General features: G+C 40.4%; 6 protein-coding genes across 7 annotated transcripts; 1 reads left to right on the forward strand and 5 right to left on the reverse strand.

The window, feature by feature from the left end:
- Window positions 1-22,912: 22,912 nt before the first annotated feature.
- On the reverse strand, window positions 22,913-26,756 carry crybb1l2 (crystallin, beta B1, like 2). Its single transcript, XM_085356393.1, has 6 exons — window positions 26,582-26,756; window positions 25,707-25,807; window positions 25,150-25,268; window positions 24,539-24,671; window positions 24,286-24,428; window positions 22,913-23,084 (listed from the first exon to the last, which is right to left on the reverse strand). Exons 1-6 carry the CDS (start codon window positions 26,754-26,756, stop codon window positions 22,913-22,915), a joined length of 843 nt encoding a protein of 280 aa, XP_085212519.1.
- A 5,261-nt stretch (window positions 26,757-32,017) lies between these two features.
- On the forward strand, window positions 32,018-39,826 carry LOC146631169 (beta-crystallin A1-like). The gene is made up of 5 exons (XM_085356394.1): window positions 32,018-32,092; window positions 32,184-32,302; window positions 36,931-37,072; window positions 37,294-37,436; window positions 39,679-39,826. Exons 1-5 carry the CDS (start codon window positions 32,018-32,020, stop codon window positions 39,824-39,826), a joined length of 627 nt encoding a protein of 208 aa, XP_085212520.1.
- Window positions 39,827-41,894: 2,068 nt separating this feature from the next.
- On the reverse strand, window positions 41,895-56,066 carry unc93b1 (unc-93 homolog B1, TLR signaling regulator). Its single transcript, XM_085356395.1, has 13 exons — window positions 55,890-56,066; window positions 53,432-53,548; window positions 53,135-53,276; window positions 52,882-53,035; window positions 52,637-52,798; window positions 51,051-51,180; window positions 50,860-50,956; window positions 49,139-49,263; window positions 47,713-47,895; window positions 47,270-47,543; window positions 47,068-47,189; window positions 46,857-46,979; window positions 41,895-44,165 (listed from the first exon to the last, which is right to left on the reverse strand). Exons 2-13 carry the CDS (start codon window positions 53,546-53,548, stop codon window positions 43,920-43,922), a joined length of 1,875 nt encoding a protein of 624 aa, XP_085212521.1. The 5' UTR covers window positions 55,890-56,066; the 3' UTR covers window positions 41,895-43,919.
- Window positions 56,067-57,561: 1,495 nt separating this feature from the next.
- On the reverse strand, window positions 57,562-61,197 carry timm10 (translocase of inner mitochondrial membrane 10 homolog (yeast)). The gene is made up of 2 exons (XM_085356396.1): window positions 61,022-61,197; window positions 57,562-58,652 (listed from the first exon to the last, which is right to left on the reverse strand). The coding sequence occupies exons 1-2, from the start codon at window positions 61,090-61,092 to the stop codon at window positions 58,457-58,459; spliced, it is 267 nt and encodes an 88-aa protein (XP_085212522.1). The 5' UTR covers window positions 61,093-61,197; the 3' UTR covers window positions 57,562-58,456.
- A 1,439-nt stretch (window positions 61,198-62,636) lies between these two features.
- On the reverse strand, window positions 62,637-79,144 carry LOC146631172 (uncharacterized). Of its 2 annotated transcripts, none has more exons than XM_085356397.1 (7): window positions 79,101-79,144; window positions 74,599-74,717; window positions 73,569-74,500; window positions 73,207-73,386; window positions 67,425-67,890; window positions 64,448-66,226; window positions 62,637-62,950 (listed from the first exon to the last, which is right to left on the reverse strand). In XM_085356397.1, exons 1-7 carry the CDS (start codon window positions 79,142-79,144, stop codon window positions 62,637-62,639), a joined length of 3,834 nt encoding a protein of 1,277 aa, XP_085212523.1. The 2 variants fall into 2 exon arrangements, with proteins under 2 accessions (XP_085212523.1, XP_085212524.1); XM_085356398.1 differs by lacking the exon at window positions 79,101-79,144 and adding an exon at window positions 63,511-63,519 and having other exon boundaries at window positions 67,425-67,907; window positions 73,293-73,386; window positions 74,599-74,701.
- Window positions 79,145-80,248: 1,104 nt separating this feature from the next.
- Window positions 80,249-111,819, reverse strand: ctnnd1 (catenin (cadherin-associated protein), delta 1). The gene is made up of 23 exons (XM_085355167.1): window positions 111,768-111,819; window positions 102,831-102,978; window positions 99,573-99,647; window positions 99,356-99,481; window positions 98,843-99,132; window positions 98,640-98,730; window positions 98,168-98,358; window positions 97,838-98,090; window positions 97,013-97,084; window positions 94,869-95,019; window positions 93,032-93,233; window positions 89,843-89,960; window positions 89,545-89,701; window positions 88,757-88,774; window positions 88,372-88,437; window positions 86,841-86,968; window positions 85,163-85,313; window positions 84,826-85,021; window positions 84,507-84,691; window positions 83,701-83,748; window positions 83,310-83,392; window positions 82,493-82,547; window positions 80,249-82,038 (listed from the first exon to the last, which is right to left on the reverse strand). Exons 2-23 carry the CDS (start codon window positions 102,969-102,971, stop codon window positions 81,980-81,982), a joined length of 2,856 nt encoding a protein of 951 aa, XP_085211293.1. The 5' UTR covers window positions 102,972-102,978; window positions 111,768-111,819; the 3' UTR covers window positions 80,249-81,979.
- Window positions 111,820-115,365: the final 3,546 nt, after the last annotated feature.

Consider the following 115,365-nt stretch of genomic DNA (forward strand, 5'->3'; position numbering starts at 1 on the left):
AAAGATCAGATAAGCTGATTTAATGTTTAACCTCTTCCCTGACAGTTAAAAGAGGAAGTACTATGTAACCCATTTTTGCCTTATAAATAAAGCAAGCGAGCCTGTGCTCGGGGTGTTTTGTCTTCTCAGAGACATTCACCCGTGTGTGTGTCTTCTCAGAGGCATTCACCCGTGCGCACGTTTTCTAATTACACTCTGAGTCGGTCTGCAGTTGTCTCATTTCTCTTACTTGTGTTTGAACAAATGTCTACCCCTGACATTTAATTGGTCCTTCGTAGCCGGAGAACTGACTGTTATTTTTAACGTCTAGTTTTCCACAGACGGTCTTCATCGGATCCTGACGTCGTGACGCCTGCGCTGGAAAAGAGTCTGTGCACAGCAAAAGAAAATCCGGGAGCGTGAATTCGATCTCCGGTCAGCGTCTTATACAGGCCTTCACGGCTCCAGGACCCGATGAGCGCCGGATTCAAAAACGCAGCGCCACAGTAAGGTGAATATGAAACACTGCATTCCATCAAGCGTTAAAATACGTTGATATTGAGATTTTCCTTTAAAATAGTGTAAACCTGGTTAGCGCCGACAGATCTCAGTCCAGAAGGGACTTAGAGACAACAGGCAAGAGCGAATTCTAGAAGTCGCTATTAAAAGTTCCGGTTGCTCTGGGTAGCAGCTGTAACGGAACGAGTTCCGGTCGCTCTGGGAGTGGCTGCAACGGAACAGGTTGAAGGTGTTACATGAAATAGGCCTACGGAAAATCTCAATAAAAATTATAAAAACGCGCTTTGTTTGAAATAGAGGAGTGAGTTGTTTTTACGACCCAATAAGCGGTCGAACCACTTCTCAAACTGTTTTCCTGTGTACACTCACGTATTGGTTAAAGTGGAAAAAGGGTTGTGCTTCATCACGTAAAATCAATAACCGCTCTCTCGGCTAGCGGGAGAGTAGAAGGCTGTTATTGAAAACCCATTCCCACTTTTTCATGCCAAAGAAGGTGTCACAGTTCTGACGTAATTAGTTCAAAATGGGTAATTCTAAAACTAAAGTAAAATTAACAGCAGATGAAGAAAAGCTTGAAAAAAACTGTCAAAATGCAGGAAGAGTCAGTGCAAACAGGTGGAGAAATCCACATAAAATTTATTGTCCAGCCTGGCAAGGCAAATGCAACCAAGAGTCAATAACTGCTTTAAAAGCTGCTTTGCAAAAAGAACTATTTGAGGAAAAAAGTCAAAAGAAAAAAGCAAAACGTGTAGCAGAATGGCAACTTTTCAAAGCATGGGAGGCAGAAAATGATAAACGCAGTGCTAAACGTGCCCAAAAACAAGAAAATAAAGATAAACAGAAAGCTGCAGGAGAGGAAAAAAAAACCCCTCCTTATGCACCTCAGCCCACACACACTGCAGCAGCAGCAGCTGCACAAAACCCTACGTCAGCACTTCCTGTAATCTCTCCTCACAACCCTTTTGCTCCAGATCCCTATGCAGAGGCAAAACATCACCTTAATCTTATGACTAAACATAATCACTACAAAAAAGAAGGAACTGTAGGTCAGTTTCCAATGGTTGCCTTATCAAATCCTAGGTATGGGCAACCCAGTGGGCCCGCAGACGGCCAAGGAATCATACCAATAGATGGAGAACCTCTGATATACGCATTCCGACCCTGGTCCCATAAGGACAGAGAGAATGTGCTAAAAGATGTCCCACCCCTTAATGAAGGTTTTCAACAGTGGCGAAATGCAGTAGAGTTGATTCGTCGCGGTTGGGGTTTGAATGGTCATGAAATGCTCCAGGTTCTTCAAGATTTATTAGGTTTACGTTTTCCTAGAGTCAGAGGAGCCTACACAGGAAACGACCAAAACGGCGATGTGCTAGGACCAGACACTCCTCTGTTAGATCAACAATTAAATGACTTGTACGGCAGAATAGAAATCAATTTAGCCCCAAGGCCAGATTATGGAAAAATAGGAGAGTGCAAACAAAAAGAAGGAGAGACAGCATCAGACTATCTGGATCGCTTGCGTCCTGTTTTCGGGCAAAATTCAGGACTGAACCATGATCCCAATCCACAGTCTGCTTTTCAACAACAATTAAAAAATGCCTTCCTGAGTGGCCTAATGCCCAAAATAAAAACACATGTAGACAAACATTGGGTGACACAAAACACAGGCACTTTGCCTGACGCCCTGCAATATGCTGAGCATGCAGTTAAAGTATATAAACAGAAAGAAAAAACAGAAGGAGTTTTCATGATTGACCCAGAGACAGGCTTTATAGCTTTCTCAGGACAACAAAAACACACAACAGGCTTTAAGCCACGTAAGGGAAAGCAGAAAGTAGGACAAAGAAGAGACAAAAGAGATATAAAATGTTATAACTGTGGTAAAAACGGGCATTTTGCTCGAGACTGTAGAAGTGTAAGCCAAGAACAAGAAAGTGATGATGACAGGCGCAGACGCCGTGATGAATGACTAGCACGAGAGGAAGGAAGTGAAACAAGTGAAGGGGAAGTTTACAATATTGAACAACTACTGCTAGGATCAGAAGCAAAGCCAACAGTTATAGTACACGTGAATGGTGTCCCAGTAAAATTCCTTTGTGACACAGGAGCGTGTAGATCTGTCTTAACAGTAGAAGTCCCAAATGTAACTTTTTCAAAAGACACTTTAATTGTGAAATCAGCCTCAGGACATGTGACATTGCAATATCTAACCGTTCCCCTCTTTATGTCACATAGAGAAAGTGGCCGTGGCTGCAAAAATCAGTGCATCTATGACCCATCTTGTCCACTAAATTTGTTAGGAAGAGATGCTTTAACAAAATTAAAAATAGGAGTTATTCCTGAAGAAAGTGGCATGCAAGCCAGACTCCTACTCTCTGAAAGTCAGAGCCAAACTGAAGACATTTTTGTTTGTGAAGGTTTAGGTGAGCCAAATTATTACTGGACTTTAGATTTACCAAAACTTGAACCTCTGGAGGCCAAGGCTAATGTGTACTTACCTGAGCACTCACACAGGCAGGACCCAGCAGAATACCACAACACCCTGTGGTATAAACATGTCCCAGGCCCAGACAAAATTTATGATCAGCAAGTACACAGACTAGGACCACAAAAACTAGTCCTACAACATCTGTATGTAACACAGAGTGGCAATGCAGTATGCTCAGTGTTACAGACAGATGCAGTGCAACGCATAAATAAAATGTTGAACCCTCATGTATCTGTTGCACGCAACGACCAAACGCCTTGGTCTGAGTTAGGCACAGTGCTGAGAAATGTAGAAATGGACAGATATGACAAAACAGAGTGTGAGGGCTGGCAAAAAGGCCGTAGAACAGGGTGCATGAGACTCACGCTGTGTTGGCCAGTGACAGCCACACCGGCTACACATTTAGCCACAACAGAGCAAGACGAATGACAAGTGTTAACAGTTGAGACACATCCTGAACTAGAAAAGCTACCACAAACATTATGGTCTCAAGGACCCACAGATGTAGGCCTAATAAAAGGAGCAGATCCAGTAGTGGTGAAAACTACAACCACATATAGGCCTGTAAAACCACAATATCCCTTGAGTGCAGAGGCGAGAGAAGGAATTGGACCAGTCATAGCAGATATGCAAAAAGCAGGTATTCTCGTGAAAACTAATGAAGCCACGTGTAATACACCAATTTTTCCAGTAAAAAAGGCTAATACAGGAAAATATCGCCTAGTTCATGATCTAAGAGCAATAAACGAGGTAACAGAGCAAATACCTCCAGTGGTTGCAAACCCACACACAATTTTAAATCAAGTAACACCAAAAGAACAGTGGTTCTCTGTAATAGACTTGTCCAATGCTTTCTTCTCTGTGCCTCTACACCCTGACTCACAGAAGCTATTCGGATTCACCTTTGACAATCAAAAGTATACTTATACAAGGTTGCCTCAAGGATTCCAGAATAGCCCCACTCTTTATGCAGAGGCTTTGAGAAAATCAATGTCATCTTGCTCCCTCCCTGCTCCAGGGCAATTCCTGCTGTATGTAGATGATATATTGATTACAGGCCATACACAGGATGAGTGCAAAGCAAACACACTGATAGTTTTGCAACATCTCGCAGAGCAAGGCCATAAAGTATCACAGCATAAATTGCAGTTGTGGAGCCAGGAGGTGACATACCTTGGCCACAAACTAACAGGACAAGGCAGGCAGCTGTTAGACAGCAGAAAAGTAGCTATACAAAATGCTCCAAAGCCAATTACTAAACAACAAATGATGAGTTATTTAGGTCTGTGCAATTTCTGTAGATGCTGGATTCCAGAGTATGCACTGCTGGCCCAGCCACTACAGAACCTTATTTATGGTAAAGACCTAGCATTAAAAGACAAAATACAATGGACCCCAGAAGCAGAAAACAGCATCACTGAGTGAACAAAAATCTTGGTTGAGAGATGGAGCAGAATTAAAAGACAATCTCATGATGTGTAATGGCAAACCAGTCCTTCCAAAATCTTTGCATAAAACTGCTGCATTAGTGACACACGGAAGAACTCATGTGTCAAGTGGAGGGATGATTAATATACTCAATAAACAATTCTATACAAAAAATTTTGAAAGTTCAGCAAAAGAGTTTATTAGAACATGCATGATTTGCCAAAAACACAATGCTCAAGGCAATTTAAGACCAAAACGAGGCCGGTTCCCTACACCGCCACACCCATTCCATACTATCCACATGGATTTTATAGAACTAAATGAATCTCAATCCTCCAAGTATGCACTTGTGATAATAGATGTATTTTCCAAGTGGCCAGAAATATACCCAGTGAAAAAAGCAGATGCAATTTCAGTAGCAAAATGTTTGTGCAACCATTTCATTCCAACATATGGCATTCCGTCTCTGATAAGATCAGATAATGGTACACATTTTGTAAATGAAGTGATAAGTAAAGTTTCTGAAGCTCTAGGCTTTAGCATAAAACATCATTGTTCTTATCATCCACAAAGTGCAGGATTAGTCGAGAGAACTAACGGCACAATTAAACAAAGATTGAGGAAATGTATGGAAGAAACTAAAAAACCATGGCCTGAATGTCTAAGCTTAGTTAAGCTATGGATGAGAATAACTCAAGGAGCAGGTGGTCTAACGCCATTTGAAGTTGTACATGGCAGACCCTTCCCTCTCCCCATAACTAGTGAGCCAATTAATAAATCTATTGCAGAAACAACAATGGCAGAATGGATGACAAAACTGTTTGAAAATAAAGAAGTGATTTTAAGCAATCAACTGCCGAGTGATCCATCTCCAGTCTCTTGCAGGTTGAACCCCGGTGATTGGATTCTGATTAAAGTCCTCCAACGAAAAAATTGGAGTTCTCCACGGTGGGAGGGTCCCCATCAGGTGCTGCTTACTACACCAACAGCTTGCAAAATCACTGAAAGACCTTCATGGATCCATCAAAGTCACGTGAAGAGAGTGTTTGCACCACAATAAGACGCCGGTTCCCCCGACTCTCAAGTGATCCCCTGGTGAAGGAAAGGGCCGATTGGGTATACCCCGCCCTTTACCTTCTCGCCAGTGGTCTCCTCACTTGGAGCCCGGGTGTGCCTGGTCGCCCTGAAGAACAAACACATAATAAAGAGTGACCCATCCCACCAAAGAGAGGAACCAATGACAACACCGGGGACGCCTGGAATGCAGAGAGCCAGCATGATGAATCTAGAAGAAGAAGAGCCACCAGCCCCAGCCCCAAAGCTGTTATGCTTAAGTGCTTGTCACTTTCAACGGAAACGGTTCATGTGCCGCCTGATCTGTCTGGTGGCCGGTGTCATCTTAGGGGTGATGCTCTTCTGGCTGATACCTGGAAGAGCCCACAGAATAACACCAACTATTCCCCGTCTCAAGAGGTGGACCCATGACAATTCCCATCTAACTGAGATGACCCAAGATCACATTCACCCTTGGATGAACAATGCCTGGTACCGATACCTATACAACACCATAGAAGAAAAAGAATGTTATGTCTGTTCTCACATGCCTTCAACTTCAGTCTACCCCACCATATATGGTCGCATAATGGACAGTCACTGGCAAAGTGAATGTGCAGCAAGTTTTGCCAGCATTGGAAGACAACACTTTGCAATCGGCATGAAAGCTTCACTCCCAGGTGCAAAAGGCCTGAAGGATGGAACCTGTGACGACAAATTCTGGGTAGATATGACAGTAAAAAACAGAAATGCTTCTGTCCCTTTCCCTGTTTTTATGACCCATACAGAGAAGTGGCATCCTCTGTGCTTCTACCAAGCGGCAGGGCAAGGACGCCACCCCCTGGGCCATACCAGCAACTGCAACGCAACCTATGGAGGAGTAGGGTATGGGACAGTCAACCTAAATCAACAGACGTGCCAGAGAACTTCAAACTCTGGAACACCGGCGAGAAGGTAATCCACGCTCTGTTTCCTTGGACAGGAGTAGGAAAGCACGCACTACGAATAGAGACTTTAGACTATCGCTTTGGACTGTTTTTGAATGCTTCCACCCGCATTGACAAATCACAGAATGAAGAAATTGATGCAATCCGCATCACTGTCATGCAACACCGAGTAGCTTTGGACATTGTTCTTGCAGAGAAAGGAGGTCTCTGCATACTGTTTAACAAGACATGTTGTACTTACATACCTGACAACATACACTCATTAAACATGACAAATGCTTTGAATGTTCTGAAACAACTAAGAGACGCTCAGCAACAGGACTACGTAACCAATGAGCAAGGCTGGTGGGACTGGTTGCTGAGCGGCTCCTGGAAATCTTTGCTGATTAAAGGCCTGTTGGCCCTATGTACTATGATGTTTCTATTTTGCATTTTTGCTGCTTGCATTATTCCTTGTTTGAGACGCATGGTGATGAGTATGTTTAATCGTACTTTAGGAAATTTTGTCTTGATCCAGAGGGATATGGAGGATCCCTATCGCCAGTATGATATGCTAAATAGGGAAGACAGAGTAGAGAATGTCTATTAAAGTCTTCACAGAGCTGATGTTTAGATACTTCACTGAATGACATGCAAGTTGAAAATGTGATTTAACAAGTGACTATGCATTGATATAAACATGTGAAATATATTAACAACAGGAGGGAAATGTTAGAGATTTTCTACATTATACATTATAACCAAATCTCTATAATACAATATAATCAAGTAAGCCTTATATTCTAACCAAGTATGCCTTATATTTTGTGTGTTCATATATTTTCACATAACCAAGCCTATTGTTGAAGAATCACCTAACCAAGTCTATTGTTAAAGGAAAACTGATGCATTCCTTACCTCAGTGTCTGAGATGTTTGACAGCATGATATAATGATGCATTCTTTTCCTTTAGTGTCTGTGATGTCAGATAAAGCATGATATACTTCTGTATTCTTATCCCAGTGTGTGAAAGATCAGATAAGCTGATTTAATGTTTAACCTCTTCCCTGACAGTTAAAAGAGGAAGTACTATGTAACCCATTTTTGCCTTATAAATAAAGCAAGCGAGCCTGTGCTCGGGGTGTTTTGTCTTCTCAGAGACATTCACCCGTGTGTGTGTCTTCTCAGAGGCATTCACCCGTGCGCACGTTTTCTAATTACACTCTGAGTCGGTCTGCAGTTGTCTCATTTCTCTTACTTGTGTTTGAACAAATGTCTACCCCTGACAGACCCAGTGGGTCAAAGTGTTCGTTTGTGTTAGATGATGTGAGACAAGGTTGCTTGCACTCAGAGGAAGATTTCAATTTTGATATATGTAACATAAAGAACAAACATGAATAATTGGTTCAGCTGTTATTTAGGATGCTTTTGTTGCTCCTAATTTAGGATGGATTTTAATATGCAGGCATCCATTCATGTGGATGCCTTCATGCGGCTCATCTTTTTGAGCCACATGAGACACATGTTGCAGCCCGTGTATCATGACTTCGTAATTTTCCACACTGGAAACAGCTTTGGCAGCAAAACATTAACCTGCACTTATGATAACAGCAAGTCCTTGATTTCTGGATAAAACAAAGGCTTTAGAAACTAATCTATCCTACAGAGCTGATTTTTAAAACTAGAGTCAGTTCAAAGACACAGATAAAGTTGACCTGTTCATGTTTGTGAGGACTGGCCATGCAATGGAGGCTTGAATAAAAGCCCTTAAAGTAGTTCACCAATACAGTCTTTTTTCTGATTTAGATATTACAGAAGTGGATTATCAACCCTACTGTGGCCTAACCCTGCTATAGATGAGGTGCTGAATCACTTTTAACCCCTATCCTGCGCACAGTCAGGGAAAATGAGTTACTAACCTAGTGTCCAGTTGAGGTATTGAATACCTAAACAGCGCTGGTTTGTTTGTGCCATTCCCCATGCTAATGTTGTGGTTCAGTTGCTGCAGGGATACTCAACCAGAAGTCTGATTATGAGCCCATTTCCAGTTCAGAAGCTGTGTAAAATGTAAATTTAAAAGAAAATGCATTGATTTTCAGATCCCATAAACCCATATTTATCCACGGTAAAACACAGAAAACATGTCAAATGTTAAAATGAAGAAAATGGACATTTTTGGGTACATACATCACAAATAATCTGTAAATGTCTTGGAAGACAGGGATGACAGGAAAGTTGTCTCATTCGTGTCTGATATATGATGCTCACCTGTCATATGTTTTGAGTTGATGAAAGTTCCAGTTCATCATGCGACTCTTATAATAATGTAATAGATGCCTTATGCAGTTTAACATATTTGCAGATGCAGTTCATTGCAGATATTTGCTTCTGAGAAAGTCTGCCTCTCTGAGATGCTCATTTTTATACCCAGTCATGTTACTGAACTGTTGCCACCCACTCAAGCGAAATTATTACTACCAATTATTAAAAAATTCCTTTAGCTGTTTACTTTTAGTACCACTTATTTTTCACTTTCCTGATGCCAGTTCCAAACTCAAAGGTCCAGGTGTGCCTTTGACTTTTGTGAGAACCATACATTGTTACTCCAGTTTACAACTACAGAGAAGATTACAAACATTTACTATATCAGGACTTTGCACATTTTATTTATTATGTATTTATTATTTTTATTCATTAACAAAAAATCCTTAAGGAATGTTTCACAAGGCTTCCAGTTTGTTTGCACAGTTACAAGGCTGAGGCAGTAATTAAAGCATAACTCATGAAAACCCCTAACTGATGCTGTGGAGGTTAACAGCTCTCAGCCCGAGTGTTTCCTCTGCTGAGAGACGTTGCTGAATGCTAACCTGGTGCCAAGCAAACTAAAGATGCAATTGGACACCAATCCTCCCTTTGGAGAGAAACTTGGCAAAACACTGATCCAAACCAAAAGCAGCACCAGAGTTTTTTTGGATTGTGTGAAATTGTCTAATAAAGAAAATGAGGAAAGGTTAGCAGAGTGGGAACACATTCAGGTGTAAAGCTAAGTCAAAACACTGCAAATAGGAAAGGTGGCATGTCAGGTGTCAGGTTTGAAAGTTACTGGCATATTGCATATACATTTGCTAACATTTTATGCAGAAGAAATTACCCAAAGCAACCAGAAAGCTCTGCTATTCTGAGATCTGTTGCCCTATGAGGTTTGAACAATGTAGATTGCTCAGCTCCTTGCATTCCTTTTAGCATGAGTCATCCTATTCACACCACAGTCCCATTCAGGTTTAAGCAGATGAGAAGTTATACATGTAGTTATTCTCCATGAGACCAAAGGAACGACTCTTACAGGGCGAGATGTTCCACCTCCTGAGGTCATGGGCATGAATTTGTTTATATAAGGTCTTGAGAGTAGGTGTATTTATTTATACTTTATACTATCTTTTGGTTGCACAGATTCATTTTGTAGCTTATGTTATTATATGCACTTTAAGGTCGATACCTACGTGACCCTATTCTTATAGAAGAAATGTGATGAGGAACATTCTTGGCTATCAAAGTGTGAGCACCAGTGTTGGGACTAATGCGTTATTAAGTAACGCGTTAGTCGCAACACTGGTGAGCACACATCTTATATTCTACATCAGCTTCTAATGATTTATTCCTTCTTCTTAATTCTTTTTCTTCTTCGTGTTTTGGCTGCTCCCCTTTTAGAGGGTTGCAGCAGTGGATCATCAGCCTCCATCTCATCCTATGCCTAGCATCCTCTTCCGTCACACCAAACCTTTTGCATGTCTTTAGCTCATAATGAATTTGCCAATGCTTACTGATGCGAGTGATAAGATAAGATAAGATAACCTTTATTAGTACCACACGTGGGAAATTTGTGAAGGACTACCTGTGCAAGCAGCCAGCCAGGCAGTCAACATTAAATCCCAATACGGAGTAAAAGTGGAGCTTTACAAACGGATTGTGGGAAAGATTTGCTGAACATGAGTGTATCTGTGTGTGCATGTTAATCCTTTGCTCTCTTTCACTCTTCCCATTATTTAGCAGCATTGTACCTCAAGGAGTCATTAAGCTCTCATAAGCCTTCCCATAATCCGCTGCTGAGACAGTCCCAATTCACAGAGTGACATCAGAAGCAGGGCTAGAAATAAGAGTAGCCTCGTGTGTGTGTGTGTGTGTGTGTGTGTGTGTGTGTGTGTGTGTGTGTGTGTGTGTGTGTGTCTGTGTGTGTGTGTGTGTGTGTGTGTGTGTGTGTGTGTGTGTGTAAGACAGAGAGAGGAAGCGAAAGTGTGAGAGTGTGTTAGAGTGTGTGCGTGCATGTTTGTGTGTGTGAGGTCCAGCTTGCGCTCTGGTCTACTCACACGTGAAGGCCCATATGTGTGTGTTAACTTGTGTGTCTGTGCATGTGAGTGCGTGCGTGTCAGTCTGACGTCAATACTCCTCCGATCCATATTTAACTGCATAGTGAGGAATGCTCACAGCACCTTGTAGGTGTCTTTTCTCAGTGTATTTATAAAATGAACTAAACTGGGTGCCAGTGTGACAGGTGAAGTGTGCCTTTCCCTCCATTTTGAATGCTTGAGGACGGCTGAGCTAAAACAAGAGTGTTTATTTCTGGAATGGGTCTGCAAGGAAATGTGTTCTGGTAAAAATGGGTATGACTCTTTTTTACATAGAAGTTTGAGTGAATGTTAAAAATATGAGGAAAGTGCATCATCACTTATTAAAATAACTCTATGAAGCCATTTAGCCACTGCAAGAAAAAACTCATCCATCAGATGAGGATTCACACTTGTCTCCAGTCTTTCATGTTCCCAGGAAAAACAATTTTTCTCAACATTAAACCAAAACGACTCAAAGAGAGCTTATTTATTGAGCTCATTGGATGTGTCTTTACGTGGAGATATATTCACTTTCAGTCAGCTGGAAAACTTCTTCCCATTGCTTTTGCTATTTTTGTTGCTTTTTCCACCTACATGTTAGTGTGGTGATGACTTTGTGCTACATTCATTCATTCTGAGAATTCTCCATTGATTGCACAATATGCATTCATATAATAACATATGATATAATAATTCCTGATGGCCGCTTCAGGAGAGAACTTTATAAAAACAAATGTAATAATGGTAAATGTATATTTTAGAATAACTAGTTCCAAAAATGACTATAAACATAAATTTTTCTCAATGTTTCTTTTAACAAGCAAACCTGCATTTGCAGCATTAGTAAATGTCCAACCTAACCTGCTCCACAGAATGTTAGGTTCAAGATGACATGTACAGAATCACTGCTTACTAATGGATTAGTTCTCAGGGGGAAACCATGTTAGAAGATCCCTCAAACCTTAGTGTGTGGTTAGTAATAAGGTCTACAGTTTTGATAGACTAAAGGTTTAGAAGATATAAGTACTTGCAATCAACTGGTAAACGTGAATGTGCTCATAGCCAACACCGTGGATTGACTAATCAAATAGATGACCACTTTCACTTGACAGCTTAATCCATTCGTGGGGCTAAGGGATGAGTGAAGACAGATAAGGAAAAGACATCCTGATGTCTCTTTGTTATTCATGCCCCAGAGGTCCTTATTTGTAATTGCTTTTTAATCTGCATTATATTAAATTCAGGGAAAGTAAAGCAGCTTTAGGTGCTACTAATGGAGTAACAAAGCAATTAGTTTTTTAATCAGGCACTTAAGGCAAAAAGGAAAGCATCAACTACCAGGTGGGCAGGGCTTGGCAGAGTCGACCATGTCAGTGAGTAGTATTTTCACATAAAGGTATCTGTCCCTAACGTAAGGAAAGGTCATTTGGAAGAACTGAACATATTTTATTGTCATACAGAATATGATCAATCATCTATTTGGTGATCAGACTCTAATGAACCAACATAGCAGGAGTCCCAGCAGTTATAGAAATTAGGACAGGACCCTTTGGAGTCTTGCTAATGGTGGTGAAGATGAAAATGGAGGCTTGAATCAGGCTTTGAATGACCAGTGTGAGGCAGAGCTGGGGAGAAGGCAGGTTGCACTAATAAGAGTCTGAAAGGCAGAATGATAGAAGAGCACTATTATTTATTTGGAATCACCCAGTGGTGAGCTAAAATATTTTATAATAGATTAAACTTGTTAAGTCATGTTGTTTCCCAGGGAGTAAAAACTGGGGACTTTACTGGAGCAATTTTCCTTCTCTGTTGCAATGTTTGTCTTTGTATTTTGATTTGTGAGCTTTATTTCTCTAGAGCATGCACATGCTATAGCATTGTTTACAATTAGTATGTTGTCAGGTGGTTGCTAGGCAACACAATGACTTCTTAACATCATGCCTAAAGCAGTTTTGTGTTTGTAAACTAGTTATTAAGTTAGGTTCAAACTGATATGAATCTTTTATAAAGAGTTGACTACACATGGATCAGTTTTGCCCATTGGTAGGTTTTCTTTTAGTTAATATGTTGAAATATCATATCTGATACATATAATAACCTTACACATATCAGATTATGAAAGGAGAATCTTGTGGCTGCCATAAAATCTGGTTTATAAAAGTTAGAAAACTTTTTTTAAAAATGTGTTTGATAATATTGACACATAAAATTCAGTCCATCTTTCTAAAAAGAAAGATTTGGGCTATGAATTTCTTCACCCATAGTTCCTGTACAGTCCAGATTGTCCACTCGTTAAACTTATTCAGCTTTTCAAACTTTTTTTTAATGCATTGGCTGCATTTTAAAAAAATTTTATACTTTATGCCTTTGTATTAAGGATAAAAAGAGGGTATAAGATAAAAAATTATCTCAAAAGCATTAATTCTGGATAGCAAGGATCAATTTCTTTGAAGCTTTATATGAACTTAGTTATTGTTTTTGTATATTTCATTTCTAAAGTTGGTTTAAAAGTTAGTTGTCCTTGATTAATGTGATTAATGTGTTAAGAATTGCATTTTTAAATGTATTTCAAATAAACTGGTACACTGAAGCATGTTGTTGTACAGACTTAACGATTGTGGCTCAAGAGTTTGCAGTTCGTCTTGTAACCGGAAGGTTGCCGGTTCGAGCCCTGGCTCAGACAGTCTCGGTCATTGTGTCCTTGGGCAAGACACTTCACCTACCCCCTACTGGTGATGGCCAGAGGGGCCGATGGCGCGATATGGCAGCCTCGCTTCTGTCAGTCTGCGCTACAACTGTAGCTTGCCATCACCAGTGTGTGAATGTGAGCGTGAATGAATAGTGGAATTGTAAAGCACTTTGGGTGAAAAGCACTATATAAATGCAAACCATTCTTATTTTTAACATTTCCCGTTTCTTAATAATAAAGATTATGTTTTAAGGCAGATGCCAGGAAGCTGAAGTGCTGCAGAGTTATTTTGATCTCTCACAGAAATCTTTGCACATTGAAAATGATGTCAAAATATGTATTTACAGCCACTCTGCAGTTCCGAGAAAAAGAAGTGGAAAAAATGACAACCTTGGTGGGCCTATGTATGAAAAAGGAAAAACTTTGAGTGTTATTTAAAAAAAGAAAACATGATGTTATTGTTAGTGTCTTCGCTAAGATGTGACTTTCAGTATTTTAGAAAACATTTTAATTGAGAACTGATGTGTAGCTGTGAGTCAAATCCCTGAAAAAAAATCCAAAACATTAAAAACTCTGGTTTTACAAATTAATATATTCAATTAAGGCCACTAAGGCCAGGGTATGAGTCTACCCACTAACAGTTGTTTTTTTAGTTAGCAGTTGCAGCCGTTTTACATTTTAATTATTGCAAATATTGCAAATATTCTTCTAGTAAATTCATTAATAATACTGAAAATGTCTGAAATATGGAGAGCATTTAAGGACTCATTCTTTAAAATATAAACAATCTCAGTCATCTTTCAGAAAACGACTTACTGTGTCGTTAGTTTTAGTTTTACTGTCTTTGATATTGTGACCTTGTTTCGTCTCTTTATGTTTTGAATCTAGCAAGAATGAATAACAGCAGCTCCCACTTCAGAAGGCTTTGTTGTTGCAACTAGGATGAAAAACTCAGAAATGAGTAAATTCTTCCAACTCTGACCCAGAATCAGTCAGTGATGACATTTGAAATGCAAAAATGTATGAATTATTAACGAGCGTCTGCAACCCACAACCCTTTAAAATTTAACCTCAGGGATTCTAATTTAAGTTCAGGGACTGAACGTGTCTTAATACTTCATTCAGAGTTACTCTAAATCCCTCTCCAATAAACACACACTGTTTATGTATATGATATTTTAATCAGTGCTCCAGATCATTTCAGCAAAAATGATTACCTAAAGTGATTAGTCAGTAAACAAAAAACATTTCATGGCCAAATAAGTACAAATAAAAATGCAAATATGAAAAAAGGATATAATTATTAAACATACAAGATTAATAAAGCTGAAAGTGTGACGAAATAAGCTAAATGGTTTGTAATGACAAACATAAATTAGGGTGCTTCTAAAAGAGGTTCTAACAGATGAAGCATAAAGAAATGGAAGCAGTTTTTCCAAGCTCAGTCCACACTTGCAGTGATTGCCAGTCAGTACATTGAGTCTGATATGGCCTGGAGCACCAGCCTAGCACAGAGGTGATGTAAAAAGGCATCTTTGCCACGAGACCTTTGAAGATGAACAGAAACATATCCCTCTGACGACTTTCAGGCACATAAACGAGAAAGATCGACTTGCAGAACTGGGGGAACCTATATAGATGACAGCCGGAAGGAGCGTGTTTGGAGGCATAGTCCCGCTCCTGAAATTCCGAAACATAATCTCCACTTGTTAACTGCAGGAATTCAGAGATGCACATAATCAACTTTAAAAACTTTTCAATGATAGAACACGAGACAAGTCTGATGATGATCAAACTTTGATCAAATGATCAAAATTTAAACTACAAATTAGTTAAACTTTGCTCAGATTAGTTTGTACTGTGTGTCTCAAAGATAAACCTACTGAAACTTTCGTCTTGCACATCTGCCTTGTCATCCAGTCTTCATGGCCAGGCTGATATTTGGGAGGCACCAAAAATCAAAGCAGCCCTGTCCCACACTTTAAGCTTTACTGCCATCCACATACATGAGAACAAATGCACTCACCTGCCAGCTGTTACGAGGAAGAAACAACGTGTGTAAACCTGCTTTTAATCCTGTTTAACATAATAATCTATGGGGACTGATTCACTTTTCAAGTGGTCTTTAGAGGAACTCCAGCCTTTGGCACTTCTGCTCTGCCTTTATTTTTGAACCCCGGAGGTTGCCAGTTGGCTTAGCTCAGACATATTTCGACAGTGATTTCGTGGGCCTGCTAAAGAGGGCATTCCTGTCCACTCTTTGACTGCATCCTATCATTGTTGGTTCAGCCCTCACTTTTGAAATGAAAGCCATGTTATGAATGATATGAAACAGCAAACACTGACTCATTGTGCAGCGCTGCAAAGCATATGCAGCCCTGCACAACAACTGATATAGTCACCTGGGAATGAAACACTGAACCTGACTTGGGCGCTTAACCTAAAATTCACATTTGCAGTTTTAAAGAAAGCAGACACATAAGCATTTGCACAACAAAAAATCCTTGTATATGTTTAATAATAGACAAATCAAACATACAAGACACGACGCCCCAGCCAGACGATTGTCTGACACTTAATCAACCATAAGTGAAAACTGAAGGCCTCAAAGAGTAGGATTGCAGGTGCATCACGCTGGATTTCATCAGAATGTGCAGGTGTTTGAACTTTAAGGACTTCTTGCATGTTTTATGATCATACAACTAGACAGCATTATTTTGACTGCAAAGAAAGGTGAATGGAAACTGTCTCTCTTTTCAACAAGGTAGTGCTGAAGGAGAGAAAAAGAACCCCAATACTATAAATACAGTGGGGCAAAAAAGTATTCAGTCAGCCACCGATTGTGCAAGTTCCCCCACCTAAAATGATGACAGAGGTCAGTAATTTGCACCAGAGGTACACTTCAACTGTGAGAGACAGAATGTGAAAAAAAAATCCATGAATCCACATGGTAGGATTTGTAAAGAATTTATTGGTAAATCAGGGTGGAAAATAAGTATTTGGTCAATAACAAAAATACAACTCAATACTTTGTAACATAACCTTTGTTGGCAATAACAGAGGTCAAACGTTTACTATAGGTCTTTACCAGGTTTGCACACACAGTAGCTGGTATTTTGGCCCATTCCTCCATGCAGATCTTCTCGAGAGCAGTGATGTTTTGGGGCTGTTGCCGAGCAACACGGACTTTCAACTCCCGCCACAGATTTTCTATGGGGTTGAGGTCTGGAGACTGGCTAGGCCACTCCAGGACTTTCAAATGCTTCTTACGGAGCCACTCCTTTGTTGCCCGGGCGGTGTGTTTTGGATCATTGTCATGTTGGAAGACCCAGCCTCGTTTCATCTTCAAAGTTCTCACTGATGGAAGGAGGTTTTGGCTCAAAATCTCACGATACATGGCCCCATTCATTCTGTCCTTAACACGGATCAGTCGTCCTGTCCCCTTGGCAGAAAAACAGCCCCATAGCATGATGTTTCCACCCCCATGCTTCACAGTAGGTATGGTGTTCTTGGGATGCAACTCAGTATTCTTCTTCCTCCAAACACGACGAGTTGAGTTTATATCAAAAAGTTCTACTTTGGTTTCATCTGACCACATGACATTCTCCCAATCCTCTGCTGTATCATCCATGTGCTCTCTGGCAAACTTCAGACGGGCCTGGACATGCACTGGCTTCAGCAGCGGAACACGTCTGGCACTGCGGGATTTGATTCCCTGCCGTTGTAGTGTGTTACTGATGGTGACCTTTGTTACTTTGGTCCCAGCTCTCTGCAGGTCATTCACCAGGTCCCCCCGTGTGGTTCTGGGATCTTTGCTCACCGTTCTCATGATCATTTTGACCCCACGGGATGAGATCTTGCGTGGAGCCCCAGATCGAGGGAGATTATCAGTGGTCTTGTATGTCTTCCATTTTCTGATGATTGCTCCCACAGTTGATTTTTTCACACCAAGCTGCTTGCCTATTGTAGATTCACTCTTTCCAGTCTGGTGCAGGTCTACAATACTTTTCCTGGTGTCCTTCGAAAGCTCTTTGGTCTTGGCCATGGCGGAGTTTGGAGTCTGACTGTTTGAGGCTGTGGACAGGTGTCTTTTATACAGATGATGAGTTCAAACAGGTGCCATTCATACAGGTAACGAGTGGGGGACAGAAAAGCTTCTTACAGAAGACGTTACAGGTCTGTGAGAGCCAGAGATTTTCCTTGTTTGAGGTGACCAAATACTTATTTTCCACCCTAATTTACGAATAAATTCTTTACAAATCCTACCATGTGAATTCATGGATTTTTTTTTCACATTCTGTCTCTCACAGTTGAAGTGTACCTCTGGTGCAAATTACTGACCTCTGTCATCATTTTAAGTGGGGGAACTTGCACAATCGGTGGCTGACTAAATACTTTTTTGCCCCACTGTAAGCTTCAAATTACTTCAAAATTCCATTGTGCTATATTAGCTATTGTCCTTTTAGATTGTGTCATTAGTGTCAATAATCAAATTTTGGTGTCTAATAGAAAGTAGAACAATGATCAATGGGCTGGATGTGGTGAAAACTAATGGAGGGAGATATTTCTGTACGATATCTATCATTTCTGGGTTAATAGTGATTGAATAATAGCCTAACGCTGTTTACTGAAAGCTGCCTTATTATATTTGCATGATTTCAAACACTCAGCAATACAAAAGCCCTCTTCTATAAAATTGATGTCATTGATGATTCCCTTGATAAACCGCAAAGCATCGATATCGTGTGCAGATTACATCATGAATGATGGAGTTTGGTATCATGAATATTTCATAAGCTTGAGGGGAAGAAGAAAGCATTGCATAATTTATCACATATGGACAAGGATGTGCTAAAATGCAGTCATATCTGTCTTTGGTGCTGACGTTGGCACAGCTGGCCATTAATGATCTCTTTGGTGAGAAAGACCTAAAGTGCTGCTGTAGACAGAGTGCTGCGGTGGCACAGATTTTGATTTTCTTTTATAGAATAACAAATTGGTCCAAATTGCTTTCCATCAGTACAAATTAAATCTGCATCTTTGGAGCAGGCATTATGCCGGGTGAATACACAGTGGGTGGACTGGGGATAGAAACTGTAAATTGCCTCTAGATGTTCTCTAAAGTAACAGATTTATTGGGATGCTGTATTCTTTGAGTTACTTGGAGTTTATGGAATCAAGAAAAGTTGATTTTCTGAGAAAGGCAGACTCTTTGGTGTGGTGTTTAATAACAGAGCCATCAGCCACAGCATTAAAGTCTCACCCAGTTTTGTGAACGTCTCCCCCGTGATGCCAAAATAGCTCTGATCCATGGGAAGATGGACACAGGGCATTCGTTTGCCTCCTGTGGTTTGCAGTGGTCGGGTGCTGGCAGTGTATCGTTTAAGTCTCATGTGCTGTAATGTCACCTGTTTTTCTAGTTTTCTAGTTCAGGATTTTAAAAAGGTGAGTCTGTGGGGAATTTTAACAAATAGCTTTTAACATTTATTAAGTCCAAGATACTAAATATGTTTAACATTCTAGTTTGCAAGTCACACAAGTGAGCTGTTGAACTTTACAGCGTGCATGAACATTGTTTTAAATAAGTTAGAAGAGGATTTTTTTTAATGTTCGGTCCTCTCTCAATGATGTTATGAATACGCAAATGTATCTGTTTTAAATATATTTGCGAATGTTTCTTACGTCATGGAGAGAGCAGCACAGGTTCAACTATCCACGTTACACTTCAGAAAGTTGGTAACTGGGGCAGGATCGACTTCCAATCCCTTGAATGACTCCTGCTCGCATATACTTGTCTTATTATAGGGGAGCTCCGAAAAACTTTCTACTTCCAGCAAATTAATCTGAAAACAGCTTTCATCTGTCAAACTGTGCAGATGCACCACTCTGCACAGTGAAAGCTAAAAATCAAAAAGAAGCACAGAACCGTGTTTCTGATCCGCAACCAAGTTTTTTAGCTCTTAAAATATGAAGGGATTCTTTAATATTGATACGTTGATAACCCTCTCTTGCCAACTCAGATCTAAAGTTTATTTTCCTGTTTTGTTATTTTCCCTCTCAGCTGCATGATCAAACACTTCTGGAGATCTGAGATCAGGTTGTATGTGATGTACAAATGCAGCAACCACCATTTTTTGAAGTTTGTCTTACAACTAGTTATCTAGTTGTCTTTTATGTGGATTGTGTACACCTGATCTCATTTCCTCCCAGTTGTCTAATCCCCATTAGCCCGCAGTGTGTGAGTATATAAAGCAGTCTAATTAAATAGCTTGATTTTTGTTAAATCCTGCATCCCTCCCGATTCCAAACTTGGCTCTTTTTCCTTTAGCCATGTGACAAAAATATACCTCAGGTTTCAAATGACAACAAATTAAACTCCGTCAATTGCCAACATTTCATACTGGCATCACAAAGGTTTCTGAAACAAAGTGGTAATGAAGCTAAAATCTCTGTACATCTGATTCCAATAACCTCTGTAAAGGTTATTCAAAGATTTAGGTGTGCTGGACCAGCAGTTATGTCAAATATAGATGGAAGAACTGAATCACTCAAGAGTCCATCTGGCCATGCTGGATGATGTGTAGAAAGTGAAGAAAGAGAATGACAATTTATTTAGACTTAGTGTGCTGAAAATCACGGTGGACTGTTTTTCCTCTTCTTTCCTTATACGATGGAGCAGATTTCCTTAAAATGATAATATCCCGGGTTCACATCTCTGACTTTGATCACAGAACTTCCACCAACTTGTTCTTCAAACTTTTTGTTTACAAAGGACAACCAGTCAGAACCAACTTTTCTTAAAGAAATAGATGAGCTGCTTTCAGGCACAGAAGAACCGAGAGGCTGCACCAGTGCACATGTGAACAGAATAGTGATTATTTTGAACTGTGAGTGATACAGAGCTACTCTAGCAGAGTCAAAGAGTAAAAACATGTTGATGGATCCACTTTAAGATGAGTCAGATTGTTCTGAAGAAATCTCAGGCAGTATATTTAAATGTGCAGTCAATTAAATGTGGACGTTTTCATAATAGACTGTATTATGATATTACAGTTTTTCTCAAATGCTAAAACACATTTCACAAACGTTACCACCAGGTCCCCCAATGTCCAAACACAACACCCTTCTCTAAAGCTACATAAACACAACCACACCTTCCCACTGCAAAACTCAAACTCCCACACCAAGAGAGCAGCTCGAAGCTGTCAAAACTGTAAACACTATACACAGCATTACACACTACAGCAAAACAATTGAAAACACAATGCTCAATTTGTGAGAAGGTTCTTTGTTCCATAACTGCCAATGCATATTTTAGAAACTATACAGTAACGGATCGTCGTAGATCTCTGCAGAGGATTAGGCATTTAGATTTGTGAGTTTCATATGAGTAGTATAAATCTATAGAAAATCCTGCATGTACGTACACTACTGTAACACAACTCAATGCAAAAACAGAATCTATTGCACACAACAGTAATCTTGAAAACATGAACAGGGTGTGAAGTTTTTTTATTTACGTTATTCACACCACACACACACACCACAATCACTGTGCGGCATCATGTCGCTGAGCTGTTGCTCGCATCTCGTCCGTAATGATGGTGCGAGGTTGTCTTGCTCTCCCTCCTGGACCTTCTCCTCTCCCATGTTGGCCTTCTCCTCTTCCTCGTTGGTCGCTCCTCTTCCTCCTCTCATTTGAACTCCTCTTCCTCATTGGCCTGCTCCTCTTCTTCCAGGGCCAGCTCTTCTCAAAACAAATTTCCCACGTGTGGGACTAATAAAGGTTATCTTATCTTATCTTATCTTATCTCCCTCCTCTGCATCAAATTCCTCTTCCCCTGACTCTGCCTTCATCCATTGTGTTTGTTTGGAACCTTCAGCATACTGTGCACTCTGAACTTGCTTTTACATGTGGGTACAGCATTAGCAACAAGTGTCTTCAATTTTGAGTCATTGTGTGTAGTGAATGACGCCAGGTGTGTTCCCTGTGTTCAAAGATTGGTGACTGTGGCAAGCATTTTGCATCACATGGGCTTTCATTTGAGGATATGAGCAGAGTTGTTTTGCAACATGTGTTTTAGCAAGGAAAAATGTGTTTAGATTTATGGGTACAGAGGGTTGTGTTTTGTGAATTGTGTCTTCATGTGACATGTGTTTATGGTACTGGAATATGGTGGCTACATTTAGTAAATGTGTTTAGACTACTGGTCATTTGGGTTACAGGATTGGCTTTTGTGTTTTAACATTTGAGAAAAACTGTATTAGGCTCATGGACTAAAATTAGTTAGACTCCCTGGACTAACTATTTCTGAAAACCAGCTTTAATTGGCATGCGTACATCCCTTGGGCCACTCGAGGCTAAGAGAAACGAGTCACAATAGCAACAGTAAAGCTGTGTTTAAACCAGATAAAATTAACTTGGTGTGCTTATTACACGCTGAGTTCCCTTGTTATACACACGAGTGGCAAATGCAAATGCACAGGACTTATTTTGGAAACACTCTAATGTATTACAAGTTAGCTGATACTTATTGAGTCTCCCTGTTGTTCTTTTGTGGCTCTTTAGCCATTGAATCCAGCACAGTGTTCATCAGCTATGATAAATAGTTCCATGATAGCCATGAGAGTGCTTTAAGGCTCCACAGAGTTGTAGACAATGACTGACTCAGCTGATTCTGCTGTGGGGTGTTGCTCCCTCTGTAGACGGCGAAAAAATATTGATTGTAGCAGCTTTAATTTGAGGATCTGTTTTTACTAAATATAACAGGGTCTCATGCTGGGTTCAGTTTTTTTGTGCATTTGCTAAATATATATAAAAGTCTGTTGAATAAAATGTCATTCCAAGTAAAGCAGGTAGTGAGATGATTTATTGGGGTTTAAGGCTGGTGTGGTAGCAGGATCTGAGCAAAGAGCAGTCACCGCCATTTGTCTCTGTGGTTGTTTTCTTCTGTCTCAGTGCCCCGTTCACACAAACAAACAGAAATCTACGCTGGTACCCCTTCAGTCAGGCTCTGACAGGTCGAGCGAACGCTGACGTTGGTGAGATGTGGAATAATATATGTGAGGGGAGAGAGGGAGGGAGGGGAGGAGAGAGAGGAGAGTGGGGAGCCAGAGGCTGACAAATGGAGACAGCGAGAGAGGAAGAACAAAAATGGAGAGAGCATTTATTATGAGAAGCAGTCTCTGTGGTTATCGTAATTATCTCCTCCTAAACTTTGAATAACTTTTCATTGGCCGCTAAATCACAACTATAAATAACAACCTAATGTACTCCCCCCATCCTGCACTCAAACCGTCAAGAGATTTAAGGACAGGGGAAACATTATTACACCCTCTCCCTCCTCCTCTCCTTCATTGCTCTTCCTCCTCCACCTCCATCTCTGTGCCCGCCTTCGGCCTCCGCCTCTCCTCCAGTCCCTCTCTTCCTCGCCCTCGGTGGGTTTCACTTGGAGGACATGGTGTAGCAGCCGTGTGGGTGCCACTGCATGTCACGAATGCGCCTAATGGACTGCATCTGGGGGCAGCGGGCACCAAACTCATTGAAATGCCTGTAATCACCCTTCTCCAGCAGAAACTGGCTGCCACGGTAGCCGGGGAACTGGTAACCCACCCAACTGAGGAGAGAAAAAGGGAGAAGAGAGGCAAGGATAGGGAATAATAGAGAGGGATTACAAGGTTGGACAGCAACTGTTCAGCAGAGAAAATGTGAGGCAGCAAAAAAGCATGAGGTGAAACAGAAACAGCAGACAAGTGAGAAACATGATGAAAGATGCTAGAAGGACACATGCTAATAATTTAGAGAGAGTAAACATCGAACAAATGATGTCATCAATCTGTTTATCATGCTTCTAGGTGTTAAAGCACAGACTCGTCTGCCTTCCAGCTGCCTGTTTGGAGACTGCGGGTAGCAGTCCAAATAAAGTAATCACAGCAGATAAAACAACAGTGTACGCTGGCTGCCACGCCTCTGGGAGCGCAGACAGAGACATGGAGCTGCTGACGTTCGTGACACCCTCATGTAGCTGCTGATGAAAAAGCCTCTATTCCTGAGCACATTACCAGACAGAGTGCTGTTTCTGTCAGTTTAAGAATGACGCCACCGATGTAGAAATGGTAAAAGGAGCTGGACTTTTTTTGACGCAGCTGTTGCAAAAGCAGAGTGTGGTGTTTGTGGTCAGTGCTGCTGAAAAATGCATGATTTATCAACCAGAAGGCTGGAAAAGGTAGCAGAGTTACAGCTTCACAGTCAGCCTTAAAGAAAAAGCAGGTCTTCTAGATTTCTGTTTGTTCACAAGGCTGATAGCACTCATATTTGGGGCTTGAAACAGTTCAAGTCTTGGTCTTTCACACTTGCAAAAAACACCCCCAGACTGTTAAGGTTCGCCAATTAAGATGTTATACATTGTTTATTGAATTCTAAAAGAATAGGAAGTGTAAAAACTTCATGAAAGCTGAGTTTTATGGGGTGCTTTGCTAGCTTGTTACCTCGTTGACAGCAAACTTGTTGAAGCTGCTGCACCCAAATCAGGCCCACAACTACAAACTCTTGTTTTATACCAATGTTTCATGGTTTTGTTGGAATCACATAGCATATAGCAAGTTAATTTGTGAGCTTTGCATGTGCTGTTAAGCTGACTATTACTTTCAAAAAAGATCCAGGTTAGCTTAAGCCCTGTTTCCAGTCTTTATGCAAAGTTAAGCTAGCTGGATGTTGGCTTTAGCCTCATATTTAGCACACTACAGAGTGGTATTATTCTACTCATTTAACTCTTTGGAAAAATGCAATAAGATGTTGTAATTTCACAAACTACTCACGTTCCACAGCTGACCATGATGCTGCCCACCCTGTCAGTGAAACCATAGGAAAACAGGCTGGGAACGTCATCATCCATGATTTCCATCTTGCGGCCCTTGAATTCTCCAACCTCATACAGGCATATCTTGTGCTTCTCGGGATCCTGCGAGGTGGCGGGCATGAGGAAGGAGGAAAAGAGAATAAGGATGTAAAGAAGGCAAATAAAAGTAGAGCAAACTTCCACCAGTTGAGTGGCTGGAACATAGGACTCACCATGCGGACAGGCCTGAAGGACAGCAGGTAGTCATTCTTCTGGCAGTTGCTCCAAGAGTCCCAGCGGGGGTACTCGCCCTTCTCCAAGATGAACATTTCTCCACAGAAGTTCATCTGCTCAAAACCCACGAAGCTGAGGACGGGGAAAAGGAGAGGAAGGAGAGTGATCATTGAACGTCCCTCAAGAAGAGTCAGCTCACTGATTACACTCAAATGAATGAGCTGACTCCTCTTGAGGAGTGTGCAGCTTGTAAAAATCTTATAGCATCTTGGCCTCTGCTGCTTTGATTTTTAAATGTGTCCCTTGTTGCACTACTCCTTATCTCCTTGCTTATATTTTCTTTTATTAACTGACATACTTCCATCACTTGTGCTTTGTGTGCTTTATTATGTTAGCAGCCAAAGTTCTCTGCATTGCTGTACTCTCTGCAAAATCACTCGGGATAAAAGCATCAGCATAATGCCAAATGCAAAGTGGGGAAATGTCACATAATGGTGGAGTGTAGCTGTTAAATCACCTGCTCTTCTCTTAGAGGAGTGTGGGTGCTGCTGGGTACCACACTAGTACATGTGGGTGTATACGTCTCACAGCACGCAATCGGAATACTTACGGCCCACAGTCGACACGCAGGGAGCGCACCTTGTCCATGCCCAAGTCACACACGTTCATGCACTCGCCGTTGATCTCAATACAGCGGCCCTGGAAATTCTCCTGGTCGTAAACCCACATCTGAACGATTGCAGTGGGGAGCAAAGAAAATAGGAGTGGAGGTCACTGAGGTAGGTTCAGATTCAAGGGAAGATATATGAAGCAGGAAGTGTGACACGGGGAGATAAAGATGAAGTGCCAATGTTTTTATGACAGCTACCTCCACAGTGATTTAACACACTGGGGGTTTTTTCTGTCAGTTATAGTTGTCAGCCACCCCCTCAAAGAGCTATAAGAACCAGCAGGTCGCGCTAACAGACGTCCGCTCACAAGGTAAACTGTTACAGTGGTGTGAGGCCAGCTGCTTCCCACTGTGTGAAAAATACTGTATGCTGTATTTGTGATGTTTAATCATCTGTTTTACGTGTGTGTGTGTGTGTGTGTGTGTGTGTGTGTGTGTGTGTGTGTGTGTGTGTGTGTGTGTGTGTGTGTGTGTGTGTGTGTGTGTGTATACTGTACCTTGTAAGATGTTAAGCCCATCTCAGACGTCTTGGTCTGAGCTGCTTTCCCATCAGTCTGGGAAGCAGACTTGGATTTCTCTCCTCCAGCAGACATGACGACTGGGATAAAAAAAGAAGCTGTTATAGCTCTAGTTTGACTTTTACTGTCACACTAAGAGGTTGTAAAAAAATCTTTACTTAAGAATAGGGTCTAATGATTTGTTATTCAGTAAACAAGACCTTTAGCTTTCACATGTTCATCTGATCCTGATTGAAGTTGAATTAGGAATGACCAAAAATAGCAAAAATGAGGGTCGTTCTTTACAGACTCTTTTCTTTATACATTCGTTATTTTTACCTTCCTGTTAGAAAAAATGAATGCCCTCAGCTCAGAAGGTTCAAAGATTCATACATCCTGAGTCATTTCTGTACAGTTTCTAAGCATGCTGCATTTACAAAGCTGGCACATGTGTGTTAAAGTAATCGGCATTAAAAGAACCAATCAGAAAATGTCCCAAAAACCTTTACACAACTAAGATCTACTTCAGAACAAAAGCTAAAAAAAACACTCATCAAAAGCAGATTTTAGTAGGTTGAAGCTTTTCTTGGCTCTGAATCTGAAATGTTGCACTTTCAATGCTGCATTTGTGAAACCAGCTTGATTCCCAGATCCCCATTGGAATTTAAAATGTAAACATTAGTTTCTAAACTCCAGTGCTTTTTTCTGAATATGCCCAAGTGCATTTACTGACAGCTGCTGGCTGCGTACAAAAGAAAAATCACATTTTTGCCAACATTTGACTTCAGTTATAATTAGCTTCCTAGCTTGTCCTCTGGGTTAGTGAAAAGTTTCTATCTTTCTGTTCTGTTCTGTATGTTTGTCCACTGTCTTACCTGTGGCTGTGTGTGCGTAAAGGAGTAGACTCAGGCCTGAGACTGGTGGTCTGTGTGAGAGTGCGCGGGGCCCCTCGTCGCTTTTATATGCTGGCGCCCAGAGAGAGGGGATTATAGACACAGAAACAAACTCGCTGAGCTCACAGCCCCCACAGAATAGAAATACCCCCATCATCAAAGAGAGAGAGACGGGCAGAAAGAGAGACAGAGCATATGGTTGAAATAATATGAGGAAGAAAATATGACAAACTCAGATATATCAACATATGGTCGACCTCAGATGACTTAACCGCATCTGGAGTTATAATCAGGATCGACTTTTGTTTTAGCCAAATGCTAAAACAAGCAAATTTTTAGAATTGTGAATTTCAAATGAAATCAAATACATTTTTGTGTAAATTTTTTTTTCTTGTCGTCAGTGATCTGCTACATTTTGATAGGTTAACAAAAGACAAAGTAACCTTATAAAAGCTTGCTCATTGTATGAACTCGTGCACTGAGTGAAAGAAATGACAGTCCAGCTGGAGTAATGTGAGATAATGCACTTTTCTACGCCCTTACAGTTTCAGTGTAATGACAGCCAAGCTGACCAGGTTCACATTAATGAGCCTATTGCAAAATCATTCCCTCCTGTTCCCTTCAGTGCTATAAAAAAAGAGGCGCTGGGAAAAACAATAACAGGAAAAACAATAAGCTGTGAGAAGCAATAACGGTCCAGTGCCTGCACCTCAGGGTGAGCAAAGAGGTTCAAGGTTTGCATGGACAATAATCTGATTCTGTCTCTGTTCATCTCAGTAGGAGAAGGCTTTTATATCAAAGCTTTGCCTTTTTTCCCTGTATGGGTCAGTAAAATATTACAGTGAGTGTTAGCTGGAAAATGTAAAAAGTGTTTGAGATGTTTATTTCAAAGCACTCACAAGAGAACAAGCAAAACAGTTGTAGTTGTAGCATTCGAGGTCGCGTGTTGTGCTTCATCAAGGCTTCAGATGACGACAGGAGGGAAATATGAGGTGCAGCTGAGTGCTACATGAGATTGTGAGCATTCAGGTAAAACCATTCATGTCTTCAATTCAATGTTCAGACTTATTAATTTTGAAACTTGAATTTGCTCAAATCATTATGCTCAATTAAGCATCATTGAAAGGTCAGTGGAGGAAGTGATGCAGGAGTGAATCAGACCCAGTGAAGTGGCTGAGGACTGCAGAGAGTCTCTTGAAGGAGAAAAACAAGGGAAGCAGGAAACAGCACAATAATTCACATGAAAATGGATTTAGCAAAGCCGTGGAGGGTCAGCACTTTTACCTCTTTGCTGTTAGCTGGTTCTGGGTTTAAACTGATTGGGGTATTGCTTGTAGGTGTCTTCCCACACTCCAAAGACATGTCGGAGACAGATGGACAGAAAACAATTTCTATAAGCAAAAGTGAAAATAAATGATAGGTCTGGGTGGCGCAGTGGTTAGCAATGTCACCTGAACCAGCCGGAGTCTTTCTGTGTGACGTTTGCATGTTCTCGCTGCACCTTTATAGGTTCTCTCTGGGTGCTACAGGTTCCTCCTAGAGTCTAAAGACATGCATGTTACATTAACTGGCGATTATATTTCACTATAGGTGTGACTGTGAGTGTTATCTGTGTCTCTGAGTTGCTCCTGTGATGGACTGGTGACCTGTCTTTACCTCGCCTTCCCACAGCTGGGAACACATTTAATCTAACCACCTGTTATGCGTCTGTTCCTTAAGCTAAAGATGCAGATTCATTTGTTTTGTTTCTGTTCTGGTTAGAGAAAGCTTTAATGTTTTCTGAACAAAGTTGTACACTCTGTTGTATGATATTTCCTTTTTTAACTTCCTGCATAAAATACCCTTCATAACCTAGATCAAGATTCTTCAAGAATCTTTATTTTATTATATTTAAACCCATAAGATGGTTCATGTAATCCAATAGTCCAATGCATTGTTTTTGTAAATAGATAAACTATTTCCAGCTGTTCTGAAATTATTTGAAAATTTTGTTCTGATGACCAGTTTTTCTTTTAGCATAATAAACTTATTTTAGATAACACAGTGTGCTGTTGGAACACAGAAGTGATGGCTGCTGAAAATATACCTGTGTATGTTTCATTAAATTTAAGTTACAAGCTATGATTATTGATTCCATTAATTATTATTTACAAACCTTCTGAATAGTGACATATTATAATAGATGAAAGCAAACTGACTTCTTTCAAAAACAGAGCCATGTCCAACTGGCTGTAAACATGTAAGCAGTTGTGTATATAATAAAATTCCCGTTACATTTTAAAGCAGGAAATTAATGCATTTTTCAGCATAAATCTCTTTGTAACAACCTAACACAACTTCAAATACTATGCAGAATTATGGAAGAGGCAGTCTTTATACAATATAAAGTCAGATCATATATGCAAGGCATGTGTACTAACATGTTTTAGTAGATCTGGCATCGAATAATGAAATAGCCAACAAAACTGTGACATTTTCCATGTGCTTTGATAAAAGATCCTCTTCAAAGAGCCCATTGATTGATATGTGGAGCACAGTGGATGCATCTCCACAAATGTGAAATACTCTGAATAATGGCTGAATACTGGTTTGATTGGTTTTTCTTACTTGGGGAAAAATATGCTAGATTAGCTTTGCCTTTAATGACATTGTATGCTTTACTTTTCATACATAGGCTTGTTTTTATATCCCGTGTTTAACAAAGACAGCCCATTTTGCTAAATGACTCAAATCCAGTTTCATCCCCTTCACCGGGAGCTTTTACAACAATTTCTACAATGACTGAAAAACCATCTACTGAACCCTCTATGTGTATATTTTTCATCATATAATTTGTGAAGCTGACATTTACAGCACAGCACTAAAAAACTTCTCATATGTGTATCAGTGAAATGAAAGTTTAGTTAATTATAGTTGTGAGTCAACTTAGTTTGTATAGTTATTTCTATAATTTCACTATTGCCAAATATACCTCATAGGTCTTTACAGTGTGTACAGCAGACAACACCATCGGTCCTTGTTGCCTAAAACATGAAACCTAAACATATTTGTGTTTCAGATGGGTATATATATATATATATATATATATATATATATATATATATATATATATATATATATATATATATATATATATATATATATATATATATATATTAGAAGAGAAAAGACGGTGGAGGCAATGCTATGCCGTGGCCACATTTGGCTGCTAGTTGAAGTGGGCCGCTGGTGTTTATTGACGTTGACAGAAGTAGTAGGATGAATTCTGAAGTGTACAGGGCTGATCAGACAGTGCAAATTGATATTGAAAAGTGCAAGATTGTCACTTGATCTCAGCCCAATAAAACGTGCTTTTCAGTCACTGAAGACAAAACTGAAGGGCAGAGAAGCCCACAACACAGCAGCAACTGAGGGCAGCTGTGGCCTGGCAGAGCATCTCACTGGAGGACACGCAAAATTTTGTGATCTAGATGGGTTTTAAATGTCAGGTAGTCGCTGACTGCCTGACATTTAATTAAAAAGAATAATTACATTTAAAATATTTTTGTCCAATTAGTTTTGAGCCTCTGAAAATACGACTATTAAATATTTAATGTGATACTTTTGTAAAACCCCTTCTGCTAACAGTAACAACTATCAGATTTCATGGGTTTTTTCCCCCAAAGATCTGCTTAATGCTTTCTCCCTCCGACACCCAAATGAAACCTCTGTCCAGCCTCATTCATGTCTTTCATGTAAAACAGCAGATCGAAGCACTTTGTCCAAGACAAGTTTCTTCTGGACAAATCCACACAGTGTGAGTACATTTTTTTAGAGCACAGCAGGATAAAAGCTGGGAGTCGTGACTTAGCCACTTAGCCACTGCCTTTTCATGTGTGTGTTTTGTGTGTGTTTGCCTGTGTGATGTTAAACATGTTAAGGAGAATTTGAGGCTCTGTTGATGAAATGTCAAGCAGCAAGGGGCTGACCGAAGGAGGTTTAAAACAACTGAAGGGTCAAAATGATCTGTCAAAGGCTCGCAGTGATGTCAAAACCACTTTCCTTGTATTTTTTCACAACTTTTACGCTTTCTTTTATAGAATCTATATAACATGCATTATTAATTAACAGTTATCAATAACGTATTGAATTTAATTATTCGGTCCCAATTTCCTCCACTTTTGGAAGCCACCATTTAAACAGACTCCCCGGATGACTCTCCAAATCCTCCTCATTCTCTGCCTATAGCCCCGGCCATTGTTGCTCTATACGATGGCACTGCTGACCTATACGAATAGACTAAAAACAGCCACGCATTCATCGCCCGCATCTCTGTGACTGCGCTCTATATGATCTGCTGAGTCGACAGGCCCCATAGGGTTACAAAAAGAGAGAGAGAGAGAGGGGGGGGGGAGGTAAGGGGGTGGGCGTGTGGGGGACATGGAACGCGAGCAATGAGCCCGTGCGTAAATCCGCAGTTGCGCGTGCACAAACCGTTTTTACGCACGACGCCAGGAGCGATCATTTTCTCACCTGCGGCAATTTTCCCACACTTACCGGAAGTTTTCCTCAAGCTACCTTCAAAATAAATGTTGAGGGGGCTCCACATATTAGGCGTCGATATGATTAATATACAAAATACACTCAATATTTGCGAAGTGATTATTTTATTTATCTTCTGTAAGCAAAATTTACTAATCTCAGAACTTAAAGCTTATGACTTCAGAATGCTTGCTGCTGATGCTGTGAAAGTGATTCAGTAAGTTGTAAATTTGTTTGAATCAGAATAAACAAGCAGGAATAAAAACAACACTAACTTGAGGACTTAAAAATGTAATTGAATATGTCGGCAAGTTAGCTTCTCTGTGACAAGCTGATAGAAGATATATATATATATATATATATATATATATATATATATATATATATATATATATATATATATATATATATATATATATTCTAAGAGTATAAAGAGCTAGTGTTGTACTTTAATTTTGAAGAATTTAGCCGGAAGACATCGGTCATGTTCCTGTCCTACTTCAAACACTCACCGCTTTCACGTCATTGGAAAAGAAGGGCGCACGCGCACACTAACGAGCATGAGCATCCCGCGTGAACGCCAGTATAAAAAAGAACCTCCAGGTTCAGACCAAAGTCTATGCAAACGGCATTTAGATTGTGAGGAGTGTCAGCAGCGCATCCAGGTAAGATGACCCGGAAATTTCCTGCTTCAAAACTTTCCCACGGGGTGGTTTAATTGATTAAACGGGCCTGATTGGTCCTATTGCAGATATGAGAAGGTGGAGGTTAAATTTATACAGAAAGAAATCTCAAACAGAAACTGTTGCTGTGATTTTAAAAACTACTCCAGACATGCTGCATTTTAATGCCTGTACATATTCTCATTCATGCTCTTTATCTCTCTTTACTCTAGAAATGAATAGAGTCGTTAGAGCCCACATGACCTCACCTATGATGTTCCCTAGAATGGACACTGCTCCTTTCTTCAAGGTGAATTCACACACTTTTTATTTGCACTCATAAATGTAAAGTGTAAACATGCCCAGCTTCACCCATTCTCCGTGTCTCCCCCCATGCGCAGGTGACTGTGTTTGAGCAGGAGCATTTCCAGGGCAAGTGTCTGGAGTTCACTTCTGAGTGCTGCAACATCCACAACTGTGGTATGGACAACATCCGCTCCATCCGAGTGGAGAGTGGAGCGTGAGTCACACAGCCTGTACGCCTGCAAGTCTCTGTGGACAGCTGACTGTGTGTGTGTGTGTGTGTGTGTGTGTGTGTGTGTGTGTGTGTGTGTGTGTGTGTGTGTTTATGTAATTGTGTCTCTGTGATACAAGGGTAGAGAATGAGGCACCCACTACCAAACATGCCACCACGAAGGCCACTGCATCCTACATGTAGGGTTCACACACCAAGGCAGTAATGGGGGGTGAAAAGGAGTCTTTTATTTTAAAGACATTCAAATTGCTTTCACCATTTCTGGCTTTAAAGGCTGTTATACATTCCTCATCATTTATTCTTTAAGGCCACATGAGTGGTTTTATTTTTATAGCTTGCTGTGCACCTTTTTTTAATTGCTTGTATGTGAAGGTCAGTGTCAGGATCTCTCAGATAAAGATGATGCTTTTAGAAAGAACTATCTGTTTAGAGTAGCTTTAAAAAATGATATCCATTATGTACTACCAGTGCTGTTATAATAACCTTTCGTGAAGCTTTACTGGACTGGAAACACTTTGTGCTACTCAGATATTTCAATTTCTTAATGAGTTTAGATATTTTAGAGCAGGGATGTCAAACATAAGCCCTGGGGGCCCTAATCAACCCAGCAAGGACGAGTCCACTGGACAGCTTTGTGAAGGACTGTGCAGATTTTAAACTTTTTACTGTATTTTCATAGGTTTTACAGCTTCTTCTATTCATAAAGACCTCCTCTGTTGTTCTTCGTACTACAAAGTAGTGAATTAACAGGCAATAAACTATTATCTACTGTAAAACTTCATTAAAAGTGTGAATTAATAAAAACTTTATGTTTTATAAATATGGGGCAGTCTAGTTAATGAGCTACCAGAACTTTTACAGTAATTTTACACATTGATTATGGAAGAACTGAGACGTACTGTTGGAATTGCATTTCTTTAATTCTACATTAGTTCATCTCAGGGATTAAATATTTAGTTCAGTGTCCTTCACTAGTCCGGCCCACTTCAGATCAAAGTGTATGTAAAACAAGTTTGACATCCCTGTTGTAGAGTTTGGAGTTATCCGTGGTGAGAAGTAAGTTGAGTACCTGCTTTGAAGTACTTGAGCAGAGTATTTCTATTTATGTGAGTTTATATTTCTACTCCTTTTGGTATCAAAATATCGTGCTAATTTTCAGCAACAAATAGATGAACGTGCTGACTACCCAACCATCATAAACCATTAAATAACCAAGTACAGAAGTTGTAAAGGAATCGTCTATTTAAGAGACAAAAATCTGAATTACATTTTAAAATTATCCTCTTGCCTGTGATGCTCCGTGTGTATGTACATGATTTTTCTTTTAATTATAATGAAATGAGTTGCTTGCTTTGTCCAAAGCTCCAGAAAATGCACTGGACTGTTCTCCGGACAGGAGCAATGGGCCCTTCCAGAAATCATGACCCAAACACAAACAAAACAAAAGCCACAAGCAATTTTGTTCTGAAAGATTTTATGTAGGACATATTTCTTTCATTCACCAGCCAAGAGTGGGTGCAGCTAGCTAACATTAACACAGCTGAAGGGGGACACCCTCCTTTCACACTGTCAGGTTAGAGACTCTTTCTTCTGCGCTGTGAGGTTAGCGGTGGAAGTGGACAGACAAGAAAACTGTTCACAACAAGGTTTGTGGATATTTTGGGCTTTTTTTTAAGACTTCATTTGATTTTTGGGTGAACTGTTCACTTATAATTGTGATTAATAACTTTTTCCCCCTCCATCTGGAGAAAAGAGTGATGTATTTCAAATCTTTCAAATTCCTTGTAGCTGTTTTTCGTCTTACCTAGCTCTCACTTTCTGACTTTTTAGTTCACTAGCTAACTGCTAACAGGTGTTTTTAAAGCCTTTATTGCAAAAGAAAATCTTGATAGTTAAGCACAAATGTACATTTGCAACATGTTGTTGAATACTGGGCTAAACTTTGCTGTAAAGTTCTGAAAAACTGAGCAGAGCCACACATTCAATCAGTAGCTCCTGCTGTTTTATCATTAAAAGGACTGCTCCACTTTTCATTTTCCACTTTAAAGGACACTTTACAGGTTTAAATAGTTTTACACTGTCATGATACATTTATCTTAGGTTTAAACTCAGCCAGCCCAGGAGTAATCAGTAGCCCTCACCATCCTGACTCGTGGATTCAAATATTATGTTCTTGGTTGAGCATGAACGTGTGTGACATTTCCGTCATTTGCAGATTTGTTTGTGTTTATGTAAAACATAACAAGAAGCTCATTTTGATCATATATTCTTAAGGACTTTAATGTGACCCACATATTTGTTCCTAAAATGTATAGAAATGTGTCAGTTTTATCAGTGTCAGAAATGTGTCAGAAAGTTTTATCAGACTCACAACTTGAACTGTGAGGCTCAAGTTGTGATTCCTAAAGGAAAGTGTAGTCCCTTCCTCTGTAAATAATGCAGCTGTCTGCTGGTGATGTCTCACAGGATCAGAAAGTCTTTGGACTTCTCTTAATTTAGGAGCAGAGCACTAGATGTAACGCTCTGGGACATTTATGCATGTATTTATTCTTAACGCTGAGTGTAAGAGCAAACTTGTGTCTGACGCACTTAGGACCAAATCGTTGCTGCTTGTATCTTCATACGTAACCGCCCAGGCCTTAGTCATGGTGTGTAAAGCCTGCCAGAGTAGTGATTCTCCAAACACATGCTGCTTTCGCCAGTTCTATCTTATCAGTGGAAAAACACACTGAAAAGTAAAAGATGGTGAGCTCTGCTTTTCACTAACAGCGCAGTGTCAGCTATTTGTACTCCCTTCCTCTGTGCAAATGTGTTACTATTTTGTGGGAACAAAAGTGGGGACTTAAAACTATATACCAGTTTTTAAATTGCGTTGATAGGCCACGTAAAACCAGAGTCATGATAAAAAAAAATATACGCAATGTTTTTTCCTGAATACTATCACTATGTTTACTGCAGGAAGAAACACTAAAACTGCGTTTTCTAAGGAAAGCACCCAGAAGCACTCTCTGCTTGCGAACAAAAACAAAGAAACCCTTTCCTATTGATGGAAAATTTACCATGTCGACCAATCAGAAAATGATTCTATTAATTCAAGTCACATGCACAATAGTCCCCGTTGGTCACTTTTATCAAAAGGCACAGACTATTGAAAAATGGGCAATGTGACAGCGCCTCAAAAAACTCTCTCGGTTGGCCTGGGGAGGGTCAAGTAAAGTTCACTTAAGTGTTTCTATCAAAAATACTCCTCAAAAAATTTTTGGCAGTTTTATTGTGTGGACACAACTCAGATTTTGGTTGCAATTTTTATCTAAGACTAATTTAATTACAAATAGATACTTTTTAAAAACATTGTGTTGCAGTGGTGCAGTAAGCACAGAAAAGAACTTTATCTGCCTGAGCTGGAGGCGGCAGAGCTGAAGATGCTTAGATTTTTGTTGGGAGTGACCAGGAGGGACAGGATCTGAAATGAATATAACCGAGGATGTAGAGAGCCAAGGCTGAGGCCATGTTGGCATGTGCAGAGGAGGGCTAGAGGATATACTGGACAAAGGATGTTAAAAATGGAACTGCCAGGCAGGAGAAACGAGGAAGACCACAGAGAAAGTTTGTAGATGTATTGAAGGAGGACATATGGGGTCGGTGTAACAGAAGAGGATGCTAGGTTCAGGGGGAGACGGAGGCAGATGATCCGCTGTCCCTAGCATCCTCTAAAAGGAATAGCTGAAAGAAGAAGATTGTAGAGTAGTGATCCAAATTTTTAGACTATTTAAAATGAACTACAGGAGAGTAAAAATACCATCAAACATTGTAGCTTGATTACTTCCCCTTTTATCTGTGTTGATATACATTCTTTCAGATACATTTACACAACATTATCTGAACACTGGGGGGAAAAGTTGAGCTGAAACTTCTTTTAGTTTGTTGATACATTTTTTATGAAGTATTGATTTGGGTACAAAATCCCATTTCAGAGCAGGTAGGAAAAAACACTGACAGCTGTTTGGTCAATAAAAAAAACAGAAGTTGCAGTGCATTGTTCTCTCCATTGTCTTTAAAAAATGTATGTTAGTCAGACTCAAGACAGGCAGTCTTTTATTCACAACTTTTTCTTTCTCAGACATCATTTGGTGGGGAAAAAACACTTTCAGGATTGTTTTTCACTTTTTGGTCCTTTGTCTTGTAGGAATAGGATGACATGTGGGACTGCACAACAATTTTATCCCTGGTGTTTTTGAAGTTCAAACATATCAAACATTCAGATCTCTCTGAATTAGTACGTATTAACGCATTCTTGCTCCACATTAAGTCTTGTTAATGGCTGATAACTCATTGTGGGAAAGTTACATAAGATGATGGCTGACCTGTTGGTTGTAAATATGAGTTCGAGAATTCTGTTTTTAATTTTGCGTGTGTGCAAAAAAACAGAAAAAAAAATCCAAAATAGGACACTCACAGCTTACGACATGATGCATCAGCACTCATGAGGCTGACGAGCAGGCCCTCTCATCCTGTCTGATGTCACTTGTCTGATTTATGTTCAGACTGATTTCAAACTGTGCTGATTACCATTTTTGCTCTGATATTTTTACCTCTGCCACTCTTTTTTCCAGCTGGGTGGGTTTTGAGCACCATGATTTCCAAGGCCAGCAGTTCATCCTGGAGAGGGGCGAGTACCCCAACTGGGAAGCCTACAGCGGCTCTCTGTCCTACCACACTGAACGCTTCATGTCATTCCGCCCCATCTACTGTGCTGTGAGTAGCAGCAGAGGGAGGAAAGGGTTGGGGGATACAAAAATGAAAGGGTACAAAATAAGCGGGAGTGAGAGAGATGATGATAGTGAGTGACAGAAGGTGCAGTGAGCCACACAGCGGGTGACTGAGACAGCTCAAAAATAGAAATCAGACAGCTCACAGCTAAATCTGTGCTCCCTCTGCGCTAACATTAGTCTGTTTCTTTTTCTCTATTTCCAAAGTCTCACCACAGCAGCCGTATGATGATCTTTGAGAGGGAAAACTTCATGGGGCGTTGCACCGAGCTGTGTGACGACTACCCCTCCCTGGAGGCCATGGGCTGGTTCATGCCCGAGGTGGGCTCCATGCATGTGCAGTGTGGCGCGTAAGTTAGACACGTTCCTCCTTAATTCTTCAAGTTTAAGTAAAAGCCAACATGAGTGGCTTCAAAGATGCTTGCTCTCCAAGTGCTTGCACATTGGGGATCATTGGGCATCTCTTCATAATGTTTCCATTACAATATAAAATACTTTGGGGAGTAAATAAAACTGATTTGAAAGCAGCTGCATAGATAGAGGAGAACAAAATCCATTAAGAACTGAGACTAAAGACACACCCTGATTTACATGCTCAAGTCACTTTCACACTCCTGAAACGTCTAGAGTCGTTCTTTCTTACATGACTTTTCTTGTGTGGTATTTTCTCTCAACTCGAAAGGCTCAATTTGTTTTGATGAGGAAGTTTTGAGGTATGCAGGAGGTAGGTCACATGATCCACCATGTCACCAGATTATCTGCTAAACTCTCAAATGGGCCTGACTGTACATTATATCTTTAATTTGTGCCTCCTCGTCTCGTCTCCACCTTCTGACTGTGACCTAGAAATGATCTGAGATGTCAGTACTGAAAATTGTGTCAGTTACTAAAATGCACCGGAGAGGAGAGAGAGGAGGCTGCAGGTCTTACAAAGACCAAGTGTTTTTACCTCGGATTTTTTTTAAAAAGAATATTTTGTTTTAATAGGTTGTTTCAGTGATTTAAGGTGGTCAGCTATGTGACCAAAGCTTCTGTCCTTCAACTTTTCTGTGTAATTTAAAAAACAAAGTTTTCTTTTGATAGAGTAGATCACAGTTACATCTGAGATCATGAACTACAGCACTATTACAATTGTAGCTAATAAATTCATGATCGTGTTGTGTCACATCATGTTGAATTGACATTACTTTAAAATAAGCCCCAATTGCAAATATGTCTTAAATGCATGTGTGAAAAAGGGCTTCACTGTCAACATTCCGAGCAAGACTTTATTCCCTTCCAGGAGACATATTTTTATTTTAAAATACACGCTTAGTGCTCTACATTTCACACATGAGCTTCAACAAAAGGTTGAGAGAATAAAACTGAGGCTCTGTTCCAAGTTATCTTTTTGAAACGTGGATCGCAGAGCAGGAGATGCTTTGCGTCAGCAGTGCTGTCAGTGATGTTTAGGTGAAGATGCTCGCCGATGCACACTCTGTGCAGTGTATTAGGGAGTTAACAGTGCAACAACTCAGAAGAGAGGAGACTGTAGAGTAAATATATAATCCAAGCTTAGATCGTACAGTAGCCGGAAGTCAGTCAACAAAGCAACAAACGGGCAAAAACAAAGAAGAAAAAGTGAGAAATACTAGCTGCAGAACGCTGCAAAGTCTGAGTGCGCAGAAGTAAGTAATTAGCTGATGAGAAGCAGGTTCGACTAGGTAAACACAGATGATGCTAATGTGGGCGGGGCAGATCATTACAAATGTGGAAGAACTAACAAAACGGGGGAAGTAAAACTTTCTGAACACAAAAATATCCCTAACCGCGACGGGCAGGTGATAAACTCTCTAGCATCTGGTCTGATTGTGTCAAACATTTGCGCTGTCACGTGTATGTATGGCATGTGACGTATAGAAAGGTTCAGAGAGCTACTTTCATCTTTATTTTGTGTTTTTTAGCAGCTTTAAAAGGATGACACAGTTATTTTTAACACAGTTAACAGAGACGGTCGTGTGAATCAGGCAACTGCTTTGGCCAACTGGGAAATATCTCAGCCTGTAGCGTGACATTCAGTCTTTTCTAGATGTCCATGTTTCCCCTGGGGTGAAGTGCAATATCTTTTTATTATCCTCTTCAGCCTGGCCTCTGCTCTTTTCTTTATGACTGAATGTCTGCAAAATAAAAAAACATTTTAATGAGCATGCTAAAATATGAAGGGTCTACACGGTCTGCTTATCAGGGTAGCGGCTCGTGTGCCGATGTGACAACCTCTCACATTTCTGGTGTGTCCTGTCATATCAACTGCCGGACTTTGGTGTTATTTATTATGAGTGTCACAGCCTCAAAGAGCAGCTAACATGACATATTTTTGTTTACACATTTCCACTGAATTCGTCATGACACATTTGTTATTTACGACGATTTTTCACCAAAACAAGCCCTCAAATAAAATTGGCATACGGTTATGTGCCTGTCACAGATTTGTTGACTAATCACTAAAATCATATAGTTGTGCAGTAATATCAAAGATATGTTTGCATTCATTTAGTCATCCACATAGTGACTGTTCTTAATGAATCTCCTCCTCCTGCCTCTGCATTTCCACAGCTTTGTGTGCTATGAGTACCCCGGCTACAGAGGCCAGCAGTACATCATGGAGTGTGAGAGGCACAGCGGAGATTACCAGCACTGGAGGAACTGGGGCTCTCACTGTCAGACTCCAAAGATCCAGTCCATCAGACGCATCAGGCACTGAGAGGCGGCAGATCAGGACAGCAGCAGCAGAACAACCTGGGCTCTGGCTAACACCTGTGTGTTCAAATTTAGGGGCCCAAATCATTAACCTACAGTTCTGTGACACAAACCATTAGTGATGTAGCAGCTACCTCTTTATTCCAGCACGTGTATTTGTTGCTCTCAAAAATGAAGTGTGTTGTTTTCCATCCATCCGTTTACACAATACAGGCTCACGGGACGGTTGGAGCCTATCCCAGCTTACATGCGACAAGAGGCTGGGTACACAGAAAGACAAACATTCAGCTAACTTCACAAATATGTCTTTGGATCACGGTACAAACCAGAGAACCTGAAGAAAACCTCATAGGCACAGGGAAAACATGCACACTCCATGCAGAAGGGACCCAGCCGGGCGGTGGATTCAACCCCTGGACTACCTGCTCCACTGCTACCACTATGCCAGCTACGGTTTTCTTTTGGTACATGTAAAATAAAGATCAGAGTGAGAATGTGTGATGTTATTCCTGTGTTGTGTGTGAATGCAAGACAGTGTTCGGTGTCGAATCAGCTGATCTCCAAAGTGAGCGAGGTGACAGGACAGTAACAAAAGTCAGTGAATAATAATGACTTGATCGCATACTAGACTGTGCAAAACTATTAAGGTGTCAGTCGTACCTGAGCTGAAGAATCAGCTCTACGTGTGTGCACGCCTACAAAGTGTACCAAGTGTACCTCGTGGCGCAGTAGCTCATCCAGATCAAGGGCCACTAAAATTCACAGGTTATTGTAACGTGTGAAGTACAGAAAGAAAGTGGTACGATTTCTTATTTGTTTTCACTCATGCACAAACAAAAAAAAAAAATCCAATCCACTGAGAAGTCAAAGAGGTCCACAAACAGCCATATTTGTCATATTACTGTTGTTACAATAGAAGCGCCAGAAAGGCCCCAACCACACCTCCCTCATGTGGGAGTCAGCTAATGGAACCAGTCCCTCCATGATCACAAACACTAAGCTCAATATCATCACAAAATAACAGGATAAAAGTGTTACACGGCATGTGTGGCAGTGAGATTTCAAGCTATTGCATCATTTTGTATTTTTAATATTTTTTATTATTATTTTATATTTGGAGTTCAATATGAAGAATCGTATGTTATGGCCCAGGTTCATGAACACTCCTAACCTAACTCAAGACATAATTTTGCCATAAATAAACCTAATTACAAGATTTGTGTATAGATGGTACAGAGGCACATACAAACACTTATATGAACATTATAATCCAGACAAATACTCTAGGATGAGTAGTGATACTAGTGCCCAGTCAACAAATAAACTTAAGATGACAATTGTGTTTAGGTTTGATTCAATTCTGCCCAATACTGTAGGAGGAGCAGTGATTTTGTGAACTGTGAACAGACTGACAAGTGATAAATACCTCGTGTGGCACTGAAGTAGCCTATTATTTATAAAAAAAAATATGCTGTGTGACAATAATTGCAAGCCAATTTACTTCAGTCTTGCTGTTCCTTGTACTGGTTACACTCTGGTTACATTTTCAGGTTTCCATGGCAATGACTAGCTGTCACCACTACCTTAATATAAAGTCAGTGACTTTGACAACACACCACCCACTTGTCAGACGTAAACATCACAGTCAACAATAGTTTGATTCAGCACATCTTTTTACTTAAAACTGCATGTTTATACTGGAGAAAAGCACAAAATACATTCTCAGGGTCAGAAATTACATAAACTGAACAACATCAGCACGGCGATAATGCAGCTAAGCCCTCTAAAACACTTGCAATACCATATAAAGTTGAATTAAATGTTATACATCCACCGTAGGATGTTGATTACATTCCTTCCTCCTACAGTTGGTTAAAATAGAAATCTGTACCTTGATGAATAGAGCTGCTGTGGTTCAAGTACATCCAACCTTATATATATATATATATATATATATATATATATATATATATATATATATATATATATATATATATATATATATATATATATATATATATATATATATATATATATATATATAGAGAGAGAGAGAGAGAGAGAGAGAGAGAGAGAGAGTAAGGTGCAAGCCTAGGTGTTTCTGCATGAAAACACCTAGGCTTGCAGTTAGGGAATACAGAGTGCTGTCCAGTAAATCTAAAGTTACCTCGGAAAACATAAAAACAGAGTAAAACAAAAGACATTTAAGTAAAAGAGGCACAGTAAGAAGAAGTTTTGGTATATATACACAGCAAAGGCTGCACAGTGATGTGCAGAATTCCCTCACGTTTACAAGGCAAATAGCTGACTTGATGCAGGTGAAATTTATGATGGTGAAGTTACAGCAAGTGTTTCTGCATGCCATGACGGCAAACCAGCCATAGATTGAATAACAGTTTAACTTAGACGTAAGTTTCCAGTCCAGAGGAACCGCAGTGCCTTAAACTCGTATTCTTTCTTATGGCCAGCAGAGGGTGACTCCTCTGGCTCCAAAGTATTGTCCAATATATTAACATTTGAAAGAAATTGACTGTAATGCTCACTCCATTTGTGACCACAGCAAACACTTTCAAGCATGATGATCCGTTTTTAAAAATACTTAAACTAAAATAGACTGAGTAAGCTTTAGGGTATGGAGACATTGTGTCAAGTCCCTACTTTACGACCATAGTGTTTCTTTGTCAGATCTACCTCTTGCTTGTTACATCACGATTTCTTTTTTTCTTTTTTTTTCAGAAAACATAAAAACATGATAATGCCTATGATTATAATATTGAGTTCAGGGCTCTAAAGGGGACTCCACTAACAAAGGATGTCTTCAAGGCACTCACATCCATCTTTTAAATAGCCTACACTTTAACATCTTTGGGAGTTTAGCCGTCATTAGAAATAATCATTCAGCACAGAAAAGCAGTTACTGCATGAGCAAAGAGGTTTCTATGTTAGACCCTTTGATACTATATTGAAATGATACTGTATGTATATGCAGGTTCAAAAAGCATATTTGGCCCTTTACTGTTTTGACATGTACAAAACACTAAGTTATGTATGAGTGTTTCTTCATCTAATGTCCCTTTGAGAATGGAATTAGTGGGTTTGCATTTGTAGCACTTTATTTTAGAGTGCATGAACCTCATCTGGACTTAGCATCGTCTTCGGCTAATCGGCAACTTCTAGCAATTATTAGCAGAGCAGAGTTCACAGACACAATGCTAATGTACTCTCAGCTTTAACATGCACTGTGCAACTAGTGTCTGGAATGCCCACCGTATCACCTGCTACAAACCAAGATGGAGCAAGTAATGTTGCAGGGCTACATGCTAATGTTAGCATATAGCTCGTGTGGCTGTAGTCCTTTCAGTTTGTTTGTTTCTGAATATTATTTTAGATTTCTAAAATCTATACCTTACTGGGATTAGTCAGAAAAGACTGAACTACGCACATGCTGAATGCTGCACTTCATCAAACATATATTCAAGCTCATCTTCTGCATCTCACAGCAGACAGCTTCTGACAATGCCTTGTGTGATTCCAGATTCTCTGACTAATGTGCAAACACTATTAAATGAAATACTGAAATTATAAGGAATTAAAACAACAAATATGGGGCTTTTTTATGTTGCTTACAAGAGGCAGGCTTGTTTTTCTATCAAAACACGCTTCACCTTGTGATTAAACTCAGAAAATCAATTCCTTCATTTTGTCGCTTGCTTTCAACTCTTTCTATGCAGATTTTTTTTCAATAATAAACAACAAATTCTCATGAAGAAGAAGCACAAAAGCAAGTGAAATGCTCTCTGCACTTATCATTTGGTTAGCCAGTCTACATAGAAAGACAAAGGACTCAATTTTTTGGTTTTATCCAGAATATGCTGATGTGTTATAACAATATAGCCGTTAAAGCTGGTGTACTTTTCTTATTGATGATTGTAATTTCACTTAAGCAGTTACCTATAGCTTTCCTTCAAAGTTAGAAAACTATAAACTATCGGGGCTTTTTCTTAATTTTTATATTTTCCACTGAAAAACAAAAATTTACAGAAATATTAATGAATAAAAGAGCGTCCAGTGCTATTTTAACTCTTCCTCTCCTCTTCTCATATCTCTCCGTCCCTCTCGTTCACACGGGCGTCGTCCTGTCCACGGCCCTCGGCTCCTCTTCTCCTGGCTCTGGGTGAGTTAGCTCCCTGATACCAACCCTCTTGGTCCCTTTCCTCCCCGTCCAAATTTTGCACTACATCACAGTCGTCTTCCTCCCTCTCATCTTCTCTGTCGTCCTCCTCGCTCCTCTCCGAGTCGGACTCATCGGAGTTGTCCTCTTCCAGGTAGCGGTAACCTTTGACCTGAGGACAAAAAGAATTAGTTGAATTAGTTGCTCTGATGTCAAAACCCGTTTCTAGCTTAGTATGCAGTAGCATTTTTCACAATAAAATGCACTGATCCTTGGATTACCTTCTTCCAGAAGAAGGACAAATCAGTTTTTAGCAATTCTAATCTAACCACATAACAAAACGCTATATTCTACTTATATAAAACGCTTATGTAAGCAGACAATCTCTCAACAGCCTGTTCTATCTACTTCTTTTGGTCTGCCATCACTCAGAAACCTCAAAATAAAACTTCCATTTACTTTAATGTAAAACAAATAAGATCCTTCAAAGCTTGATTGAAGCGCCTTTTTATATTTTTGCGTGAAAGGCTAAAATCTAAAATCAACAGAGAAGGAGTCAGCAAAATAAATCAGACTGAATCCACAAAAATGCCATCTCAAGGATTTTCTGTGTGCAAATACTTGTTTCTGATAGGTCACTGTTATACACAGCAAAATCCATGCATAGAATATAATACAAATATAACAACAACCATGTGTATTCAGTGACTTCGCACATGTTTAAATAGTGGCACGGACTTGATAGACATGTAATATTATTTTCAGACATTGTCCTAAAGGACACCTTCATGGGTAATACTGCTCATACATTTGCAGATAACTGTAAACTATGTTTGAAAAACTAATTTGCCTTTGGTGTGAGTTTTTTTTCTACAAAAGAAAATGAAGGAAAAAAAGGGAAAAATAATGAGCTTATATCTACTCATTCCTCTTCAAAGAAAAAGTTTTTACAGACTGCATGGGGGAGTTTTTGGCATGCCCCAAAGTAATTTCAGCCAGAGCATAAGAAAAATAATCAGCTGCCTCTTAATTAGGGTTTCATTTTTGTCAGATGATCAGAAATACAGGAATATGCATGGATGTCTGTCAAATACGGTAACATGCACTAATTGCCTGTATTGTCTGCTTACAAACACAGCCACCTCCCAAAGGCCCACAGAGACCTTTATGATATGTTCAGTTCCATATCACAGAAAGACTCTGATTGTTGTTGAAATCTAAAGAAACGATGACAGCTCGTGCAGAAAATGCGTCACTGCTCAGTTTGTGGTGTAGTTGATAAACAACACTGTATTTAATCTTCTTTAAACAGACTATTTTTTGCCTGCTGCCTTATTGCAAAACCAAAAATTCAGATCAATCAGAATATTTTTATTCTGATTTATGTATAATATCTAAGTATATCTTAAATCTAAACTAATATATCTTAAAGCCACTATAATATGTCCACAGAAAAGTCGACATACTCGACTCCACTCATGTTGATGAGATGACGAAGGAACATGAGAAGTTGGAGTCAGGTAGCAAAATGAGATCCTCGCTGCGTAGCTTCAGTTTACAGTCAATTAAATGTGAATTAAACATGAAGTTGGTCACAGCTGCATAATAAATTGCTACAGCTGTATTTTATTACGTGAGGTTTAACAGTGCTCAGAACGTTTCATATTTAGGGACACTTTTAATTAAATTGATAACATGGCACAATGTGACAAGATTTTGAATTATCTTTTAACCACACACACAGAATCTATGACAAGCAGAGAGTCTGGTGAAATTAAATGACTGAAACAACATATGAATACAAGGTTTTAAAGAGTGCCCCTGTGGCCATGGTTTGCATATTCCAGCTGCGTGCCGGTGCCTGTTTTATAAATTGACAGTGAAAACACTTCACGTGTGCATCTTCAATTATAGCCTCTGCCCTTCAGGTGGATTTTAGGAATTGAGGCATCCTCCAGCGTGATGTACTGAGACCGATTTCAAGGGGACAAGGAGGCGGATGGAGGACAGAGGAGATGAAATTAGAGAAATGAGAAAAGCATGCCACACCTGAGTGCAGCAGCTGATCAGCATTCTGCTCATTAATGAAACTGCACTTCAATCCAGCACTACTAAACCACTCCTTACTGGCCACTGTGATCTGTGTTTTCGGGATGAGCTCAGTAAAATTCAAAACGTGACCTAGGGTAACCTAGGGTAACTTCTCTGTCTTGTTATGTTTGAGTAATTTTGCCTGTAAGAATGTGGAAGCTTGGTAGGGGTTCTCTGCCATGTTCTAAACTGTTTTCCTGTGTTTGTGAGTAGCAGCAGAGCCTAATTAGTTTATAGTCTTCAATGTTTTTATGTTTTTAACACAGAGCTCCGATTTCTTTTTTTCTTTTTTCATGGTTTTGGTGGCAGTGTTGGAGCAGAGGTCCAGGGGTCAAACCTTGGAGACCCTGAAGTCTAGCTTCCTCCTTATTTTATTCCCCTTTTTCCTTCTTTAATTATATAACTTGTTGACGTATAATGATTTATAGCAGAGGAGAGGCCTGTCCATTAGTTCTGACTTAAAGTTTTCTAGTGCCCACTATTCATGTTACACCTTGTGTCACCTTATACTTCAGGTAAAGACTATAACACACTGTGTGCGCAAAGAAACCTCTCAAGGTTCCCACTGAGTTTATCATGTCCCCAGCGCCCTGCATGCTCTAATCAGGTTTTTTTTTTTTCGGAGAGAAAACATGTCGGACAAACTCTCCTGCTGTGTGGAACGTAACAAAACAACTTTGATTTTCCTGAAAACATGCAGAGATCATGTTTGAAAAGGGCTCATTACAAAGACCAGATTCATGTATTGATCCTCGATGGACTGACTAGTTACCTTGTGTCGTGGCCGAGGGATGCGAGGCAGTCTGAATGGCACTCTCTTGGCCAGGCGACGCTCCATCACCCAATAGCAACAGCAAGCCAGCAACAAAGTGACTAGTAGTATGGAAAGTTTTGCCTTAAAGGAAAGTGAAGAAAAAAATAGGTTAGACCAGGAACAAAAAAATGGAGGGAAAAACTAACGACATAAACACCGAGTCACATACCCTCATAGGAAGACCATACCAAAGGTATACTATAAAGATGGCGATTGCCTGCCACCAGTGATAGATGGTGTAGACAAAGTCCAGGCGTTCCTTTTCTTCAGCGTACAGCATTCCGAGTAGGGCTGGAACACACAGAGGAACTCATGTTGTCACGTGTCATAGCTGAAGACATGCAAACATAGAGACCATGGATGATACTCACTGCTGACGCCTGTCTTGTTCAGGGCGGTGCCGAGTCCCCATAGCGCAGAGATCACTAGTAGAGGGCCCTCATACTTGAGGCATTTCGGCTCTGGAGAAAATGCCATGAGAACCACCACAAGCACTCCATGCACAAAAGCACCACTGATGAGACACACCCAGCGTGGAAGCCGTAAGAGGGAAAGGCTAAGGGAGGAAAAGATGGAGGCGGAGAGGCCGTAGACGACGATGAGAAGCCACAGTTTATTTAGACCCAAAGCACATACACCGTAAGACTGTTGAGAAAGAAGGGGGGGGAGACACATTCTTTCAACATTTTATGACCTGATTCACAACTCTGCTTTCTCTCATGACATCCTTAAATCCTACATCTTTACATCTGTATTTCCGTTTCTCTTTAACAAACTTAAACTACTGTACAGACAATCTGCATGAGTTTAGTACCAGGGTGAATCCAGAGATGGCAAACAGTGTCTCGAATCCACTGTAGATGAAGAAGGGGCAGAGCAGCCGCAGGCGGTAGTCCCTCAGGTGTTTGAAAGGCAGCTGAAAGATGTTTCCCCAGCCTATACTGCGAAGGTCGATCTCTTCTGTTGGGCGGTAGGCGGCCCCACACAGCCCGAGGAACTGTGAGTAGCAGCACACAGAGATCACTTTATTCAGAATAATTTTCAATGGAGCTTGTGCTTCAGTTTGTTTTTGTCCCATGGTGAGGTTTTAAAAAATGTCTAAGAATAGAACAAACACAACAGATGCCTGAGAGCAACATTAGCTCTTAAACTAGCAGCTGGTACCCAGTTGGTACAGACTAAAGCCAGTGAAAAAGTGTTTTAGCATCTATTAGCTTGTTTTAGTTTACAGTCTCATCACTTTCATCGTTTCCAGCAATTCCTCGAACAAATTGTAAGCCAAATGGATGCTAGCTTCCCAGCAAGAATCCCAATTCACTGACTTTAAATACCAGAGGTCTGAGGTGTTTTCCAGTGCTTTGTTCATATCTTGCAAGTAGCCACAAGAACGGTTATAAAACGTCTGATTGGATCACCCTACATGGTATAATGTGAGCCTAACAATAATAGAATACTGTAAAACAACTAATATAGAACTTTCAAGCACATAAATTACAGCTAATGAATGTCGTAATCAACTCTGTTACAAGACCACCACAGACCTTATCTTTGGGGATGCCTGGAGTTGCGGCGCTCTGCTGCTTCTCTGTTTACGCTTTATAGTTTGCAGCTTTAGCTTTACAGTAGCTCTCCTGTGATTTCTTTTATAACATCAATCTGAACGTCTTGTTTATTGAATATTTATAGCTTCTCGTGGGTTACACATGCTAACTGTGAGAGAGGTTCTCAGCTGCACACAACATGCCATATTTTAGACATCAATACAGGTTTGAAAAAGGCTTAATTGTTTTCCTTTCTTTATAAAGATTTGATATTATCTAAGGATTAATTTCTCTTCTCTGTAAATCCAAACATTCTTAAGAAAACTTTTATCACATGTAATTCCATCTGAAATGGTTTCCTCAGAGCATTTTTACATTTATCTTTTAATGAGAAAGTGATGTACACGGGGATTTATAAGAATAAGATTACCGTTTCAGCTCGGTGTTAATTCCATCAGAGCATTTTTGGGTACCCAATTCAATTTTCTCTCAGTAATTTGCTCTTTGTTTTGGTTTTATATGCTTGTCTAGTGACTACTTAATGCTGATGTTTTATTGTTGTTTTGCAAGAACGTCACAACAGGAAACAGCGACACAGATTATACAAAGCCTGTCTAGATAATTAGAAAACAAACACCTAAACAAACTGAATGACCTCGAGTCTACGTGTTTATGTGCCTGTGTAGGAAGAGAACTTACAATGATCATCGAGAGGAAGGCGAAGCCCATGAGCACGCTCTCCACTTGGATGAGCAGCATGGAGCTTGGCAGTTTTTTCAGCACGGTGTTGTTGAAGCCGGGGATCAATCCGGTGACTTTAGCACCTGGTTTAGGGACAGGAAAGAAATTAGAAAATAACTGATGTCAGCCAAACAGCCTGTGTTAATCCTACAGACTGTTAAAGTGTCTGTCTGTACATTTAAGCAACAAACTGTACTTTACAGACTTTACTTTTATTGCAGCCGTACTTTATAAAATTACAAAAATGCTTTAAAAGTCTCTGAGTGGATGAAAGGCAGATAGGAATGCTGATTTAATAAAACCTAACAGAGCTGCAGACTGAAGAAAACAAAGTTCTTTATGCAGTTGTGATGTAAATCGAAGAGGTCAGCTACAGTCATGTGATCCTCTACCTCAGGTCTGTTTCCTCCTACTGTTAAAATGTGTGTTTTTTAGCCAGTAAACCTACTTCCACTTAATGAAAACATCTGAATGGGGAAACTGTGACACAGCCTGTCAGTTGGTGATGTTTCTCTTTAAGTTTCATTTTGAATAATACCAATGTTACCAACTATTTTTATTTTTTACCACCTGTTTAGTTTTGCACTGCTGATTTTAAAAAAGCAGCTGTGATCATGGTGCTTAACTAGTACTGAAAGTACTGTGCAAAAATCTTAGAGGCATGCAGCAATTTATTGAACCTGCAAAAACAGCTTGAACAGTTCTAACCTGTAGGCTTTTTAAAGGACATTCAAAGCTCTACTTTGGCTGTTTCTGCCTTTTGTTCATTTCTCTGTCAACATGATCCCCACTGCTTTAATAATGTTGAGGTTCAGGCTCTGGGGAGACCAACCCATGATGTGTTTTTCTATCCAGTTTTTTTTCTGCACTGGCAGTGCAGGGATCATTGACATGTGGAATAATTAGGCTGAATCATTACATCACTAGCAGTCTTTGTAGATAAGATTGAGTACTGAACATCAGATTTCAAATTTGCGCTGAAAGTTGAAAATACAAATTGACATTTTATTGCTTTTTGAAATTCACAAATCCAGCAGACACAGAACAATGTGTGGATATTTCAACCTGTTTCCAGCACCTGGTGAGATAACGAGCCTCCAGGTTTGGCTGTGGTTTGGTCTCTGAGAGAAGTGTGTGGCTCTTTTACAAGCCTCTTGCTAATTTTACTTTTAGTACTTGGATTAAACCAGGTAACAAAGTGGCTGTGTCAGCTTTTTCTTTTCTTTTTTTTTTTTAATAATTACGTTCTGCCTAGTCAATATTAACACTCGGGCAACAAAGTGTTTGTCTATGATTACTCTGAATCCTCCAAACACTCCACAAGGCACTAGGGGAACTAATAAAGAGTAAGACGGGAAGACTGATGGACTTCCTCGTGTGTTTTTACAAAATAAAAAGCAGGGATGGGAGTTAAAATCTCTAAAATATAATTTATTATAAATAGAAAAAGTTACATGAATTAACTGGTTTTAAATGACAGCCTCACAATTAACAGGATAGATTGTTTTCTTTTTTTGGAATGATGATGGATTTAGTTGAAAAGTTGATAAACATTCCTATTTCCCATACTCTTCCTCTTAATATTAACATGGAAGTAAATTTAACTTTTATTGTCCCGAGCTTATTATGGTGTATCTGTACTGAGTCGCTACTGGAAGTGAGGAGGCAAGTTTCTTTACCGCAGTGTTTCACTTGGGCGAGGACGTGGGAGTTATCATGGAGGTAAACGCTGTTGAGGACGAAGGCCATGGGGAACTCGGCGAAGACAAAACTCAGCTGACGCAGAAGAAAAGAAAAAGGTTTGCCCATTTGTCCAGCAAACAGTATGATATTAATAAAATCATTAATGAGGGAAAGCTGAAAGACTCACATTGAAAATGATGTTAAAGACCGACTGGAAGACGATGATATAGCTGTGGCACGCTCCCTTTGGGAGCTTCTTCTGCTCCTGCACGTGCTCCTCCTTATAGTTGACGCATTCATAGTACTGCTGTGCCATCCTGCGCATATATGAGAGTGTTTATGGTGTTAGAAAACAAATTTAGAGGCATTTATTTTGTACTTATCTTCAATTAATCACACGAGCCCCTTGTCTCTGTGTATGAAGTGTTTAAATTGATCAAAACCACATAGGCTGTCTCTGTTTCACACTAACAACTACGCTTTGCCCTATAAATGCTCTATATTCAGGAGGTGTAAAGAACCCGAGAACAAGCTTTACATTCACATTTCCTCTTTTAGGATTTAGCGACTTCATAAAAGGCAAAAACACATCAGAGCATTAAAAAAAAAGTATTCTGCCAGCAGCATTTATAATAAAAAGAAAGATCAATACAAACTGAACAGGCGGTGACAGAAAAAAAGATCTCAGCTTGTAGTCAGCGCAGCACGGCTCAAAGGAAATACAACAAAGAGCCCGGTAAATTGTTCTTTCAGTCTGCCGTTGATTAAACTGATACAAGGTTTTGTTACATCTGTTGATGAAAAGACATTTTAAATAATGCTCACTCGATGATGCTTTCTGAGAGCTTTGTTGTGCCGGAGGGACACGTGAAGTAGGGACAGGTATTCAGTGTCTTCATAAAGCAGCAGCTCTTATCATCCACATGAAACATGTAAACATTAGACCTTACATCTAGCAGAAATATGGAGCATTGCTCGATTAGCTACTAGGAAAATTGTGCCAGGCTCTAAAACTCCAGGAGTCCCATTTTTGCTTGAAGAGCTACAATAGCAAAATGTTCTTTACAGAGCTCTACTACTGCCTACACTTGAGATCTTCTTCTGTCGCTCTGTTAAATCCTGTAGCTACTCATGATAAACACGTAGTTTCAAGTAATGATGTCTGCATATAAACAAACAATTCCTGTGAGCCAAAAGTGTTTAGGGCTTCAGACTGCTCTAAACACTTTTACTGTAGTCTTGGCTGTTTGATGTCACTGTGGCACATGGATCTGGCTGTGACCACAGAGGCCTCCATTTGCTGTTCAAACCTTCTGCTCATGAGCAACTCAGACAAAAGCTGGGATAGAGACTAGAGAGAGGAGCTGAAACGGCGTGTTTCTCACAGAGGATGAACTGAAGAGCCGCACTAAAGCCTTTTTATAAGGTATTGTTTGTTTGTTTTTTCAAGATTTCAACCGTCCTCTCTCATCTAAAAGTCTGCTGACAAAGCCCACTACACCACTGTATTGTGCCTCCCATGGAGACTTTCTTGCTCTTTCTGCTAGTTTGTTTTACCTGATCGGCCCGTGATTGGCTCGCTTTTAAAAGAATGAATGAGGCAAGAGGAACAGCCGCTTTCTACTTCCTTCACTGGAATAGAATATCCTGAAAGGTTACTATAGTTTTAGGGGATTTTTTGTTTGTTTGTTTTTTATTTCTATAAATCTTAAGACGCAGCAAGAGTTAAGGAAGCACTTCCACCCACCCAAACTTCTACTTCTTCTTTCTCACCGTGTGATATAATTTCCCAAGGAGGCCCACAGGGGCACAATGGCCACACCGATGGCCACAGCCGATGGAACGAGGGTGTAGTAACGCTCCCAATAATTTGTAGAGACGAAGAGAGCGTAGATCCCCGAAGCCAGGAACATCATCCACTTGGTACCTAGAAACCTGGATGTGAGACAGGGTGTTTAAAGGAAGAGCAGGAACATTTATATAAAGACATGTTTTAAAACTTGGGTTTATGTTGCTACCTGATGAGGAGAGGCGTGTACAGGAGGCCTATGATCGGTGTGACATTAATCCCCATCAGCATCTTCTGGTCGATGTCCTGCAGGCCGAGGTTGCTGTACTTTACCTCACGGTAGGTCGTATCATAGTGGAGGATCAACTGCATCTGCAGGAGGCCTGTTGCACACATGTACAGGTACAGTAAATGTTCACGAATATTCAAGCTACCCTGTCTGTGTTTGCCAGTTTCAGTACCCCATCTTCAGGGAAACTCACCCATGTACACACTGTACACAATCATGGCTCCAATACTGGCTGCAACAACATTCTTGATGATTCCCAGCCTCTTCCTTCGATAGTATTTCTTCTCCTCCTCCTCCTCGTTGTAATCTGCCTGTGGGCCCAAAAACTCCTCCATCTAAAGAAAGAAGGACAAAAAGTTATGCAACACTTAAGCAGAGGCAGAGACGTGTTTATCAAATTAAAATCGGATTGTTCTGATCCGTAGTACACCAAAACTGATAACCAGAGAAGCTGGATTTATGAAGGTTCTCTGAAATCAGCTGAGCTCACCTGGCCCTGCACGTTGTCTTCGTGGTCCACATTGAGCATTTCGTTCACGTTGCCATTTGGAGGCACAACAAACTGATCATCATGAGGGATCAAAGCTTCATCGCCAGTTGCCTCCATCTGGTGACCAGAAGAAGCAGCACGCTATATTAATACTTCACTGCACCTTCTGCCATCATCGAAACCAATCGGCCACCTGCAGCCACCGTGGTTTTCAAGCTGCTGCACATGAACGAAACTCTAATTATAGATGCTTAAAGTTTTCAGAATCAAATTAACTGCAGACGTAAATATCATTAGTGTAATTACTATAATGTTGTATCAAACACACCTGACTCCAAATCACTTTAGATGCATTTTCAGATTTATTTTTAAGTATTTTGTTCATTTATTTTTGTTTTGAGTACTCTGAGACAAAACATAACTGGCTAATTTTAGCACATGTATTTATAGCTTTAAAACTGAACACGTTATAAAGTGAGATTGTGTTAAAATTCACAAAAATGCATACAGAAGCAGCATTACAGAAGCCATACTTCCTCTTAATTGTTTCTCAACACAACGTGCCAAAACGTTTTAAAGCTTGAAAAGCTATTTTAATACAAATATTAAGAAATCATAGAATAGGGGGTGGCAGTTATATAGAGGATATGTTCAGATAAGGGACTACTCACATTCACATCAGGATATGATATTTTCATTTATTTTAAAAACTAGCTGAATGAGTACTTTAACATGCGACTGTTTAACTTATTTTATCCAAGTTTTTATTTCAAGTGAAATTATTATACGTAAAAGTCCAACAAAATATTCACATTTAATGAAACATAAAAAAGACGAGCAGTGTGTGCTGTTGTTTAAAGAAATTCAGTTTCAGTTGTGTGTCCAGAGCAGTATGGCAGGTTGACCTTCCCGTGCACCGTGAGCTGCACGTTTATTACGCGTGCCGATCACGGTGCAGCTACAAAAGTCCAAAACCTTCACATGTGTTTTTGGAGCTAAACGACTGCAGCGTTTCTAAACAACTAAAACTAACTAAAACTTGCAACTCTTCTTACATTTGTATGCCTCTGTAATAATACTGGAATCACCACAAGCTGCAGTGCATTTTATAAAAAGCTGGTGACATTTATGACATCACTGCATTTTTTCCGCTTGTAAAGCCGTCCACTGTTCTATGCTGGACCTTTTGAACCAGTTCTGGTGTTGTGCCAACAACTGATTTCCAATGTTTCCAATGTGTTTTGATGTCTAATGTCTTTACGTATGTTGGCAGACTTTGGTGAACAGGATTCACACAGAGGTTATATATGAAATTAAGAAATGGCCTGTTTTGCAAGTATCTTTATGAGTCTGCATTATTGTACCTACATCATAACCAACTCGGTCTTTTTGGCCACTGTGCTTTTTTGTTGTTTTGTATAGATTCCTCTGGACTGTACATCTCTGCTGTTTACTCTTACTATTTATATCCTCCTGCATAGTTCGTGTGGAGTACCCATAATTTAATTGTGCATGTACAGTGAGGATTAAAGTCCTGTTTTATTGAACTCTCTTTATACAACTGTTATGTTAAATTGTTGCAGTTTCTGCTGCCCTCTTGGCCAGATCACTTTTTAAAAGAACATGTTTCCTTTCAGTGAGGCTTTTCAACCGAATAAATAAAGGATATAAAAAAGTCGCTTTGACAGCAGCTTCTACATTGTGACAGGAATGTTGTTTGTAGCTCAAAATAACTTGATGTCATTCATGAGGGATACATTTGACATATGTTTCACATATTAAAGGCCAACAAGTCAGTAACAGAAGTTTAAATACATGCAATCACTTTGATAAAGTTTTCTGTTTTTGAATTAAAAACCTGCCGAATCAGTGGTGAGTACCATACTTGGTGATTCAAACCCCCAACAAGAGAAAATGAACTTGCATAGGATACAAGAAGTGTTCCTTTGTTTCTTTTAAATTGTATTTACATCACATTCCTTTGCATAATTAATATTATTCTTACTATTATAGGTTACCATTCACAGTTCATGGACTCCCCCTTCTCCTGTAATAATTACTGAAGTGTCTTTTGTTTCTTTTATGACTTTTTATGACCAGATTTATAAACTGCATTTTTATAAAAGCAGATGTGATCCATCAAAACACCTTTATCGACAGAAAAGCGTGTCTGTCTTAACAAACCAGCCTCATTCACAAGCCTTTTGTTTGCCTGACTTCTCTTTTCCTTCCCAGTATGGAAACTATGAAAGTTAAAGCCGTGCGGGATGGTGTAACTGCGTTTAACCCCTTATTTCAGATTTCTTTGACAGCGTCATATTATGACCCTTGTTATTACTTTCATGACAGTTTGCATCCGGGTCTTGTTGACGTTTCAGCGTTTCAAAGTTATCAGTCAAACCCACGTTCATAAAACAATCACCACCGTGTTTTGCCATCTACCCTGAAATTCACTTACCGTGTCAGTGGAGCGGGGCTGAAGCAGAATGAAGACGGGGACAGAGACACACGGACATCCCCGCCCCTGTGTCCCTTTCAGACCCTGTTGTCGTTACTTCTCCTTTCTTATATTAGGTGCAGTATAAATAAAAAGTTTCGTGGAGGAAACGAAAGTTAGCTATCTTCACTTCCTCACTTGTGCCTGCTTCTCTTAAAGCCACAGACGCGCTTTTAGGAAACACGCCCCCTTCACGCTCTGTGTGTGTGTGTGTGTGTGTGTGTGTGTGTGTGTGTGTGTGTGTGTGTGTATACATGTTTAGACGTCTTTGTGAGGACTTATGAGGGACAAAATGTTCGTCCCCACGAGTTGAAGGCATTTTTGAGGCTCAAAATGTGAGTTTAGGGTTAGAGTTACAATTAGTTTATGGTTAGGTTTAGGCTTATGATTAGGATTAGACATTCATTTTTGATGGTTAGGGTTAGGGTAAGCGGCTTGGGAAAGCATTATGTCAATGGGATGTCCCCACGAGGATAGCAAACCAGACATGTGTGTGTGTGTGTCGGAACTTTTAAAGAATTATTAATAATTATTAAGCGCGGTATCACGGGCTGTGGATGGAGGGGGCATGGGATATATAAAATTAATACTGAAGCAAACCGCTTGAAATCCACCGGTTATTATAATTCCGTCTCAGTTGCGCAGTTTGCAGTTCTGTTATAACATCACACGTGTTGTTCTGTTGAGCGGTGGGAGCAACAATGTCTCACACTTGCTCGGTTTGGTTGATTCAGAGCGACCCACCAGATGGCTTTGCAGAGTGCGAGAGCTGCAGTGAACTCATTAATTATACATTTAATAAAAAATAACACGCATCGCTGTTCCTGCTCTGGTGACGTCATGCTGGTACACAGGAGTAAAAATGCACAAACTTTACTTATTCTAGAGAAAGATCTTTAGATCCAGACACTGCCTGCATTATGGATAGAAAGCTGAAAGCCGGTTTCAGTTGCTGCTTGTTTGTGGCTCTCTCTGCCTTCAGTAACTGAAAAGCATGCTCTATTGGTCACAAATAAACACTAGTGGCACGGTTCCACTGCCAGCCATACATGCTCAAACTATAACACTGTCTCTACCATGTCTGACAGATGGTGCCGTGTTTGAGATCTTAAGGTGTCTCTCCTTCGACGCTCAGGTTTTCACTTGTCCATAATGACTTTTAGTTTTAGCCAAGCAGGATCTTTGACATGCTTTTTTGCAAAGTTTAATCTAGCCTTCTTCTTCTTGTGTAACCAGTGGTTTGCTTCATGTTTTAAACCCTCTATATCTGCATCTCTTGATTGTAGATATGGTTAATCAGCCTCCCTCCTTGAGCGCGGTCGTCCCTGGCCTGAAGTTGTAAAGCAGTTTTTCTTAAACCAGGAAAGAGTTCTGTGATCATGTTTCAGAATTCTTCACAGAAAATTTCATATCAACAAAACTTTTAGAACCTTTTTTTTTTCAAAATGTAGAAAAACACTATGTTGTATCTGTAATAATCACTCGAGATTTCATTGTATTTCATCTTATAGTTACTGTATATTCATTCACACACTCTGCACGAGAGTGAAGTCGAACCATACCACAAACCTCGTGTGAGGGCCAGAATAAATACTTCCAACACTCATGAAGCTAGGCTACACGATGACAGCGCTTTATTAGAGTTAACAGCACACTGTGCAGCTTCTCTGCAGTGCAGATGAAAAGCTGTGTCACTGTGGTTTAAACATGAAGAAAAAGAGACACGCACACTAAAACATGGTCCACTGACACACAGCACAACACAGTCTACACAAGCATGACAAAATGAGCAAAGTTCAGGCATTGTTTTTTTTTGTTTTTATCTGAGCTGTTAAAGACAAAGAACCAACCAGGGTCAAAAGAGTAAACTATGAATAGTACAAAAAAGACATTTTGGCTCAGCCCATAATGAATTCTGTGCATGCCCTGACCCATGATTCGCTGTTTCTGAGGTGTTGCACAGGACTGACATGTCTGCATGACAGACAACTGTAAATAAACTAGTTCCACGGGTTGAACTGCAGCTTTGCAAAGAGTCTATATTTACTTTCAGTGCCTTCCAAAACCAAACAAGAAAAATCTGACCCCAGTTCAAAGGGTGAATTGAGATAAAGATTAAAGTTGAATCATTCTTTGCATTTGTCTGGACCTGTCACATGTAACCAGGTTTCTGGTTTCTAGCTTTCTGGTGTTACGCATCAGAGGCCTTTCTCCTTTTCAGTCAGATTTTCAAGTGACTTCGAGAGTCCAGGCTCAACGTACAGAAAGTGGAAAAGATCCAGAGTGTCTGGTCCACTGTGAGTAGTTTCAACATGTCCTTATGCTGCTGATCCACCAAGTTTCTGAGGAAGAGGCAGTTTCTCTCAGCGGGCCCTCGACAGCATTAACTCCACACTTTTTTTTTTTTTTTATTTCCCACCCTTTAATTAAAATACAAGTCTCTCATTGTTTGAAGCCACACATGCTAACCCCATCCCCATGACCTTTTGATCCCACATCATTCTCCATTTTGTTTTCTTCATCCACGTCTATCCGCTCCCCACAGCCGCCTTCCTCATCATTTCCTCGTCCTGGACTGAGAGCTCCGTCAGCTTGCGTCCTAGCCGCTCGTGAAGGTCCAGATATTTGGCCACGCAGCGGTCCAGGCAGACCGACTCACCCTTGGTCAGCTCTGCCTCCTTATAATGTGGCGGTACGCACTTCCTGTGGCAGGCATTAGTCATTCTGAGAGGAAAGGAAGGAAACAGTCAAGATTCTTCAGTATTAAGAGTGATGATAAAAATACATTTTTAAAACATAACAAACGTGTTACTACATGATATATTCACGCATAAGCACCTTATTGTGGGGTCCCCATTATGACTTGCTTACAACAGTCACTTAGTAAAACAGAACAGCGCCATCTGCTGGAGTTATTTTGTGAACCTAAAGTTGGCTCTGAATACTCTCCTTTTAAAATTCATAGTTTCATATGACCTGATATAATAGTTATTTAATTTCATAAAGATGTTAAATTAACCAACTTTTAGGTCAAGAAAAGGTGCATTTAAGAAGAGTATTTAGAATTTCTGCAAATAAAATGTATTCTGGCTCATGTCACAGCAGAAATGTGCTTCCCGGTGTTGACACAGATCCTTCATCAGAGCAGGGAGAGACACAGATTCAGTTTAATTATATACTTCAAAGAAGAACTAGCAAAAAGTTAAATGGCAACTAATTACTTCCTTTGTCCTCAAAGTCTTCACAGGGATAAGCCCCGAGGACAGAATTTCATACATCCTTGCCCAACAAACACCACATGACCACCGACGGACATTAAACCCAGTTCCTCTTCACTGCAGGAGATTCACAAAGAGACCAAACTCAAAACACATGAAAGTCATCAATCTCTCATTTCATGTTGCTGAATGAGTCTATCCAACAGCACTTCATCTAGCCAAATGTCTTTTAATACAACACCATGCTCATCAGAAGAAGCCTTAAGTTCCTTCTGCAGGTCACCATCACCGTTTGCCTTAGGAGACACAGTGATGGTGACCTGATAAATCACATTTCAGTGGATTATTTCTTTAACCCGATTAAAATTATTGGTTAGGTTCTTCACATCCAGCCCCAGGATTCAAAAAACTGCAACAAGGTAGACGATAAGCCACGAACGCCTCTAACTGCCTGAAAGGCCCAGTTACTGTCACTGTTCTGGTGAACTACAAGAAACAGTTAAACTGTTAAAAACAGGCATTTTACACTATGTACTTCTAAAAGTACTGCCAGCATTGGGATACCAATAAAATCCCCTAAATCTGAAACATCAACTTACTGACGTGTCAAAATGTTTCCTGTCAAAAGATACTAAACATAACAAACAAACATGACATGCCTCGCCTACCACCAGACCCAACTAAACAGAACAGCCCATCTGACAACGTCCAACAACTGTGTGACGCCATCACGTCAATACAGACCAAAATCTCTGAGGAATGTTTCCACCATTTTTTTTTTATATCTATGCTAAAGGCAAAAGGGGAATTATCACGTATGAGCAAGCACTAATCAGGTGGCCAGTAACATATCTTTAATGGCTCTAAGATGTTGCCAGGTATCATATGAATGTAGAGAACTAGTTAACTAGAATTTGATAGAATTATTGCTCACTTCCATCCACAAAATGTAAACAAACATTAGTATTTGGTTTATGGAGTGATGTCAATAACTGGGCGCCATCAAATTACTGCAGAAGAAAATCCCAGTAAGCTGATAGAGAGCCAAGAGCCAATCAAACCTCAGTCAAAAAAGTAAAGCAAGCAAACTGCTTGTTTCTTGATCTGAATGGTTGAACAAACCCATAACTCATTGCTCATGTATATTTATTCGTCTCTTTCAAGCCAAAAACACCTGCATAAAAGTACATAAACTATTTTCTTTGGCAACTGACTGAATCTGACTCAGTGGATTTTAACTGCAAGACTTTATTAAAAGCACATGAATGTATAATTTGTGCAAGGTCATGAAAGGATAAATATTAACCAGGCTCGTCTTTTCTTCATTCAGAGATGCAGGTCTGTGCTGCTTCTTCCAAGTATAAAAATACTTGTGATCAAAACCACTTAACTTAATATGAATGAATGTACTCTTACACAAGTGACGGCATTTAAGTAGATTACTGTGTTATGACACAAGGACACATCTTTATATTATGAGAAAAAGCCGTACTGTGCTTATACTGTAAAATTGTGACATGTGAAGTAAATTCAGTGAGTTAAGCACTAAACTCAGGCCTTTAAATTTTAGTCACTATAGCTCTTTTTAAAATAAATGCTATCCCACACTGGATTTAACCCTTGCCAGCCTTTAGTAGAAGCCACCCTTTGCCTTAAACATGCCGGCTGGTGGGCCTTTATAATAATGAGCTTCACCAGCAGGACACTTGCTCGCATTAACGATGAGCTGTACAGGCTCAGCTTCACTAAACAGTAATTATCTTTGCACATTATTCTGGCACACTGTAAATACATGTAAGTTTGACACATAAAAGCCGCGACACTTCACAGCAGACTGCTGTGGCTAGCTGAGAGGTTAGCTTGTTTGGGCTTTACCGGTTGTACATGTCAGCCATCATCTCCACCTCCAGCTCCGCCGCCAGCTGCTGCGCCTTCACAGGATCCATGGCTCCGCTTCAGTTCTGCTCACACCGGGTCTCGAACCACAAACACGCCGTCCCGCTGAGCCTCTCCTCCGGACAGCAAGCAAGGAGCAGTACCCGCTGCTTCTGTAACCTTCAAACCTGCACGAAAACACGTGTGTGCCGTTTCCCTCACACACTTCCGGTGACAATAAAGTTGGATTCAAAAAGCAGAAAGCGGAGGGAGCAGGAAGCGCGCCCTCTACAGGTGTGTGTGTGTGTATTTCTATTTGTCCAAAGTAAGATAAGAGCCTCACAGGGAAGTGAAGGACAAAAAACCTGCTTAAGTTCAAACTGAACATCAGAATGAGGAAGAAAGTTGGTTTGTTCTGTATTTCTGAAACTTCTGTCTCCATTTATTTATTCATGCTATTTGTATTTTATCTATTAGTACATATTAACCGGCATATGTGTGTGGACACCAGAGAAAGAATTTCATTGTACAGAGAAATGCTTTTCTTTGTACACATGACAATAAATGCTTTGAATCTTCTGAGATGTTCCAATGCAGAGAGATCAGAAAAAGATCAAATGTCCAGTGAGCACCAGCTCTCTGGGTAAAAATTAATTGTAGATGGCAGAGGACAAAGGAAAATGGGCAGACTGCTGCAAGCTGATGAGCAGGCAACAGTAACTCAACTAACCACCCGATGCTTGGTTTTGGGGTTGGAAAAAACTGCTTCGTAATTGGACGTCTCGGTTTCTTCTGCAGTATTTGGATGGTTCTGGTGTAAACATAAAAGCATAGATTTACCTTGCTTTGTGTGTCAAGTCCATCCCTTTATGACCACAGTGTACAAATCTTCATATGTCTGCTTCCAGCAAGACACTCAAAGGACCTCCATAGATACCAGAGCTCAATCCAAAGTATTGCATTATAAATGTGTAGCTCATAAATCTGGGGAGCAAACCAGCTGTAACATGTGATGCTGTCATGTCAATATGGACCAAAATGGAAAAGGAATATTTCCAGCACTTTGTTAAATCTATGCCAATTAGAATTCAAGCAAAATGTAACTAATAATGTGGCCAGTGAGTGTATATTCTGTAGTGCCCTCTTGTGTTCAGCTATGGTGCTTTTTAAAGAAAGCAAGCGGTCACATGAAAACGTTTAATAAACCATAATTATATTATGTACTGATGTACATAAAACAGTTTTACAAATATAGACTTAAAACAACAGAGCTTTTCCACAATGGAAACATACAGAGGGACATCACTGAAGGCCACTCAAGTGCCTTTTCCTCTATTCATCAGACAATTTCGCTGAAAATGTAAAATTTATAAAATTGACAAAAGAAACTTTTTCTTTAGAATATTATTAAAGGAAATGAAACATCTTTTTGAACCGTATACAGAAGGAACTCAACGAAAACCCAAAGCGGTGAAAACATGAAGTGAAGAATGTAAAAATGAATCTTTATACGCAACTTCATGTGACATGTGAACATAAACACAACCAGAACAGAGACAGCATTAGAGTGAGAGCCGACCACTGGACGGGGTAGAAAATACACACGTACATGACGTTACTCTGCCTCGTCTCCAGTCACGTCAATCTCATTCACATCATCTTCCTCATCTTCATTCGGAGTCATGTCTATGTTGTTGAGGAACCCCTCACACTCTCTGGTCTGAGATGCTTTTTCTGGGGAGCAAACCAGAACATCCACCTCTTCTTCTTCCTCCTCCTCCTCTTTTCCCTTTTTGTCTGTACTGGTTATCTTCGCGGTCAAGGGCTGCAACATGAAGTCCAAAGCTGTGTTTTCTTCAGGCAGGAGGGTGTCACTGTGAGAGGAGCAGTCATCATTGAGGAATGGAGACCCCGTTGTATCAGATTTCCCTGTGCCACAGAAGGAGACTGTGAGGGTAGCAGGAGCATGTGCGTGCATGTTTGTGTGCAAGCAGAAAGAGGCATACTCACACTTTCCGATGATAAATAACTGATCAATAGTCAGCTGCCTCTATAGCCAGCAGTGAGCTTTTGACGTTAGTGTCTCATCTGCAAACACCGTCAGCAAATAAAACACAAGATCAGCTGCCTTTCAAGTGATTCTGTTCTTGTTCTGCTCTGCAGCCCTCGAGAGCTCAGCGCACCAGCATGGACCAGCATCATCTCAATCGAGTGGCCACTGAGCTCACAGTGCATCTCCAGACCAAACAAGAACTTTAATCACCAGCTGAAGTCAAAGACAGTAGAGCAGAAGTCCATCCACCTAGACCAGGGGTGTGGAACTCCAGGCCTCAGGTTTTAGATGTGTCCTTGATCCATCACAGCTGATTTAAATGGCTAAATTACCTCCTTAACATCTCTTTACGTTCTCCAGAGGCCTGGAAATGAACTAATCATTTGATTCAGGTGCGTTGACCCAGAGCGATATCTAAAACCTGCAGGACACCTGCCCGTGAGGCCTGGAGTTGGACGGTGACCGCCACAAGAGCAACCTGGTCAGGCTGCCACCTAGTCTTGGTCCTCCACAGGAAGGAGCAGGGTTAGGTGGTTAGTTTGAAAATAACAGCTAGTAGATGACAGGAACCTGCACAGCCAAATGGAAAGAAAGCTTTATGGCATGCTTTAAATGCTCGAGTGCCATCCCACTGTTGTGACATAACTGAGGACATAAAAAAGGAAGAAACTAAATAGCAAAAGCAAACATGGACACATGCCTACAGAGAGAATTTTACAGTGTTTCCTACACAAAACACTGCATTCTCCTTCCAAGGTAGATTTTTTTTTAATGTAGTAGATCCACTGAGAAATGAAGGTGCCGTCCAACCAGACTGCAGGACAAACAGCACTTAAGTACATGTTGATCATGCACTGGATTGTGCAACAGCACGTTTAAAAAAAAATGGCCGTATTGAAGCTGATGTCTGAACAGATACTGAAATTCTGAGCAGACTTAAAAAGACAAAAAATATTAAAATGTAAATTTGCTCTATTTCAAGGTTTAACCTGAAATGATATTCAGTTTTTTTTATTAGTTTTTTCTCTTTTTTTATGTCTAAATCTGCATCTACTTTAAGAAAAGTTTTTTGGTCTCTTGAAGTGAAACTATGCGGCTTTGCGTCAGCCCACATGGGGGCGACACAAACACCGTGCCTTAGCTCCAACGTGACAGTTTATGGTCTGTGTTTTTACAGTTTACTCCCATCTGCAAGAGACAAATGGCCTGAAGCCACAGCACACTATGCCAACCCATCCTCGGAGGTGCCTGTGTGATTGGCATAGAGCAGAAAAATCAATACTACCAATGTAATCATTCATTCTGAATAACAACCTTCAAAACAAAATCCAATTAATTTACCATGGCAACAGAAACAGCAAAATTCAAAGTACCTTCATAAGGACTTCCCAGTGGTCGCTCTCTCTCCGGTGTCACCTTGGCTTCATCTTCTTCCACAACGTCTAAGGACACTGGGTGGTCTTCATCACCATCCAAACTCCTCTTCTCGCTCATACGACTGTTTGTCTCTGCAGACGGGCTCAAAAGAAGATTGGGATTTTTATCAACTGCGATGTTTGAACCTTTGTGATGTTCTTCAGAGTTTGTCCCGTCTTTAATGTCCACTCCTTTCTCCAATATGCCATCTGTGCCTGTTGCAGGTTCATGTGTTTCCTGGGTCTGTTTGGACTTCATGCTTCGTGCTTGTTGCCATTTAATAAGCTTCTGAATGTCCTTCAGAGTGACCACGTGCCGCTGATTCACTGTCCCGGGTTTTACGTTACAGTCATTATTGGTTTCTTCAGCCTTTTCAGTGTGCTCGACACTCGCAGTCTTCTTCACTGCGCTGACCTCCACCTCGCTCTCATTCCTCCTCCGTTTCCTGCACGTCCTCTCCATTTTTTTCTCCTCCTGCTCCTTTGGCAAGTCCCTGTCGACCTGCGCATTGTCGACATTTTCATTGTTTTCAACAACGGCAGGAACACTTTGTGTAGAGTCCTCTACAGGTCTTATTTTTCGGGGTCTACCACGTTTCCTTTTCGCGAGCGAGACGCCATCCTGACTCACAAGCTGAGCTCTGCTGACGACAGGCTTGAAAATGCAAGGCGTTTCAGGTGGGGTTGTGTTATTTGCTGCCTCTTGAGATTTTTTTATAAAGCCCCTGGTCCTGATCCGAGACGGCTTGGTGCCAAAGGGTTTTTCTTCCCCAATGTCAATGACGGGCAACATTTTGCTGGGTTTCCCTGGAAGTCCAGATGGTGCATTTGAAGACCTGATAGCCACTTCTCTTTCCTTCAATAGCACATTGTTACTTGACAAACTCACTGAACAATTCTTTGTTCCATCACTGACTTTTAAATCTTTGTACGCAGAACAAGAGCCGGTGGAGTCTTGTTGATCATTTGTGCGCCTTCTCTTCCTCCCGTCTCCTGTAGAGTCATCATGTCTATATTTGAAACTCTCCTTCAGCCTCCTGGAGTACGATTTTACTTCTGCTGCTGATTTTTTTCCTCTCTTTTTCAAGCTATTCCCTTTGCAACCTTCTGCACTGGTTCCTCTATTTGTTAAATGCAAATCCTTCTCCTGCTGCTCTTGCTTTGACTGGCAGCTGTGATCTGGATCTGGTGATGGAGATGTACTTTTATGACCTGTGCAAATGATGCTGCTAAAGGGAAACTGCAGTGAACCAGCGTTGTCCGAGAGCCAGGGTCTCCTACGTAAGGATGGCTGCTGCTGGACATCGTGTTCAGGGTTTGCTGAGTTGTTGAGTAGAGGCTGACCTTTAGCTGCAGATGAACTTGGCTCTAATGGGGAGAGACGCTGAGGAAGCCGCAAGTCATCCATGCAAGGTGAGGAAAAAGTGGGTTTAGACTGTGTCCCATCTCCATTTGGCAGAGGCAAAAACTCGAGACTCTGTTGATCATCTTGTGAGGATGGTGGCTGAAATGCTGGGTAATGGAGTTTCTGGCCTCTGGTGGAGAAAGCTGAAGACAGGGCTGAGCCTGTGGTTGTTTCCGGATACAGAGAATTTTGACTTTTGAATGGGGGCAAACCCTGGCAGCTCAATCCATCGATTTGCCATAAAGATCTGACAGCTGGGTTGCACTGGGGAGTCGGCTGCTGCTGCTGGATCAACTTGGGCTGGTTTGGAGCTGCAAAGCAACAATGGATACCTAACGAGCAAGCGGAAGGATGACTATCAATTCATCTTAAATACGTGAATTGTAAGCCCTGTATTTTTATAGACATTTTCTGTGACAATCAAAAAATCCAATTAAAAGTACCAATTAATAAGCTCCTAAAAACTGAGGAGGAAGGGCAGCAGGACGGGTAGCAGTGAGAGCACTTGAACTGAGACTTAAGTCAGGTTCAACTCAGTCTGCTTCTGTAATAACATGTAATGTGCTTTTAAAAAAAAAAGAAAGAAAAAGGTCCTACTGTGTTACTCTCTGAAAATACACCTCTGCCTTTTTAAAATCAGTATAAAAAGGACAGAAGTCTAAAACAGTCGTCTACAAACTGCTCAGCCTCAGCTGTCCCTCCTACTCACATCCAGATCAAATCTGAGCATCTTCAACTGTGCAACATCCAGCTCCTGCACTTTTTTGCCCATCTCCAAACCACAAACCTGCTTTACTCCCAGTACCTCTACTATTTGCAGATTCACTGTTACACCTGTCTCCCTCTCATTCATACACATGTATTCTTTTTTTGCTTCTACTGACTTTTTTATTTATTTATTTTTATTTCTCTTCTGTCCAGGCTCTCTTCCACCTGCTCTCAGTTAATTCTTCAAATTCATTTTCTTTGCAGAAACACTGAAGTTTAATCCAAGGAACGAAGAACTGTTTGAGGTTTTAGACAAAACAAGGTATAAAAAATAATAAAGACAAACTGTAAGGCTTTACATGTTGTTAAAATGTAACTAAACAAACACAAAAATCACCAATAAATGTTAAATGCTGAACAGTAAACTTCAGTACATTCGCAGTGAGGGGTGGTCAGGATTTTTGAGTCCTTATTCTAAAATTGATCAATGTCTTGTCTCAAAAAACAAACAAACAAACAAACAAACAAACAAACAAACAAACAAACAAACAAACAAACAATCAACCCCAATACTGTTAAGATGTAATACACTACTGCATGCAGAAGGTGGCAGTAATGGACCTAAAAACTGTTTGCTAGCCACAAACAATAACAGGCCAGTAATGAGACCCTGGAGCCTGTGGAGCAGTGAGGAGAGATGCTAAGGAGTCTTTAACAAAAGAATAAAAATACAGAAAACAAAAAAAACTTACTACGGGTCTGTACAACTATTTCATAATGTGATATTAAAAATATATGTGTATTTACAAAGAAAGCTTCTACCTGTCTCCACTGACGTCTGGTTGCTTTGCGACTCCAAATCCTGAAAGAAAGCAACCTCTGCTGCACTGGCAACAGGATCCATCCGACCCTGGGCTGCGTCACCCTGCGAAACTGGGACTCGGCAAACATTGTGGCTCGACTCCAACTTCTTACAGTTACTCTCCAAGTTGGGCAGGATGTTCAGGCTCATCATGACGTCCTCTAACAGCTTCTCTATCTGCTCGTCACACTCGTCCACAGAGCCCTGCGGCTGAGGCGCCGGCGCTGATTCAAGCTCAGTGTCGGGGTTTGAGGTGAAGCTGCTGCTGGAGAAAGACTGGGATTCAGAGGTGGTGCTGTGGTGTTGCTCTGGTTGTGTGGGAGAGCTGGTTACAGCAGGTGGAAGGTTCTGGATCTCTGGTTTCTGAACAGGGCATGGGGGGACAGGGGAGGGAGGAGGCTCGAGTTCCTCAGCATCTGTCTGTGGCTTTTTGAAAGATGAATAAGAAACCATTAAAACCATTACAAAATATCACCTTTCATTCAAACTTTAAAACAAAGGTGAATTCATCTGTCTGCAGATAAACTGGACTAACAAACTATTTTATTGAGGTGCTTCTCTGAAAATGAGTCCCCAACAGTTGCCTCTAAGTGCTTTATAATGTAGGCGAGGTAATAATAATACAGAGAAAACAACAACGGTTGAAACGTGATTGTCGGATTAGGGGCGACGGGACAAAGACTTTATTTTACCACTGAAATCTAAGTTTCATATCAAAGTTTGGATTTTCATTCCTCCAGTTGAAGTTATTTGATGAGAGCTGGAAAGGAAGACTGAAACCAGCTAAAATATTTAACACTCACTTCTCTGATCACCACAGTTTGAATAAAAAACGACTTCACTGTTTGCAGCACTCACAGGAAACAAGTGAAGAAAAAGAAATTAACTGGTGATCATGTCATTTTATAAACACTTTTTTCCAATTCCTGTTTTTCATATTCACATTAAACAATTGACAAATTTCTCGACACGTAAATAAAAACAGATACTGCTTTACCATCAAGACATCAGAGATTCTTGTGGTAATCTTTTACCCTTTACCAGGTAAAAGGATGGCAAAGTTTCCACAGAGCAAATATGTCTGCTGTGCTGCTGATCTCAGGGGGAGAACATGATGAAACGCACCTTCTTTCTGGTCGAGCCTGAGGCAACAGCCGAGCTAAACCTGCCCAGCTAAGGTTTTACACCACATTTACATCATACCGCTGCTGCTTACTTCTCACAGAGCACGGAGTGAGACTTTAACGTCTCACCAAACCATCGGCCGGGCCACGTGCACCACCTCCTCCTCTTCTTCAGCCTACTCTATTCTGCAGAAATGCACCTTCCCTCCTGCGGTCTCTATTCTTGTTGACAAATGGATATTTCTTGTTTCTTGCTTACCAGCGTGAGCTTAAGTTATATAAATGTTTAGTTGTCATGCTTTCATAGGTAATATTTCAAAACATTGCAAAACATCTGGCATCAAAAATAAGCCCCAATGCCAAGCAACAGTCTTCAAGCACATTTCAAAGTATAACAGGTATGATTACTCGTTTCTCAGGTCTCCAGCTGCCTGAGTCTATAACACAGTATAAACAAAGATTAAGAAGAAGAAGCTGGTTATTGTAAGGTTTTGAAAGGGCATCCTATTTTTTAATCAAAATAAAAGTTTTTATCACAGGGAATTCTTCCACTTCATGTTTCTTGATGTTCACTCGATTATGCCGTCTGTCAGACTCAGAACTGGGAATTTAAGTGATACTGAAATGTACTTTCCTAAATACTTCAAATCTCCCACTAGCTCATGACAAACCTCATGACACTGTCACACGTGTAAAGCCTGAAACCATAAAAAAAAAATCCATCCATCCGCTTCTTCTCATCCTTTTCAGGGGCGCTGGAGCCTATCCCAGCTGTCATAGGGCGAGAGGCGGGGTACACCCTGGGCAGGTCGCCAGTCTGTCGCAGGGCCAACACACAGGGACAGACAACCATTCGCGCTCACATTCACTTGCACATTCACACCTATGGGCAATTTGGATTATCCAATTAACCTATCCCCACAAGCCATAAAAAATTGCCAGAAAATTAAAAAAAAAACAAAACATTTTTTAAGCGTTTAGTGTAGCTTCAAAAAATGTACCGTACTTTCTGGACTATAAGCCGCTACTTTTTCCCTTAGGTTTTGAGCCATGAGGCTTATACAAAGGTGCGGCTATTCTGTGGATTTTTCTTCCACCACTAGGGGGACTCTAACCAGAATTAGAATAAAAAACAAGATAGATTGATGAAAAATCAATGCAAAGAAGAATACACTACTTTTTCTTTAGCAGATAGAACACCATCCATCCATCCATCTTCATCCGCTTTGTCCGGGGCCGGGTCGCGGGGGCAGCAGCCTAAACAAAGAGGCCCAGACCTCCCTCTCCCCAGCCACCTCCTCCAGCTTATCCGGGGGAACACCAAGGCGTTCCCAGGCCAGCCGAGAGATATAATCTCTCCAGCGTGTCCTGGGTCTGCCCCGGGGCCTCCTCCCGGTGGGACATGCCTGGAACACCTCACCCAGGAGGCGCCCAGGAGGCATCCTTGTCAGATGCCCGAACCACCTCAGCTGGCTCCTTTCGATGTGGAGCAGCAGCTGCTCTACTCTGAGCCCCTCCCGGATGGCCGAACTTCTCACCCTATCTCTAAGGGAGAGGCCAGCCACCCTTCGGAGGAAGCTCATTTCTGCCGCTTGTATCCGCGATCTTGTTCTTTCGGTCACTACCCACAGCTCGTGGCCATAGGTGAGGGTAGGGACGTAGATCGACCGGTAAATTGAGAGCCTCGCTTTTACACTCAGCTCCCTCTTCACCACGACGGACCGGTGCAGCGTCCGCATTACTGCAGCTGCAGCCCCAATCCGTCTGTCGATCTCCGGCTCCCTTCTCCCATCACTCGCGAACAAGACCCCGAGATACTTGAACTCCTCCACTTGGGGCAGGAACTCATCCCCAACCCAGAGTGGGCACTCCACCCTTTTCCGGCTGAGAACCATGGCCTCAGCGTGTTCAGATAGAACACGCACAACAAATTACCAACTGGTAATTATTTTCAAATCCTCGCCCCTTCATCATGGAAACCACACGAAGAAGTTCGTATGATGCAAGTTTTAAGTTGAAGGCCATCGATCTTGCTATCCAGGAGGGAAACCGCGCTGCTGCACGCAAGCTTAGCGTCAATGAGTCTATGGTGAGACGTTGGAGGCGACAGCGGGAAGAGCTCATGCAATGCCAAAAGTCGAGAAAAGCTTTCAGAGGACATAAAAGCAGGTGGCCTGAACTTGAAAATGTCCTGGAGGAATGGGTGAACACACAGAGCAGGTGGCCGAGGTGTATCCACTGTACAGATCCGACTGAAAGCCGAAACAATCACCCGCGAAATGAATATTAAAGATTTCAAAGGTGGGCCGTCATGGTGTTTCAGATTTATGAAACGTAAAAACCACGGACCACTCTCTGTCAGCAACTCCCCCCTGACTATCAGGAAAAAGTTGAAAACTTCCACAAATTCGTTGAAAAAAAGATACAAGAAAACTCCATCGGACCAGACGACATAATCAATATGGATGAAGTACCTTTAACATTTGATCTGCCTCTGACCAGGACCGTTAACAAGACAGGTGCATCATCCGTGTTGTTGAAAACAACAGGCCATGAGAGGACGCACTTCACCTGCGTTCTGGCATGCACGGCATCCGGACAAAAACTTCCACCAGTGGTGATTTTTAAGCGCATAACTATGCCGAAAGAACAACTCCCGAAAAGGCATAGTGGTCAAAGTTAACACCAAAGGGTGGATGATAGAAGGTCTAATGAAGGAATGGTTAACGGAGTGCTATGGGAAGCGCCCGGGAGGATTTTTTCACCGGAAAAAAGCACTGCTTGTTTTGGATAGCATGAGGGCCCATATCACAGATTCTGTGAAAGCAGCGATCAAGAAAACAAACTCCATTCCAGCTGTGATTCCTGGAGGTACAACAAAGTTTTTGCAGCCACTTGACATCAGTGTAAATCGGGCATTTAAAGCTGCACTACGGGTTGAGCGGGAGACTTGGATGACAAGCGGTGAAAAGTCATTCACAAAAACTGGCCGCATGCGAAAAGCATCCTTTTCTGATGTCTGTCAGTGGATCCTAACAGCGTGGAGTGCTGTGAAAGAATCCACCATCACCAATGGGTTCCGAAAGGCTGGACTGCTGCGCGAAGAGAGCGGCGCACCTTCAGAGCCAACTTCACCGGAGGATGACAGTGACACGGAGAGCGAGACTGATGGAGACAGATGTGATGAAGCTCTTCTGAGCCTGTTCAACTCCGACACTGAAGAAGACGACTTCATGGGTTTCAGCGAAGATGATTAAAGTGACATGTGGTTTCAAATACAGGAAAAACGGAGGTAAATAAATACTGTTCCGTTTTAATCAGCAAAGTTGCTGCCGTGTTAAAAGGCATTGTTCGGAAAGAATCTGTTCAGGTACATACTTGTACATTTGCAGTACAAGATTGTTCTGTACATGCAGTAAATATCTATTTTTTCATCATAGATATCTGCGGCTTGTATATCTTTTTTTTTTTTTTAAATAGAGCTGATGCGGCTTATATACAGGTGCGCTCTATTGTCCAGAAAGTATGGTAATTAAATATTAAGTTATTTTGCAATTTATTCCTTAACCCAGGGTCCAGGGTATAATTGGCCGTTTTTGACTACTTTTTGATTTTACCTCTATATTTCACCTTTAAAATATGTTTTTCTTGCCTTTTTTGGTATCATTATTTTCAGCACAACCTCAAATATCTGAAATTTGAGTTATTTTTTCATTTTGGTATACTATATTAGCACAGTTGATCTAAATTCAGACAAAAAATTCAAAATCCGAGTAGAAAAAAGTTATATTTTTTACTGTAAAACCCACAAACATGTTTAACGAATAATTTTCATAACTTGAAATGCAAATAGAAATTGTACATTTCTAAAAATTATGCACAAGTTTTGCAAACAACAAAGTTATATGGTACCATTTACCTAAAAATGCAGCCAAGGCCTCAGGCGTTTTTTATATAACCATTTAAATCTATTTACAGAACAATCAGGTGTTCTGCATCAAATAAGAAGGCACACAAATTATTTGTGCCAGTCCAAAAAATGTAGTTTGTGTTCAGTATAAGACAGAGGAGAACAGCACAGGCCTAAACCCTGCAGGTCTGACAGCAGGAGGTGCATCAGTCCAGTTTTCCATGTGGGAACAGCGTTTACACTGAAATCTGCCTTTGACGGCTTTTTTAGAGCAAATATGAAATTCAGCGGTCTAACTGACACAATACAAAACAATAACTACACAACAAACTAACTACAGCCTCCAAACACGCTAAACGTCACTAATGTCTCACATATGAAAACTCGCTCACTCTCTCTGTCTTTCGCTCGCCCGCTTTCCATCGCGGGTGTCACTCCACTCATCAGTTTTTTGATTGGCTGACATGGTAAACTCTAACACCAATAGGGAAGGGATGTTCGCAAAGGGAGAGTGTTTGCTAGCGCTGTCTGTAGAAAACGCTGTTTTTACCGTTCTTCACACTGTAAACGCCACTGTTTTGTTCAGAAAAAAACATCGCGTGTATTTTTTATCATAACTCTGGTTTTACGTGGCCCATCGACACAATTCAAAAACTGGTATATAGTGAAGTTCGCACTTTCGACCCAAGTTGAAATGGGGACTCTGACCTGCCGCATCTTGTAGCTGTGTCGTCTTAAATTGGTCATGTGATTTTGATGCGCCGCCGCGTCCGGCGACCCCAGAGGGTTAAATACCTGAGTCGGTGATGTCAGGATGGACGTCTCATTTGGGCTTTGTACCGTCACCACCTCCCACATCTCTCCTGTCGTTCTTCTCCTCAGCTTCACCTGCACACACATAAGACAAATACAGTTCTGACAAAAACACACAAAGTGAGAAAGGTGTCCAACACATGTGGTGTGACATATAACAAACTAATCCAGAGACAACGAACATACATGATGCCTACACTCAATCCATGAAACGGAACTCCTGCTCACAACACGAAAAGAATACAATTTCTTTTCACCTTGATGGATATCTGTGCGTCTTCCATCATCTCCTTCATCTTGGTTAGATCTTTCACCGCTGCGCTGCATGGTGAAGGACTCTTTTCACTCGAGTTTTCTTTTTCATTCATCTCATCTCTGCAGACCTGTTGTGGCTGCTCTGCATTTACGCTCTCAGCTGCCGTGCCGTTTGATTTTCCATCCTCCAATCCTGCCCTTTCTCTGGACAACCAGGTGATGCTGTCCCCAGACTCAGATGACTCTTGGTAACAGTCGCCCTGAGCTTCCGAGGAACTGGAATCATTATGGATGGTAGGAAAAGGCACAGTGTCAATGGAAAAAGATGAAGTGGATGTGGGATTCGTTACACTGTCACAAGTTTGGCCAAATGTAGACTCTGCATCACTGGCAACGGCGGGGCGAGGGGTGAGATGTGGAACAGTGATACAAACATCCGGGCTTTGAGCTACAGAGGAGGCAGGCTCCGGATTTCCAAAATCCACTGAATTTTCAGCAATGGTTGCTGTCTGTGTGCCAACAGACACACTGATTGTCTTTCTGACTGGTGAATTTTCCTCTCCCGTGCCCGTCACCTCAGCCTCAACATGTGTCTCCTGTATTTTTAGGCTTCCCCGTCTCTCTCTGCAATTCCCAAGACTCTGCCTCCTTTCCTGGACTTCTTTCGGCCCTCCACCCTTCTGTCCTCGTACAAGGTCTGTGATTCCAAACTGGTGGGCTGCAGCCAGCACATCACTCTTCTCATTGTTTCCTTTTACCTCCAGCACACCAGAGTAAAGCAGACCAACCAGCTTGAGCAGAGTCTGGGCCTTCACGGTCTGGAGCTGGAGCTGACGCTTCTGTCCAGATGGAGGTGAGGGGGAGGCTGAAAGCTTCTGAGACAAGTACGGGCTGAGAGCTGCAAGGATGCAGCTGTGGGTTGGGATTGAGATACCTTTACATAAAGAATAAGTCAGGAGAGAATGACTCAATTGTGCATTTTGTACATTGTCTTACATCACAAAGAACTTTGTAATTTTCCTTCTTTCTCACCCTCAGTTTGGAGCAGGGTGTCACAGAACTGGGCACTGTTCTGTTGTCTCTGCAGCTCCCCGAGAAGCTGCACCTCATAACCAGGCCACAGGTACCTCTGCATGTCCACATGAGCACTTCTGTTTGAAGTACAAACAGAAGCCGTCTTGAAGCAAAATCAAACAGGCACAAGAGCATTCGCAGGCAGAGGGAGTTTGCAATTCACATCCAAAGATACGTTTTTAATTTAAAAAAAGTAATATGGTTAACATTCCAGGGCATGTGTGTGCAAAATTTATGTTTCCCTGCACAACATCAGAGGCAGAAGAAAGACATGGAGAAGAATCCTTAAGTGAGAATTCTGTAACAGCAAACACGGTGGCTGAAGCCCAACCTTCAGATAGAAAAAAGCATTTCAAAGTCTTATTTTTTTTAAGCGTTTTAAATCAGATTTAACAGGTGATTGTAAATGTGCAGCTTTTATTCTTTGGTTACCACTCAGATAATGATAACGATTAGATAGTCCTTCAAAGTAACTGCCCAAATAAGGGACTACAAGGATTTTTATCTCTGTCAAATGAACATGTGCCTGCATGACTTCCTGACTTATCTGACTGTGTGTGTGCTTGTCTTCATCTTCTCATCTGGAAGCTCATAAACCAGCTGCCATTTGGAATTTGTCTCAGACCTTTATGAGTCATTTCATTGAGCTTACGAAATGTCACAACATTTATTTATATGCAGACACGCACATTCCAAAGATTCTCAGTGAGACCCAAACCACTTTGCCACAATTTGATCCGAATGAATGCGGCCATCTTGGAATATGTCCATGCCATCAGGGAAGAAAAAAAATCCATGGCTGGAAAAAGCTGCTCATTCAGTAAATTCAGGTAGCTGACCTCATTCAACAATGCTGAACCTAGATATGAGCAACTAAACCAACCACAAGACTGCCCCCATGGGCTCGTGTTGGTGCATCAATTTATCTGTATCCCTCAGTATGACGTGCTAATCATTCTTAAGCAGGATAAATCTGGGCTCAGACCATCTTTAAGCACCTAAGCAAACTGAAGTCTTCTTTCCACCCTTACAGCCTCATTGAGAAGTGGTTTTCTTAGGGCTATGATAGCATTTAGTGCCAGTGTCTTGAGTTTGCTACAATGTAAGATAATGAAATGCCATGACTCTGTTTTTTTGGAGATTTCTTCCTGTTAAAAGGGAGTTTTTCCTTTCCACTATTGCCAAGTGCTTGCTCATAGATGGTTTTCTGATTGTTGTTGGTTTTCTCTGTATTATCGTAGGGTTGTTCTGTTACAATATAAAGCACTTCGACAAGACTGTTGCTGTGATTTGGTGTTATATAAATTAAATTGAAGTTTTTACAAACTAAATATTTCAGTAATCTCCGATCAGGATCATTCAAGATTTTGTCCATTTCTCCATCAAAGATGATGGTTCACCACAACTCTTACAGATTTCAATAATGCAATAATGCACTGGGCAGTTATTAACCCAGTTTTCGTCATTTTAGGAATCTCCTGAGTTTTTCCCCTGCTCAGGCCAATAATGTCACCCTTCTAAAATAGAGTAAGATCTTTTCCACAACCCCCAGGATACGTCTCCAGACATATCCTGGGGGTTAAATAACCTGCTGCCAGCTACAACATTAAATCACTGTGATAATTATTTAGTGGAATGGGTGGACAATAGTCACAACCTATTTCTTTGGGTGGTGACTACTTTTTTTTTTCCAGCTTGGCTATAACATATGGTTCATTAAAGGGCATGTGAATTTAATTTCAGCAAAAACTGAGACACAAAAACTGCTTGTATAGAAACTAGGGCTGCCACAAACGATTATTTTGATAGTCGACTAGTCACCGATTATTTATGCGATTAGTCGACTAATCAGATCATCATCCACTGGACGTAAAACTACAGCTTATTGCACCAGCAGCATCTGCTCTTATATAACTATCATTAGCTTACAGCTTTAAGCTTTTAAGGTGCTAACTAAAAATAAAGACAAGATGATAGTTTATTCAATTTTAATGAAATTTGCAGATTGTTTCGGTGAAGTTTAATAAACTCCTTGCTATCTAAAATATAACAGGACAACGGAGTAAATTCTCCAGCATCTCACACTTCTGATAATCAGCTGTCTGCTTGACGTTTATTCAGCTGTGTAAAAACTATAACTTTAATCTCAGACAAACAGATTTACTCAGGAACAAACAAAATACTAAAAAAAAAAAAAAAAAAAAGCCAAACAACAACATTTTTAATTTATCTAAGTGACTCATATATATTTAACCTGAGTAGCGAAAGACGGCGGTGGGTTTGAAAACAATTTGCCGGGAGTCCGGTGTTCTCACCGCGCTAGTGACCTAGCCCCCGGCTAGCTATCGAGCTAGTGGGTAACAGACGTCTCCGAAAACGTCGGAGCGCTTTTGAAAATATGTGGTGTCCTGATAAACTGAGCCGATATTTGAGGTTTACACAGCTACATTCTCGGCTGAAAATATGTTAAACGTTTATTTTGTGACCCAGAAAGAATAATAAGAGTAATATTAAAACTAACTAGCTGCCGCCATTGTTGGAAACTGAGCTGGGCCGCGCTATGAATTCTGGGACACAGCTGCTTCTTCTTCTTCTTCGGGGTTTAACGGCAGCTGGCATCCTTGTACATGCAGTGCTGCCATCTTCTGTTTCAGTCCGTTATTACACTCTTAAATCCTGCTGCTTATTCCTGCGTCTTTTGGGATCTTACAAAGCTTCAAACGACGCGTCGACTATTAAATCAGTCGTCGACGATTTTGATAGTCGACGTAATCGTGACTAGTCGACAAATCGTGGCAGCCCTAATAGAAACCTTGTCCTTCTTTCGGCTACAATTTTAAGGAGGTCGCCACAAATCATCTGCCTCCAAACAAATCTGTTAAACACTTAAATAGCTTAAATAACGGGGGGGGCCCCCTCACTATCCTATTGAATAAGAGCACAGTCATAAGGTAGTCAGTATTAGCAGACATGGAAAACGTTGTATAGAAATTACCAGTCGAATTAAATTAAAAATTGCTTTCAAAGTTTGGCTGATTTGCACAAAAATGAATTATTTGACCAACTTTGCTTAGAATGGCAGGAAACAGATCTTTTGATGATGATTAAAAAAAAACCAAATCAGATTCAAGGTAGGGTATTCCTTTGAAAGTACCAAAATATTCCAATTGCTATTTTTTTTTTTTTGCTTTTATTATTGTATTATTGCTTTTATTGTAATTTAAGATACCATTTCGAGCTTTTCTGAATATATGGACGCTAGATAATGGTTTCATTTATTTTCTATTAATCTGAATAATACAGTTTATTTATACCTTTTATCTTTTGAGTTGAAGAGCTTTTTCCCCTAAAATCGAAATGAACATTTCTGAGTAAACTGCTCAATTGCTGCATTCATGGTTTGGGGGAAAGCCTCACTTTTGACCTCTTCTTATAATTTAATGCAGGTTTAAATTCTTGGTACAACTTGAGATCCTTAATTTAAGTACTAGGTACACCTCTAGATACCCGTTTTCTTCTGACAGTGTAATGAGTCACGGCTAGTTTCCTGTGTGCGGTGTGTACAGAGGTGGTCTCTCTGGCAGGATCACAGCTAACACCGACTCTGGGAGCATGTGGACCACGTGGAGGAGCCCTACAAATTAATTAGCATTAGTGAACTTCACTATCGGCTTGTTACCAATCAGACAACATTTTTATTTGTTTGTCTGTTTCATTTATTCCATTAATCGCAATTTTCTAGACACCTAAGCCGACTTTTTTTTTTTTTAAACAAAATGCGTTGGTTAATCGTCGCTGTCTAGACTTATCCTAGCTAGCTTAAGAGGTAGCTACATGTTAGCACAAAAATGCAAAAAACCAAAACGCCCTTCATTTCGCATAAAATTTTGCCACTTTATTCATAGACTACAACTTAATAATCCTTCCATTCCTTAGAATGAAGGTTTAATCGGCTTAACCTTATTAAGATGGCTAATTCTGGAGTGATTTCCGACACTGTGGCTAATGTAGGTTAGCTTTAAAGTTACACTTACCAAAATCTTCCTGTAGCAGGAGCAGAGGGTTCATGGAGGATTATGTTTATTTTACCCACTGGAGTTAAAGCCAGAAATTAAAGTCGCACAGCCATATGCAACACATCGACGCCCATCACGAGTTTTTGCATCCGAGATGGTGTTGCAACGTGATAGCGACACCTACTGACCGCCCTGTGAAATGACACCGAGCGCTGAGTTATTAGTAAGTTTGGTGTCAGCTCAGAGTGGATTCACTTTTAGTTTCATTGGTTTAAAAATTTTAGTTCCAATTTGTTTTGTGATAGTGAAAAAATAAATTTATGAATTAAATATGCAAGCTGAAAATCTTTACTGACATATGTGTAGTTTGTTGATAACAAAACGGCGTTAAACAGAATCAGCGGAAACCAAAATGTGTATATATAAGAGGGAGAGTCCTTTTACTTGTGTTTGTGTTCCTGTTCCTTCTTCCTGATGTCGGCATCCATTGGTCATCACCATAACTATCACAACTACGGTCTTCTCCTTGTCAGCCACCACTATGTGTGGTTGGTTGGCCAGTAGCAGATTCTCTGTCTGGAACTTGAAGTCTCACAGGACCAGTCCTGTTGTTCCCAACCACCTTAAAGGTTAAAGGTTGTCGTCGTGGTTATTCTGCCAATGCTTTACAGCAGAAGGTGAAAAAACATTTCAAGTCACAAAATATGCAGAATTATGTCGAATATGGCAAATACTACCACAAAAAAAAGCAAACGCAACAAAAAAAACAAAACAAAAACAATTTTGGATTAAAAACAAAAAAAAAGAAATAAAATGATGGATGTTTCCCCTCAGACGCCAAAGGTTTTGTAGATGAAACAGCAGCAGAAACATGTACAAAGGAGACTACATGAGTAAAGGGAGACCTACATAAGGAATAATGCTGGCTGTAATGTATGCTCTTTAAGTTTACGCAGTGAGGGCGTCAGGAATGTTGCTTTCAAATGGAATTTATCCTTCACATTATAAATGGCTCAGAATTAGTGTCCCAATTTTAATTGGCTGGAATTTGGTCACCTGACTCGCAGCCATGTGGAAATCCTACAGTGTCACTAAAAGTCTGGACCATTTCCTTCTCATGCTTAAATTACTGCTACTTAATTTCCTCAATATGTTTTTAAAAGTAGAAAATACTTTTTTTTGTAGTCTAGTTTTTATTACCCCCACTTTCAACTATAATAACCACAAGTAAATGATACTGAGTGACTACAAAAATCATAAACATCTCCTTGTTCCCATTTAAAAATAAATAAATAAATAAATAGAATCTGAAAAAAAACACGGGCACTGAGAAATAATTTTCTTTTTTATTAAAAACATTATTGCTAGTTACATAATTCATTCATAAATGAGAATGTGCAACTTTAAGAGCCAAGGCAAAGAGATTACATTAGTCAACAATCTGGTTTTTTCCTTCCCATTAGTGTATCTGATGATGGCGTTGGAGGATTTCTGTTCAGCTAACTTGGTTTTGCTTTCAATTAAGACAAACTGTTTTCAATCAAACAAAAAAAAAAGAAAAAAAAAAAAAGATTGCATATGCATTCACCCAGAGCACCCAAAACAATTGAACCCAAATCAATATATATATAAAAAATAATAATACATAAAACCATTAAAATTAACAAATATTCTCTTGTATATATAGTTTAAATGTGCTTTTACTTTTTTCTTGATTTTATCTAATAGATTCTGGTCTATGCCTCTCTTTCTAACACTAGCCCTCGCTCGCTATCATTTTCATCTTTCAGTCAGTCCAATCTTGAAGACAGCTCGTTAATTTGAGAAAAGGAGGCTGTCATATTTCAACTGGCATGAAAAAAGGAGGTTAAAAAAAGAAAAGAAAAATCACACTTTACAACCCCGTAGTGCTTCTTTTAATCATCCACGCAGTAAGTATCTACATCTCACTCGGCACTAAGAATAAGCATTCCTCTTCAGAACAAACATCGTACTAAAGAAATGTGGGCAAAAAAAAAAAACAGACAGCACTGTGTCGATCTGTAGTCTTAAAGCCAGGCAGGTTATGGATTTGTGAAGCAGTGAGTTATACAGAACTCAAGAGTTTAATTTAAAAAAATTAAAAAAAAGAAATATCCAATAACATACAAGATCGCATATTCTTGCAGAATAAAAACTTCTGAGTTCTATATACAGTACTCCCAAATTGTACACTGCTGTGAAAAAACAAAACAAAAAAAAAACAACAACTTGACCAGTTACCCAGGTCACGCTGGACACACCCATGAGACCCATCCTGAATAAGCGAGGCACTCCAGTTAGCCCACGATTAAAGACAATCTTGCATATGTACACATTCATAAGATTATGGACCTGCAGATAAGGAAATGCGCCCACCGGATCCTTGAGATATCCACTAAGAATTACCAAGAAAAAGGGGGGTGCATTTAACAGAAAGATCACTTTAGAAATTGCTGTCTGTTCCAACAAGGAGGAGGAGGAGAATCATTCGTCTGCTTTATTTCTGGCTGTATAACTAACCTTGTACAGTTGTGGATCATCACAATCAAATGCAGAAAAAAGCAGCACGCCCGTGCATCTTTGGGCTGTCACCAACACAAGATGCCAACAGAACAAAGCGGATGACAAGTTTTCAGTGTGGCTGCTGGAGAAAAGTCTGAGTGTGCCATGTTGCGCGTTAGCAGTGGCAGTCACAGCAGTAGCAGTGTCATTTGGCACGCGTACGTAACTAAAAGTACACAGCAAAGCGAGTAGAGGAACAACCGCTACCAAAACAGAAGCAGAAGCTGTACACATATCTAATTAGACAGATAAATACAAGATCCCAGCGGTAGGAAATTACTCATATTTTGTAGTGTGTGACCATTAAGGAAAGAGAGAGAGAGAGAAAACCTTGATTTCTTCAAAACAGAGTGTGTTAGCCATTTATGGAAAATCTCACCATAAAGTGTCCTGATATGATTCCAACAGTTCCTTTTTAATTTGTTTAATTAGTCTTTGCTCTGACCTCCGAGAAAATACCAAAGAAGCCACAGTCTCAAAGAAAGAGAGCATTAGTGTTGTCCAAGCAAGCTGTAGTGCTGATGGAGTGGTTTTGGAGTCAAGTGGTCGTAGTGTCACATCCGGCTGTCAACAGGGAATGCAGAGCATCGTCAGTTTTCCATATGGTTTCATTCGAGTGTTTGAACTGCAATGGAGGAATGTAACAGAGAGAGAGGGAAGAAGAGAAGCTGCAAGAGAGTGAGTGTAAGGGATGAAGTTTAGTCATGTCGGTAGTGTAGCGGTAGTCCCCCATTGTCAGTTCAGCAAGGGCAGTAAGTGGGAGGAGGCTGTCGTCTTGTGATGCACACAATCAGTTTTTCTGCAAGAGAAGAAGAGGTACAAGTGTGTGAACGGATCACATGGAGCGGCTAAGGGCGAGGCAGCCATGCCTGGGTGGAAAGAATCACACTTTTAAAGAAAAATTAATTATTTAAAAAATACAATACAGTGAGTAAAAACGTTACTTAACATTGGACAAAACGAAAAATTACAAACTGTGCAAAGCAGAGGTAACAAAAAATATGTGTATATAAGATCCAAGGAACCACAAAAAATAAAGATTTGACACTTTTCACCAGCAGGGGGAGCAAAACAGTCTAAAAATAGTAAAATGGAAGCTCATTAAAAATCCAAATCACAATTAGAAACACACAAATATTCACAAATCTTACTACAAAACTAATATTAGGCCATGCGGTGAGTTGTGAGAGCAGCCAGTGGGACACACATACCATGCGGTGACATGCAGTGTGACACAGTGGGTGTAGCCTAACCATCGTAAGAATCCATTAGAGGCAAGGAGGCCTGCCTCTCCCCATACATCCCTCCCTGGGAGAGAGAGACAAAAAGTAAGAGGAGAGAAGGACAGATAAAGATGAGGAGAGATAAGAGTCCAAAGGAGTGGGTGAATAAAGAGGGTTTAGTGTGAAAATCCAAAGAGGAGGTGAGTAGACACAGAAGGGGGAAAAGTGGAGGGAGTTCAGGATGACGAAAGACAGAAGAGTTGCGACATGTTAGTGCAATGTTAGGTCCTGTTTTAAGGTTGGAAAAAAGGGACAAGGGTGAGAAATAACGCACAAGATAAAGATCAACTCCTGTGCTGTACCGAGACATGCATCAACATGCTGCCTGTGGGTGTGTGTGAGAACATGTCCATTCACACGGTAACTTTCTGGGAAACCAGTGTGTGAAATTAACACCATTAATAGTTTTTGCCCTTTACATTCATTGAACAACAACTTTAGCAGCTTGTGAGAGCGCAGACTGAACTCAGATGGCGCCTAAAGTCAGGTGAAGCACTGCAGCTATAGCACAGCTCGGTGATTTTGGCTTCTCGGATCAGCAATCCTCAACCCCAAAATATTCCATTTATAATCAAAAACAACAACAACAAGGTGTGAACTGGCTAGATAACTTTAAAAATTAAGTGAGCATTACGTTACATTGGGGTCAGGAGAGAGATGTAGCAAAGAGCAAAGTGCATGTTAGGAGTGAGGCAGTAAATTCTCAGTAAAGGTGCAGACATGCGGGCTTATGTCTCTAGGCAAAGGTGTGAGGAGTGTCAGTGTGTGTCATGAGGTTGGCCGATACCTGATCTAAATCTTTGTCAGTAGGTCCGAGTGTGTTATCCAGAGTGTTCCTTCTCCCCGTCTGGTCCAGTGTGGAGTAGGCATCTGAAGAGGAGAAGCACGTGTTTAATTGGTACTTCCGATAAATACACAAAGGGCGTAGAATATGGAGCTGGCAGGAAAGAGAAAAAGAAGAAGACCGCAGAGGAGATTTATGATGTAGTGAAGGAAGACATGCAGTGGGTTAGTGTGACAGAGGAGGATCCTAGGGACAGAGGCAGATGGTCCGCTGTGCTGACTCAAAGGCAGCAGCTGGAAGTCAGTGATGACTTGATGCCAATGAAAGCAAAGGCATGTCGGACAGCTCTTCTGTCAGTTGTATCTGTTTGTGTGTTTTGTGTTTGCACACTTGCCTGGTCCCATGTCATTCATTGGAATCATTTCCCGGTCACTTTTGCCACCTGTGTGTCAGAGAAATATTAAAACAGTCAGAAATACATGTATTGCTCTGTAATTCTAAAGAATTAAGTCGAGACAAATACATTTTTTAATGCAACCAAAGTGCTCAACAGGTAAAAAATAAATAAATAAACAACTAAATAAATCACCACAACTAAAACAAAAGTAAAAGCAAATGTCCACATTCAGTCTACTTTGAAATTCAAAGAATGAAACGGTTTTTAAATCAGTACTAAAAATGTCCTGTGTTGACATTTCAACAAAAATTGCCACACACTTCCGGAGGCCCGGTCCCTTCTATACCTTAAACCTGACCTCAGTACTCAGGGAGGAGTCAGGCAGGTCCCACACACACAGTAAAAAACAAAGACATGCAAAAATCACTTAGAAAACTGACTGGGAGGCAGTGCAGATCAAATATGCTTTCACTATTCTTGAAAATTCCCCATGTGGCAAAGCTGTAAATGTAATGAATCGAAAGTTGGCTGAGATGAGTAACTCCATATCTGCAAACAGCCCGTTATCATTCTGCACAATCAACTTCCGAGTTGCATTCATGCAGAGGAATCATTCAGACTCAAGTTTAGAGAGATCTAAGACGGAAATTATGTGAAACTCTGAATAGATACTTAAAAGGCCAATTTGAATAACAACTGACACCACTACATAATTTATTTTATAAAAACAAGAAGACTGGTAACAATCATTACACTGAAACCTTTTAAGCAAAGTGGCGGCTATTTTGACTCCTACCACTGACCTTTGTCTATAAGCGGCAGAGTGCTTTCCTCATATCCGTTGGGTTTGTTGGTGGGAGGGTTTAAGTTGACCATGAAATCTGTCTTCTTCCAGCCATCCTTTTCCAAAGTGCGCCGCAGGTCCTTGTAGCCCCAAACTGTCTGCAGCACTAGGCCAGCTCCACGCACCTCCCGATCTGAACGATTACTAAAGACGAGAGGGACAGAGAGGGAGAAAGGTGCAATTTATGAAAATAACCCGTTATAGCAATTTCAAGATGCTCTAAAACGTGGACAGAAAAAAATTATCCAAATGATCTGTATCCATCTGTCACTGCGTACCCATCCTTGTTGATGAGCACCAGTCTCTCGATGCCATTAGCAGCCCTGAGAGTCTTGGCTGCTTCCACACTGGAGCCCAGCACCTCATGGAGCGTGCTCAGTATAGACACCACCGTCTCTTCTGACACTGCTCGCACTGGCTGACTCTGACCAGCACCAGGCAGGTTATTTACCAGGTTAGGCACCGCATGTTTACCTGACAACACAGGGAAGATTAAGATTGCAGCATACTTACAACTGCTAACACTGGTATGTAATAAAGCTGGGGATTTATTTTTAAACTCTGGTTAAAACCTTTTTACTGAAGCTCAGTTAGACAAAGAGTTAAATGTGTCACCTAGTAGCTCTTTGTTTCGTCCATCAATGGCCAGGTTGCGAAGGGCTCCGGACATGGCTCGGACTACGCGGTCGTTGTTATGAGCCAGCTGCTCCGTCATCATGGATAAACCTTTCTCCCTGCGCACCAAGGCACGGATGCATCTGCCATACTACAGACACACAAAGTGCTTTTATTGATTTAGAAGACCATCTTAACGACCATTGCTGCTAAATCTCGTGCTTGGTTTTTAACAGACTTTTCACTCAGTGGGTTACCGTTACCTGTCAAACGCTACTTACACAGGGTAAAATAAGTATTGGATACATCACCAATTTTCTAAGTAAATATATTTCTAAAGCTGTCACTGATATGAAATTATCACCAGATGTTGATAACAACACATCCACTCCACACATGCAAAGAAGTCAAAGATAGATGTTCGTGAACACACCGACTGAAATTCATTTAATACTTGCTACAAAAGTGGTTGGGGATGACCGCTTCGAGATGTCTCCTGTGGGGAGAAACTAGTTGCAGGTGTGATTTTGCGCCAGTCTTCCACACAAGCGGTCTTTCGAAATCTAAGCTTTAGTTCTTTCTAAAGGTTTTTAGTTAGATTCAGGTCAGGCGATTGGCTGGGCCATTCTAGCAGCGTTATTTTTCCTTCTCTGAAACCAACCATGAGTTTCCTTGGCTGTGTTTGGGAATATTGTGTTGCTGAAACGCCCCCCCCCCCCCCCTCGTTTCATCTTCATCATCCTGGTAGATGGCAGCAGATTTTCATAAAGAATATCTCAGTTTCCATCGATCTTTTCTTCAATTATATGAAGCGTGCCAGTACCATTTGCTGAAAAACAGCCCCATACCATGTTGTTCCCACCTCCAAACTTCACTGCTGTTGTGGTGTTTTTGGGATGAGTTGCGGTGCCTTTTGACCTCTAAACATGGTGTTTATTATGGTACCAAAAGAGTTCCATTTTAGTCGCATCTGACCAGACTATATTTTCCAAGTATTTCACAGGCTTCTCTAAATGCTGTCCACTTCTGTATTATGGCTCCATTACTGATAGATTTCAGGCGTGTCATGATGTTCCACACCTCCCTTTCTTCAGGAGTTCAATACCTTTTCCCTCTGTCATTTCTAATTATTGCACATAATAATTTAGGGACACCTACAGTTCGATTTTTTGCATGTGTGGACTGGATGAGTTGTTACCATCCAGTGAGTTGTTGCTTTTGATGTAAGAGAACTAGCAGCTCGGAGACCCTCTCAAATAACTGAGTTTATCACCCTCTCTCTAAAGCTGAACCCAACCTTCAGAGGAAGCTTGTTTCTGCTGCTTTGACCTGTAGCTCTAGGCCATATGTAAGCATAGGAATGTAGATCAACCAGTAAACCAATACTTCAGCTCTTTAGGTGGAGTGTTGACTAAACAAATACCACTGTGATTTTTCTCATGTGCACAAAGTCAAAATAATTGTGTGTTACATTACAGATAACCTCTAAGAACAGACAAATCTAATACAAATCCTCACATAGAGTGTTCACTAATGTTCCTGAAATAACCTTTGATTGCAATGACTAATGTTAAAACAGCACCATTTATTCAGACTTCCCAATCTGGTTTATTTACTTAGCACATAAAGTTCTGGTACTGTAAAATCGAAAAAGATCAGTATAGATGGCAGTTCTTACAGTCCAGTGTCCAGCGCACAGGTTCTGAATAGCTCCAGCTGAAGCTTCCAACACTGTGGCGTTTTGGGACTCCTTCACCAGAGACATGTAGATGCGAACCACCTCCGGCTGATACAAGAGCTCATAGCCTACAGGAAACAGGCAGAGAGTGGACACGTGTGTGATGGGAACATTGATAATGTAACAGGTCCTTCATAAAGAAATAATCTTTCAGGAGTATAAAATACAGACATATTAATTATTGAACAATATGTGCAGGGATATGTTAAGTAGTAATTCTTGAAAATCAAACAGGATAAGTGTTCCTGAATGCGGTATCAAGATTGAGTGATATCTATTCTTTATCCAAGTACACAGACAGTTTTCTTTATGCCACCCTCCAGATAAGAACACAGCAAACGTCTATACTATCATCAAGCCGATAGGCACTCTGTAAGGGCTTCAGTAGAGACAAAACAAATGGTGCCCAACTGTCTGCTCATTAAGCTCCAAAAGCCTTGGACAGAAGATCTTCCTCCAAATATTAACTCTTAAAACAGCAGAGACGATTGATGGAGAAGCAGAAGACTCACCAGCGCAGGAGGAGCCTGACCACTATCACACCTACATTTGTCATAGTATAATAAATCTTCCTTTACATCAAACCCTGCGATAGAGAGAACGTCTCTGTTGTGGTGTCCTGAAAGCCTCTTAAAGCACAGCGAGTCCAATCAGAGAAAAGGGCAGAGATCCCGTGTGTGTCTGTCTGTGAGATTGTTTCCACATGAATGCAAACAACATCCACTACTCCTAATCTCCCATGAAGAAGTGCACAACAACAACAGCTCATTCCAGAAGCACGTTATGATGACGTATGAAGTCGAAAACGACAAGAGAGGCAGAAATCTGCAAAACTTTCAAAAAGCAAAGGCTGTAACTCATTTCCTTTACTGTCCACATCCACTTCCTGTCTTTCTTTTAGCGCTCACATTGGTTGCCCTTACATGACCCCTCTGCTCAACAGGACATCATCTCATGAGTATTCATGGTCCAGATTTAGATTTTTGTCCTGTAGATTATTCTAAGCTGTATTGCAATAACGGTCGTGTGTCACAAAATTCTGTTTCCAAATTCTAATTACAGAAAGTATACTATAATCAATGCATCACCAATTGCTGATGCATTATTGCCATTTGCAATCAAAAAGCGAGGTACAGCTTACATCAAACTGCGCGTGCAGTAGCAAAGCCAGAGCAAACTACATTTTCAGAAGTCCGAGCGCTTTATCAGTTGACAACATATTTGGTGTAAAAAAAAAAAAAAAAAAAAACACCAAGTTTACCTGGCATTTGTAACAAATAAGAGATATCTCGGGTGTACTATGACATCCTCTCTACATGTCTGCCTGTGAATGGAGCTGTGGCAAACAGTCATCTAAAGGTGGATTACGTCTGAATGAGAGACCGCTGTCACCACAACACGTTCAGTGTTTTGAACCCCATTTCTATAAAGGCTTAATTCAATAAAAGTTGTTCATAGAGCCTTTGCTTACCTTGAGCAGGTGAGGTCCTTTTTGGAATGTCTATTGTATCATCAGCTGTATCCTCATCTTTCCTTCCTGGAAGCAACATTAAACATTAACATCAACAAAAATGCCAAAACAATCTGCTGTTGACACCGAGTGTGATGGCTGTTTCAGACTGACACATGCGCTGTTAGTACATGTGTTCTGATTTGGTTAGACACGTGCTCGTCAGGGCAAACATGAAGATTTAAAAACTACAGTGCACTTTCTACAAGTGTTCCGCTATTAAGAAATAGGCCATGTTAGTGCTAGTAAAACATTTCTGTTATCTAAGCCATGATCCTACTGCACCCACTCCAAGACAAAAGTACAAAGCAGAAGTAAAGTGCATAGCCAGGTAAAGAAAGCTTACCTTTGGAAAACCACTCATCTGCAGCCAGGCCGAAGGAGGATGTAGGGCAGGGAGGGGAAAGAGAAGAGCAGCAGAACAGGAGGAAGAGAGAGCATTTAAGTAAAAAGGAAAGCAGCCGTAATTGAGTCACTCAGTAAACACCTGTTTACACCCCAAAAGCAGCACTGCCACCACACAGAATCAGCATGTGACATGCCATGTATGAAGGCCAGATAAAGCAAATGCAGGGAAACGCCCAAACCAAACAATTTCATATTCACATAAAATTGTACATCGAATGTATTAATAACGTACAAGTGTAGAGTAGCTACAAACACATAATAACTATCTGCAGCAGTCTGAGTTTAGTTGTGCCCTACCACCTCACCACTCACTCTTATATCATCAGTCACTATCTTCTAAAAATAAAGAGTCAAATTAGAAATAAAGGGAAAAAAATAAAACTAAAAAACTAAACATTTGACATATTTATACCAGCATTAACACATGGTTGTTGCAATTGACTTTGTAATACAAAGCCAGCAAATTGTAGTGGGGGCTGTAGTCTGACAAAAACAAATCAATACTCTCGGTGAAACACAAACAGAGCAGCTGAAGAGAGGATAAGATTTCTCTAAGGGGGGGAGGGGTTAACATTCCTGTGCTGATGACTGGCTTTGTTTGTGTAATGTGTTTGTCTAAGATTGTGTGTATGTGCAAGTATCAGCTCAGTGAGATGATGTGACCTCACCAAATGCTCTCGATACTGAATGAAAACTACGCTATCTCTGTCTGTCTAAGGCACACACCTTTGCTCTTGCGGGAACCGAAGCAACTGCCCTTATTGCTGGAGTAGGCGGGGCCTTGGTGGTTTGGTGTGGCCTCCAGGTAGCGCTCAGGGTTGGGGATTTCACGGTGCACTTGGTAGGACAGGTTCCTCAGCAGACACACACAGTTCTCTGTCAACTGCAGAGATGGAGAGAAAGTTAAGAATCAAAACGCCGCCTTTCTCATTGTAAATTCACAGGTAAATGTTACTGAACACACAAAAGCAACAAGGATCAAACAAAGGTGTCAAAGGATTTAATCAATCAGAAATCCACATACCTTGTTGTCCACATCTTTACAGTCAATCTGGGACTTGACAATGTACATGAGCGAGTCGACCAATCCCGTGCACTCCCTGAGCTTCCTCCTCGCCTCACTTCGCTCTGAACTCACATTTCTTTAATCGAGAGGAAAGTTAAAAAGAGGAGAAAGAAGAACGCAGATTAGAAGAGGTTAAAGGGGAGCGGAAGGAGTCTGCTATAGTGACTACAAAAGGATTCCAGCACATAATGCCCGAGCACACCCCCATTAAGTTTGAATGAAACTCCTGTTAAATGTACTAGTTTACAAAGAGAGTACAGTTTGACAAGATCGAGTTACATCTCTGGGCCAATTTTCTCAACTGCTCTCTGACTCAGCCGCACTTAAAAGATTCAAGAGAGCTGGAAAACTGAGTGTCGTGGCCTTTTGTCTTTTATGTTTCCCGTCGGCAGACACACCCTTTCACATAATACCAGGACACATTCTCTTTCACTGCACAGGGCACTCATCTGACTTCACTACATAGTTTGAGAAGTTTATTTACATGCTGCGGTAGGCACACATTTAAAATAAAAAATGCTGACCGAATCAAATCAGGACAGCGGCAGGAAAAAGAAAAAGAGTGTCCCGGTTTTCAAAAAACAACGCTTGAAATTTGCTAAACTTATTTCAAACAAACGGAAAAAAGCAAGACAATATCTATTTACATATGTAAATAAAATAGTGTTTGACCCTAATCCTCTTCACTAACCTTAGCTATAAAAGAAGCCACATAAGCAGACATTAAACATGTGTGCCACTGTTCACGATATGCCTGCATGACTTCTGGAGCCATAAAAGTTTAACTCTGCCTTCCATCTGTCGTTTACAGTTCGACAGTGAAGTGACACGAAATCATAAAGTGAAACTAAAGGTTAGGTTTACAGTCACAGAGATGAATATTTTCAGGAAAATCCACTAAGTATTAAAACTTAAAGAGGAATTTCCTGAGTAAATATAGTCATTAAATACTCTGCAGAAAACAAGTTCTCTGTCAAAGATCTCCTACAAGTCTTGAATTGGAAAAAAAAAATAGCTTTAAACAGAAATGACACACTCATCGTTTCAATGACCCATATGTAGATAGTGGCTACCACATGCCCAAAACTGGCTATAATTTATACTATAATTAAGGCACTCATATTGCTGCGTGTATACATATCCATTAAGGCAAAACAAACTGCACTCATAATGACCTTAAATTAACCACTAAACCCAGCAGTGCAACTGAAGCTTCACTGACACAAAATCTCTGCACAACACTCCCCGTCTATTTGGCAACAATGAAGAGAGCGTTCTTGTTTGTCTGAATATTGTTAAGTGGAATTAGAAATGGACAAAAGCTGTAGGAGCTTGGCATTCCCACTCCGTGTGAGCTCTACTCTTCAACTGGTCTGAACAACGTGAGCTGAGAAATTGCAGAGTTTGGCTGCAGGAAGGCCAATTACAACGTGCTACAATTGTCTGGGTCAAAAGGCGTAGTGACCCAGCACTAACTATGTCACAAACATGCTAGTACAACCGCCCAATTTTTAAGAGATTGTTTAGCTCTGGCATCTCCTGCGTAATGTCAGGCTGAAATTTTGAATTTATTCATTTAAAAGGGACAGTGCGGTTTAACATAGTTCAAGTGCAAGACATGAAACTGATGTACCGCACATAGGTTTATAGCTGCTGCTAATTTTCAACAATTGTCTCTTGTTGGGCTTACAATCTAAATAGATACATTTTACAATAAAACATACATTTTCATAAAACCATATTACATCATGAATACAATTACAATTAATAGACAATAATTTAAAATAAAATTAAAATCATTAGTTAAAATGACTACAACTTTGATTTCCCTTTAACCACACTTTAACCTTCAGTGTAAAGGATCTAATGTCTGTAATCAATTTGATATCGGTTGGAAGTGTGTTCCACAGGTGGCAAGCCTTTATAGAAAAAGCTGACTGACCGAATGTAGACCTGCGATATAATATCTTGCAGTTGCCGTTCACCTTACTCCTAGTAATACGATTACTATCTTGTCTCTGGATGTATCTATTGAGACACTCTGGGGCCACCCTATTTATACATTTAAAAACTAATTTAAGAAAACACAGATGATTAAAACTCTTAAAACTAAGTAGATTATATTTCTTTAAAATGTGACAGCGATGCCACCGAACAGATTTTTTTTATCCATTATTTTTAAAGATTGGTTATATAAGGATACCACAGGCTGAATTGTAGATGGTGCTGCTTGGGTCCAAACTGTCATACAATATGAAAAATGAGAAAATATCATAGAATGCATAAATAACTGAGCTGCTGAAGTGGGTATATAGTGCCAAGTTAACTTAAAACAATTCAGATGCTGTCCAGACCATTTCTGTAAATACTGAACTTTCTAAATCCTCCAGATAAGATGCGTTTCCACACCTGCAAGTAACCCTTTTATAATTAGACTTATGGCTGAGGGAAATCACAGATAACAGAGACAGGCCTGAACATACTGTTTATACTAGAAAAGTCAATGCCCCACTGTCCTCTGCTTGCCCCCCTCCCAGTAATCTCTGAAATTCCCTTCCTGTCACCCCACCCTCCCCTCCTGATAGCTCAGTTACTGGGCAATTTTTCTTTTCTTTGATATATAACTGACATTTAACCCAGAAGTGTTTATATGTACTAGTAATTAGAGTAAGAGTCTTTAACATGAAAAATATCTTTGATGCATCACTCCAATATACTCACTTTTTTAAGTCTGAATTTTTGAATCTGCTTGGAGTTTTTGTTCCTTCTACAGAAAAGATTGTTTTAATTAAAACATGCTTCTCCTACACATGTATGTATTTACACATAGCATCTTATAAAGACCAAGTAAATAGAGCTCTGATTTTTTTTTTTTTAAAGAAAAAAAGTTTTGAGTTTAATCTGACTGAAGACATTTGTCTTCAGTATTTTTTTTTATTATGACTCTACCATCATTCTCCATCTTCACTATGCCTACTCCATGATGCATTTCCTGCTCTTCTGCTCTGTTAGCGCATCATTGCTTCCATCCTCCCTCACACATCCCACTGCTCTGTCAGTCTGTTGACCTGGCAACTTTCCACTTTCTTTTCCCAGCTACATATCTTGCTTCTCTAATGTTGCTTCCATCCTTCCTTTGCTCCATACCTCAGGCAGCCTGCTGTGTTGGTGAGGGCAGTCTCCCATTCAAGATGTCTGGGCTTGCAGTTTTCCTCCCCACCATCTGCTCCGTTGCTCCCTCGCTCCCAGCCTGAATGGGGAACCATCACCTCGTCGGAGAGGGCGTGCAATGCATGGTCCACAATCTCCATTTTCACAGAATCATGAGACGACAAGTTCCACAGCGTTCCTTCAGGGGAGAAGAAGAAAAAAAATGTTTGTTTTTTTTAAAACATACAAAAAAAAAAAAAAAAAAAAAAAAAAAAAAAAAAAAACCAAACCAGACGAGAAGATTCAGTGAGAATTTTGCACCTTTCCTGCAACTGATATCACTGAGAAATTCTTAAAACTTTGTAAATATTGTTTTCTAATAAAGCACAAATATATTATTACTATAATGGACTGAGCCTTTGTGTGGTGGCTACACATGCAAGTGTGACTGGTCCCAAAGGAACGAGGAAGAGTCTGTGCTGCCTGACTCAACTGAAATGATTGGAATCACCCAATGACTGATTTTTGCACATTAGTATAACAGTTGTCATCAATATTGGAGTACTGTAACACCTCGGTGTGTGACAGAAAATAAGAAAATATGCAATACACCCACTTTATTTCCACACAAGTTTACATACATCCTACAGTCAGTTCAGGGTTTTTCTTGGCTCAAGCAGGCCTTTGTGGGGTGACTACGCTGGCTTACTCAAAAGAAATGTAAGTGTTTTTCTTTTACATCATAAAAAGTTGAGTTTAAGCCTGAGTAAATTAAACATTAAAAACACTGGTTAAAGATTTATCACAGCCTTCGTAACATTTTCTTTGGGGGAGGGCCAATGTCGTCCATGAGTGCCAACATTTTTTATATGCAGGATATACCCTGTGGACTATATTTTGATCATCATCAAGTCTTCTTGTGTTTTAAACTTAAAAGTACTGAAGGTTTCTGCAAACTCAGGAATCCTATAGCAAATGAATAAACCGAGCCCTTCCAAAAAATATTTTAAAAACGCTGGGCTGGCTAATAAGTAAGCAGGAGCTACATTATTTCTTTTTGGCACAATGCCAACTTGATGTGGCTTTTGATCCCTCTTAGGTTCAAGACATTGGCTGTCCAAGGTTCATTTGCTTTACTTTTGGTTGCATCACTCCCTCCCTTTTTCTGCCTCCTGCAACAGAAGACTTCCCCCCCCCCCGATAGTTTTTCCATATTTAGCTACCAGGAGTTTCCATGGAAAACAAAAGCCCTACCGACTTACTATTTTGGTTGTGCAATGTGGAGATTTGGTCCCAGAGGCAGACAGAGCTGCACTGTGAAAGCGAAGCTAACATCATTGTCACATTAAACCTTGGCAGTGTCATCAATTCTACAGCCATAACATTATGAAATAAATGTTGATTGCACAATGAAAAGCAACAATGTAGCCTATTGCCCATTTAAAATGCACAGTTTAAATAAGGTTGTATGACAGTTCTATGTATTAGTACAAACGTTAAATAGACAATCTGTTTTAAATCCTGACCTGACAAAATTTCTCTTTCCTTTGTGTACATTTTATATTAAAGTTTATCTTGGTGTAGGATTGTGGAGCTTTTGCAGGGAGCTGCATGGTTCTTGGTGGGATTGCTGCCAGTTGGCTAAATTACTTCTGTTGGGTTGCAAAGTCATGTCCAATAGCTGTCCAACTGGTGGCAATTGTCAGCTTTATCTAGTATGAAAAAGCTAAATTGGCACACATTAACTAAATTAATAATAGCCACCTTAACAAAAGTAAACAACCACACTGAACAAGACTGAAAACAGAGCCCAGGATCTCTATGCACCGTGTACCTGTGATAACGTCTGTCAGATCCTGGTCATGAGTCTTCCTCAGCAGCCTGATCAGAGCCGGGACGCCATCGCAGTTCTTGATGGCAATCTTATTGTCTTGATCTTTGCCATATGAGATGTTCTTTAGTGCGCCACAGGCTGCGTAATGAACCTGTAACATACACAAGCACAGCTTAATGGGCCATCAGCCACGATGGAGTGGTACTTGAAGGCATCGATTTCAAATGCATGGAGTGTGCTAGCAAGAAACAGTCATGACCTCGAAACTGTACTACACGCATTAAATAGGTCTTGGCAGAGCTCCTCATACGAGTAATTACTACAATTAGTGGTAAATTAGCAGGCTGCATTTTGTACACATTTACACATTAAAGAAATGTTAAAGGGGAGCTATTATGCTCATTTCAAGACTCATAGTTTTGTTCTTGGTCTCCACTGGCGTAGCTTTTCATAATGCACAGTTTAATTAATTATATATAAGGAAACTTTTTTTTTTTTTTTTTTTTCATCCAGTTGCTCAATTTTACTGGATCCTTATATATTAATATTTTTCAGAGTTAGGGAAAAACAAACAAACAACCAAAAACCTATACATGCTGCCGGTGTTCTGGGAATCCATCCTACCTCACAAAGTAGGGTAGGATCGGGTAGGAAACAACTACCCATTGTTTCTGCATACGCTGCGCATGCAGACAACACAAAACCCAAATTTACTTCATTTTTAAAGCCATTGTGAATATTTGTTATGGTTAGGGTTAGTCAGAAGTCACCATCACATTATCATATGGGTAGGACGATTTGCCAAAGTAGGACAGTTTCTCAGAACACCGGTATTACAACAACAGAAGGTGTGGCTGATGTATTTAGCCTTAAGTAAAAAATATAAGGTATGTCTAAAGCTGCTAAAGTAATAGATGGTAGCAAACTAAGCTAACAGTTTATCTGCATAAAGACTATTTGTAACTGCGTTATATTTCCATTTCTAAATGTGTTTCTATTGTGGTTGAAATGCAAACAGCCTCTTAATTTCACTTTAATGTGGCTACAATTCTTTCTGACAACAAGAAAGCATCATCATTGGGGATGACCACAAGCTAGCTTGTGGGATGCTAGCTTGTCCAAGAGAAGTAGCCTAAATTTCAAACTTGGCATCTTTAATTTGAGCAACCACCTTTATCACAGTACATATTTGGTTAGAATATCAGATATTTACAACATGGTAATTATGGCCCATGAATATACAATACTTCAATAATAGTATTTATTAGTGCCATTATACCTCAACTATTACTTTGTTTTGTGCATTTTGTCTGTATTAAAACTTGTATGTATTATATAATAATAAATGTATGGCTAATAATGTGAAAACCTACAGAAAAAGAAGAATTGCACAATGGTTTGCAACATTAGAACATTTGTATCTGATTTATAATCAATGGTGGTGAACTCTGGTGTTTATGACAGAAAAAAATAAAAATGAAAAATGCAATACTTCCACTTTATTTCCACTAAGTTAACAAACGTCCTAGAATTTTTTCTCCGCTGTTGCTTTGAAAGTTGTAATAGTCTGCATTCCTGGACCATTTTTTCATTATATTATACTTAATGTGGACTCGTTTTTCCATACACACAAACTTATTGGATGGACTCTTTAAAACCACTTTCAAATGTTTAGAAGATGCATTTGCAGTGTGACCCATTTCCTCAGTCAGCAAGTTATCGCGCACACACACACCAGACTTCAAACCTGTCACTGGCCACGGAGCACGAAATGTGAAATTAAGATGCTTCTTTGCCTCGGGACTGGAATGCATGATGTGGTTTCCTTGGTAGTGCCCTTACAAACATCAGCAAAATTTTGCCACAACTAGACCGAAATGAAAGGGAACTGGAGAAAAACCACTGAATGTTTCGGCCAAAACCGGATTTAGAACAAATGTCGCCCTCCAGGATTTGAAGTCCAATACATGCAGCTTGTTTATAGCTCACATTCATTCGGTATTACAGGTAAATCTACAGTTCACCTTGTCCTCACAGTTTAAAATACACTTCATCCCTTAAGCTTCGCTTTTAGCCCAATCATAACAACCTTCCAGAACAGCAAAGAGCGAACAGAAAGCCTTGGAGAAAAACAACAAACTGACCTCTCTGTGTGGGTTGTCGAGCATAGAAACCAGTGCTGGAATGCCTTTCAGACGACGCACATCGGACTTCACCTGCAAATCAAAAGGAGGGATACAGTGTGAATGGGCATTTGTTATATTATTAAATAGAAACCATGCAAAACAATTATTAAATCAAGAATGAATAGACAAGCAAGGGCCCAAAACAAGGATACAGAGTAACAAGTGAGAAACACTGAAAATCATTGAAAAGACAATAAAAACCTCAAGTATTTTAATCTGTGAGGGAATTTCCCATCAACATTGAGGGGAAAAAGCATGCACACAAAATACAAAACAAAATACTTCTTAAGCCCTTGAAACAATCAAAAATGGCTCTGTCAGCTCGTGCTATTTTACAAGTTATTATCTCTGATTTTGCCGTTGCTTATATTTATAAAGCTTAGTGACATGCTCAAAATTTAGCTCTGGTCTGTTCTATTTGTTTTAATTCACGTCTCAATCATTCCTGCACTGTGCAAACTACCACGAATTAAAATTAAGTGAGGGAAAAAACATTTTAGTTAGAAATAGAAATAAAAACGACACTTTTATAAAAGATGAAAACCAGCTGAAAAGATATCATGTGCTTACAAGATGTGCTTTCAACATGACTTAAAGTCCACTACTTAAAAATCAGCCCTGTACATATCCAGCTGACATTATAATGAGAAAAATTAAACATTAAATCTAGTGAAAAAAATAATATATAAACATATAAAACCTTACAAACTTTATAACGGTGAAAAAAAAAAAAAAGAAAAAAAAAAAAAAAGAGAGAGCTTGCATTGTTTTCGGATCCTTTACCTTATCATTCTTAAAGGTGAGATGCTGCAGATAAGCAGCTGCGTTGCTCCTGACGGGATCCAGCCTATAGTTGAGCATGGCGATGACCTCAGGCAACTCTGGCTGACGCCAGCCACCGGGGCCAGAGCCTTTCCTTAGAGTGCTGTCCAATGAAGCCATGCTCCCTCTTTCACCCTGAGCCAGTGGTGCACCACCACCCCAGTAGTAATCTCCTGCACCGCTCATGTCACCATCCAAGAGGCCCTCATAGCTCCTGAGAGGAAAAAGGAAGAGATCTGTAAAGGCTGACACTAAAATATATTATGGAAAATCAAAGATCACACAACTTACCCAGTCCTGCGAGGCGGAGCACGAGGGTAAGCATGGGGGTTGCGGGGCACAGTGCTGTAATGCATTGGAGGTGCCATGCCATAGTCGGGCTCATCAAAGCCCATACTGCGTTGGTCATCCTCCAGACCGTATGGCTCTGGAACAAACCTTGGAATGGAGGAAAGCTCCATACCACTTCCCATAGGCCCAACCTACACAGAGACAAAGACTGTGATCCAAAAACAACTGAAACTATGGCTGCACTCTAAAATACATTTTCAGTGGCTTGTGTCTGAGCTTGGAAACTCAGACATACACATTATGATAACAGTACAATTAATTGGTGGGAAGGGAGTGTTGGAGACAGTTTGAATTCCTTCTTATGTTCTCGCTGTCTCGCCAGAAAAATGTGTCGTGTGTAAAATTCCCGCAAAGTAAAATTCTGCCAAGAGAAAAGTGCCAGAATAAATTGGGCAATGATTGCTTAACACACCTGTGGCTGAGCAGCATAGGGGTCCAACTGGTTCCTGCTGGGGGCTCTGTAGTTGGGATCTAGAGTCCTATACCCATCTGGATGAACCGGTCTGGAAAGGAGGAGGAGGTTGACAATGAGACAAAACATTATCATGGAAAAGTTTAAAAACAATCTGCATGCCTTGAAGCCTAGATCAACAGGAATTTCATTGAACATGTTACCTGTAGCGATCATCCATGTGAGCTCCCCTGTTGAGGCTTGTATAGACCTCAGATGGAGGTCCAGCGCGGTAGTCGTCATAAGGTCCCACTGGAGGTCCGTAGTGGTAGTTTCGGGGCACAGTTTGAGTGGGGTAGTCCATTGGCACAGCAACTCCAGGGCCCTGCCTGTAGACTCGGTCCGCAGGTGTAGTGTATCCACCTGTCACGGAGCCTCCACCATCCATTGACAGTGTGTCTGACACAGAAGGGATGACTGTGCGTGTGGTGGTAGTCTTTACTACTTTCTTTACCTTAAAAGGGGATGACAAGACAGTAAAGAGATGAGATATCAACGCTGACTAATTACAAGTATGAACTTTTCTGCTTTACAGAGATAGCATCCAAAGCAAACCTTGCAATAAACCAGAACAAAAACAAGAATGAACCAGTTTGGCCAGAATGCCACTCTTCCCCTTGTGTTACAGCTGGAAACTCCTTCGCAAGAAGTGACTACTATTAACATCTAGCTCTTACTGTGGTTTCTGTACGCTTCGTTGTCCCATCTTCACTGGTCTCCACAGACACAATAGGTGGCATCTGCTGGGGTTGTTCCTCCACCGTGAATGTCTCCTGCACCACCTGACCAGGCTCCATCCTGAACTGCATACATTTGGATACATTTCAGAGTAAGATACAAATGTAGGTTACACACTCAGTAACCTTGGATCAACACTATCTGAAAGGTGCTTACGTGATGTGTCCCGTTGATGTAACCCTCGTTCAATGTCAGCCTTTCTATGTCTGCATCACAAGGAATGCGGCCGTTCTGTAGAAATAGAGGAAGAAGAAAAAAGTACACATGACATGGCCCAACACACAAACTAAATGAAAGAGTATGTAGCCATGAGCAAATATGGACAACAGTACTGACAGAGCAGGTTTTCCACATATATTGAGCAATGTGCAATACACATATACATGCTTCCAAGTTTTAAAAAAAGAATAAACAAACAAAAGCGAAAGAGTCGCAACCATCGCCAACTTTCATTTTAACTTATACCATCAATCGAGATCAAATAAAGTCATAGAAGGCTTAACTCTAATACCTATTTTCACTTTAAAAAAAAAAAAAAAAAAAAGTGTAATTTTTTTATTTATAATTTATATATATATATATATATATATATATATATATATATATATATATATATATATATATATATATATATATATATATGTATGTATGTATGTAGGTGATGGTAGAGAGAATAGGTGAAGAAAGCTAGACTTGTAGAACTCAGACTTCCTCATGCAAGTCACCACCATCTACATTGCCTGTCCAGGAGTGGCAATGGGTGTGGTGTACTTTCTATTCCAGCCACAGATGGAGCCCTGTCTCTGTTACTACAGCAGGTAGTCACTACAAGGACACAACCAGGAGGGTAATTGCTCAACTCTGATTTAGAAATATGCGTCATACTGATAGAAAAGCCGTAGTCTCAAATTTACACAAGAAAAGATGTGAACACCATGCTGAAAAATGTGCTGGTTAGAGGTGCAATAAAACTGCAGCCAAGCTCTTACAGGCAACACGTAGATAAGCAAAACAGCCTTGTGATGAAGGCTCAGACAGAGAGAAGATCAGAAAGTACCGAGCAGAGGCGAGCGTGTGGGAACTTGTCAGTAAAGACTGAGGTTGTAGTGCGCTGCCTTGAGAAAGTGGCAGAGGCATGTTGAAAGCCTCTGGGCTATAGAAACACAGAGCAGCGATAAGAACTAGAACAGACTACAGTTCTCTTCTGCTGTCACTGCTCTTTATTAGCCTGGGACTGAGAAGCGTCCCACTGAAGGCATGCCACACATGCTACAGTGACAAAAGACAGAAGGAAAATAAGGAAGAGACCAAGTTTAATTGGTATGTTGCAAAGGCCTCCTCAGGGCCAAAAAGTGTGAGCAAGGACACACCTGCTCTTTCAGGCATGCTAAAGGCTGTACAATCAGAAAGCGAAAGAATGAGTGAGCGTAGGCATCTGTGAGGTAAACTCAGAGCATGAAGTCACTCTGAAACAGGTAACTGACTCAAGGTGTGTGAGTGCATCATTCTCGGAAATCAACAGTTTTACAGAGAATTTCTGACTCAAAGTCTGACTGCGGCCCAGGCAGGGCATTGGTCTCATATGAAATCTGCTGGTTGTTACTGCAAAGGTGAAGTCTTGTTTCTGGCATAACAAAATGAAATATTCATTTAAACAGAAAACACATCTGCATACTAAGTAAGACATATTTTTTGGTACAGGAAGCGTTCTGCTCTCTTTATTTTTGAGCAGAGTCTGGGTGCATGCAGGTAAACAGGGGTTTTCCTGGATCACAATAAGCTTCTGTATAAGCATGATTAGCCCGTCTACTTTTAAGGAAAAAGGTCAAAGTTACCTGAAGTGAGAAAATAAATAATTTTCCTGTTATTTTGGACCATTTATTTTTAGTTTGAGTAAAGTAGACCTCAGATAGTTTAAAGAAAAATCTCATCCTGGTAATTTTCCTTTGGTGGAACCCAAAACTTCTTTGGAGGGACAGCAGAGTATTTTAATATTCAGAAAAAATGCTCTAAACTGCAGGTTTTAGATATCACCCAGAATCAAATGACTAGTTCATTACCAGGCCTCTGAATAACTTCAAGACACGTTGAGGTCATTTTGCCATTTAAATCAGCTGTGTTGAATCAAGGACACCTCTAAAACCTGCGGGACACCGGCCCTTCAGGCCTGGAGTTGGACACGTAAAGGCTAATGGACTAGCTAAAACACAATCTTGAAAGCAAAGGCTGTTGTCAGTTTAGCTTGCATTTGCAAACATTAACTGATAACTGATATCCACAGGCTACTCTGGAAATCCCCTCTCTTACAAATTTCCACTGTTCTCTAAAGGCTAAATAAGCACACTATCCAATTTTTATATTTATATGTCTTTCTATTAGAAGCCCATTCTGGGCTTCTAATAGAAAAATCTGGTCCGGGCTTTGCTGCTTAGGCTGCTGCCCCCATGACCTGCCCCCGGATAAGCAGAAGATGGATGGATGTTTTTCTATATTTTTTTTTTTTTTTTTTTTAAATATAAATCAGAACAACAGAGAGATGCCTTTATATTGTAAGGTAAAGGCCCTAGAGTAATACAGAGAAAACCCCTACAATCACTTGGCCCCCTATGAGCAAATGCTTTGGCGACAGTTTGAAGGAAAAACTCCCTTTTAACAGGAAGAAGCCTCTGGCAACTCTGGAAACAAGTTGCAGTTATTTTGTAAAACATTGCAACAACTTATAATTTGTATTTATTTTTTTCTTTTATCTTCCCCCTGAGATGTCTGATAAATGTAATAATGCATTAGTCTCACTGGCATAGTTACTTTGGCCAATACTGGGATGAACAATATTTAAAATGATTACGCAAGTTGTTAAAAAAAATAGTGGATTTATAAAGATGTTTTTGTTTGTTTGTCTTCTCAGACTTTAATTGTAATTCAACCCAAAATAAATCAAGAAAAAAAACAAAGACAAAATATCAAATAAGACTGTTCTGCATGCAAACACATTGGGTTTGTAAGGTGGATGGAAGGATATGATGATGAGGATGATTAGACTTATGCTGAATGAGGAATGGGTGGTTTACTGAGGAAATGGAGAACAGGACAGATGGATGATAGGAGGAAATGTGTGAGTAAAAACTGCGAGGAGAAACAGCAGGTGTAAAATACCCCCTCGGAAGACTTTACTGAAAGGTGTCTTCGCTTGACTTAGCTTAAGTTCGAAAACTCAAGCAGAATTCAAGCAGTTATCAAGAGTCCAGTTAGATTAAACCCAGAGAGGAGGTATGTTTAACCCCAGTCCACACAGAGAGGATGGGGGTGACCGTGAGGATGAAACTCGCTCGGATTACAGATGAATCCAAGGGGTGTTTCGATGGAAAACAATGCGTGAGGGATGGTGGTGGTAGGGCGGGGTTTGTTTGGTGTTACCTGCATGTTGGGGAGGGGGCGGGGCAAGGTGCCAGCACACGACCTCCGCTCCTCCTCCAGAGCTCGGCTCAGCATCTCAAACTGCCTCTCCTGCTCCCGCACCGAGGCCAGCAGGGAGGCCGTACTCGCACACTGCTCCATTCACACGCTGAGAGCAGAGCACAGGACAGGAACGGATAGGACAGAGTCAACACCAGAGAGCAAGATGAGATACAACCAACACCAGGATTTAACAAAGAACAGACAGAATCACCCAAGTACAAAACATATAAAAAGAAGAGCTGGCACAGTGTGCCTGGAAAGTGCTAATGAAGTTGATATTTAGAGGCTAAAAAGCAGCTGGAGCTGACGCAGGGAGGCAAAGCGAGGCGAGATCAACGAGGGAACAGGAGCGAGAAAACGTGATTAGGTTAGAGCATGTGTGAGAAATGCTGCAAGGATGAGCAGTAAAAAGAAAGCATATTTATTTCATTAAAAAAAGATTATTCAATTCAAACTCAAGGTGGAACCAGCAAAGCAGCCATGGATGAAAGCTCCCATCACCTTTTTTTTTTTTTTTTTTTTTTTCCTTTTTCCCCTCCACCTACTCCTGTGCTGGGTTAAAAATAATAAGCGCGATGCATGATGAGAGAGAGAATTACAGCGTGTTTTCAGCTGCAGCGTGTGGAGCTTGTTAGCACTTCCTCACTCCAAAAATGCAGATGAAGTGAGAAAGGAAGAGGGAGATGAGTGCGAGAGCAGAGAGAGGAGATATCATGAGACAAGAGTCATGCCAGCAAGTTAAACTAAATTTAAAAAGCCTGAGGTGTTTAAAACTCTCAGGGTGTGACCTCCACAGCAAGGAGATGACAGAAAGTCCTGCATCCCTGACGAGGGAAAAAGTCAACATGTGTGAAAGCACTGTTCAATACTGCCATGACAATGATGAATACATGCAAATTACCTAGACAAGTCCTCTGTATTTAACCTCATTAATTTACCTGTTAAATTATTGTATGGATTGTGGGACAAGACCCTGCCACTTTTCCAATTCTGACTGACCACCTTTGTGTCTATTACACAGTTACTCTAAAGGGAGTCCGGGCTAATATTGCTATAGGAAAGCAAACTATGCTTTGCCAGTTTGCTGATGTGTTAAACAAGGGGGGCTCCAAATCGTTTTAGTTAATGCCCCACATGCAGCTTTACCAGTAAAACAATGATTTCATAACAAACAATTTAAAATAGCAACCCTCAAAGGGCATGTATACTCTAAAAGGTTATTAAAAAGCTGAAACTGTAAGCCCAAGTGTAACACACCCGCCTCTCCACTTACTTGTAACTAAAATAAAGCATCATCTTTGCTAAAATATGTCTCATTTAAAGCGTGAGTCGTAAAAAAGAAAGAAAGAGAGATGACATGACAATATATTGAGACATGAAAAACACTTTTTACAACAGTAAGTGTGATTTTAAAATCATCTAATTTTTTCCACATTCATTGCATCTGCCCTCATTACATGTGCATTTACAGTGGAAAGGCATAAAAACCCTCACTCCGAAGTAACCACTCCAATGCAGGTATTTGCTACTCTTACCAAAGACATCCTGAAGGAAGTCCTAAAGGGATGCTTCCCATACACAAATTACCTAATAAAAAACTGCCTTTAGTTCTTGCTCGAGTCTCTAGCTCAGTTTAAGATGTTTGCTTCTTTAGTGCTATTGATTCACTATCCTGCTTCATTAAAAAAAAAAAAAAAAAAGTTCCAATGTTAAAGTCTATTTCTGCCACAATCTGATTAATAGTCACACTATAAGAATCTCAGAGAAACACAAGCTTGAATGGCTTTCAGACTTTAAATGTAAATAATCTTTTTAACTAGAACTTCCTGCTGCTCCTACTGTGCTTTTAACTTTGCAACCATGGTGGGTTTACCAGTTACTTGAATATAAATAATATTGTCTGACAAAGTAAAGATGAAACCTGCAACATGCTCATACAATTAAAAATAACCAACAGATTTATATAAAACTTTTACTTATGTAAGCAATAAATCCTGAGCAACAGAGAAAAGTGCTAGCAAAGAAAAAAGCTGTAGCTGCAAAGGAAAGTAAGTACAAAACTTGTTGGGGGGGGTTTTAAACATAAACTTGGATTTTATGAAGGAAATGCATCATGAAAAACCACAGATGACCTAAGCCTAAATTACAGAGGCAAGATAAAAAGGAAAGGTCCTTCTAGCCCAAATTAGGACAATGACAAAGTCCTTTTTCTGAGACGCTGACCCTCAGCAGGGACACTGGTGAGGAAGGAATGAGGAATTTAGGAGATGATTGCTTCAGCAGTGTCTGTCTAATAACGAGATGACAGGAGTGTGGCTCTTCTCCAACCCAGAGCAAAAACTGTTTTGTACCTCAAAGTTCACTGAGTCATGTAGATCAAATCTGCTCTCCATCCAAATATACAAGACGCTTGGAGCAAACAAAGACTCCAGTCAAAAGCCCGAGCGCACACTTACACCAGCACAAGTGTGTGTTCACATCTGTGTGAGGGCGAGTGTGTGAGTGTATGTGGGTCAGAGACTAAATAAAGGTGGCAAGTGAGTCCGGCTGACACCGCTTTTATCCTTGAATACTCAAACAGATACGCAGCTGCTTTAGGCAAATTTAATGCTGTTTAATTTTGTTCCCTGGAAAAGTAAATAGACACATTTCTGAACAAACGCATATGAGCCGCACAAAAAAAACACATGCACACACACACACGTCCTGCCATTGTCATACATTCCACAGTAAGATTTAGCGTGTCATATCCTGTCTCAGCTGTTGGAAGCTGTCCTAAAAAGGGAGCCCTTCATTCTTTCTTTTGTGCGCTCTCATCTGTCTTCGACAACAATGTTTTCCCCCCCAGACAAACATTTAAATCTTGGAAACGGAGCATAGGCACTGTTTTTTTTCTACAACCCAATCAGGGCGTCCGGGGCTCACAAACTAACAGATGTTTTAGTGTCAGAGTTTCTGCCAGAGGTACCTGATACATTTACCTGGTACATTAGTTTACTTCACAGTTTTTTATCCCAACTGTTCAATGTTCCTCAAAATAAATTTAGATGTTTAAACCTTAGAAATACAAAGGAAATCAAGTCGACTTGTTTGAAAGTAAGAGAACAGTCAACACTAAGCGACATTAAACATCTGCCATACATGCATTGTGCATATAGTCAAGACCCATTCCAAACGTTCTGATTATCATACTTTAACCTGTGCGTAAGACTGTAAACTAATGTGATATTGTGTGTGCAGTGTGTGACACAAAGTGCTAGCACCAGAACCCTTCCTTGCAGGTTAACATAACGTGCATCAACGATGCTCCAGTCGAGTTGTTTTCTTCTCAGTCTACTCTCATTCAGCCTAAATACAAGTGTCCATTTTCTAAATTTCTAGAAACCCACAACCAAGCTTCTGTCCTCAGTTCTACTTTCCACCTTGCTTCTTTACAACTTTGTATCACAGAGAGACAGGTGTGCAACGTCTTAGAACTTCGTACATTGATAAAATAAGCAAATAATTAATTTAACAAACTGGTATTTCTAGTGCTAACCAAGCAGCAACATTCAACCACTAATGGTAACAGGAGACTAGGCGAGCCAACGGGCATGGAAAATATTGATGGTAATGCTGTATGGTCTCGAGGGTAACAACATCCTTGTCAGAAAGCCATTTCTGTTTCTCTAAGCCTCAACAGTTTTAGTGTAGGGATCTTTTTGCACCACTCCGCTGAACTTTATAGATGAGCTGTGGTTCACCTCATATATCAGCTTTTAGAATCTGAATTTGCCTCATATCTTACTTTTCCCTAGAGGCAATAATAACAAGAGCTGTGTTAGCCCTGTGACAGCCTGGCAACCTGGTCAGGGTGTGTCCTGCTGTTCACCCTATGACAGCAGCAATAGGCTCCAGCACTCCTGAACCAGGAAAGTGAAAGAAAATGGATAAATGAATGGATGGTTAAAGGCCTCATCATGTGATCATAATTTGATCTGAACCATAACGAACGGAAAGTTGCTGTTGTCCCTCGGTGGGACTGTAAAATGGTACAACACACCACTGTGGTTGCTACATCCTCCTTCCTGATGTTTATTTTCAGGGAGCAGTCTGTCATGTCTTACAGACACAAAAAAGCGTCATATTATATATTATTACTATGTACTTGCCTAAACTCTGACAATTATCTGAACCCGGCATTACAGAAAATGGAAATCAACTAACATCACAAAAACCAGATAACACCATGGTTTAGGATGTTCTTTGAGGCTTTGTCAAAAACATCTACACTTTTTGTTAGCACTGATGAAGATTGAGCTTCAGTGTAATGGACTTTCAGATGCACACGGCCTCTACAGCCATGAGAGCCACACCACTAACATTCTTGTGGCAGGAAGTAGTTCCTTCTTAAAGTTTAATGGCTTTTGCCACTTAAAGTCTGGCCATTATGCTTTTGTAATCTACTGTAAGGCCATTAGCAGCAACGCTAAATTGTATCTGCTAATGGGATAGACTTGGAATTACACTGCTAAACCACTTACTACTCAGCCAGAGCTACCACACAACACTCACACACGCGCGCACACAGTTTGTGTCCACTACTCACTGCAAACTTGCTAACAGTTTGTTAGTCTGGAGAATTGCCTTATTATCATATGCTATCACGGCTATTTGAGGGAGTTAGTCACTGGTGGTTGTGGCAGGCTGAAATACACCCTGTCCCTGTCTATGCGCGCACACACAGCTGAGGTGAAGCTTTGGTAAAATGCTGTTGTGGCTTGGCCAAATGCTCTGCTGACTCAGCCTCATTTGAATGGTCACTCAGAGATTTGGCCCGTGTGTGTTAGTTTAGTTTTTCCTTTTTTTGTGTAGCCTTGGCTCACATCCAGCTACTACCACCTTTCCCATCAAAGTAAAACCATGTACCACCCCCTCTCCACACACACACACACACGCGTATACACAGCCCACCATGTGGTGTACAGCGTGGGCACGCTGTGGAGAGCACACATTCACACACACCCCCACACACTTTGCAGGGACCACCACAAGGCCAGCTGCCCAATCTGCACAATACCAGTGTACTATTCTTGGTGAGAAGGAAACGTGCAGCCCCATTTGAGCGGAGGGCCATTTAACTGCAGCTCGAGTCTAAAAATGAGCAAATAAGTTCAAATATGTGGACGTGAAGCTGGAGCTAGGACTACAGAAATGTTACCACCAGTTCTTGGGAGTTATTGGCCTTGCCCCAAAAGAAAAAAACAAAAACTCAGTACTGAATTTTTTGGCAGGTGGGGTTTCATTTAATCACGCATAAAATAATATTTTGTTTACCAAATGGCTAAAAATGACAGGAAAAAGCACAGACGTCTGTTAAATCGGGTAACAGACTCTTTGTGTTAACTACATGCAGACCAACTGCGGTTGCATGTGTAGCTGCCCTTCAAAGACTCATTTTGAACCAGGAAAAACCCTGATACTGATAGGATGCCATTAGTCACTGTAATACATTTTTGTTGTACTGCTTAGTCTCAAAAGCAGCATTACTTTAATAACTACATATCACTTACCTCTACTTATAATATAAGGTGGTATCAACAAATACAATATTTATTTTTGTCATATTTGTTATTCATTAAGTCAAAGTCAAGAAATTTTCTAACAACTCCAAGAACGCACTTTGAGTCCAACACATTAACTTTATATCATATAAAACAGATGGAGGAGTGACCTCTACCTGCTTGGTTTAATACAAAGCCAGTAGAGGTCAGTTAATTAATTAGTAATTAACTGAACAACAACATACTCTACAACTAGTGCAGCCTGCATGCCAATTCCAGAAAAGACAAGAAACCCGTGGAAAAAATACTTTAAACTTCTTTTAGCTCTAGTTTATGTCACAGAACAGAATCATTTCCATCTGCGTTAGCTCGTCTTTCCATCTCACCAAAGCTGACTAAACCTTCCTGAAATTAATAAATAGAGCTGGTAACTAGAAAAGAAACCAAATCAATCAATCAAAAGGCCACTCTCTGAACAAACTGAGGCTGCTCGATTATGGCAAAAGTCCTAAGTACAGCAATTTTCATTGATACTGGCATTTAACACAATTACTCAGAGACCTTAGAGTGATTTATTAAACTTAAAAAAGAACGCACTTTCCTTTTTAATTAAGTGACTATCCCTGAACTTTAATTAGAACTGGAATAAAATAAAAAAAACGACATAAATAAATAACTGAACTGAAATAAACCTGCCACAGAGGAGTGGCAAAAGTACAGAAGAGAGAGATGTGCTGAAGGGCAAAACAGAACTTCTTTTGTCTTGTTTAATTAATCTGTGGAATCCAAAATGGGATGGAAATTAAATTCAACAACAAACATTTATAAATTAAATTAGATTTTATCGTGAGTCAACTAAATGTCATCAACTCATATTCTGCTGTGTGCTCTGTGATAGTGCTAGATTTAATTAAGCCTCTGGATACCCCGACATATCGAGCTTTTTGAATCCAGAAAAGACATTTGCCCATCTCAAGTGGCCGATATTTATCTGTTGTGTCGCATTACTTCACATTGGCTAAAGGTTCAAATGTTAACAATTGAGAATTTTTGTTTCTCTCACAAAAACAGGGGTGGGAAAGATTACAAAGATACAAAACTGTCAGCCAAATGCTGTTAAAGAGTTGTACCGTTAGGACCACAATTTTCCAATCAGTGCATCCCTGAACCTACCTGTAAAGGTTGCTCAAGATTCACCCACATAATTTTAGCTTTAATCAATATCACTACCAGAAAACACAGAAATCATGCATGGGGCAAAATATTCCCTCTTAACTGCTTCACTAAAAAATGGTCACACAAACTAAAATCCAATATTCAGCCATTGGTAAAGATTTGCCACAAGTGAACCGCAAACAAGCACGCAATCACTTCTAAATTGCTGTCATGAGGTTCATAAACGTGCAAACCAAACTCAACCTTTCCAAGAAAATAACCACCAGCACAGAGGGAGGGTGCTGTACGGCTGTTTTGCTTCACAGCTTCATACCCTGTACACTCTGATTTAACCCATTATCACACATCTCCCATGCACACCCAGCTGAAGTTTAAATAAAAACAGACTGCAGGTGTGACTGCTGGAAATAGACTGAGGAAGAGAGACATGTGGGGAGACATGGAGGAGGAGCAAATATAAGAAAACCCCAGCTTGTGTGTGTGTGTGTGTGTGTCAGTCAAAGGGACACACCCATGGTATTTCTCTGAAAGCCCGTCATTACAGAGACTCACAAATGATAGCCCTGGCTAAAACAACTGGCTGAGCAGCAAGACTTCAGCCTCCACAGACAACATGGTTAGGAGCAAGAGAAGTGCCCAACTTCAGATTTTACTTTTTTCCTGTCCCTCATTTCTAAATCTTTCGGAGAAGGCAAATCACAGCAAACAACTTGTTCAAACTTGTCCACAATCTCCTCCATCTCTGCCCCAACAAACTCAAACAGATATGCCCGCAGGGTATGAACAGGAATATGTCAGGCATGTCCAATCAGCTGACTGTATCAAACTAAATCAACAATCCAGTTACTTTAGATCAACTCTGAAAACACTAACTTATGCTGGTCTGTGTGATATTAATGTTTTTCTTAACATCACAACGAAGCCACATGAAGCAAACTGAAAGCTCAAAGCTCACTCTAAACAGGGACACACACACCTGCTCCCTCTGGCAATTTACTGTTTTACCTCTGTAAATAAGTTGTAAAACAGTAAATTGAGAAGACGTCTATGTTGTAAGCGTCTGCACAAGGGGCAGAATAACTAAGGAACCAGCACACCTTCCCGCCTGCCTTTCCAGCCAGCCACCTTACCACACCCCGTCCAGACCTACACAACAGGTTCTTGCTTTTGTCCTTGGCTGCCGTTGATCCGCCACCACAACAACCAGCACCACAAATCCCGTCTCTCTCCTCCTCTACCTGGCAAACCACATCAAAAGACAGCTGCAGAAACAATAAACAGTGACTAAAATGAACGAAATTAAAAGCACAAGCACACACCGTAGGCGCTGGAACACCTGGAAGCGCCAAGAGTCCACCGAGAATGGGCGTTTCAGGTGTAACATAATAGGAAATTGATAAGCCGAGATTGGACTTTGACTCCACTAAAAGCTACGATGCGGTCAGCCAGGTGCCTGGCCACTTCCTTGTTCTCTCTCACCTGCTCTGGATAGCCCCCTAGCTAGCTCGGGGAAAAACGGCAATACGAAGCTGTTCATTAAAACCTCGCCGTTTTCGTAAACAGAAGATTCGACGTGTAATGTAATAGCACTGCACACCTTCCAGCTCACCAAAACCACAAACCATTCAAACCACAAAGTCCCGTGTTTACGGAGTGCATAGTACGTTTATACCCTTGCCTCTCCAGTTCAAACCTTCATGTTATGAGTTTTCTTAAACTTTCCCCGAGCCTCACTCTACAAGAGTTATTCATCAAGCCAGTGCTAACGTAATTAGCTTCTACTGCGCCTCACTAGCCTGCTAGCGCGGTGTCTACAACAATCAAGTTCACTAAGAAAAACAAAACCTGCCTTCAACAAATCCTAAACACTTGCATCGAGCAAAAGGCAAAACAAAATAAAATAAACACCATAAGGCAAACCATTACCGATCCTGGAGACTGTTAGGTTTGTTTTGCAAAGTCCATAAGTATTTGAGATGGGAGATTCAGGCCTAGCCTAGCTTAGCCTCTGCCGCTGTCGCCGCTGCTGCGCTGACACGATCCAAATATCAGAAAGAGTTGGGATGAAACAACAAAAAACACCTCTACGTTATCGAAGGTACGCCCTAAAAGAGAGCACACGAACTGAGCGCCGCGGAGCGAGAGCACTCAACATAAAAAAGGGGAAAACACCCACCTATACAGTCTCCTGTCTGCCTGGCTTTGGCTTGTTGTTCACTTGTCTCAGCTCTTCCTCCTCTGCTGGGGGGAGAGGTGGGGGCGAGCTCCCGAGAAAAAGAGAGCAGCATCGAGGAGAACAGACAACAGCAGGATAGCTTCATGTAATAGACACAAAAAAACGGTGTAGTAATATTTGTTGACAGTATGTCTGACTCCAAATCAATACTAATGATTTATTTTATTCATGTAATAATATAAAAAAGCTTCTGTTTGTCTCCATTTAATTTGCTCTCTTCCATTATAAAGGAACAAAAAAATGAATTTCCATGGGAACTCGCTCCAGCAGGTGAACTTTCAATCAATCTGTCAACTTTCAATCTGTGGAAATTTTTGGAGGATAAAATTCTATGATATTTTATCCTCCAAAACTGCAGGTGACATTTTTGGAGATCTCCTGTTGCCCTCATGTGGTCATAATGTTATAGTGCTGAACTTTATTTACTCTTAGGTCCCTAAATATTTGGAAGATTTTTGTAATTTTTCCCCTTTAATTACATTTCCCTTATACTTGAAGGGGTTTAACAAAACGATTGCGTTAACTTCTTAGGAATTAGCGATTTTTTTACGCATTCACAAGATTTTCAGAAACCTTCACCTCCAGCCTTGACGTTTCCACTTTTATGAGACTTTTATGAAATACTTATGGTGTTAATTTGGAAATCCTAGATCAGATCTTTCTTGAGTTGTTGTGCTCACAAAATATTCAGAAAGCTTTACCTCTGAACTTGACAGATTCAACCTCATCTGAGATTCTTAGTTGACGCACCTCTGGTATCAGCGTAAAACTCTACATTGCCTTGTTGTGTTCACAAAGCTGGGTGACCACGGTACCCATCTGGCTGGCAGGGTGATGGCAGTATCCCATCAACTTTTCAGGCCTGAAAAAAAACAAAATAAACCTTTAGAAAAGGTAAAGCTGCTACATCATCATACTCATCCTACTTTGCAAGAAAACAGTCCCTGTAAAGTGATGGGGGGGAAAGGACGTAGGTATTTTAAATTCACTAAATTTATTTATTTATTTCTAAGTTATGTTTGCATTTGACCTCATTACATAAGTATTTGTGGGTCTTTCTGGTTCAGAGCACCACAGGGGACCCACAGTGCAAAACACATGCCGGCAATCAAGCTCCTTTTTTTTTTTAAGTGAGCCAATTCATTTACAGCTTTTAAGATTTTAGTCAAATGATAGATATTAGTTCATAATGAAAACATGTGCAGTCATACATTTCTGCAACACCACAAATCATTTTCAGCTTGTTTTTTTCCTTCTCTCAGATCTGTAATGTACAATATTGAAATGTCCTTCTAAATGCAACAATTAATGCAACAAAAGATCAAATCTGTCTTAATGTTTGAATCTTACAGTATGTAATACTGATTTTGATAAATATTAAGCATAAATGGCAAACATTCAAAAATGTCCAGAGTTAGTGACAGTATGTAAATTCGATCCGCTGATTATTCGGGATCTAATGGTAAATGATATTCTGTGTTCTTCTGCCCACACAGGTCAGCTGTAAGACCGTTTTCAGATTTACGAAGTGGAATAGTTTAATACTTTTTGTTTAATACTTGTGTTTTTTCCTTTGCAGCATCCCAGCATGCCTTTATCAGTACTGAAAATATAGTGAAACAGTGAAACTGGCCATATGGAACAATGGTTATAGGTTTTCCAGTTTTTTGAGCGAATGAAGACCTCCCTACAGGGGCATTCACACTACACTACCGTAACTAAATAACTGAAAAGTTCCTGATTTTTCACTATTGATTATAGAAATTTGCTTATTTGTTTTTTATAAATTTTCTACAAAAAAGGACTTTTTCTGTGAGTTCAGTTTTATAATTACAGGACAGTCTATTGAATATTTACTGAATATTTACTGTAATTTTACACATTTATTTCTTACAGTTTAAGCCCAAACAGTCATGGTGACAAATTTCTTATTCTGTAGAAAGTCTGACTTACTGCTCTTCTGTTACTTATATTTAGATATCTCAGGAATTAAATGCGTAGTTAAGAAAGCAGAGTTGCGCTGGTCCGGCCCACTCAGGATCAAAGTGGGCTCCATGAGTCCCGTGATATAAAATGAGTTTGACTTTCTTGTTCTACAGGGTTCGGTGTTCCTTTGTGTCAGATATCATGTCGGAATTTAAATTTAATCTGCAATCACACAACCTGTCATGCACAATAAAAAATACCTGGGCAAAAACAGGAATACAGGAGTAAAAGTTAGACTGAGTTGTTTGCAAGCAGAGCAGTGAAAACAGTCATTTCCAGACTGGGCTTCACTGCTTGGCTAAAGCAGTAAATATGATCTTATGAAACTTATGAAACTTTAGTAGCAGAATTTTCGTTTAATTTTTCAACTTTATACAATCATTTCTATATTTGTTCTTTCATTTCTTCCTTTCGTCCACTAGGTGGCAGTACCACATCAAAATAACTCAAAAATAAATCCTTGGAGCGCCACCTGCCCTGTTCCGGTTTCCTCCCACAGTCCAACGTCATCCTTCAGTGTTCACTGGCGATTTTTCACCCGCGGTGTGAATGTGAGAGTGGAATAAGAGGTTGTGTGTCTGTGCTGCTCCTGTGCTGAACTGGCATATGAGTGGGTCCCAGTGTCAGAGCAGGAGACCTGTCACCCGAGGAAAACTTTTTCAGAATTACATTCCAAAAACATGTGATGAAACATAGTCTGGAATCTGGAGCACATGTTCTCCTCACATCCCAAAGCTTAGTCTTTAAAAGAACGGGTTAAAGAAAACGACGGCAAACAAAGCATAGTTCACACGTATTTTTCTAAATTTCATTTCCTAAATTTCATTTCCTAAATTTCCATGATAATAAACTTGTTGGATTAACATCTGGTTTGTTGTCCATGTTTCCATTAGATCAATAAATAATACAAGTTTATAGGCAGACACCAAATTCTCACATTTGAATGTATAAATGCTGTGTGTCTCTGCTTGAAAAGGCTTTCAGTTGATTAATGAATGTGACCAATGAACATTTAAATACACTGCTCACTAATAATAACAAAAATCATACTATAATTATTCTAGTGCGTCTATACATGTTTATATGTTCCCCTCCTCTTAGACAAGTGGACCAATCTGGATGAAAATTTCTGAGAGTTTCTGTGACAAACAGTGTGGCACCAGTGAGGGGCTTTAGGGACGGATACAAGGAATAAGACTTCTTTACATCTGCTCCACAGAAACGTATTACTGTGCAAAAGTTTCTTCTTGTGTTTTTCCTTCCTTTTTTCGATATTTGCAGGAGGATTTATTTTGCGCTGATATTCTCTGAAGATCCACACCCTGGAGAGATTTTTCTTCACTTCCTCTACAAGTCAGCAATGTCTTTTGATATTGTTTAGATTTACTGCTAACACAGGTAATACACTGCTCAAAAAATTAAAGGAACAGGCTGTTTGTGACAAGCTAAACCAATCACATGATGCTCTGCAGCTGTGCTTAAATTTCAAAAAAACAAACAAAACACCTGTAATAGTGCCCGGCGTGCGCTGTCTCGACAAACAACATTCACT

The sequence above is a fragment of the Diplotaxodon limnothrissa genome, linkage group LG6 (assembly GCF_057381915.1).
Source record: "Diplotaxodon limnothrissa isolate DT_005_m linkage group LG6, D_limnothrissa_male_GT1.1, whole genome shotgun sequence".
Taxonomy (NCBI): Eukaryota; Metazoa; Chordata; class Actinopteri; order Cichliformes; family Cichlidae; genus Diplotaxodon; species Diplotaxodon limnothrissa.

Bases quoted from the DNA above. Each gene is read 5' to 3' on its own strand.
- crybb1l2 (XM_085356393.1), bottom strand. From the start codon at position 26,756: ATGATGGGGGTATTTCTATTCTGTGGGGGCTGTGAGCTCAGCGAGTTT. The intron at 25,269-25,706 runs GTACAGTATACA...GCAATCGTTCAG, and splicing joins TGGGCTTAACATCTTACAAG to ATGTGGGTTTACGACCAGGA. The intron at 23,085-24,285 runs GTGAGTAGTTTG...TTCTCTCCTCAG, and splicing joins ATCATGGTCAGCTGTGGAAC to TTGGGTGGGTTACCAGTTCC.
- LOC146631169 (XM_085356394.1), top strand. From the start codon at position 32,018: ATGAATAGAGTCGTTAGAGCCCACATGACCTCACCTATGATGTTCCCT. The intron at 32,303-36,930 runs GTGAGTCACACA...TCTTTTTTCCAG, and splicing joins ATCCGAGTGGAGAGTGGAGC to CTGGGTGGGTTTTGAGCACC. The intron at 37,437-39,678 runs GTAAGTTAGACA...GCATTTCCACAG, and splicing joins ATGCATGTGCAGTGTGGCGC to CTTTGTGTGCTATGAGTACC.
- unc93b1 (XM_085356395.1), bottom strand. From the start codon at position 53,548: ATGGAGGCAACTGGCGATGAAGCTTTGATCCCTCATGATGATCAGTTT. The intron at 49,264-50,859 runs GTAAAGAAACTT...TCCCTAAACCAG, and splicing joins CGCCCAAGTGAAACACTGCG to GTGCTAAAGTCACCGGATTG. The intron at 44,166-46,856 runs GTAACTAGTCAG...TTTTGTCCTCAG, and splicing joins TCCCTCGGCCACGACACAAG to GTCAAAGGTTACCGCTACCT.
- timm10 (XM_085356396.1), bottom strand. From the start codon at position 61,092: ATGGATCCTGTGAAGGCGCAGCAGCTGGCGGCGGAGCTGGAGGTGGAG. The intron at 58,653-61,021 runs GTAAAGCCCAAA...CTTTCCTCTCAG, and splicing joins ATGGCTGACATGTACAACCG to AATGACTAATGCCTGCCACA.
- LOC146631172 (XM_085356397.1), bottom strand. From the start codon at position 79,144: ATGGATGCCGACATCAGGAAGAAGGAACAGGAACACAAACACAA. The intron at 66,227-67,424 runs GTAGAAGCTTTC...CTTGCTCGTTAG, and splicing joins CCAGACGTCAGTGGAGACAG to GTATCCATTGTTGCTTTGCA. The intron at 62,951-64,447 runs GTACTTTGAATT...TCTGTGGCACAG, and splicing joins ACTGGGAAGTCCTTATGAAG to GGAAATCTGATACAACGGGG.
- ctnnd1 (XM_085355167.1), bottom strand. From the start codon at position 102,971: ATGGAGCAGTGTGCGAGTACGGCCTCCCTGCTGGCCTCGGTGCGGGAG. The intron at 99,482-99,572 runs GTAAGCACCTTT...AAATGTATGCAG, and splicing joins ACATCAACGGGACACATCAC to TTCAGGATGGAGCCTGGTCA. The intron at 83,393-83,700 runs GCAAGTGTGCAA...TCTCCTCTTCAG, and splicing joins AATGAATGACATGGGACCAG to ATGCCTACTCCACACTGGAC.